This window comes from Colius striatus, chromosome W (assembly GCF_028858725.1).
Source record: "Colius striatus isolate bColStr4 chromosome W, bColStr4.1.hap1, whole genome shotgun sequence".
In the NCBI taxonomy this organism is placed as follows: Eukaryota; Metazoa; Chordata; class Aves; order Coliiformes; family Coliidae; genus Colius; species Colius striatus.
Window position 1 is genome coordinate 13,246,021 of NC_084789.1, and position 144,179 is coordinate 13,390,199.

Below are 144,179 nucleotides of genomic sequence, written 5' to 3' on the forward strand. Positions count from 1 at the left end.
TAAACCAGAGATTAACTAAACCAGAGATTAAAGTTTCATCCCCTCAGGTGCTCAGAGATCCCCAGCCAGCTGACTATGATCCGGCTAAGAAATGGAGAGGCCTCATATGTGACGCAGTAATTGAAGGAGAATTTATTCCACAAGCCTTTCCACCAATAGCAGCACAAAGAAAACGACAATGGGCACCTTTGGATTGGAAGTTGGTAAGGGAAGGCCAGAAAGCTGTGATGCAGTATGGCTTGACCAACCCATACATTCAAACTTTATTGGATCATATTTTCGCCAGTAGATTAATGACTCCATTTGACTGCCGGAAGCTAGCAGAAACCTTCCTGAAGCCCACTCAGGTATTACTATGGGAATTTGAATGGGAAAAAAAGAGTTGATGTGGCAGTAGTAGAAAATATGGACTTACAACAGGGAGATCTGCGGTGAGTTGTCATGGCAGATATGATGTTAGGAAAAGGACCATTCGCTGACCCTCAGGTACTAGCCCAACTCCATGAAGCTATTTTGCAGCAGACACAGATGCTGGCTTGCCGCAAAGTTTTCGGCTCTTGGCCTGAAAAAACCAGACTCGAAGTCTGCAAACCAGGCTCGAAGCCTGAAACCAGGCTCGAAATCTGAAAAATGAACCAGACTCGAAGTCTGCAAACCAGGCTTGAAGCCTGAAAAACCAGCTCCAAGCCTACTTCATGCAGCGATCAACCCAGGGTCCGATTCTCAGCTGGGTGGGAAGAAATCAGTCCTACTCAATGTGATAGCAGAAATCTTCTTTATTGAGAACAGGCTCTAACTTATATACACAGCAGCTTCAAAGCTAGCTCAGCAACAGCAGCTAATAGATTACATTCTCATGTTCATCCTACTTGCGGTTTCTGCGATAAGCAAGCTCCCTCACATTTTCCCATCTTGTTTTTCTCCGAAGTTGTTTTCCACTTTGAGCTGTTAGCTCGTTAGCTGAAAACAGCCCGACCTTGAAGGAACAGAAAGCGGCCTGCTGTCTGCTGTAGTCAACGTGACAGCAACTGCTTTAACCATGGCTCTGACTCTGGTCTTGATTGTGCATTAAATTCATATAACTAGAACTCAGATTGCCTTGCCCCAACAGGCCTAACATTATACCCCGGGATCCATGTCCATGCTCCCTCATTTTTTCTCCACACTGGCTCGTCAAGCGTTTAAGATTGTCCCTGACATGGGGGTGCCAGTTCCCTCGTACACAACCATTATACAGAAACCCAATGAGCCTTTTATGACCTTTTTAGACCATCTAAGAGCAGCTCTGGATCATATACCTAACATGTCAGCTGAAGTAAAAGCGGAAATAGGGTCACACTTAGCAGTTGCTAACGCCAACAATGATTACAAAAAGATCCTGCAGGCTCTCCTGCGGAAGGCAACTTTGGACGATATGATAGAAGCCTGGTCTTGGGTAGGATCATCAGCACATTTAGCTGAAGCAATGGCAACAGTATTGAAACCATTAGTTCAACATCATAAAGGAAATCAGAGGCCAAAATGCTTTAACTGTGGAAAAATGGGACATGTGAAAAATCAATGTTGATCCAGACCATTGGTATTGACAAACAGCTCCTCCAGACCATCGGGGTCCAACGGCAGATTTAATGGCAATTGTTACAGATGTGGCAAGTTTGGACATTGAGCCACTGAGTGCTGTTCTTGAGTGGTCAGACATACAATGCCTAAGGGAAATGGGTTAACGAGCGCAAAAAGGGTGAGCACAATGACACAAAAATGCCCTTCAACACCAATGGCTGCCTGGATGGCCTCAGATCAGCTACTGCAGGAAGCACAGGAGTGGATGTGGAAACAGCAGTAGATGTAACCATCCACAACACAGAGGTAACAGTTATCACAACCAGTGCTATTGGACCCCTTGGCTATGGTTTAAGTTTAGGACAGTCATTGGCCTCTCGACAGGGTATTTTTGTGCTCCCTGGTGCTATTGATGCAGATTATGAAGGAAACATTGGAATAATGGTTAAAGTTTGGCAGCCACCAGTTTATATACCTAAAGGAACTAAAATAGCTCAATTAGTTCCTTTCAGAGCTAAAGTTCCAGTTGCAGGAAGTCATAAGCATTGAGATGGTGGTTTTGGATCCACTGGAGTACCTGAGGTAAGACTGGCAATCCCACTTTCACAGGGAAAGCCCACTCAGAGAGTTGTATTCCAACATCCAAATGGGGAACATATAGTTGGGTACAATATGTTACTGGATACGGGAGCAGACGTTACCATTGTTCTATTATCCTATTGGCCAAAAAGCTGGCCTTTAGAGAATTTAGACACTCCTGTTGTCAGAGTAGGAGGAACACAGATGACAAAAAATAGCAGAGACCTGATTTTGGTATGGATACAAGATAGACAATAACTACAGTCACCGATATGATCCTGACTTGTCAATTAACATTGCTGTGATAAGTCAAAACCAGCATGTAATGGCAGTCTTGATGCAATGGGATTCAGTAGCGAAAGACCCATTGAGGATCTTGGAGTAGATATTTTTGCCATATAATTTGCAAAAAACAATTATCACAAGACTAGAAGCAATTGCAAAAATAATAGTTAAGGCCAGGAAACGTCTGCTAGAAATAGCAGGGATTGAGACAAACGTCATTTTCGTTCCTCTCACAGATGAATTCTTGAACTGGGCACTGCAGCAATCTGATGAATTACAGTGGGCCTTATTGTCATATCCAGGGACTATAAATAATCATTATCTGGCCCATAAATTGTTTTCTGTTAAATTTCAAATGGAAGACCGGCTATTGAGATCAGCAGTACCCGTTAAAGGCCTGACTGTTTTTACTGACGCAAGTAAGATCCAAGCCAAAGCAGGGGTGGTTTGGTGGGAGAATGGAAAATGGCAGAACTGTTCACTCCCCAGGCAGTTCAGTTCAACTGCTGGAGCTGATGGCTGTATTTAAAACTTTTGAGAAATGGCCAGACATCCCATTAAACATCATCTCTGATTCCCTCTATGTGGTTGATGCCGTCACTCAATTAGAAAGAGGGTTGTTGAAAGAAATCTCTAATCAGAATCTGTATAATTTATTTCTGTGTCTCTGGCATTAGATAAATGAATGTCAAGCTGCTTATTATACTGGACATATTTGAAGCCATTCGGGCTTAAAAGATGGCCTATCAGTTGGCAATGAAATTGTTGACAAGATAGTAGCAGCTTCTTTATTGATACCTATGGGGCCAATCATTGACAAATTTTCTTAAGCCTGAACGTCGCATGATTTTTTTCACCAAAGTGCGAAAATGCTGGCAAAGCAGTTTGACCTGACCATATCGGATGCTCAGGGTATTGTTTCCACATGCCCTGCATGCCAGAATCAAATCGGCCTAGGAGTAGGAGTCAATCCCAGTGGTCTGGCACCATTAGGAATATGGCAATCGGATATCACTGTCTATGCTCCCTTTGGACGATATAACAAATACATGTCACCATTGATACCTATTCGGCCATTGTTTGGGCCACAGCCTTAACAAGCGACAGTGCAGATCTATTAACGTGGGGAAGAGGCTATGCTTGTGTCATTACAGATCAAGGTCCCTGGTGGGTTCCGGCAAAATGGATAAAGCCACATCAACCAAAAGGACTTAATGACTGTTAGACCAATGGAAAAAACAGTCTTGAGGAAAGAACCAAGTGATCCATCCTCAATCAATCACCCTATTAAAAGATAAACCGTCAACTGTGGCACCACATATGCTGCTGTAAATTCCTCCAGCAATCGGTATCACATTAAAAGAATTGAAGAATTTAACAAGACAGCCAATGGAAACTTGAAAGCAAAAATGGTGTGTTTTCTACGGATGAAGAGATACTTCCAACTTACAGATAATGCTCACGATAAGCATGTTAAAGAAGTTGAAGAAAAGTCTGAAACTACATTCAGGAAACAGAAATATCAGTGGAGTTAGAGAGAACTCATCCCTTCTTGCCAGTATGCGTCCCTCCTAGCAACATATATCAGATTATGTTAATTTTGAATTTATGTATTTTTGTATTATATTGTTCAGCGATGTAGCTATTATTGACCTTTTGTTGTAAACTCATGGCCATGGGTAAAAATATTTATGTTTTCTTCATGTACCTTTATGCTGAAGACGACGGGAGACAAGCCCACCCTGTAGTGCAACAAGTCTCAACTTTATTTGCAAAGATACAACTCTGTTATAGATACAATAATCAGGCTCATACATATTGCAAAAGCTAAGCTCATCATTGGTTCCCAGTTAGATGCAAACCTCGCCCTTGTTTTAACATACACCAGATACTTGTGGCTCCTTAACCCAAACTAAGCTCCTGCTTTTTCATCCTGTTGTCATACAGCTCTCTTGCTCTCACGGCCTTGAGCAGGAGTCCAATAGCTTATCACTTAATGCTTACTGCCTAACCAGCTGTATTCTATCATGTCCTCTTTTCTCTAGCCAAGTCTCCACAAAACTCCCCACATTTCCCCCGTTTTCTTTTTGGAAAATGATATTAGCCTGCCACATCCTCTCAAATGTTCTTTCTATTGTCCGTTGAATACAATTTATAAAACAGGGAAACACTAACAATATAAATAAAACAATACCCATAAAGCCAACTCCATACATTATAACATTTCGCAACCAAGGGCCTATTCCCCATCCCTTAAGCCATCCTTCAAGTCCTAATCCCTCTTCTTGTTTCAACTGATGTAATCCCTGTTGAAGTTCTTTCAGTTTGGCATGTATCGAGGTGGAATGGTCTGACAGGTTCATACAACACATGCCCTCAAATTCTTCACATCCATGTCCATGGGCTAATAATAAAAATCTATGGCAGCTCTATTTTATAACACCACATGATTTACACTTTGAACGTCAGCTGTTAACATATCAATCATTTCTGAAGTTTTATTTAACTCATCTTTAGTCCAACATCCTGACTGTTTAGTCAAGTTCATGGCCTTATTGGCTGCTCCTCCTGGCAAAAAGGGTGACAACTATGACTTGCTTCTGTTCACTCCAAAATCGTGGGGGACCAATATCAGTACAATCAAACTCATAATAACTACATTTTTTGTGGGAGCTATTATTATGGTCAGCAAGCTGCATTAGCGTGGTTAAGTTAGGGTGGAATAAAGAGAGTTTCCCCAAATAACAGGGTCCACCCGGGGGATTTACTGGTATTCCGTTCCAGGCCCTTTCTCCACAGATTAAAAATATACCCATGGGCAATTTCTTTGGTGATGTAATACTAGAGTCATTACATCTGGAATACAATTGCTTAAATACTGTTTCTGACTTCAAAGAAGAGTCTAAGGTGGCACAATATTTTTGATTTCTATTAAAGTTATGGATATTCCGTGACATAAAACTTACCCAATTTCCCCCAGTTCCATTAGTACCAAAGCTTGCATTGGCACTTCCAAACAGGTCTATTTCCTCAGGAGGTGAGGCTAATGTGGTATTAAGGGACTTAATTATCTCACATTGACCTTTCCCATCGGAATGATCGTGATCATCGCTAATTGTGTTCAGCCCCGTCCTATTACACAAGGTGTTATTGTCTACTAGTCCACAAAATTCCTCCGGATTCCACATGGACAATCCTATCAAAGAATTAGTAACCCCTCCCAAACTAAGACAAAGAGATGATTGACCAGTTTGATTAGCAAAGGTTATCCAAATATTATCTCTAGGCTGATTAAAATGCGTCAAGCTGTTAGCAATGATAGTTACACTAAAAGCTATGGTTATAACAAAACACCACATTATTCATTAAATTCACTGTCTTTTTGTTATATAACCTTCAGTCTTTTGATTGTTAGCCAGTCCTCCAATGACCACAAGACGAGGGTGTATTTATTCTTCAATCTCTTCCCGTCCTTTTTCGTCAGATGGTTTGATCTCCGCAGCTTCAAGGACAGCTCTTGTCCACCTGGCTGGCACCCAAATGGATCCTGTGGGAGAATCAACACACAAATACCCACGTCCCCAGTATAATACTTTGGCCGGAGGCTGCCATATCCCTCTTTTAGGGTCACGATATTTAACCCATATTTCTTTCTTTCTCTCCTTTTGTGCCTTTGGATTATGATGTATTATTACAGGTGGTAGCTTCTGTTCCCCAAACACACACAGGTGGTTCATAACAAATAAGGCCTTTAACAATTTCATATGTGGGTCTTTAACATCCCCATATTTACCAAGATATCTTTTTAGAGTCCCATTAGCTCTTTCTATTATGGCCTGTCCTGTGGGGGAATGGGGAATCCCTGCTACATGTTTAACTCCTCATTGCCTCATAAACTGTTCTATGCTTCTACTTATATAGGCTGGCCCCTTTTTTGCCTTTATTTTCTGAGGAATTCCCATTGTTGCAAAACAACTATATAAATGACGCTCCACATGTATGGCCCTCTCCCCTGTCTGTGCTGTTGCCCAAACGAATTTGCTCCATGTGTCTATGGTTACATGCACATATTTTAGTCTTCCAAACTCTGCCACATGAGTGACATCCATCTGCCAAACTTCAACCCCTTGTTTACACCATGTGCTCACATCTGCCACCACCAGCACCTCCTCTCACTCCACCCCGTGCCCACCTCTACTGTACCTTTTACCTCTCATGTTATAACCCGAGATCTTCCAGACGCCTACCACATCTCCCGCTCCCCATGCTCGATGACTCCAGTGTCCTGTGGCATGGGCTGATACATAACGTGTCTGCCCAGCACATATGCTAGCTGAGTCAATTGCAGGAAGATATGATCAGGTGGTGGTCGTGTTCCACTTCACTATTCAATCCTGACTCCATCTTGATCTGCATCACGGTGAGCACTCCGAGAAACACATCAATCTGCAAGAGAGACTCAGTAGACCATTATACTCATATCTTCTACACCCCATGCTCTCCCCCTCCCTAAGACTAGTGTGAGGGATACCGTGGCTCAATGCATGTGGATAGCTGGTATGTCCATGACCCCTGCGGGCAGCCTATAACTCAAATTTTACTAACAAGCATCAGACCCTTACAATCAGCCGCAAAGCTAGCGTGTTTATAGTACTTCTAATTGGTCCTTTCTCTAAAAGCCAGCTGTAGTTTTCTGCGAGAAGCCTTGCAGTTTCACACGCTGCCTCAGCCTCCTCCTTGCTTCAAGGAGGGGTGGGGGGGGGGTGGGGGGGGAGGATGGGGAACATGGAGGATTTATCCTCTAATCATGCTCCTGCATTAGTTACAATTTTCAAGGTTTTTATACATTTCAAACAAAGAACTACATTTATCAACAAAAGCATGCATATAATGTCCATCTCTTAATTTGCCATTTACCTTGATTGTTTCCTGACTATTATAAAATTTCCAACATCATAGTGATTGGTTAAAAGCTGATGAGAAGATATTAATCTATTTGCTTGGCATATATGAGATAAGAGAGGACCTTGATTAATTCACCTGATAGGTATACGGGCCAGATCCTTATCTTGCCAGGCCCTTATCCTATTATGGCCAGATGTAAATGTCTCCCATGCATGGTATGTGCTTTCCCCTCCCTTTTGAGGCAAGCACAGATTTTTTTCAACTTTTACAGTTTGGGCCTTTTGCAATTTAAACAAGTACTTACTTAATTGTTAGGTGATTAAACTATTTGCAAGTGCTTAGCTAGTTATTGTGGTGTTAGGTTATTGACTAAAATAGTTTTGTATCTGCAACATCTTCATTCATAAACTTAATTTTCTTCCTGTATATTGAAGTTGGGACTCATTCCTGTGGTGTCTGAAAGCCTCTGTCACGGTTTGACATGACAACCATTTCTGGTAAGGGAGAAGGGGCTGTATAGATGGCTCCTGTAAGAAGTTGCTTGAAACTCTCCCCAGCTCTGAGCCAGACCCACTTCTGGGGCTGAGCCATTTAGATGCCTCCAAGGTCAGTGAGGGAGAGAGGAGGAGGTGTGCTGGAGCAGAGACTCCTCTGCATTCTAAGGAGAGGACTGGTGAAGCCGAGATTCATTTGCATTTCATTGAAGTCCCCGTATCAGGGGCAGAGTCCCATTTTGCTAAAGAACCCACGTCAGGGGCAGTGACTTATTTCATTAAAGACCCCATGCCAGGGGCAGTGATTCTCTTCATTAAAGACCCCATGGCGGGGTGGTAACTATGGCCAGAGGAGGCCATGTCCTGTGGGAGGGACATCATATTCACAAAAGCTGTAATTGTGGGGGAGAATGCACGGCAAAGAAGCTCATTAAAATTATGCCCAGCCTCTGTGATCCCCATTGGGCAGAGAATAACCTGATATAACTTTGTGCCTCCTGGCAAGGACAGGGCTTACTTCTAAGCTTCCTGGGTAAATCACCTGATGGGATCAGAGGTTGGCAGCACTGCAGGGACTTGGTGAAAGAGGGATTGAAAAACAAGTCAGCAGCATTATCCTGAAAACTCGAGATTTTTTTTTTTTTATCCTCTTGTCACCTGCAAGATGTAGTTTGACCTGAAAGGGAGTGGAAGTAGATGCAGCAAGGCATCATCCAAGCACCAGCAGGGCTTTATCTGCATTGGGGTTTCTGCAGCTCTCAGTGTTACCTTGTGCAATGCCTGATAGTCTTTGGAGAGTAAATATTTTCTCCTGGGGCAGAGCAGTCCTTGGAGGAGCTGGGAAGAAGCCAAAGCAAGGGCATTGCTGGGAGGATAAAGCCTGAAAGGGCTGGTGCTGGGGTTGTGCTCTGTGTTTCACCTTGCCTGCAGAGTTGGGACTGCAGTGGTCTCTCCTTCCTTTGGGTGCATGTGGGTCCCTATTTTCCTTATTATCCTCTTCTTTAAAAATAAAAAAACAAACAAGTAATATATGTGAACTTTCCTGAGTTTCCTATGACTTTCTAACATATATGTGAATTATAGTAACATTTTAAATTATGTCATCTGTCCTGAAGCACTGCTGCATCTTTTGGGTGTGTACCTGTCGTGGTTTGACATGACAGCCATTTCTGGTAAGGGGGAAGGAGCTGTAAAGATGGCTCCTGTAAGAAGTTACTCGAAACTCTCCCCAGCTCTGAGCCAGACCCACTTCTGGGGCTGAGCAAATTAGACGTCTCCACGATCAACTTTTTAAGAAGCCAGAAGAGGATTCTTCCTGTTTCCTCTTTCTTTTGTCCCTTCTTCTTTTCTGGCTGGTGGTAGTGCAAGGAGTGGGAAGAGAGAGAGAAACAACCATGCGGACTCCAAGGTCAGTGAGGAAAGAGAGAAGGACATGTGCTGGAGCAGACTCCCCTGCATTCTACGGAGAGGACTGGTGAAGCAGTGATTTGTTTGCATTTCATTAAAGACCCCCCATCAGGGACAGAGACTCATTTGCTAAAGACCCCACATCAGGGGCAGTGACTATGGCCAGAGGTGGCCGTGTCCTGGGGGAGCTGTCCTGGAAGCTATAACTGTGGGGAAGAATGCACGCCAAAGAAACTCATTAAAATTATGCCCAGAAGAGGCCATGCCCTGTGGGAGGGACCCTGTATCTGCAGAAGCTGCAACTGTGGGGAAGAACCCACGCCAGAGATATTCATTAAGGACACCGTCCCATGTGAGGGATCCTATATCAGGGGAAGCCAGAGCTGCTGGGAAGAACCCACACCAAAGAAATTTGTTAAGGACTGTGTCCCAGGGGAGGGACCCCGTATTGGAGCAGGGGAAAAATGCAAAGGAGTCGTTCTCATCTGAGAAGAGAGAAGCAGCAGAGCCCATCTGTGAAAGACCACATCCCCCGTTCCCTACCCGCCCCAACTCCTGAGCTGTTGAGGGGGGAGGAGGTAGAGATATTGGGACCAGTGAGCTGGGCCCAGGAAGAAAGGAGGGATGGGGGAGGGAGACCTTAAAGTGCTGGTTGTAATTTTCTCATAATCCTGCTCTCTTTTTGTTTTGTTCTTGTAGGTAGTAGAATAAACTTTCCTACTTTCCTCTCTAAGTCGAGTAGTGGAGTTTGTTTTGCCCGGAACTGTAATTGGCAGCAAGGCCTCCTCGCCCTTGTCTCAATGCACAACAACCTTGGTTATCTTTTTCCTCCCATTTTGTTGGGGGCTCTGTCATCCTAAGGAGGGTAGGAGTGATTGGGGGGCATCAAACAAGAGACTCTTGTGGTGCTTCTTTGCTAGCTGGGCCAAACCACGACAGTACCCCAAGTTATCCTAAGATATTCTGAATACTCAGTGTGGTAGTTTGAGCCTGGCTGGATGCCAGGTGCCCACCACACCACTTTATCCCCCACCTCCTCAGCAAGCCAGGGAAGGGGAGAAAATAAGATGGGAGTCTCGTGGGTTGAGATAAAAGCAGTTTAATAAATAAGCAGCAAAGCCGCGCGCGCGGGAAGCAAAGCAGAAGCAGATAAAGCTGTTACTCTCTACTTCCCATCAGCAGCGATGTCCGGCCACCCCCCGAGAAACAGGGCTTCAGTACGCGTAGCGGTTGCTTTGGGAACGCCAGAAATGAATCTCGCCTCCCCTTCCTGCTCCTCTCCCCCAGTTTATATTACTGAGCTGACGTCATATGGTATGGAATATCTCCTTGGTCAGCCTGGGTCAGCTGTCCTGGCCATAGTCCCTCCCAAGATCATGCCCACTCACAGCTATTGGTGAAGGTGGGGGAACGAATGCTGGAGGGACAGCCCTGATGTTGTGCAAGCGGTAGTCATAATATTGATATCAACAGTAAGCACAGCACTGCAGGAGCTGCTGTGGAAAATCACTACCATCCCAGATCCACTACAGTCTCCACCCCTTATTCCATACCATTTAAGTCATGCTCAGACAAACCATCTTAACAATCCATATACATTCTATATACTCTCATTAACCAGTACCCCCACTCTTCAACAGACAAACATCATTCTTGTATTCCCTCTTGCATCTTGCATCAAACAAACAAACAACATTCTTATATCTTTCATCCTCTGTAGATGTTCACTGGAGCAGGTCATAACTTCTGTCTCATCCATCAAGATGGATATCCAGGCCAGGGGAAACAGTATGTTCAGTGTTGGGCACCAGCACCGGCTTGGTTTGTCCACTTGTCCGGTTTTTCTTGCAAAGTTCATCTACAACAGATAACTCACATAACAGGTTATTTTTCCCCCAAGGTTAAGTCTCCTTGAGGTACACATCGAGTTTCCCCATCCTTTCTCATCACCCACCAAGTACACCCAGGCCCTTGAGCAAAGACAATCCCACGAATGGGTTTGCCTTTTCCCATGGGAGGTGCAACCCATACTGTTTTCCCCAGCCATTTCCCTGGGTGCACTACGGGGACCTTATCTCCTCCCACAGTGTGTAGTGGTTTTGTTTGGGCAGGACCAGGACGGTTAGTTGAACCTCTGCTATTGACCAACCAAGTGGCTTCTGCTAAATTTTTATCCCACTGCTTCCATGCCCCATTGCCCAGTGCTCTCAACATGGTCTTTAGTAACCCATTATATCTCTCAATCTTTCCAGAGGCTTGTGGGTGATAGGGGATGTGGTATATCCACTCAATGCCATGTTTCTTTGCCCAGGAGTTTATGAGATTATTTCGAAAATGAGTTCCATTATCTGATTCAATTCTTTCTGGAGTGCCGTGTCGCCACAAAACTTGCCTTTCAAGACCCAAGACAGTATTTCGGGCAGTGGCGTGGTTTACAGAGTATGTTTCCAACCAACCAGTAGTTGCTTCCACCATGGTGAGTATATACTGCTTGCCTTGATGTGTTCGTGGTAGTGGTCCAACATAGTCAATTTGCCAGGCCTCACCATACTGAAAACCCAGCCATCGGCCTCTGTTCCAGGGAGACTTGATTCGTGTGGCTCGCTTGATTGCGGCACACGTTTCACATTCATGGGTGACCTGTGTGATGGCTTCCATGGTCAAGTCCACCCCTCGATCACGAGCCCATCTATATGTTGCATCTCTTCCCAGATGTCCTGATGTTTCATGGGCCCATCGAGCTATAAATAGCTCACCTTTACGCTCCCAGTCTAGATCTACCTGAGCTAGTTCAATTTTAGCAGCTTTATCTACCTGTTGGTTATTCCATTGTTCTTCATTGGCATGGCTTTTTGGCACATGAGCATCTACATGACGTACTTTCAGAGTCATATTTTCCACCCGAGCAGCAATGTCTTGCCATAATGCAGCAGCCCAGATGGGTTTACCCTTGCGCTGCCAGTTGGTCTTCTTCCATTGCTGTAGCCATCCCCATAGAGCATTAGCCACCATCCAGGAGTCAGTGTAAAGATAGAGTACTGGCCACTTCTCTCGTTCTGCAATCTTTAGAGCTAGTTGGATAGCCTTCACTTCAGCAAACTGACTTGACTCACCTTCTCCTTCAGTGGCCTCAACAACTCGTCGTGTGGGACTCCACACAGCAGCTTTCCACTTACGATGATTTCCTACCACGCGGCAGGATCCATCAGTAAACAAAGCATAATGCCTTTCATCTTCTGATAGTTCATTATATGGTGGTGCCTCTTGGGCACGAGCTACTTCCTCAGGCAATGCTCCAAAATCTCTGCCTTCTGGCCAGTCCATGATTTCTTCCAGGATTCCTGGGCGATTAGATTTCCCCAGTCGAGATCGTTGTGTAATCAACGCCATCCACTTACTCCATGTAGCGCTGGTTGCATGATATATAGAAGGGGTTTTCCCTTTGAACATCCAGTGTAACACAGGCAGACGTGGTGCCAAGAGGAGATGAGCTTCTGTGCCAATGACTTCTGAAGCAGCTCGAAGTCCCTCATATGCTGCTAGTATTTCTTTTTCAGTTGGGGTGTAGTGGGCTTCCGATCCTCGATATCCTCGGCTCCAAAACCCTAATGGTCGACCTCGGGTTTCTCCAGATGTTTTCTGCCAGAGGCTCCAGGTGAGACCATGCTCTCCAGCAGCAGTGTAGAGGATATTCTGCACATCTGGTCCTGTACGGATGGGCCCAAGGGCGACTGCACGAGCTATTTCCTGTTTAATTTGTTGAAAAGCTTGTTGTTGCTCAAGGCCCCACTCAAAACAGTTCTTCTTTCTGGTTACTCTAAAGAGAGGGCTCACAAGCTGACTATAACCTGGGATATGCATCCTCCAGAATCCCACAAGGCCCAGGAAAGCTTGTGTTTCTTTCTTATTAGTCGGTTGAGACATAGTAGCTATTTTATTCACAACATCCATAGGCAAATGCCGACGCCCATCTTGCCATTTTATGCCCAAAAACTGTATCTCTTGTGCAGGTCCCTTTACTTTGTTTCTTTTTATAGCAAAACCAGCTTTCAGGAGAATCTGTATTATTCTTTTCCCTTTCTCAAACACTTCTTCTGCCTTGTTGCCCCATACAATTATGTCATCAATGTACTGTAAATGTTCAGGGGCATTACCCGTTTCCAGCACAGTTTGGATTAGACCATGGCAAATAGTAGGACTATGTTTCCACCCCTGGGGCAATCGATTCCAGGTATATTGGACACCTCTCCATGTGAAGGCAAATTGTGGCCTGCACTCTGCTGCCAATGGAATTGAGAAGAATGCATTAGCGATGTCAATCGTAGCATACCACTTGGCTGCTTTTGACTCCAGTTCATACTGGAGCTCTAACATGTCTGGTACAGCAGCACTCAGTGGCGGTGTCACTTCGTTCAGGCCACGATAGTCTACTGTTAACCTCCACCCTCCATCAGATTTTTTCACAGGCCATATGGGACTATTAAATGGGGAATGAGTTTTGCTAATTACTCCTTGAGCCTCCAGTTGATGAATCAACTCACGGATGGGAGTCAGGGAATCTCGGTTCGTGCGATATTGCCTCCGGTGCACTGTCCTGGTAGCAATTGGTACCTGTTGCTCTTGAACTTGCAGCAATCCCACAACAAAAGGGTCTTCTGAGAGGCCAGGTAAATTAGAGAGTTGTTTGATTTTCTCTGTATCTACAGTGGCTATACCAAAAGCCCATCGATACCCCTTGGGGTCTTTGAAGTACCCTCTCCTGAGGTAATCTATGCCAAGAATACAAGGGGCCTCTGGACCAGTCACAATGGGGTGTTTTTTCCATTTGTCCCCTGTTAAGCTCACTTCAGCCTCTAATACAGATAATTCTTCACATCCCCCTGTCACTCCACAGATCCAGACAGAATCTGTGCCTCTATACCTTGATGGCATCAATGTAAACTGTGCCCCTGTGTCTACTAAGGCTTTATACCTTTGTGGGTTTGAAGTGCCAGGCCATCTAACCCACACAGTCCAGTAGATTCGGTCATCCCTTTCCTCCTCCTGGTTGGAGGCAGGGACCCTCTATTTCTGTTCTTCATCAGAGTATTCGCTATCTGATCCTTGCAATTGCAGACCTGAAGTCTCCTCATTGGCATCGAAGGAAGTAGTTGCAGTTCTTCTGTGTCTTGGAGATTGTTGATTGTCCTCTTTTGTTTTGGCAGCCACTCTGCTGACAGCCCTCTTGGGTGGTCCTTTTCTAACAGCTGTCTTCCCCCTTAGTTCACGTACACGCGCTTCCAGCTTAAAAGTGGGTTCACCATCCCACTTCCTCATATCCTCTCCTTGGCCACGCAAAAAGAGCCAGAGTTCATTTCGCGGTGTACTCCTGCGTCTGGGACTTCCTTTTCCCCTGGTTGGGGCAGTGGATGACTGAATTCTTGAGGCAGATCTGACAGTCAGGCCATCATCCCACACTGATGAGGAGGTGCAGAGGCTCTCTTCATAGTTCTGTAACCAAGAAGATACCCTCTCCACTCTTGGTATGTCCATGTCTGGATGATACACCATTGCCAGGATATTAGAATATGTAGCTGGGGCACTCTGGATCACTTTTCTCAATATGGCCTGTGTACACTGGATATCGTCTGGATCTGTGGAGGCCTCGGCATTATCCAGATCACCATAGATGACTTCCAACACAGCTAATTCCCTTAGATATTGGATCCCTTCATCAGCTCTAGTCCACTTTCCTCGGGCATTTACAAGGTCTTCCTTGAATGGGTATCTTGACCGTACACTTGAGAGGAGTCATTTCCAAAGACTACAAATTGAGGTTTTCTTTCCAATGCCTCTGTCAATTCCCCGGTCCCTAGCAAGAGATCCTAGCTGTTGGGCTTCTCTGCCTTCCAGTTGTTGACTGTCAGCCCCGTTATCCCAGCATCGGAGCAGCCAGGCACCAATCCGCTCACCTGGCTGGCGACTGTAATCTTTTCGCATATCTCTAAGTTCTGTTGAGGTGAGGGACCGAGTAGTTTCCATTTCCTTTTCGATTTCTTTCACTTCTTCTCCTGATCTCCTTACTGAAGGACCAGTTTCTTCTTCTAGCCTTTCCTCTTCCTCCCCTTCTGCCCTTACTAATCGATGATATGGACTTGACCTCCTTATCCACTGCTTCTTTTTCACTACTGGGGCAGCCACTGTGGTTGTTGTTTGGTTCCCTGTCTCAACCATGGTAGTCTCGGGTATAGTTTGAATTTCCACCTCGGCCATAGTTCTCTGAGAGGGCTGGACTGCGACTGACTCAACTATGTTGGTCTCAGGTACCATTTGAGTTTCCATTTCAATCATAGTTCTCTGAGAGGACTGGAATGCAGCTCGGTAGGCAGAGGCTAGGCCCCAGTATAGTGCCTGAACCTGATGGGCCTCATTAGGGTAGGTAAGACACCCTTCTATCAGGTAGCGTGTCAGTAAAGCAGGGTTTTTTATCTGTTCAGATGTAAAATCCCAGGTTACAGGAGGTGATAACCGTCCTAGGAATTTGCCTAAATTCATCCACATACCCTGCCACCCAGGGACTGGCCGCTTCAGGGGGCATTTTAACATGTTTCCATCGCAAATTTGTACTCTCTGATACCCAGATGACTCCAGATTCCACAAGATATATACCAACCATGTTAATTAGTAATATTAAAACTCTCGTATAAGGGTGACTAAGGACCTGGGAAGTCTGTGTAACAAAATTGTCTAGATCAGTCCGAGCTGAGGGGAAAGAGGTGCTTTGCCCCATGGCCTCCACAAGATAGCTCCCACAGCACACTAAATTCATCAGTAACAGAATGAGACTTGCTATTATTATTTGGGCCATCATGTTCCCAGGCCCTTTCATCCTTTTCACAAAATTATATAACCAGTTTAGCAAAGCTATTAAGGTTAAAGCACAGCAGATAGTCAATGTTAGTAGCATCATGTTCCCAAACATTAGAAAGTGTAAGATAAGCTGCATAACAGCAAGGCTCCGTGACCAGCACGGGAACTTTGCACTCATTGGCTTACTGTAATTGCAATGGAGTTAATGTAAAACTGCTATTATCTCGCCCCACGTTGGGCGCCAAAAGGGCTGTGGTAGTTTGAGCCTGGCTGGATGCCAGGTGCCCACCACACCGCTTTATCCCCCACCTCCTCAGCAAGCCAGGGAAGGGGAGAAAATAAGATGGGAGTCTCGTGGGTTGAGATAAAAGCAGTTTAATAAATAAGCAGCAAAGCCGCGCGCGCGGGAAGCAAAGCAAAAGCAGATAAGCTGTTACTCTCTACTTCCCATCAGCAGCGATGTCCGGCCACCTCCCGAGAAGCAGGGCTTCAGTACGCGTAGCGGTTGCTTTGGGAATGCCAGAAATGAATCTCGCCTCCCCTTCCTGCTCCTCTCCCCCAGTTTATATTACTGAGCTGACGTCATATGGTATGGAATATCTCCTTGGTCAGCCTGGGTCAGCTGTCCTGGCCATAGTCCCTCCCAAGATCATGCCCACTCACAGCTATTGGTGAAGGTGGGGGAACGAATGCTGGAGGGACAGCCCTGATGTTGTGCAAGCGGTAGTCATAATATTGATATCAACAGTAAGCACAGCACTGCAGGAGCTGCTGTGGAAAATCACTACCGTCCCTGACCCACTACAGGGAGCCATTAATCCGTTGGTAAAAATATGATCCAATAATGTCTGTACATATGGGTTAGTCAGTCCATATTCCATTATTGCTTTTTGTCCTTTCCTGACTAATTTCCAGTTCAGAGGCACCCACTGTTATTACTGGGAAGACTTGTGGGATTGTTGCAGATACACAGTTATTTTAGTTAACAACTTATCACCACAATAAGTAGTCAGGCACTTGTTAAGCACCTAGTAATAGTTCATCCAATTAGCTAAGCACTTGCAAATAACTCAAACACCCATTGATTATGTAAGTATTCATTTGAATCACATAAGGATCAAACTGCAAGAGTTGCATACCACACCTGATAGGGACCTGTTACCTTAGCTAGAAGACCCTGGTGAATGTATTTGTTAGGTTACCTTAGCTGTTACCTTAGTTGTTACTAAAACAAAGGGACTGATATCTTTTTTTGACCAATCACTGTGATTTTGGAAATTTTGTGTTTGTTGGGAACCAATCAAGGTGAAGGGCTAAATTGATAGATGGACCTTTTATGCATGCTTGTGTTAGCAAATGTGATTCTTTTGTTTGAGCTGTATAAAAACCCTGAAAATGGTAACTAACAAGGAAGCTCGTATGGAGGAGCTATCCCCCCGTGTTTTCCCAGGGCTGCATAATAAAGAAGTGCCTGCTTATCTGCATTCCTGTGTAGATAAGTTTTTTGTGATTGCAGATCCCTCAACAGGATGAAGTCTCCTATTACTGCATCAGGTATGAAACCTCTCCATTTTTTAGCAGGATCTTGCTGCTAAAGTCTTGCTGGGAGTCTCTGACCACAGGTGGAGCTAAAACCTCTACCTCTACTTTGTTGATTAATTCATTCAACTGAGCCAACAGTTGATTAACTGTCACTTTAATTTTTTCTATCAGTTCGTCTATGTGGGCAAAAAACTGTTTTATTTCTTCCCCTTGTTTTGCCAATTTCTGCTGCAAAAAAATTCTACGTTGATCTTCCCCCTCCCCAGACACCGGGGGTGACGGCAGGAGAGGTGGATTACCAGGAGTTAGCGATCTCAGGGAAAGAGGCACATCAGTACAAGTAAGTAGTTCTTTTTCATTAGTAAAGCTCTTTTTCAGGTGCCTCCTCCGACATGGCGGCGGGACGGGATGGGAGGAGTGGGAGGGCATGGCACAGGCCCTTGACTCCCAAGTCAGCAACCCTGTTAACCACACCCACACTGTTTCTGATGTTTTTGGTGGCATTAAGGGTGACCTAGGGGGTTCTGGGGGTGAGCAAAGGGATGAATTTGTTGACAGATCTGCAATCACAAAAAACTTACCAACACAGGAATGCAGATAAGCAGGCAATTCTTTATTATGCAGCACTGGGAAACACAGGGGATAGCTCCTCCAATCCTGCTTCTCATTGTTACAATTTTCAAGGTTTTTATACACTTCAAACAAAGAACTACATTTGCCAACAAAAGCATGCATAAAATGTCCATCTCTTAATTTGCCCTTTACCTTGATTGGTTCCTAACTATTATAAAATTTCCCATATCATAGTGATTGATTAAAAAAGAATATCAGTCTGTTTTAGTAACAGCTAAGGCAACAGCTAAGGTAACCTAACAAATATATATACCAGAGTCTTGTCTGAACAGGTCCCAGGGTCTTGTCTTAACAGGTCCTTATCAGGTGTGGCATGTAACTCTTGCAGTTTGGTCCTTACGTAATTCAAATGGATACTTGCTTAATCAATAGGTGATTGAGCTATTTGCAAGTGCTTAGCTAATTGATTAAACTATTACCAAGTGATTAACAAGTGCTTAACTAGTAATTGTGATGTTAAGTTGTTAACTAAAATCTATCTGTAACATTCCCCCCTTTGAAAGTATTGATAATCACATTCTAATACTTTCACTCTTGTATTTCCCTTGTCTCCATAACAAAACCATCATTGTCATATGGTGGTGGATAGCCTTTGAACTGATAACTGTCTCTTCAAAATGCTGTCAAGACTATTGCTCCATCGTGTTCTTTATATTATTTCTCTTTTGATGCAACGACATACCAAATAGATTGCCAGAACCATTAAAATCAATAGCAGAAGTGTTTCAAACAGTGACTTTACCCAGGATTTTAGGTCCAGGCCCAGTCTCTCAAAAACTTTATCTATCCAGCTTGTGTTCATGTCTTCCCTTTTCTATGTGTGTTTCCTTTTCGATGTTATCTAGTTGATCTAAATTGTGTTCTACATCTGTGGTAACATTTGGAATGTGTATGCAACAATGCTCTACTCTGTCTTTTAGGAAGCCACACATCCCATGTTCTTTTAGCAACAGCATGTCCAGAGTCATTCTATTTTGTAACGCCATTCTAGAGGTAGCCTGTAATTGTAAATTCAGTTGTTTAAATCCCTTTCTTGTCACATTTGACAATTGTTCAACCTGTCCAGTCAATCAATACAGCCACTCTCTATTTCAGTAGGATGCTATAGGATTTAAGAGAGATTCCAGTGCCCAGCCAATTTTTACTCCAGTACCTGGATCATTCCAATCATCATCATCTAATTTTGATCATTTCGCTCGTGCCAAATGGAAACTCTCTAAACTACCCTTAAAGGGAGATTTTTTTCCAAATTGGGCATAATGTAGGCCATCCTAAGGTTATTTGTTTGACTTTTCCATCTACTGGCAGGTGAGATGTCCATGTGCCATTACTCATAGCCCAGACCAAATGTCCTGGGCTTGGAATCATATATCTTTGGCAGCTAACTCTCCAGAGGCTGGTCACATTTAAGTTGTTCTTCAGTCCTCTGCATAAACAACCACTCTTCAAAGCTATTGCCAATTGGGGCACACGCTGAACTGCTTGACTCACTGTGTTGCAATTGTATATTTGTATATTGTATATTTTTTCTCCTTTTCTCTTGTCAAAATACCTCTATCTAATACTAAACCTTCTTACTGAAAATTCAAGTCCAGTCCATTCAAAACACCAAGATGTCAGCCATGTATCTAAATTGTAAATTTACACTAACACCCCAAACTGAATTCCATTCCTCCTCCCTGTTTGCTCTCTTGTTAACCTGTTCACATTCTCATTTCATAGTCATTCAAGACACATTCCTTGTTCATCATACCTGCACCACTCAACATCTCCAAATCTTCCTATGGCGGTAAAATGAAAGTTTAACAATTTATAACAACCTACTCTATTACTGGGGGTTATCCGTTGCTTTCTAATGTAATCTAGCCTTGCCAGCCTATCGCTGATTTTTGTTTACAGTGTGCAGCCTCATTTTTCTTAATAGTATTCATGGTTAAGATTCCCCAAGGAATGGACTGTCCTACTGCCTGTGGTATAGGTAGACAAGCAGTAATTTGGGAGACATTTTGCAAATGTGCAAATTCCTTAATTAATCCTATTACCAGATTTTTCTCCTGAGTTTTTCCTGGTATTGAAATTACCTGTTCCAAGTCTATTTCTGTTTGGACTGGAGTCTGGGCCTGAACATTCAGTACGAATCGATTCAACCATCCAATTTTGATATGTTTCCACCATCATAGACTGAAAAACCAACAAAAACAAAAACTTAGTCACATTTCAGAGTTAACTTCAATATCTCAAGAACTCCTAAAACTCTTCCACTTCAATGGGCTTGATGGTGCTTTTTCATTCGAGTGTAGTGGATCCAGGCATCTGATTCGGTAATCTTGATTGCAGTGAAGGTGGTCAGCAACACCTTGTATGGTCCATTCCACCCTTCTTGCAGAGGTTCTTTGTTCCAAGTCTTTATGTAGACATAATCTCCAGGCAGGATGTTGTGTACTGGGTTTTCCAAAGTCAGTGACCGATTCCACACTACTGCACTTCGGAGTCTGTTTAGAGTTTTTCCAAGAGAAAGCAAATATTTATATACATCTTGTTTTCTCATTATATGCATGTTTGGATTGGGTTCAGGAACCTCATAGAGCTTTACATACATTATTTCATAAGGACTTACTGACATTCCACTTTGAGGTTTCACTCTTATTTGTACCAATGCAGGTAGAAGTGTCTGAGGCCATTTAACTTTGGTCTCCTGAGAAATTTTTAGGGTCGGATTAATTCTTTCCACTTTTCCACTTAATTGCGCCCACCAAGGAGCATGTAAATCCCAGAAAATTCCTAGGACTTTGCTTACCTCTTGTACCACATTGGCCACGGAATGTGGTCCTCTGTCTGAAGATATTCCAAAGAGAACTCCAAATCTTGGAATAATTTCTTGTAGGAGCTATGTAACTGTTTCCTTAGCTTCATTGGTGCGCAGGGAAAGACTTCTGGCCATCCTGAAAAGGTGTCAACCCAAACCAACACATATTTATATCCATTGCATTTAGGTAATTCTGTAAAATCAATTTGCCAATAATCTCCTGGTTCTACTCCAGTTTTTATTTTGCCCCTCTGTACCCTCTTTTGTCCTTATGGATTGTTCTTTAAACAAATTTCACATTTTGCCATTACTGATTTGGCCATTTCCAACATTCGTACTGATATTATATTTCTTTTCAGAAGCTGAGTCATAGCTTCTGCACCCCAGTGACACTCCCTATGCTTTGTTTGAAAAATCTCTCTCATGATTAAGGGAAGAAATACTATCTGACCTATACTTCCACCATCCTTCTGAATTTTTCTCTGCATTTAGTAACTTAGCCAATTTCTCATCCTCCCCTGAATATTTTGGTGGCTCCTTAGGAAGCGCTACTGTTCTGGTGGGAATGATTGCCATTTGTGAGACTGTGTATTGTGCTATTTTCCTAGCAGTCTGATCTGCTAATCTGTTTCCATCAATTATCTTTGAGTTCCCTGTCTGATGTGCTTTACAGTGCATGCATGATTCCCACTTGAACTGGTTCCTGCACTGCTGCTAGCAGTTGTAAGATTTCCTTTTGATGCTTAATGTTTGTTCCCTGGGAGGACAGTAGTCCTCTTTCTTTCCACAGGGAGCCATGGACATGGACTACTCCAAAAGCATATTTTGAATCAGTCCAAATACTAACTTGTTTTCCTTTACTTACTTCCAAAGCACATGTCACTGCAATCAGTTCTGTCTTCTGTGCAGAAGTTTTACTTGGCAACGCATTTGCTTCTATTATTGTGTTTTCGGTTGTTACCGCATATCCTGCATGGCGAGTTCCATTCACGATGAAGCTGCTGCCACCTGTGAACAGTTCCCATTCAGGATTCTTGAGAGGATCATTCTTCAGGTCCTCTCTGCTGGAATATGTATGTTCAATAGTTGCAACGCAGTCATGTTGTTGCTCTTCCTGTGAAGTACTCAGAAACCCTGCAGGATTTAGAAGGTTAGTTGTTTTCAACACTACATCATCCTGCTCAGTGAGAATTACCTGGTATTTCATCATTTGGCTCAGGGATAACCAATGTCCCCCCTTTTGCTCCAAGACTTTGGTTACCACATGTGGGACATAGACTGTAATAGTCCTTCCCAAGGTCAGCTTTCTTTCTTCTTGGATCAGTGTGACAGTTGTAGCTACTGCTCGTAGGCAATACGGTCATCCCCTGATCACAAAGTCCAGTTGTTTGGAAAAATATCCCACCGGTCTCTTCCAGCTTCCCAGTCTTTGTGTCAGAACTCCTAAAGCCAAATGCTGTCGTTCATGAACAAATAACTGAAAGTCTTTGGTTAAATCTGGCAAGTCTAAGGCTGGGGCTGTCATCAAAGCAAATTTAAGCTTCCTGTTGTTCTTTTCCCCATGTAAAAGGGGTAGATTTTTGGGGTTCATATAATGGTTTGGCTATAAGACCATAATCCATGATCCAGAGCCTACACCATCCCGTCATTCCCAAAAATGCACAGTGCGTGGTTCCGGAATAGCACAAATCACTTCCTTTTGATTTGTCCCCAGCCTCCGTTCTCCTTTTGAAATTTCGAGGCCCAAATATATCACTGTTTGGCATGCTATTTGAGCTTTTTCTTTTGATAACTTGTACCCATTTAGTCCCAAAACATTTAAAAGTTCAATGGTTACATATATGCAGGCTGACCTTTCCATTGTGGCGATTAAGATGTCATCCACATATTGGAGAAGCAGATGCTCTGGTCTTGGTGTCACTGTCTTGGTGTCATTAGTCCAAAGTTCCAGTTCTTTTGCTAGTTGTCTTCCAAAGATAGTTGGGCTGTTCTTGAATCCTTGGGGTAGCCGTGTCCACGTTAACTGTACCTTGCGTCCTGTTTGGGGGCTTTCCCACTCAAAAGCAAATAGTTTACAACTTGCCTTTTCCAGAGGGATACAGAAGAAAGCATCTTTTAAATAAAGCACTGTAAACCACTGATAATTTTCTCTCAGAGCTGTGAGTAAAGTATACAAATTTGCTACAACTAGATGTATATCTTTCACAATCTGATTTATCGGTCTTAAATCCTGAACCAACCTATATTCTCCATTTGGTTTCTGTACTGGTAAAATAGGTGTGTTATACTCTGACTCACATTCTTCTAGAATTTGATATTTCAGAAATTTGTCAGTTAGTATTTTTAATCCTCTTTTTTGCCTCAGGTTTTATTGGGTATTGTCTCACCCTGACTGATTTTGCTTTTTCTTTTATTTCAGTTTTTACTGGTTGTACCAATTTTGATTTTCCTGGAATCTCAGTTTCCCACACTATTGGGATTACTGCATCATTCACCTCTGGAGGTAATTATAATACCTGTTTTTTTTATTTTATCATCAATATTTGTCCTGTCTTTGATTCAGGCATTTTTAGTAACGTGTCTCCATTTTAAAAGACAATGTGTGCATTTAATTTAGACAGTAAGTCTCTCTCCATCAGGTGTATCGAACATTCTGGAACATTCAAAAATTCATTTGTTATAATTTTGTTTCCAAATTCTAAATTTAAGAGTTGCAGGAATGGCCGATTTTCCTCTTTCCCTGTGGCTCCCACAATATTTGCTGTTATGGTTCCTATTGCTCCTCTACATGTATTTAAAACTGAATACATTGCTCCTGTGTTTATATTGGGTTCGATTCTCTGGTTTTTTTGGTTTTTTGGGTTTTTTTTTTTTCCTTTCTCAGTTTATCTGGATCCTTTTTATAGGAGCCAGTTGATTGTTTTGTTTTGGTTTTTTTTCTCAGAGAATTAAATCTGAAAGTGAGTGTTGCCGCTACCGGCAACACCACCAGGTCTCCCACACGGATCACTCAGCCCCCCCGCTGAGGGGACAAAGATCACCACACACTCAGCATGGATGATACTTTATCCAAACCCTTGTTTACACCATGTGCCTTTATCTGCTAGCACCAGCACCTCCTCTCCCTCCACCCCGTGCCCACCTCTTCTGTACCCTCCACCTCTCGCATTACAACCCGAGATCTTCTGGACGCCTACTACATCTCCCCCTCCCTATGCTTGATGACTCCAGTGTCCTGTGGCACGGGCTGATATGTAATGTGTCTACCCAGGACACGTGCTAGCTGAGCTGATAAAAAAAATTGGTATTGTGTGAATACTTAGACTAATCATCAGTAGATATTCAACAAACATATTAAATATACATACAAATCGTTGTGGAATATTTAGTTGATTCCGACTCTCAGAAAGTTGCTAGGTACAATTAAGTACTATTAAATCACTTCTGAGTAGTGAAATAGGTCTAAAAATAGAAGCAGTGAGTGAAGACATCACATTCAATAGCTCTATAAAATTAACACTTCATATAGAATTTTATAATAGGGCAAGAAGTTGATGGACTGTGTCCAACAGAATTGCATTTCCACGAATGCCTCTGTGATGAGACCAATCTGCCTGAAAGGGTAGAATGGCCCTCGAAAGGATTTGCCTGGTAAGGGTTAATCTTTTCTAAGGAAGCCTGCCTGAAAGGGTTGGCTCCTTAAACAAAGCCCCTAACTTAAGCAAAAACATCCTGTATACACAACAATGATAACGACACCAGATGTCTTGTAGCCACGGAACATATATCACAAAAATGTAGTAAACAGTACCATAAATTTTGTAGATAACATTTGATTGATTTGTAGCATATAGAAAATATACGTACTCATATTGTTTGTTAACCTATACTGATGACCTTTGCGATATGTACTGACTATAAAAAGAGCATAAGAAGAAGCAATAAACTGTCACTTGCTCAAAGAGCAGTGGTCCGCCTGTCCTTCATCGTCCTGGAAAGAGCTGGTCTCTGACAAATGGTGCCGAAACCCGGGAAACTCGGTTGCCTTTGACCAGGGTGAGCTGCCTCCGAATCAACAGAACCGCGGTAAGGAAAAGGGGAAATAAAGGGGGGCAGAACTACTAGGAAGGTGTAAAATATAAGAAAGTAAAAATTTATCTCAGTAAAATAAAAACAAAAATCCCTTTTTTGTCTTAGATTTTCCGTTGACCAAGTCTGAGACTAAGTCTGGATCCAGCCGCACCTAAGCCCTTTCTATAAGGTGTCTTAGAAAGCAAGGGGGTCCAAACTGAACCTCGTGACTCAACGGTAGGGCTCCCTCATATTCAGCATTTACAATTTAAAATATGGGACATGTACATAGTACGGAAAGACAGCTGTTTGTAGCTATGGTCAAGACATTGTTAAAAAGTCGAAATATATCTGTAACCACCAAGCAAGTGGGTGGATTTTTAGAATTTATAGACACTGTGTGTCCTTGGTTTCCGAATAAAGGCACTATTAACTTGGAAACCTGGAATAAGGTTGGTGAAAACATTAAAGGCTATTATGCTGCTAACGGCCCTGATAAGATCCCTATAGATGCTTTTCCTTTATGGATTTTAATTAAAGAATGTTTACAAGGTGATACTGAATATGATAAATGGCAACGACAAACACGTCCTCGATCTCGTTCAGCGGATTCAGGTTTAAAACCTTCTGCTCTTACTAATCCCGATTCACAACCCTCTGCTCCACCTGAATATCCATCAATAATCAATAATGAACAAAAAGATATTCAGGAATCTAAATTTAAAAATCCCTTTCTTATGTACTCAAATACGGGAGGTAAAAAATGCCGACCGTTAAAACAAAGCAAGAGCGCCTTGAGACCTATAGAATTATCTGAAGAATTATCCTCCGATGAGGAAGCTGAATTAGAAAAAGAAGCTGCTCAGTATCATAATGAAGATGATCAAGTGTTTGTTAATACGCCTTTTAAATTGAAGAAACAGCAAACACTTTTAAAAAAGGAACCTGTTGTTTTACCAGCAATAGAAGCTGATAGACGTCCGCCCCCTCCTGACATATACCATCAAATATCACCTCACTCACCCTTACAGTTATCATTGCTACAAGCTAAACAACAAGGTGAAGATGTGAGTGGGTTTTCAAAAATATTGCATGCTTATCCTATAACATATGCTCCTCACCCTACTCAAGCCAATGTTAGAATTGCTACATATACATCCATTACATTTAAGAATCTTAAAGAATTGAAAACAGCTGCTGCTCAATATGGTGCAACTGCACCATATACTATTGCTATTTTAGAGACCATTGCAGCTGAAGTTCTTCCCCCATGGGACTGGAAAGGCTTAGCTAAAGCTACCTTAACGGGAGGAGAATATTTGTTATGGCTTACAGATTTTATGGATTCCTGTTATGATTATTCTCAAAAACCACACTTTCGCCAACAAGGAATTACTCATGAAATGTTAGCTGGCACAGGACCGCATGTTGATCTGGCACAACAATTAACTTACCCTGCTGCGACATATGATGCCATTCGAGAAATTGGTTTGAAAGCCTGGAAAGGGCTACCTAGACATGGAACGTCTAGGGAAGAATTAACTAAAGTCCGACAGGGACCAGATGAACCTTATCATGATTTTGTATCTCGTTTGTTACAAACTTCATCTAGGCTCATACAAGACACCGATTCAGCTATGATTTTAGTTAAGGAATTAGCTTTTGAAAATGCTAATAATATCTGTCAATCCATATTAAGACCTTGGAAAAATAAATCAACATTAAATGACTATATCAGATTATGTTCTGATGTTAGCTCTGGATATATTCAAGGCATAGTCACTGCCGCAGCACAACAGGGCAAACCTGTTGAGCAAGTTTTAGCTGCAATGCAATTTAAGAAAAACAGAAGGGTTGCAGGCCCTCCTGGTAGCTGTTTTCATTGCGGACAAATGGGGCATCAAGTACGTCAATGTCCTAATAAAAAGATTCCAAGTAATAATGGAAAAAATCCAGGTTTATGCCCAAAATGCAAAAAGGGTAATCATTGGGCTAATGAATGCCGATCTAAATATGATAAGAACGGCAATTCCTTACAGTCAGGAAACTTCTCAATGGGCTTGCCCCGGGCCCACCCAAACAAACAGGGGATGTATCCTGTGCAGGTGCAAACCTCAGAGCACCAGCTAAACAATCCATTTCACAACTCCACCGAGCCACCAGTCATAGTGCCGGACTGGACCTGTGTTCCTCCTCCCACTTCGTATTAACACCTGAAATGGGGGCACAAGCTATCCCAACAGGGATATATGGCCCATTACCTGCGGGAACATGCGGTTTGGTATTGGGACGAAGTAGTCTGAGCATGAAAGGATTGCGAGTTATACCAGGACTAATTGATTGTGATTATGAAGGAGAGTTAAAAGTTATGTTACAATCTGAAACTTCTGTCTTTAATCTACCTGCAGGAACAAAGATTGCACAGTTGCTTTTAATTCCTTATGTTTCATCTATAGGAAAAGCTGATTCCCCCATTCGGGGAACAGGCGGTTTTGGATCTACTGACGTTTATCTTTTACAGCCCATCAATCATCAGAGACCTGAACTTCAGTTAACAATTGATGGTAAAAATTTTACAGGACTCTTGGACACCGGAGCAGATGTATCGGTAATGACTTTAAAACAATGGCCAAAAGAATGGCCTTTACAGCATGCTTCAGCTGATCTAAAAGGAATTGGAGTTGCAAATTTGCCTCTTCAAAGCTGTAAGTTGTTAAGTTGGACAGACAAAGAGGGACACTCTGGTTCCATTCAACCATATGTACTAGAAAGCTTGCCTCTTAACCTCTGGGGCCGAGATATCTTGACACAAATGGGTGCATACCTTTATACGCCTAGCAGTTAATCTGATAAATTTATCAGTAACTATGTATGCAGATAAAATCTGTTGGAAATCAGATCAACCTGTTTGGGTTGATCAATGGCCTCTAACTAAAGAAAAATTGCAAGCTGCTCGTCAATTAGTAGTGGAACAATTACAATTAGGTCATATAGAACCTTCCACATCACCATGGAACTCACCTATTTTTGTTATAAAAAAGAAATCGGGGAAATGGCGACTTCTCCAAGACTTGAGAGAAGTCAATAAAACAATGTGTACCATGGGAGCGTTACAACCTGGTCTACCCAGTCCTATTGCCATTCCTCAAAATTTTGAAAAAATAATTATTGACTTAAAAGATTGTTTTTACGCTATCCCCTTACATCCAGATGACAAATGTCGATTTGCTTTTAGCATTCCATCCATAAATTTTAGTGAACCTATGGAACGCTACCAATGGAAAGTATTGCCTCAAGGAATGGCTAATAGTCCTACTCTTTGTCAAAAATTTGTTCATGAAAGTATAAAAGCGACTAGACAACAATTTCCTGATGTTCTTTGTATCCATTATATGGACGATATCCTTTTAGCAGCCTCATCTATCGATAAGTTGCAACATGCTTATGCTCATATTGAACAGATGTTAACTAAACGTGGTTTGAAAATAGCACAAGAAAAGGTACAAAAATCATATCCTTTTCAATATTTGGGGTTTCAACTATATCCTAAATCTTTTATACCACAAAAAACTGCCACACGAACAAATTCTTTAACAACCTTGAATGATTTTCAAAAACTTTTGGGAGACATTAATTGGCTCAGATCTTTTCTTAAGTTAACAACAGCCGATTTGCATCCTCTTTTTAAAATACTTGAGGGAAACCCTGATCCTACCTCTCCTCGCAAGTTAACAGAAGAGGGAAAACAAGCTCTTCGATTGGTTGAAAAGGCCATAGAAAATGCTCAATTACAATATGCAGACATAACAAAGTCTTTCTTTTTATATATCTTGCCTACAGTAATGACTCCTACAGGAGTCTTGTATCAAGACGGTGTTCTGTGTTGGATACATGGATCTCACTCTGCAAAAGGAGTTCTTGTTTCATATCCTCAAAAGATAGCAGAACGAATTAAACAAGGACGAAAGTTATGTATTACTCATCTTGGGAGAGAACCGGCAGTAATTGGAATTCCATACACACCTGCTCAAATTACTTGGCTGATGGCCACTGTAGACGATTTTGCTGTAGCCTTAGCTGCTTTTCCTGGAGAAATAACACAAAAGTTCCCTTCTGATAAAATTCTTAGTTTTGCTACCTATCATTCTTTAGCTTTTCCTAGGGTCGTTAAAGGAGCTCCTATAACAGGAGCATTGACTGTTTTTACAGATGGATCATCTAATGGACAAGCAGTTTTGTATACTCCTACAGACCAATATGTTTGGAAATTAGAGAATGTTTCTGCACAAATGACTGAATTATATGCAATTTATCAAGCACTGTTGAAATTTTCTGAGCCTTTGAATATCTATTCTGACAGTCGTTACATTGTCACTTCATTACAATTTTTAGAAACAGTTCCTGTCATAGCTTCTAAAGTTTCTTTTATACAACGATATTTTGGTCTGATTCAATCTCTCTTAATAATAAGAGATGCACCTCTTTTTGTAGGACACATTCGTAGTCACTCTAAATTACCTGGACCTTTGAGTCACGGCAACAATCAGGCTGATTTGTTAACTCGTTTTACTGTTGCTACTGTTGCAGAAGCCCAGCGTTTGCACTCTCTGCATCACTTACCTGCAGCTACTCTACAACGTATGTGCCATATCTCTCGAGAACAAGCTAGAGAAATTGTTCGAACATGTTCTTCGTGTGTTTCTTTTTTACCAATTCCTCATTATGGAGTTAATCCTCGAGGTCTTTTACCTAATGATCTCTGGCAGATGGATGTTACTCATTATCCTTCTTTTGGCCGCCTCTCTTATATCCATGTAACCCTTGATACCACTCCTTTGTCTGGAGAATCAACCGCACAAGTAATTTCACATTTGTTACACTGTTTTTCAGTCTTAGGTATACCAAAGACTATCAAGACAGATAATGGCCCCGCATATACTAGTGCTAAATTTGCAAAATTTTGTGCTCATTTTTCTATAACACATAAAACAGGGATTCCTTATAATCCACAGGGTCAAGGCATGATTGAACGCTTTAACCTTACTCTGAAGACACAATTAAAGAAATTAAAAACGGGGACATGGGGGATTAAGGACACTCCTTTGTCTTTGTTAAATCATGCTCTTTTTGTTTTAAACTTTTTTACTCTCGATGCAGCTGGCCTTTCGGCTGCTGATCGTCATTGGCAATCCCCAGCTCAGCAGAAACTTGCAGTATTATGGAAAGATCCTATTGATGGATCCACGAGAGGCCCTGACCCGGTTCTATTATGGGGTAGAGGGTATGTTTGTATTTTCCCAACAGATGAGCCTGTACCTCGGTGGATTCCAGAACGCTGTGTTCGACATGCCAAAAACGAAAATAGGCAAGCTCCGAAAGAGGTTTCAACGCCTGATGCTGATACCACAACAACCTCGACCACAACAACATGATTTTAACTATTGGTCATCATTACAGATCTTTGCTTATTGGCTTAGCATAATATGGAATAATGCCAACTCTTCAATTAACTTAAAACAATTGCATGGAGAAATTCTCTCTCTACAAAATACAGAAAAATTGCAGTTGCCTCTCGCCCAACGTGCTCATGATTTTGTTAGTGTTTTAAAAGCTTCTTTTCCATCCTTATCTTCATTTTATAAAGGAATCTATTGCCTTATAGGAGCAACTTTATGCATAATTGTCCTAGTTGTAGTATTACCTTGCATATTTCGTTTAATGTATGATATGATAAAACAAACGAGTATAAAAACAAAAAAATTACAATTAATGGCTACACAACACGTTCCCGCTACAATACATACTGAATAAAAAGAAAAAAGGGTGAAATGATGAGACCAATCTGCCTGAAAGGGTAGAATGGCCCTCGAAAGGATTTGCCTGGTAAGGGTTAATCTTTTCTAAGGAAGCCTGCCTGAAAGGGTTGGCTCCTTAAACAAAGCCCCTAACTTAAGCAAAAACATCCTGTATACACAACAATGATAACGACACCAGATGTCTTGTAGCCACGGAACATATATCACAAAAATGTAGTAAACAGTACCATAAATTTTGTAGATAACATTTGATTGATTTGTAGCATATAGAAAATATACGTACTCATATTGTTTGTTAACCTATACTGATGACCTTTGCGATATGTACTGACTATAAAAAGAGCATAAGAAGAAGCAATAAACTGTCACTTGCTCAAAGAGCAGTGGTCCGCCTGTCCTTCATCGTCCTGGAAAGAGCTGGTCTCTGACACCTCTGTAAGAGGAACCCACGTGAAACCACATTGCTCGCAGACAGGGCATACTTAAAAACTAGGCAAATAAGTCAAAGCTTGAAAAAGCTTCAAAACAGAAAAGCTCTCATTTTACCAAATAGTTCCTCTAAAGTGAACACTGAAGGGAAAATTCTTTCTGTGTACATTTATCTTTTAGGTATTATGACTACAGTGTCTGGCATTTTGAAATTTAACATAGTGTTACTGATTAAAGAAGGCAAACACTACTTATTAGTAAACAGCTAGCATTATCAAAACATAAGATATTAAAATGATTATCTGTTTGTAAATTGATTACTTAGTTTTATCTTTCTAAGCACACAATATTTAAAAATCAAAGCTAGCTCTGTACTTTTTAAAACCTTGTTTTTCCATTCCTCTTAGCTTAAGAGTCAGAAGTTATGTAGTCAAAGCAGCCCATTAAAGTAGGCGGGAAAAACAAACTGCAAATTCACTCTAAATCACAGTGCAAAAATCATGGTCAGACCTTTATATTTAATGTGAAATTACTTCAAGTAGACAAAAGTTCAAAAGATCTATAAACTGGTTAAGAGCCAGTAGAGCAAAAATATAACTTTGGCTTTTTAAATCTTAAATTTTAGGGTCACATGCCTGAATAGACAAGTTTGCTTTATAAAGAAAGAAACTTTGGTATGGAGTTGAACTAGTCACACGAATAGCATCTGTAGCTTCCAAAATATATAGTAATGGCTAACTGGACACCATGGTAGCAAGATATCTTATGAAAAAAAAAAAAGAGACTAAGAACAAGTACAATAGAAACTAGTGTAATTTTTTTAATAGTAATGGCACCTTCTTTGATGACTGCAATCTGATAGGGCAGAATGGAATACATCTGTCTCACAAGGGCACTGGCATCTTTGGGCTGGCCAATCTCATTAAGAAGGTTTGCAACTGAAATACTTGGGGGGCAGGGGGCAGAACTGATACCATGGAGAAGCCAGTCAGGACTCAATAGCCAATGTAACTATTAAGCAGGTATTCTTTATTCCAGCACTGGGGAACACGGGGGATTTCTCCACCAAAAGTGCCCATCTCAGTCTTTGGACTTTCAGCTTATATTTACAACATGAATATTCATCACATTTCAAAGAAAGGGTCCATCCATAGTCCCATCTTGGTCCGCCCAAGTTACGCCTCCATCACTCCTCTTTTGGTGTCTTCTCGCTTTCTTTGGTGGTCGCCGGGGCTCGCTGCTGAATTAAGATTCGAGTCTTCCTTGCAATGTATCTTTACCCCTGGGTCCTTGGACAGGATGAAAACTAGCCTAAAAGCTCTGTCATCCCAGATAACGGTTCTGTTTAGGGCTAGGCAGGCCTTGTAATTATCAGTGGTATACAATGTCCAAATGTCCAAATGTAGAACTAATGTAATAGCATTGCCATCCTTAGATAATAATTTCATTTAGGAACATACCAGCGTTGAAACTATCAGTGATAAGCAATAGATGTGTTACAAGAAATAGCTGTGTCATTCTAATAGCTCTGTTTGTGGGCTTGCAAGGCTAGCAATTTCATAAAACTATATGTGTGATTTTCTAACTAATATTTTAAGTTTTAATAAGCAAGCTTCCATAATCTAAACTTATTTATCTACCTATGAATCAAAATGGCAAAGTATGTGCCATCCCATCTAACAGGGAAACACGTCAGAGCAGGAAATGCAATGATGAGTGCTCCTCAGCCCCACACCAAGATGAGAAGCAGAAGATCGACCACCCTGAGGGAGTATCAAATCAGGGAGGATCATCTTGCATCTATTCAGGGAAATCTATCTGCTCAAGTAAGCCCCTGCATTGCCTGTACACCAATGCACACAGCCTGGGCAATAAGCAGGAGGAGCTGGAGATGTGGGTGAGGATGCAGGGTTATGATCTCATTGCTGTTACTGAGACATGGTGGGACAGCTCCTATGACTAGAGCACAGTCATGAATGACTGTGTTATTTAGGAAAGACAGGCCAACAAGACGAGAAGGTGGAGTTGCTCTCTATGTGAGAAAGCAATTAGAGTGCATTGAGCTCTGCCTGAGTGGGGATGAGGGACGGGTTGAATGTTTATGGGTGAGATCTGAGGGGAAGGGTAGCATGGGTGATACTACTATGGGAGTTTACTACAGGCCACCTGATCAGGAAGAGGAAGTGGATGAGGCCTTCTACAGACAGCTGAGAGCTGCCTCACAATCACAGTCCCTGGTCTTCATGGGAGACTTCAACCACCCTGATATTTGTTGGCAAAGCCACTCAGCCAAGCATGCACAGTCCAGGAGGTTCCTACAGAACATGGATGACAGCTTCCTGTCACAAGTGCTCAAGGAGTCAACAAGGGGAGGCATGCTGCTGGACCTTGTGCTGACAAATAAAGGACTGGTTGGGGATGTGAAGGTTGGAGGGAATCTTGTCTGCAGTGACCATGAGATGGTGGAGTTCAAGATCCTCCGTGGAAGAAGTAGGACACCAAGGTGGACTTCAGGTGAGCTAATTTTGGCCTCTTCAAAACCTGCTGGGAAGAATCTCCTGGGATAGGATTCTAGATGGTAGGAGTGCCCATGAGAGCTGGTCAATCTTCAAGCGCCACTTCCTCCAAGCCCAAGATTGGTGTGTCCCCAAAAGTAGAAAATCAGGAAAAGGAAGCAAGAGGCCTGCATGGATGAAAAAAGAACTACTGGATGTACTCAAGTAGAACAGAGAAATATACGTAAAGTGAAAAAAGGGCCTGATTGCTTGGGAAGAGTATAGGAACATCACCAGAGTAGGCAGGAGTAAAAACAGGAAGGCCAAAGCCCTTTTGGAATTAAACATGGCAAAGGAAGTAAAGGAAAACAAGAAGGGCTTTTTCAAATACATCAGCAGCAAAAGCAAGATTAGGGAGAATGTGAACCCACTGATGAACAAGGAGGGTGCCCTGGTGACAGAGGATGCAGAGAAGGCAGACCTACTGAATGCCTTCTTTGCTTCAGTCTTTACAGGCAAGGCTGGCCCTCAGGAAGCACAGTCCAGCAAGGACAGTAGGATGGCCTAGACTTGCCCTGGGTGGAAGAGGAAGAGGTTAAAGATTTATTGGCCAAGCTTAACGCTCATAAGTCAATGGGTCCTGATGGAATGCATCTTAGAGTGCTGAGGGAGCTAGCTGATGTTCTTGCTAAGACACTCTCCATCATTTTTGAACGATCATGGAGGACTGATGAGGTGCCTGAGGACTGGAGAAAGGCCAATATCACTCCAGTGTTCAAAAAAGGCAAGAAGTACGACCCAGGAAACTACAGGCTGATCAGCCTCACTTCCATCCCTGGAAAGGTGATGGAAGAACTCATCCTGGCTACCATCTCAAAACACAGAAAGGAAAAGATGGTTATCAGGGGAAGTCAACATGGATTCACCAAAGGGGACATCCTGCTTGACCAATCTCATAGCCTTCTATGAGTGCGTAACTGGCTGGGTAGATGAGGGGAGAGCAGTGGATGTCATCTACCTTACCCTTAGCAAACCTCTTGACACTGTCTCCCATTATATCTTCATCAGAAAGCTCAGGCAGTATGGCTTGGATGAGTGGACCATAAGGTGGATCGAGAGCTGGCTGAATGACAGAGCCCAGAGGGTGGTGATCAATGGCACAGAATCGAGTTGGAGGCCTGTGGCCAGTGGAGTTCCACAGGGATTGATTCTGGGCCAGTCTTGTTCAACATCTTCATCAACGACCTGGATGAGGGGACAGAGTGTACCCTCAGCAAGTTCACTGATGACACCAAACTGGGAGGACTGGCTGATTCCCCAGAAGGCCGTGCTGCCATTCAGCAGGATCTCAACCAGCTTGAGAGTTGGGCAGAGAGGAACCTCATGAGGTTCAACAAGGACAAGTGCAGAGTCCTGCATCTGGGAAGGAACAACCCCCATGCACCAGTACAGGCTGGAGATTGACCTGCTGGAGAGCAGCTCTGCAGAGAGAGACTTGGGAGTCCTACGTGATAATAAACTAACCATGAGCCAGCAATGTTCCCTCGTGGCCAAGAAGGCCAATGGCATTCTGGTATGCATCAAGAAGAGTGTGTCCAGGAAGTCAAGGGAGGTTCTGCTCCCCCTTTACTGTGCCCTGGTGAGGTCTCATCTGGAGTACTGTGTCCCGTTTTGGGCTCGTCAGCTCACGAGGGACAGGGAAGTGCTGGAGAGAGTCCAATGCAGGGGCACTAAGATGATCAGGAGACTCAAACATCTGTTTTATGATGAAAGGCTGCGGGTTCTGAGACTGTTCAGCCTGGAGGAGACTAAGGGGGGACCTCATTAATACTTACAAATATTTGAAAGGTGCATGTCAAGGGGATGAGGTAGTCCTTTTTTCTGTACTGTCCAGTGAGAGGAAGAGGGGTAATGGACAAAAGCTGGAACACTAAAAGTTCCACTTAAAACTTAAGGAAAAACTTCTTTACTGTGAGGGTGACGGAGCACTGGAACAGGTTGCCAAGGGAAGTTGTGGAGTCTCCTTCTCTGGAGGTTTTCAAACTCTGCCTAGACACGTTCCTGAGTTACCTGATCTAGGCGGACCTGCTTGAGTATGGGGGTTGGACTATATGATCTTTAGAGGTCCCTTCTAACCCCTACACCATTCTGTGATAACTAAATAAAAGAGAGGAACAAATAGTATGAAAATCTCAAGTGACTCACAGTGCAATTGTTCACCACCCGCTGACGGATGCCTCAGCAATGATCTACTCCTTGCTCACCAACTCCCCCAGTTTATATGCTGGGTGTGACATTCTATGGTATGGAATAGCTCCTTGGGCTGGTTTGAGTCAGCTCTCCTGGCCATGCTCCCTTCCAGCTCTTGTGCACCTCCTTACTGGCACAGCATGGGAAACTGAAAAATCCTTCACTTAGGATAAGCCCTACTTAGCAACAAGTAAAACAAGTACATCCAAAACATAGTACTGTACCAGCTACTCCTTGTCAAGTTGCACTCTGATGCTTGTAGAATACTATATTAAATTAAGACTTCCTCTACTTTTCTGAAATATTGTATTTTTATTCCACAGGCCCATGCTGTTAGCAGTAGGTGTTGCAAACAAAAACATTCCCCTAACTCCAAGAGTTATTTATTAAAAAAAGTGAAAGATAAATTCAACCTCAAAATGAAACAATGAAATAATGAAAAATGAAATAAATTGTACCAGAAATAACAAGTGATCTTTGTAATGTGCAAGACTCTCCTATAGCCATTGATGGAAGTAGTTACCAGAATGTTAGCCTATGTTAATCTCTGCATTTTATGGGTTTGTAACAAAGCATAATACACATTGAACAGAATGAGTGAAACTTCAGTTTCCAGTGTATAATGAATTTTAGTAATTTAATATATTTTTATTTGCGTATTCCACTCTAGTGCTGTGACAACAAATCACAACTATGTACCAGAGTATATATCAACAACATGATGTAACTTTACATCACTGTTATTTAGCTTTATGCAAGACATAAGTATACACCATGGCCACATCAAATAATTAATTTTCTGGGTTTTTTTCTTTGATAATTTTCACTTTTTCAGTAATACTTCCTTTTAAAAAATTTGAGTTATTGAAAAAATAACAGAATGTTTATACAGGAATAGTTATAAGGAATAACTTTACATGCACTGATATGACAATCATTTATGTTTAAGGGCTGAGAGGCATTAATATCAAATCAACACAGTTGACTGAGAAGAATGACTAGCGTGCTGCTTCTTGTATGTTGAGAAAAGAAATTCAGGAAGTTATTTTTTGGCCTTGCTATGACACAAAGTCAATCATATAAAGACCTATGCATTTAACCTAAAATGATAGTTTTAGTCCTTCTATTAAAAACAAAAATATCATGCAAAACTTTGATCAATTATGTATCTGTTTTAAAACTGTTGCAAGATCATACTGTAAATATTAGCTTTTATACTGCTAATGCACAACTAACAGCAAACTTGATTAGATTAACATACATTTGCCTTATTTACACTGTTATATCACACTAAGGAGACAAATGCTACAAGATTGGCAAAATCATTTGATTCTGAGCACTCAAATGGCAGGATAATTATGAGTTGTAACCCCTTCATATTTAGGAAAAAAACCCAAAACCAACATAATCCTGCAGTGTCACTTTACAAAATAAAAGGTGTGTAAAATATTATATAGGAGAACAGTTTATACTAACACAAAGTAACTTATCCAACTAGTGTAAAAGGCAAACAAAAAAACCTTCTAAATAAAAAAGTCAAAATACATACAGCAACAGAAGCAGAAATGCTGCATTAAATACAGTCAAGATAAGACAACACACTTGTTGATAAAAAAAGGAAAAAAAAGAAGAAAAGTTACTGAATTTAGCAACACATTTAAAGAAAATGCAATGAGGAAAAACCCCTCAAGCTATTTTTTTCCAACAACATAGTTTCCATTTGTAGTCTTTCCATCCATACTTTGATACAATACACTCATTAAAATATTCAGAATCTCACACAAGAGCTAGGTTGTTCTCTTCCAAATATAATTACCAAGTTGGTTTTGGATGTTTTAAACAGATATGTCATGTCCATTTAAAATCAAGTCAACAAATACCCTTTATCACCTTCTGTCTTAGCACTGATAACATACATTTTTAAAAGCTATCAAAATCTTTTTTGTCCTTTTTTCCCTCTGCTTCAAATCCATCAACCCCATCACCGTCCCTTCTCCTTTTACGATTATTATGGATGTTGAAGCATTGGTTCATCTGTGGTAATGGATCCATTCCTAAAACTTTGTGTATTTGACGAAATGCAAGAAGTCTCAGTGCAAACTAGAAAAAGGATAGAAAGAAGATATCTCTGTTAGAAACAAATGACAATTTGGAATACTTTGTCAAACAATTAATGAAGAACATTACTGGTGTATGATATTATCTGTAGCTGTAGCTCTTATGCTGGACTTACAGTGAAGCTTCCAAGGCTTGTCACATGTCCCCTTACACATTAGTAATCTTTAGCAAAACGTTAAGATGAAGAGGTAGGAGCAGTAATCTCTTAAGTTGCAAGTGTGGATGGTTAATAAGTAAGTGGATACAATAAATATTAAAAATTACACAGATTTATTTCTGATATTAAATGCCAATGGAATTTTAAATCTAATAATACACTGCTGTAGAATGGACTTTTTTACAGATATATATAAATTGGAGTGTTTCAAACTTTTCAGGAAAATACATTAATTTTAGTGCAAAAATGAACACTATTATACATCCTCTATTGTGACATTTTCATTGCCTTGCTTAAGATTTATCATCTGAAAGACTGAACTGTATTATAAGAAAAAAAAATAATGTCCACCATATAGCTCCATTAAAAACAAAAGAAAACAAATTCAAACAAAAAAAAACCCAAATCACCCCAGAAATAGACATCAAATTTAGTTACTTCATACATGTTTTCCTTTACCTGTGCACTTGAAGTAATATCCTCTCGTTGCTGATCTGTCATTAAAACAAGTGTATCGAAAGGATCTTTCTCACAAGGGTCCAGAAGTCCAGGACCATCTACAACAGAGAGTAATTAATAGCACACCTCTACCTTATTTCAACCAGGACTACAGATTTAACATCAGTTAAGCATAAGTATACAAATACTGATTAAATGCCACTTGCCTTTAAGGATGATTCCTGAAGATATACACTCAAAAACTCTTCTCAGTGCATCCCCAGGACTCTGTGGTCCAGTAGCACCGCTAATTGCTTTTTCCACAAGTAACTCCATCGCCTAGACCAACAATAAGAAAATCCAAACAATTTAGAAGACTTAAAAAAGCTACTACTGTTATGTAATATAGAACTTTTGATTCTGGAATTTTGAAGAACATTACTGTGCTGGTTTTGGCCAGGACAGAGTTAATTTTCTTCATAGCAGCTAGTATGGGCCCATGCTTTGGATTTGTTCTGAAAACAGTGTTGACAATACAGGGTTGTTTTCATTATTGTTGAGCAGTGCTTACAGAGAGTCAGGGCCTTTTCTGCCTCTCACCCCCCGACCCCCTGCTGCAAGTAGGCTGAGGGTGCACAAGAAGTTGGGAGAGGACACAGCTGGGACAGTTGACCCCAGTTGACTCCAGACCACAGAATGTCACGCTCAGCTTATAAAGCCGGGGGAAGGAGGGGAACGTTCAGTGTTTGTCTTACCAAGTAACCATTATGCATGATGGAGCCGTTTCCTGGAGATGGCTTAAAATCTGCCTAGTGATGGGAAGTGAGGAATTCCTTGTTTTGCTTTGCTTGCCTGTGTGGCTTTTGCTTTATCTATTAACTGGTCTTTATCTCAACCCAGGAGTTTTCTCACTTTTACTGTTATGATTCTCTTCCACCTCCCAATGGAGGGGAATGAGCGAGCGGCTGTGTGGAGATTAGCCACTTACTGGGGTTAAACCATGAAAACTGCACATCACAGAATGTGCAAAAAAATAGATATCTTATAATGATGAAAATAAACCTGCTGCAAGATTAATATTGAGTACTGATACTGACATGCTTTTTCTCTGAAAATATATACAATAGTAGTCTACATATGCAGGAAGACAACTGTCATGGCTTGGCCCAGCTAGCACAGCAGCACCATGACAGTCTCTCGCTCTGTGCCCCCATTCACCCCTACCCTCGTTAGGATGGCAGAAGCCCCAGTGAAATGGAAGTAAAAAGATAAGCAAGGTTGTTGTGGGCAGGGAGGGCTCGCTGCCAATTACAGTTCCGGGCAAAACAGACTCCACTACTCAACTTAGAGAGGAAAGTAGGAAAGTTTATTCTACTACCTACAAGAAACAGGACAGAACAAAAAGTAAAAAGGGATTAGGATGATTGAGAAAATTACAACCAGCATTTTAAGATCTCCCTCCCCCATCCCTCCTTTCTTCCCGGGCCCAGCTCATTGCTTCCCATATCTCTACCTCCTCCCCCCTCAATGGCTCAGGGGGGCAGGGAATGGGGAATGTGCTCAGTCTCTCACAGATGGGCTCTGCTGCTTCTCTCTGCTCAGATGAGGATGACTCCTGGCATTCTTTCCCTGCTCCAATACGGGGTCCCTCCCCCAGGACATAGTCCTTAACAAACTTCTCTGGTGTGGGTTATTCCCAACAGTTGCGGCTTCTGCTGATACAGGGTCCCTCACATGGGATGCAGTCCTTAGTGAATATCTCTGGCATGAAATCTTTGCCATGGTTGCAGTTTCTGCAGTTATAGGGTCCCTCCCTCAGGACATGGCCTCTTCTAGGCATAAGTTTAATGAGCTACTTTGTGAGTTCCTCCCCATAGTTACAACTTATGTGAATATTGTGTCCCTTCCATGGGACACAGACTGCTCTGGTCATAGTGATAAAGAGTCCCTCCCTCAGGACACGGCCTCTTCTGGCCATAGTTTTAAAGTTTTCTGGCTCGGGGTCGGTAGTGAAGTGATTGAGTCCCTCCCACGGGACATCGCCTCCTCCAGCCATAGTCACTGTCCCTGGCACGGGGCCTTTAATTAAGTGAATCTCTGCCCCTGGCTCCGGGTTCTTAGCAGAATGAGTCTCTGTCCCTGGTCCGGGGTCAACTTTAGCAACATGAGTCTCTGCCACTGATATGGGGTCTTTAAAGAAATGCAAACAAATTACTGCTTCACCAGTTCTCTCCATAGAATGCAGGGGAGTCTCTGCTCCAGCACACCTCCTCCTCTCTTTCATCACTAACCTTGGAGTTTGCATGGTTGTTTTTCTCACTCTTCCTACTCCTTGCACCACCATCAGCCAAAGAAAAAGAAGAGACAGAAGAAGGAAGAAACAGGAAGGAGGAAAAAGCCTCCCCTTCTGGTTTCTTCTTAAAAAGTGATCATGGAGGCGTCTAATTGGCTCAGCCCCAGAAGTGAGTCTGGCTCAGAGCTGGGGAGAGTTTCAAGCAACTACTTACAGGAGCCATCTTTACAGCCCCTTCCCCCTTACCAGAAACGGCTATCATGTCAAACCATGACATTCCACCCCTCACCTTTGCGAATCACTTTTTAAGGAGTTGTTAAAAATCCACCCCTCGTCCCTTCACCAGAGGTAGAACCACCGAAGACCTCATTAGTCAGCAGCACATTTCATGTTTTGCCCGTTACCGCTCCCAATTAATATCCTTATCTCAAATTTAATCTCCAATGCTTCAAGCCTCACAAGACTGTGTCACGTCGGGCACCAAAAATGTCGTGGTTTGGCCCAGCTAGCACAGCAGCACCATGACGGTCTCTTGCTCAGTGCCCCCATTCACCCCCACAACTTGTCCAGACATTTTTTTTTTTGAGAGCACGAAACATGGTGGATCACCAGAATCTGTCAGCCACATGAATAAGTAGCACACAGTATGAAACAATGAATTTGATTCATCTAATGAAATTAATAGGATGCTACAGAGAAATTATTTTTTTCTACAAGAATACAGAAATACAGTACCTCATCTATGTGTCTTTTAAGTGTCTCTAGGGATGGTGACTCCACCATCTCCCTGGGCAGCCCATTCCAATGCTTAATAATTCCCTCAGTGAAAAAGTTCTTCCTCATGTCCAGTCTAAACTTCCCCTGGAGCAACTTGAGCCCATTTCCTCTTTTCCTATCATTCATTATTGGAGAGAAGAGATCAACTCCCACTTCACTCCAACTCCCTTTCAGGTAGCTGTAGAGAGTGACCATATCTCCTCTCCTCTCTAGGCTAAACATCCCCAGATCCCTCAGCTGCTCCTCATAAGACTTGTTCTCCAGTCCCTTCACCAGCTTTGTTACCCATCTCTGGACACACTCCAGCACCTCCATGTCCTTCTTGTAGTGAGGGGTCCAGAACTGGAGACAGGATTCAAGGTGTGGCCTTGCCAGCACCAAGTACAAGGGGACAATCACCTCCTTGGTCCTGCTAGCCACACTATTTCAAGCCAGGATGCCATTGGCCTTCTTGGCCACCTATGCACACTGCTGGCTCATGTTCAACCGGCTGTCAAATAATGCCAAGTGCAGGACCCAGCACTTGGCCTTGTTGAACCTCATAGAATTGGCCTCAGCACACTGATCCAGCCTGTCCAGGTCCCTCTGAAGAGACTTCCTGCCCTCAAACACTTCTATGTACCTGCCCAGCTTTCTATCATCAGCAAATTTACTTAGGGTACATTTGATTCTCTCATTTAGATCATTGATAAAGATGTTAAATAAAACAGGCCCCAACACTGAGCCCTGGGGAACACCACTGGTGACCAGCTGCCAACTGGATTTAGCTCCATTCACCACCACTTCCTGGGCCCAGCCATCCAGTCAGTTTTCCATCCATGTCAGAGTATATCCATCCAAGCCATGGGCAGTCAGTTTCTCCAGGAGGATGCTATGGGAGACTGTGTCAAAGGCCTTACTAAAGTCCAGGAAGATCACATCCACAGCTTTTCCCTCATCCACTAAGCAGGTCATCTTGTCATAGAAGGAGATCAGATTGGTCAAACAGGACCTGCCCTTCATGAAGCCATGTTGACTGGTCCTGAACCCTTGGTTGTCCTCTGTGTGCCTCACAATGGCACTCAGGACGATCTGTTCCATAATCTTCCTTGGCATTGAAATCAGGCTGAAAGGCCTATAGTTCCCAGGATCCTCCTTCTGGCCTTTCTTGTAGATGGGTGTTACATTTGCCATCCTCCAGTTCAGTGGGACCTTCTCAGTGAGCCAGGACTGCTGGTAGATGATGGAGAGCAGCAAATCTGAAGTTCACAGCAAATTTTTTACTAGATATAGGCTAACACTAAAGCAGATGTTAAGTGTAACAAAACTTTGTTGATAAACAGGTTTTCTAAGATTTACACATTTTAAATGGTTTAAATGATTAGTTCTATTTTAAATAGGTTTTTTTTTTTCTGTGAAGACTTCATTTCCTTTAATTAGACTCTTATTTTTTCTAGAAAAACCTATAAAAGATATTTGCAAAACTAAAGAATGCTTTTTTGGCATTAAAATGATATTTCAATACCACCTCTTTGACAAGTTCAATTTTCAAACATTGTGTGCCTCTTGGTTTTTTTGAGTGTTGTGGTTCAGGCCCAGCCAGCAACAAAGCACCACACAGCCTCTTGCTCACTTCCCTCCCCTCCCCATACATCCCCACCTTCCTTACGATGGCAGAAGACCAAGGACAAAAGATAACATTGTGGCTTGAGAAAAGGGGCAGGGAGGGCTCACTGCCAATTACAGTTCCAGGCAAAATTGACTCAACTACTTGACTTAGAGAGGAAAGTAATAAAACTTTATTCTACTACCTACAAGAAACAGAACAGAAAGCAAAAACAGAACAGGATGATGAGAGAAATACAGCTGGCACTTTAAGATCTCCTTCACTCACCCCTCCCCTCTTTCTGGACTGTCATGGTTTAGCAAGGAGCTGGTTTTGCTTGATAACAGGGGGAGCGGGTTGCAGTGAAGACCCGGTAAAGAGTTTTTGGACTCTCCCCTGGCTCCTGGGTTCAGACCCACCTCCAGCCCAGCTGGGCCAATCTGGCGCCTCTGCGATCACTATTTAGGGGACGGGAATTTGAAGTGCTTGCAGGAGGTGTAAGAGTGATACAAGATGGAGGCGACCACGTGGACCCCGCAGTCAGAGAAGGAGGAAGGAAGGTGGAGCACCAGACCAGAGACCCCTCTGGAACCCATGGTGATAGCGTAGGCTGTACCCCTGCAACCCATGCAGGGCCGTGGCAAGACTGAGAGCCATCAGCAGCACTGTGTGAGTGCACCCAGACAGGCGAGAGACTGTGTGAGGAGGCGGCCATGACGCAGGCCGTGCTGGAGAGCCTGCGGGCCGCAGAGCAGACCCACACAAGAGGCAGAAAGGAGCTGCAGCCTTTGGGATAAATGCATGTCGGAACAGCCCGTGCAGGGCTGCCATGTGTGTGAGGTACCCCATGGAGGTGCAGGGAGAACTGGTGCAGATCCCACCTGCCCTGAGGAGAGACAAAGGGCAGAAGCTATCAGGAATAGACTGACTGAAACCCACATTCCCTGCCTCCCTGAGCCATTCAGGGGGGAGGAGGTAAAGACACCGGGATCAGGACTTTGAGCCTGGGAAAAGGGTGGGGAGAAGGTGGTCTTAAAGGGCTGGTTGGACTCTTCATCATTGTACCGCTCTGTGTTGTTTTATATTGGTTATGTTTTGGGGTTTTATGGTTATGCTTTAGTTGGTGTTGCATTAAATTATTTTCTGTTTTCTTCCCCAAGCGAGTAGCCTGGTCTGTTGTGTCCTGAACCTTAAGCGACAATTTAGCTCTCCCTGCCCTTTGGCAATCCTCAGGTCTTTGGTACTTGAGGCTAATCGTGGTCTTTTGTTCCCTGATGGGCCTAAACCAGGACATGGACTCAGCTCATTGCTCCTGATATCTCTACCTTCTGTCCCCTCAATGGTGCAGGGAGGCAGAGAATGGGGAATGTGGTCAGTCCCTCACAGATGGTCTCTGCTACTTCTTTCTTCTCAGAGGAGGACGACTTTTCCCATTCTTCCCCTGCTCCAAAGCAGAGTCCCTCCCATGGAATACAGTCCTTAACAAACCTCTTGAGTGTGAGTCCTTCCCAAGGGCTACAGCTCCTCACAAACTCCTCCAGTGTGGGACTCCTTTGCAGCCAGCAGCATTCCAGGCAACTTCTGCTGCAATGCCACTCTCCCACAAATTCATGGTCTCCTCCAGGCATAGTCACCACCTGTGGCATGGGGTCCTCCATGAACTGCCATCAGATCTCAGCTTCACCATTCCTCTCCACTGGTTGCAGGAAGATAGCCTGCTATCTCACCATAGGATGCAGGGAGGTCTCTGCTCCAGCACACCTCCTCTCTTCCTTCACTGACCTTGGAGTCCACATGGTTGCTTCTCTCTTCTCCGACTCTTTCCACCACCAGTCATAAAAGAAGGAAGAACAGGAAGAACCACCCTCCTCTTCCATCTGCTTCTTCTTAAAAAGTGATCACAGAGGTGCCCAATTGGCTCAGCCCCAGAAGTGGGTCTGACAGAATCAGGGAAAGTTTTGAGCCACTTCTTATAGGAGCCATCTTTATAGCCCCTTCCCCATTACAGGAATGGCTCCACACAAACCCATGACAGGGAGTTAGTTTTTTGGTTCCTCTCCCAAGTCTACAGTTTTTCAAATGCTATATTTATTTTTATTTTCCAAAAGTAAATGTCTTTTCTAATGCATCTAAGTAACTATAAGCAGTGTTGATTACAAACCTTCAGTAAGGGTGCCCATTATTTTAGCTCAGTTTAACTGACAAATTTTCATTCTTGAGCATGGTATTTTATACTCTCACTGTATTACTCAGGATCAAGCTTTTGAGTTTTATCAACAGTAATTTAGTTCCTTTGAAGCATTGTGGTGGTTTAGCCCTGGCTGAACAATAATCAAACCACCCAGTTACTCACTCCTCCCCACCTTAGCAGGATGGGGAATAGAATCAAGAGAGTTCTAAAACTTTGTGGGTTGAGATAAGGACAATTTAATAGAACACCACAAAGAGTAGGCAGTTACAAAAGCACATATAAAAAAACGAGCAATGCCTGGTGTAACTGCTCACCACCCGACGCTCAGTCTACAAACAGAACCACAATTCCCACATTTAGCACAGCACCAGCCTGGCCTGGCCTGGCCTACTGCCCTTATATCCTAAGCATGAGGTCACATGGGATTGAATAGCTCGGCCCCGCCCCCTGGCGGCAGCTAGGGAGAGTTAACCCTATCCCAGCCAAACCCAGGACAAGTATGAAGGAAAATACAGCAGGAAAGAAAAAAAGCAGATCCTGTTCCTGCATTTATTTAAGTCTACTTCTTTTGGATTCTTATACAATATACTGAAGTCCACAACTTAATGCTAGGAAAATGTGAATTATGATGCCCTGGTGTTTATGTGTGTAAAAGGCTGGAATTTAGGTTAATAAACAAATCAGCCTTGAACATTAGTTCCTTCTAACTTGTAGGAACATGACTAAAGTCTAATTTGGTTTTTATTTTTAGGTAGAGGCTGATACTAATGTCTGTGTTTAAACTTCCTAATATTTTCTTTTATTAGAGCTACTTCGGCTCTTTCTGAAAAGCTCTAGCATCTCTTTGGCTTGTAACAGGCTTCTAGCATATAGGTCAGGAGAAGTTTTGTATCCATAAACAAATATTTCTCTGATCTACAAAATTTCATGTGTGACGGTGAGAAATTACATATATTTAGAATCATAGAATGGTAGAGTTGGAAGGGACCTTTAGAGATCATCTAGTCCAACCCCCCTGCAGAAGCAGGGTCACCTAGATCAGGTCACATAGGAACATGTCCAGGTGGGTCTTGAAGACCTCCAAGGAAGGACACTCCACAACCTCCCTGGGCAGCCTGTTTCACTGCTCTGTCACCCTCACAATGAAATAGTTTTTTCTTATGTTTAAGTGGAACTTTTTGTGTTCCACCTTCATCCCATTACCCCTTGTCCTGTTGCTAGCTACTATAGAAAAAAGGGTTGTCCCAACCTCCTAACACTCACCCTTTAGATATTTATAAAGGTTAATAAGATCTCCCATCAATATCCTCTTCTCCAGACTAAACAGCCCCAGTCCCCGCAGCCTTTCCTCATATGAAAGATGTTCCATTCCCCTGATCATCTTGGTGGCCCTGCGCTGGACTCTCTCCAGCACTTCCCTGTCCCTCTTGAGATGAGGAGCCCAGAACTGGACACAGTACTCCAGATGATGTCTCACCAGGACAGAGTAGAGAGGGAGAAGAACCTCCCTTGACCTGCTGGCCACACTCTTCTTAATGCACCCCAGAATGCCATTCACCTTCTTGGCCATGAGGGCACATTGCTGGCTCATATTTATCTTATTATCAATCAGAACTCCCAGGTCTCTCTCTGCAGAGCTGCTCTTTAGCAGTTCGACCCCCAGCCTGTACTGGTACGTGGGGTTGTTTCTTCCCAGATGCAGGACTCTGCACTTGTCCTTGTTGAACCTCATGAGGTTCCTCTCTGCCCAACTCTCAAGCCAGTCGAGATCCCGCTGAATGGCAGCACAGCCTTCTGGGGAATCAGCCAGTCCTCCCAGTTTGGTGTCATCAGTGAACTTTCTGAGGGTACACTCTGTCCCCTCATTCAGGTCGTAGATGAAGATGTTGAACAAGACTGGCCCCAGAACCGATCCCTGTGAAACTCCACTGGACACAGGCCTCCATCTCGGTTCTGTGCCAGTGATCACCACCCTCTGGGTTCTGTCATTCAGCCAGCTCTCCATCCACCTCACTGTCCACTCATCCAAGCCATACTGCCTGAGCTTTCTGATGAGGATGTTATGGGAGACAGTGTCAAAAGCCTTGCTGAAGTCAAGGTAGATGACATCCGCTGCTCTCCCCTCATCCAGCAAGCCGGTTATGCACTCATAGAAGGCTATCGGGTTAGTCATACAGGATTTCCCCTTGGCGAATCCATGTTGACTCCCCTTGATAACCATCTTATCCTTCATATGTTCAGTGATAACATTCAGGATGAGTTGTTCCATCACTTCTCCAGGGATGGAGGTGAGGCTGACCAGCCTGTAGTTTCCTGGGTCATCCTTCCTGCCCTTTTTGAAGACTGGAGTGACCCTGGCCTTTCTCCAGTCCTCAGGCACCTCGCCTGTCCTCTATGATTGTTCAAAAATGATGGAGAGAGGCTTAGCAATCACATCAGTCAGCTCTCTCAGCACTCTAGGATGCATCCCATCAGGACCCATTGACTTATGAGCCTTAAGTTTGCCCAACAAGTCTTTAACCTCTTCCTCTTCCACCCAGGGCAAGTCCTCTGCTGTCCTAGCCATCCTGTTATCCTTGCCGGACTGGGCTTCCCGAGGGTCAGCCTTGGCCGTAAAGACTGAAGCAAAGAAGGCATTCAGTACTTCGGCCTTCTCTGCATCCTCAGACACTAGGGCACCCTCAGCATTTAGCAGAGGGCCCACATTCCCCCTCACCATCCTTCTGCTGCTGATGTACTTGAAAAATGCCTTATTACTGTCCTTAACATCCCTGGCTAAATTTAATTCTAGGAGGGCTCTAGCCTTCCTAGTTGCACCCCTGCATGCCCTGGCAATGTTCCTATAATCTTCACAAGAAGCCAGCCCCTGTTTCCACCTCTCATAGATGGCTGCTGTCTGCCTGAGTTGTCCCAGCAGATCCTTGCTCATCCATGGAGTCCTCCTACCTCCTTTTCCTCCTTTCTTGCACATTGGGACACACTGATCCTGGGCTTGGAGGAAGTGGTGCTTGAATATTGATCATTTCTCATTAGCACTTCTGTCTTCTAGAATCATATCCCATGAGATCCGTCCAAGTAGATCTTTGAAGAGGCCAAAGTTGGCTCACCTGAAATCCAGGGTCACAGCCCTGCTTTGCGTTCTGCCTCTTCCACACAGGATCTTGAACTCTACCATCTCATGGTCACTGCAGCCGAGGTTGCCTCCAACCTTCACATCCCCAACCAGGCCCTCCTTATTTGTCAGTACCACGTCCAGCAGCACACCCCTCCTTGTTGGTTCCTCGATCATCTGCAATAGGAAGTTGTCATCAACAATCTGTAGGAACCTCCTGGAGTATGCATGCTTGGCTGTGTGGCTATCCCAGCAAATATCAGGGTGGTTGATGTCCTCCATGAGGACCAGGGACTGTGATTGTGGGGCAGCTCTCAGCTGTTCGTAGAAGGCCTCATCCACATCCTCCTCCTGATCAGGTGGCCTGTAGCAGACTCCTACAACAATATCACCTGCCTTGCCCTGCTCATTAATTTTTACCCATAAGCACTCTACTCTCTCCTCATCCCCACCTAGTCACAGTTTGGTACACATTAATTGCTCCCTCACATAGAGAGCAACTCCACCTCCACACCTTGTCAGCCTGTCTTTCCTGAACAATACATAACCCTCCATGTCTGTGCTCCATTCATGGTAGCTCTCCCACCACATCTCTGTAACTGCAATGTGGTCGTAGCCCCGCATCTGCACCCACATCTCCAGTTCCTCCTGCTTATTCACCAGGTTGTGTGCATTGGTGTAGAGGCAGCGCAAGGACTTACTCAAACACACAGGTTTCCCTGGACAGGTGCAGGAGGTTCCTCCCCGGTTTGGCTCTTTCTCAGGGTGGTCAGCCTTCCGTATCTCAGCCCAGTGTGCAGATGAAGGGCACTTATCATTGCATTCCCTGTCCTGCCCTGTTTCCCAGATAGAGGGGACAGCTTGTTCTGTTTTGCTTCTCCCCACACCCCCCAAGTCCCTTAGTTTAAAGACCTCTTTATTAAATTTGCTAGTCTACTCCCAAATATTGCAGTGCCTTTACGGGAGAGATGAATCCCATCCCATCCTATCAAGCTGTAGTCCCCAAGGAAGGATCCATTGTCAAAGTACCCAAAGCCTTCCCGCCGGCACCAGTCTCTCAGCCAGGAGTTCACTTGGCTGATTTTTCCTTTACAAACTCCTCCTTTATCTCTAGTGAACAGGACAGAGGAGAAAATAATCTGAGTCCCTCTACCTTTTACCTGCTCCCCCAAGGATTTAAAATCCATCTGGATCCTGGAGATCTCATGCCTCATGACATCATTCATACCTACATGGAACACAAGTAAGGGGTAGTAGCCTGCATCCCTGATGAGTTGTGGCACTCTCTTGGCCACATCCCTGATCTTGGCCCCAGGCAGGCAGCACACCTCTCTTGACTCCCTACCTGCTAAACAGACGGGTCTCTCAGTGCCCCTTAGCAGTGAGTCACCCACAACAAGCACCTGTCGCCTCTTCCTGTGATGTCCATTACCTACTGCAGGTGGAGCAGCTGATGGGTTGTTGAGTGGGTTTTCCCCTTTTGGAGCTTGCTTGTTGAAGTCCCTTGTTGCCAGTGACTCATACTTATTTGTAGTGGGCACTCTGGAAGGAGGGCTTTGAAGACAAGCCTTTGTCTTTCTTTTTTTTTGTAACCAGGGTCCATGACTTATTGGATTCACTGGAGGCTTGCACCTGATTGCGGAAGCCTCCATCTTTCTCCACTTCTTCCCCTCTAATACTACAGAGCCTACTCACACTTTCCTGCAGCTCTTTCACCAGGCGCTGCAGTTCCTGAACTTGAGGGCACCTATGACACATTTTTTGCCTCAGAGGCATAGGTCCCTAAGCAGTCTAAACACTCCCTGCACTCCACCTGCACCGAAGCTTCTCTACTAACCAGCTCTGTCTGGGTGGATGCACTGACCTTCACCTGGGTTTTGTCCACCTGAGCCTTGGCTTTAGTCCTTAGGCGAGTGCTCACCATTTTGCTAGGTTGAAGCTGAAGCTGGGACACTTCTCTGACTTCTGCTTCTCTAAACGGGCCATGGGGTTGTCCCCTGCCTGTCCTCCCTGCTCGCCCTGCCTGCATGAACTGCAGCACCACTCCTGGGTGGCACGTCACTCCCTGTTTGCTGGCCCTGTTAGCCGTTCTCCTGTTCGCTGCGCTCCCAGTTGCTCGAGCTCCCTGGGGGATGATTAAATCCCCTGCGGTTGCTGCGGCTCTGCCTCCCAGCAAGACTGTCCCCCTCGCGAGAGCTGCCTGGTCCTGGCAGCTCTCCTCACTTATCCTCCACTCCCCGTGCTCCAGGAACCCCAGGATTACCTCAATCGGCCACACAGTTGCAAATAAACAAGCCTTGCCTCCGCTTTGTTTACTGTCGTTAAATATTTAAAATAATAATTTTCATTCTGTCATTGTTTTTTCTGTAAGACTTTGCCAACAGGCCAAAAGAATAACTGACTGCACATAATTCAATATTGATTCAGGTCACTGGCAACACATCAGGTAAGAGGAACAAGCCAGGAAGCACTTTTGGAGAGAATTGAGACACAACTAGACCTGACACTGCTTCATACCTCTTTTCCCTTCTGGCTGTGCCTTAGAACAGATATTCTGAGAAATAAGAAACAACATTCCTTGTTCTTTATCTATATGCCTGCTGCATGTTGTAATTGTTCTAAGGATTCTTTTCTAAAAATATGCCAGGGTTTATTCTCCAGCAACTCAGTGTCATAACAATATTGAAGGCATTTACATACTTTCTTAGTTTCTTTTAAACTATATTTGTACAGTGTATCTTTCATGAACTGTAGCACAGAAACTGTAATTTTTTAAAAAAATATTCTTAAGTACTTAAAAATCATAAGTAACTGCTCCACATATTTTCCAGAAGCAATAAATATTATCAGAATTTAATAAAATTGTCTGCAAGCTTAGTACAGTTGTAAAACATTTCTCATTGAAATAATGCCAACTGCTGTAACTGTCTTGACAATGTCAGTGCTCTGAAAACTTTGCATTAGGAAGCAACACAGTACAACATGATTTGGTCTATGAAACAAAACAGTCAGAGCTGGGTTTACCTCCACATATATATATATATGTTTCTGAGATTTTGTTTCAGACTATCTTTATCCAGTCCACAGATTGAACAGCTTTTAATATTTTAAGCACAAGTTTCACTCTTGAAGAGCATCAATGTAAAATGAATGCTCCAAAAACACTCAGCTGCAAGAAGTGAGAGATAACTGGGTACAACCTAGAGATCTAAGTGACACTGATTAAAATGCTAAGGGTGACACATCCACAAACTAGTACTGTGGTATTTCATCTTACAGAAAGGATATATTAAGGATTGCAGGAATTACTGTGATTTATTCTTTCGAGTAGCCTTCCTGTTATCACAGAGCTATCTGGGCACAGTTGACATTATTTTCAATCAGTTTCAGTAAAGTCCAAACAATTCAGAGTAGGTGGTTAGAAAACAAGAGATTCTTTTATACAGAGTAAATGAAAAAAGCTAAAATCTAGAATAAGAATGCTACCCACAAAGAATTCAAAAGAACAAGAAAATCCCTTTAAAAAAAAAATCTCCAAATTACAAAACCTCAGAAAATTAAATTTTAGAGAGAATCTGGATAATTTGTTGGGGAACACACACATCTCACCCCTCAAAAAACCCCTACATTACTCCTTGAAAAAGTCTATATTTTAAAACTGTAGTAACACTTTCCTATGCTTTACTTGCAGTACCACATGCATTAAAAAGACTCATTCAAAATAACATTACTCACCCAGCTTGGAAAATTAGACCAAGTTGGAACCCGCTGACAGAGGTCACGAAGAATACGTATGATAACCACACAGGACTGCAGACCATTAGCTCTAGCCTTGAGAACAATATAAAATCAAATTAATTAATCCCAGAATCTACAGCAAATACGATTTGTTGAAAGACTAATACACCATTGTTCAATGGAAGCTCGGATACAAGACTGAAACAATTCATTCTACAACTTTATTCCATGAGCTGCCATTTACAACAGTGTTTTATACAGGGATAGTAATTTAAGTTTTAGAAGTCAAAGTGCACAGATTATACAAGAATAATATTTCTTGATCCTCTGTACATTTTGACCTATGTTCAGTTGTAACAATAAATACAGTATCTTTCTATATTAGAATTTAAAAGAATAAAGTAAAGGTCTAAGAAATATGTATAGAGACTGAAAGGTCAAGGGAATCTCTTTAGTTTCTTTATTGTGCCTTTGCCAGAATGCAAAGTCACTAAACCAAACAGTTACTTCTTGCCTTTCATTCCCTACACTTAAAAAAGTAGGAAAAAAATGTCTTAAATCTAAACACAAAGCTTTAAACACATATTCCATTATTTAAAGTTACTCTGCAGCCTTATGGAATATATAACAAATATAAAACATATGATCACCCCAAGTAAGTCAAGCTTTCAACATTGCTTTCTCAATGATCATAAAAAAAAAAATTGTCAAATGAGAAATAACTGCATAAAGCAGTTCCTCCATACTCAACCTATGACATTTTAATTTAGAGACCAGAAAAATATTAAGTATTATTATCATGAATAATGCTGAGTGTTTTCACACAGTTAAACTTTTATATCACAACTGAACTATTTACTCATAAGGCTACAAGAAGAAAGTAAAATGATGTTCCAAACCTGGAACCACTTAGCGTGGCGTAGAGCAGCCAGAGCGTCAAGGCATTTTTGCCTGTCCAAGATGTCCAGTGGGTCTTTCACCATACCCAGGGTTACATCTAAAATGGATTGAATTGGCAAAATGCAGTGAGGAATGGGTGTTTGACCAGGAGAGCAAGACACTTTAATGTAGCTTCAATGTCACACATGCTATTTAAAGTTTAAACACTTGAACAACAAACGTAGATTTTAAATAAAAGCCATTCAATTAGGATAAGGGTATCAACTCAGTATGAAGATCAGGAGCACATTATACTTTAGCTCTCTGGTTATTTTCAAATGCATTGCAGATTATGCAATGCATAGTACTTCTTTATTTAAGCTAACACTGAAAAAAACTGCACATCCCCTAAAATTAAATACTGAAGGAAGGATGGTTGGACACAGTGTACCAGTACAGAGAAAATAAGACAGAAGGAATACAAAAATCCACTAGAAACATTAAAATTTAGTTTCTTGTAAATTTTAATGGTCACATATTTGAGACTTACTCTTTAAAAGAAAAAACAGGTATTAAAAAACTAAATCTTAAAACCACTAGATGCTTAGCAATTGTTATTATTATTGTACTTTAAACTTGAAATGGAAACGATTTTGCTTTAAAAACACCTGACTAAAGGAACATTAAATGGTCTTCAATATTGGAGTTCAATTCATTTTACAGTACTCTCTCTTACTCATAAATTCCTCAGCCCATGATATATGTGTTTCAATATCATTTAGGATGCAAGGAAGGATCTGAAAAGGGACTGCTTTACTTAAGATTCATCAGGGGGAAAAAAAAAAGGAACCTTTTAAAGAAACTAAGTAAAATGTCAGGAAGACAAAGAAACTACAGTAAATATTGTACATTTAAATGTTTAGAAAAGGATTAATTACATTACCAAGCTGATTGCTTTGTTACCAAAAAGTAAAAGACCACGAGGCCCTTTTGGAAGTGGTTTAATCAATGACACTAGAACCACCGAACAATATGAAATGGTATCCTTGTGTTACTTAAAAATGTAGATTTATAATGCAGTGATCAGCTTTAAAAGTTCTTTGTTTTACTAATTGCGAAAATGGCTATTTCACGGGATCTGGCTGTGTCGAAAAATATAGTTGCCATGGTTTGACATGACAGCCTTTTCTGGTAAGGGGGAAGGGGCTGTAAAGATGGCTCCTGTAAGAAGTTGCTCACAGCTCTCCCCAGCTCTGAGCCAGACCCACTTCTGGGGCTGAGCCAATTAGACGCCTCCACGATCACTTTTTAAGAAGAAGCCGGAAGGGGAGGTTTCTTCCTCCATCTTCTTTCCTTCTTCTGCCCTTTCTTTTTCTTCTGGCTGGTGGTGGTGTAAGGAGTAGGAACAGTGAGAGAAACAGTCATGCGGACTCCAAGGTCAGTGATGAAAGAGAGGAGGAGGTGTGCTGGAGCAGAGACTCCCCTGCATTCTATGGAGAGAACTGGTGAAGCTAAGATTTATTTTCATTTCTTTAAAGAGTCCGCATCAGCGGTAGAGACTCATTTTGATAATGAGCCCGCATCAGGGGCAGAGACTCATTTTGCTAAAGCTGGCCCCAGACCAGGGACAGTGACTATGGCCGGAGAAGGCCGTGTCCTGAAGGAGGGACCCAATATCCACAGCTGTAAATGTGGGGAGGAACCCACGACAAAGCAGCTCATTAAACTTATGTCCAGAAGAGGCCTTGTCCCGAGAGAGGGACCCTGTAACTGCAGAAACTGCAACCGTGGCAATCCATGCCTGAGATATTCACCAAGGACTGCGTCCCGTGTGAGGGAACCTGCATCGGCAGAAGCCGCAGCTATTGCGAACAACCCACACCAGAGAAGTTCGTTAAGGATTGTGTCCCGGGGGAGGAACCCCGTGTTGGAACAGGGGAAGAATGCAAGGAGTCGTCCTTATCTGAGAAGACAGAAGCGACAGAGTCCATCTGTGAGAGACTGACCACATCCCCCATTCCCTGCCCCCTTGAGCCATTGAGGGTGGAGGAGGTAGAGATATGGGAAGCAATGAGCTGGGCCCGGGAAGAAAGGAGGGATGGGGGAGGGAGATCTTAAAGTGCTGGTTGTAATTTTCTCATCATCCTACTCCCTTTTTGCTTTTATTGTGTTCTGTTTCTTGTAGAATAAACTTTCCTACTTTCCTCTCTAAGTCGAGTACTGGAGTCTGTTTTGCCCAGAACCGTAAATTGGCAGCAAGCCCTCCCTGCCCTTGTCTCAATCCACGGCAACCTTGCTTATCTTTTAGTCCCATTTCGCTGGGTCCTCAACCATCCTAATGAGGGTGGGGGTGAATGGGGGCACCGAGCGAGAGACTGTCGTGGTGCTGCTATGCTAGCTGGGACAAACTATGACAATAGTCTACTCTAGCAAGACCTAAATTTAGGTAAGTCTAAGAAAAAATTTTTATATATATTTTGAGTTTCATGAAACATGCCAGCATAGAATCATAGAATCATAGAATGGTAGGGTTGGATGGGACTTTTAGAGATCATCTGGTCCAACTCCCCTGCAGAAGCAGGTCAACCTAGATCAGGTTGCATAGGAACATGTCCAGGCGGGTCTTGAAGACCTCCAAGGAAGGAGAGAAGATTCTATGGATACTGCAGGGAGACAGCTCTGAAGCCACCTATTTATATACAGATGTAAAATAAATAGCAGGATATTTTACTATACAGAGAACTAAAAAGCCATGAATGAACATGGTGCTACAACTTTGCAATGCAATAATGAAATTTAATCACATCTATATATTCTCACACAGATATTCAAACTTATGGACTATATGTTAAAGCAGAAAGAAGAAAAATGGCACTAACAAGGCATTTACAGAGCAAATAAAGATATTCAAAGTGGTATTTCATTTAAAACAAAACAAAACAAAATCCAAATCTATAAAAGAGAGGTGCCAGATAAGATAACTGATGAAACAAGCACAACTTGCATATAAAGGACTCCAAGCCCAGGATCAGTGTGTCCCAATGCGCAAGAAAGGAGGAAAAGGAGGTAGGAGGCCTCCATGGATGAGCAAGGATCTGCTGGGACAACTCAGGCAGACAGCAGCCATCTATAAGAGGTGGAAACAGGGGTTGATTTCTTGGGAAGAGTATAGGAAAATTGCCAGAGTATGCAGATGTGCAACTAGGAAGATTAGAGTCCTGGAATTAAATTTAGTCAGGGACAGTAATAAGGCATTTTTCAAGTACATCAGCACCAGAAGGAAAACAAGGGGCTACTAAACACAGACAGGGTCCTGGTGTCTGTGGATGCAGAGAAGGCCGAAGTACTGAATGCCTTCTTTGCTTCAGTCTTTATGGCCAAGGCCGGCCCTCGGGAAGCCCAGTCCAGAAAGGATAAAAGGATGTCCTGGAAAGCAGAGGACTTGCCCTGGGTGGAAGAGGAAGAGGTTAAAGACTTGTTGGGCAAACTTAAGGCTCATAAGTCAATGGGTCCTGATGGGATGCATCCTAGATTGCTGAGAGAGCTGGCTGATGTGATTGCTAAGCCTCTCTCCATCATTTTTGAACAATCATAGAGGACAGGTAAGGTGCCTGAGGACTGGAGAAAGGCCAGGGTCACTCCAGTCTTCAAAAAGGGCAGGAAGGATGACCCAGGAAACTACAAGCTGGTCAGCCTCACCTCCATCCCTGGAAAAGTGATGGAACAACACATCCTGAATGTTATCACTGAACATATGAAGGATAAGATGGTTATCAAGGGGAGTCAACATGGATTTGCCAAGGGGAAATCCTGTATGACTAACCCGATAGCCTTCTATGAGGGCATAACCGTCTGGCTAGATGAGGGGAGAGCAGCGGATGTCATCTACCTTGACTTCAGCAAGGCTTTTGACACTGTCTCCCATAACATCCTCATCAGAAAGCTCAGGCAGTATGGCTTGGATGAGTGGACAGTGAGGTGGATGAAGAGCTGGCTGAATGACAGAACCCAGAGGGTGGTGATCACTGGCACAGGATCAAGTTGGAGGCCTGTGTCCAGTGGAGTTCCACAGGGATCGGTTCTGGGGCCAGTCTTGTTCAACATCTTCATCTACGACCTGAATGAGGGGACAGAGTGTACCCTCAGAAAGTTCACTGATGACACCAAACTGGGAGGACTGGCTGATTCCCCAGAAGGCTGTGCTGCCATTCAGCAGGATCTCGACTGGCTTGAGAGTTGGGCAGAGAGGAACCTCATGAGGTTCAACAAGGACAAGTGCAGAGTCCTGCATCTGGGAAGAAACAACCCCACGTACCAGTACAGGCTGGGGGTCGAACTGCTGAAGAGCAGCTCTGCAGAGAGAGACCTGGGAGTCCTGGTTGATAATAAACAGAACATGAGCCAGCAATGTGCCCTCGTGGCCAAGAAGGCCAATGACATCTTGGAATGCATCAAGAAGAGTGTGGCCAGAGGGTCAAGGGAGGTTCTTCTCCCTCCCTAGTCTGCCCTGGTGAGGCCTCATCTGGAGTACTGTGTCCAGTTCTGAGCTCCTCATCTCAAGAGGGACAGATAATTTCTAGAGAGAGTCCCGTGCAGGGCCACCAAGGTCATCAGGGGACTGGAATATCTTTCATACGAGGAAAGGTTGTGGGATCTGGGGCTATTTAGTCTAGAAAAGAGAACACTGAGGGGGAATCTCATTAATATTTACAAATATGTAAATGTCTCAGGAGGTTGGGGTATCCCTTTTTTCTATTGTATCGAGCAACAGGACAAGGGGTAATGGGATGAAGTTGGAACACAAAAAGTTCCATTGAAATATAAGAAGAAACTATTTTACTGTGAGGGTGATGGAACAGTGGAACAGGCTGCCCAGGGAGGTTGTGGAGTGTCCTTCCTTGGTGGTCTTCAAGACCCGCCTGGACATGTTCCTATGTGACCTGATCTAGGTTGACCTGCTTCTGCAGGAGGGTTGAACTAGATGATCTCTAAAGGTCCCTTCCAACTTTACTATTCTATGATGCTATTATTCTATGACTCGGGATACATTTAGAGAAAAAACACAGCAGGTAAAAACAGGTAAAGTAAGGCTGAGAAATTTAAAATAAAAATTTGAGGCTATTTTGTCTAGTAGCCTAATCAGTCAATTTTTTACTTTCTTTCAAAACTAATATGCAAATAGGTGACACTGTGCAAACTTTTATCACAATAATTCACTACATAATTTGAAACTCCAGTTACTTCTATCTCTGAAAAACTTCAATTTGGGAAATCATTTTAATAAAAAGAATTACAGTTTTTGTGCACGAAGAGAATCTTAGTGCTGGAAGTGTCAGTCTAAAATATGCTTCTAATAGGTATCATATGAATACCCTTAAAACTTAGTCTTTTTAAGTCAGATGTTGCAAGGCACCTATTGCACTGAGAATACATTGACTGAAAAATAGATCAAGACAACTCTTATAATACTTAATCTGTGGATTTTTGTCTCTGTTTCACATTTCAGGATTAACCCCTTAAAGACTATTTAATGAAATTTAGATGCCTAACCTACCACTCTATTTGGCTAAGATCAAAAAATGAATTAATTTACAGAACACAAGCATGAATTCTTACTCTATATAATTTAATTTATTACTATCTTAAATATAAAGGGTTAATCTCCAGTTAGACATGCTGTGTCCACACTACCTCTTCATTAAAAGTTAACAGGTATATCATTTTTTTATAAGCTTTATTATGTTATTAAGTTTTATTTTACCCAGTCAACTATTTCAAGACTAGTGTAAACACTGCTTAATTCTAGGAGAGGGACAAAGACAAAAAGAATTAAAACACATAAAGTAACAGTACATGCTAGTACTATGCATCCAAACCCCCTCCTTTGTAAAGCATGGCAGGTGTGACACTGAGCTTTAGAAAACCTTGGTCAAAAATCCTTCCGGTTTCTTGGCAGCAAGCCCTGACAGGAATCAAGTCCCTCTGCTTTGGATGGGGGCTGTTAGCTAAGGATTAAAAAGACACACACACGCATAGATGTGTTTATAAATATGTACATTTTGTTTGCTAAAGGAAAGATTCCACAGCAGGGGTTAGAGCACTTTGAATATATCAGATTTGGTAAAGTGTCAAACGCACAATACTGTGAGGAAGAGTAGCTATGCAGTTAATTTTATTTCACACTGTATATTTTTTTAGCCTTTTATCATATAATATTACATATCAAACATGATACTGCTTCACATGCAAGTCTCAGTCTCATCTTTACTCAAACTGGTTCTTCTGGTAAAGCCTTCCTTATCACCTGAACTAGCTCCCCAAGTAGGATAAAAAAAACCCCAAACAAATAAAACCACAACACAAACCAGGAAAACCTTTAAACCACTGTAAGACACAAAGCATGAGAAGTTGCCATAAGAAAAAACACAAATGCAGCAGTCTTCATAAGGCTACCTTTACTGCAATAATTTGCAAATCAGTCTTCTATTTATTCTAGTTTCAAAAGTGAACTTTTCTGCACATCCATCTTATACTGCTCAGTGTCTTGAAAAGAAATCTAACTTGATTTTTCTTGCTTAGAGGCAGTACTGCATTCAGCAGTGAATAAACTCACAATTATTATTTTAACTCAAGTGTGGGTCAGACAAATACAGATTTATTTCCTTTAGGTGGCATAAATTAAGGAATTGATCATAGTAATTTGAAAATTGATTTTATTTTTAGTATACATCATAGAATTTTAGGACAGAAAATTGAAATTTAGTATTGTGGCAGGAATCACTTTTGCACAGTACATTAAGAAATAAACACGGTGTTTAACTTCATTTAATGGTTATATGTAATTTAATAATCAAGCCTTTTAAAGTTAAAGTATTCTTTATAAACTTAATTAATACGTGAAGTCTGATTCAGTAGAGACAAACCAAGAATCACGTTTCACTTAGATTGTCAAAAATAAATAGAATTGTTTGAGTGTGACAGTACATGTACAAAGTCTTTGTAGCTAGGAATAATATGCACAACTTAAAAATCATGTGTAAAGCACTCAAACAATTTTCAGAAGTCATCCAAACTAGAGAACGTATCTTGAAATTTTTCTTTCTGATTACATAGGATGACTTTGTTAACATAGCTTGCTTACAGTGCACTAGTTATGGCTACAGAACATTTACTAATGCAATATATAAACCTCAAGTATTTTAGAGGACATGTAGTGATGAGATGAAATAAAAAAAAGCCTTTGTGGCTTATTGTAGTGGGTCTGGGACGGTAGTGATTTTCCACAGCAGCTCCTGCAGTGCTGTGCTTACTGGTGATATCAATATTATGACTACCGCTCGCACAACATCAGGGCTGTCCCTCCAGCATTCCTTCCCCCACCTTCACCAATAGCTGTGGGTGGGCATGATCTTGGGAGGGACTATGGCCAGGATAGCTGACCCAGGCTGACCAAGGAGATATTCCATACCATACGACGTCAGCTCAGTAATATAAACTGGGGGAGAGGAGCAGGAAGGGGAGGCAAGATTCATTTCTGGCCTTCCCAAAGCAACCGCTACGCGTACTGAAGCCCTGCTTCTCGGGAGGTGGCCGGACATCGCTGCTGATGGGAAGTAGAGAGCAACAGCTTATCTGCTTTTGCTTTGCTTCCCGCGCGCGCGGCTTTGCTGCTTATTTATTAAACTGCTTTTATCTCAACCCACGAGACTCCCATCTTATTTTCTCCCCTTCCCTGGCTTGCTGAGGAGGTGGGGGATAAAGCGGTGTGGTGGGCACCTGGCATCCAGCCAGGCTCAAACTACCACACTTATATAAATACGTATATACACAAGCACATATATACATATACACATACAATTTTTTCAACCTGCTTATGAGAAACGTTAAGATAGCCTCAGATTTTCCATCTGTAGGTTCACTGTCAAACACCAGAACATGATCTCTTTCAACTATAAAAATACAGGATTAAAAGAAACAAAGAGTTAATTTTATCTGACCCTTAAACAAAAAGAGCCAATGTACTGCAGACATTAATCATGCTTGTTGGCTTAAAAGCTTTTGGAGCTTTGAAAGTGTTACAAAACAGACTCTAAAGTGACACTGCTGGTGCCAGAGAAACTGTGAACTTTAGAAATGTAATTTGATTTACAAGCTCCACCTTCTGCTTCAGCTTAATGACAAAGCCATTATTGTACTAGTCTGGGTTTGACAGTTAGATAGAAGATTGACTATAATACAAAAAGCACTCCAGACCAAAAAGCAACCTCAGAGACCTGGAAAAAACCCCACATTGTCTTTTAAAGTTAAAAGTACTCTTCATAGAATCATAGAATGGTAGGGGTTGGAAGGGACCTTGAGAGATCATCTAGTCCAACCCCCCTGCAGAAGCAGGGTCAGCTAGATCAGGTCACATAGGAACATGTCCAGACAGGTCTTGAAGACCTCCAAGGAAGGAGCCTCCACAACCCCTCTGGGCAGCCTGTTCCACTGCTCCATCACCCTCGCAGTGAAATAGTTTTTTCTTATGTTTAAGTGTAACTTTTTGTGTTCCAGCTTCATCCCATTACCCCTTGTCCTGTTACTATCTACTATAGAAAAAACTCTTACCATCAAAAGTATTGTAAAAGTGTGTTTTAAGTGGTGCTGTTATTTGGAATGTGTAAGTGATGATAATACAGATCCAATTTAAAAAATCTTTCTCTTAGGGCAAGACTGCTTGCTATAAACTGCCAGTTTATAGCCACTTGCTATAAAATACTCAAGTTTTCCACATAATTTTAGAAGAGGGGAAAAAAAAGCTGAGGTTGGACATAAAGTTAGTATGTTTAGAAATTAAATAAACACATAATATGAATGTTTATTTTAACCAATTGTTCTCTACCGGGACTGGTCGTCAAAAAACAAGGTTTCAAACAAATACATTAGTTGTGCCAGCATGTTGCCTTCTAGGACCTTAATGTCATCTTAAGGTGAATAGATAAACATAAAAACAGGTGAGAAATAACATCTTTAACAACTTCCCAACCTCCATCCCTCATGTTTTCCTCCCGAATGACTGGAGATGTCAGTGTAATAGTAACTTGCATTTTGGGTTCCACACACGAATTTAAAATTATTGCTGCTTCTGGGACTGCACACTTGATATTGTATTTCTCAGGACTTATTACCTAAATATCAAGAAACAGAAATTTCTATTAGCCTGCAGCCAAGAAAACTATTGGGAAGAAAATAGATTTCAACATAGTCTATTAAAAAGACAGAAACACAATATAATTACATGAAGCAGATACCTCTCTATTCAAAGAAACCACAGAACACACTATTAAGATGGATATAGATATATACATGGACTTGCATGTTGTTTCCAAAACATTAATGAAAATACACAGCAGTCACCAAGCATGCAAAGAAACACTTTTACCCATAAAGGAAATTCACATACTAATTACACAACAAGAATCTTGACAGTGTTTGAGATACAGAAAAGCCTCAGTATCAAATAACAGTTGGATGTTTCTCATTGTAACATAGGAGCCTTTATAAAGCACAAAGATGCAGACTTAAAAGTCTGCAGTTACAAATGGGTACTGCTAGGCACGTTCTATACTTGTCTGTCACAACATTCTCTGATGAGAACGAAGTCCAAGATAAATACCAAGGGGGAAAGAAAATAATCTAAGAGTAACAAGGTAGTTATACAGAACTGCTTCTTGCAATCAAATTCAATAATTCTCAGTACCCTCAAAAGGAAGCTGTAGACACCTTTATCATCTTCTTCCATAAACTACAGGGGCAAATGACTTCTGTACAAAGCCACGCCAAGTTGTGTAGTGTCATGGTTTAAACTCAGTTGACAACAATCAAACCACACAGCCGCTCACTCACTCCTCCAAACTTTGGCAGGATGGAGAGAAGAATCTGGAGAAAAAGGTAAAGCTTTGTGGGTTGAGATAAGGACAATTTAATAGAACAGCACAAGAACAAACAGCCATAACAAAAGTAAAGGAATACACAAAGCAAGTGATGTCTGAGTAACTGCTCAGCACCCAAAACTTAACTAGATGCTCAGTCCCCCAAAATTCCCAAGCTCCCTGCCACACCCCTGGCCAGCTCCCCTTATATACTGAGCATGACATCAGCATGGGATGAAAGCCTGGCCATACTCCCTCAAGGTATCTAGTGAAAATTAACCCTATCCCAGCCAACCCTAGGACAAGCAGTTTTAACATTTTCATCTGTTCTGTTATTTCTAACAAGAGTAAACCCAAGATTATTTTCTAACTAATCTGATCCTGCTAATGCTTCTACCATGCCACTGATTCTGACAAGCATTTTATTAAACTGCATTGAAACACTAATGCTGTGACAAGCATCTCATAATGATGGCAGACAGACTTTGTTCAGTAGAGAGCATTGGAGCTAAAGACTTTATTCTGTGTGGATAAGAACGTGACTTGGATCAGACAAAAATTTTTTTAATAACGGTGATACAGCTGGCAAATCACTTCCAATTATCAGAAACAGGTGCTGCAGGTTAATCAATTGAGCCCTGGGTAATCACGTGGGAGGAGACAGCATACATAAGGAAGTGGAGGGCAAGCAAGGTGTGGCTTTGAGTCAGCCTTAGTGGTTATACTATGTTGTTGGGATCTGAGAGCCAAACGTATATTATTTCTCGTCCTGTCTGAGGGAGCACCCAACAGTGAATGGAAGGTACGCTTTACTAATGAGACTATGGGTGTACCTTTGCCCCTGAGATCATCAATTCCTGATTATTCTCCTCTTCCATCATCACCCCTGACATCTGGGAAAGGGGAAGATCAACAAAGACAGCTTTTACAGGAGGAATTGATAAGACAGGGGGAAGAAATGAAATGGACATTGGCCCACCTGGAGGAACTGATAGAAAAACCAAAAGTAACAGCTAATCAACTGTTGACTCAGCTCAATGAATTAATCAAACTAGAGGTTAAAGTTTTGACTTCACTGGTGGTTAGAGACCCCCAACCAGATGACTATGATCCGGCTAAGAAATGGAGAGGTCTTATATGAGATGCGGTAGTAGAAGAAGAATTCATTCTGTAAGCCTGGTAACAGTAGGTAATAATCCTACACAATGACACTGGGTGCCTTTGGAGTGGAAGTTGGTAAGGGAAGGGCAAAAAGAAGTAATGCAATATGGTTTGACTAATCCATATGTGCAAACATTATTAGACCATATCTTCTCCAGCAGATTAATGACCCCATTTGACTGTCGAAAACTAGCAGAAACCTTTCTGAAGCCTACTCAAGTACTACTATGGGAAACTGAATGGGAGAAAAGGGTGGATGTATCAGTAGTAGGAAAATATGGATTTACAGCAGGGGGATCCACAACAGGTTGTCATAGCCAACGTGATGTTGGGAAAAGGACAATTTGCTAACGCCCAAGTGCAAGCTCGACTGCATGAAGCTATTTTACAACCAACATATACAGTGGCTTGGCAGGCATTTAAGACTGTCCCTGACATGGAGGTGCTAGTTTCCCCATATATAACCTTAATACAAAAGTCTGATGAAGCTTTTATGATTTTCTTAAGACTGTTTAGGAGCAGCACTGGATCGGGTACCAGGCATGTTGGCCAAAGTAAAAGCTGAAATGGGACTGCACTTGGCAGTTGCTAATGCTAACCCGGATTGTAAGAAGATCCTGCAAGCTCTCCCGCGGACTGCAACCTTAGTAGACATGATAGAAGCCTGCTCTTGAGTAGGATCTTCAGACGAAAGGACAGCACATCTGGCTGCAGCTATGGCAACGGCATTAAAACCATTAGTTCAACAGGGCAGAGGAAATCGGGGGTCAAAGTGTTTCAATTGCGGAAAATTGGGACATGAAAAAACAATGTCAATCCAGACCATTGGTATGGACAAATAGCTCAACTAGAATATTGGGGTGCAACGGCAGATTTAACGGTAGTTGTTACAGATGTGGCAAATTTGGACAGAGAGCCACTGAGTGCTGCTCTCGTTTGGCCAGACACAGCATGCCTAAGGGAAATGGATTAACGAGCACAAAAAGGTTGAGCGTAACAAGCACAAAAACATCCTTCGACACCAGAGGCTGCCTGGATGGCCTCAGATCAGCCACTGCAGAAAGCACAGGAGTGGATATGGAAACAGCAATAGATGTAACTATTGACAATACAGACGTTACGATAATCCCATCCAATGCTAATGGACCCCTGGGTCATGGTTTAAGTGCTCTGCTTTTAGGACAGTCATCAGCTGCTCAACAAGGTATTTTCATGCTCCCTGGTGTAATCGACACCGATTATCAAGGAAACATTGGAATAATGGTTAAAGTGTGGCAGCCACCAATTTTTATAGCTAAAAGGACTAGAATAACTCAAATAATTCCTTTCAGGGCTAAAGTTCCACTTAGAGGTGTTCGAGAGCGTCGAGATGGTGATTTTGGATCCACCAGTGTACCTGAGGTAAGACTTGAAATGCCACTTTCACAGGCAAAGCCCACTCAGACAGTTGTATTCCAACATTCAAATGGTGAAAAAATGGTTGGTTACAATGTGTTACTTGATACAGGAGCAGACGTAACCATTGTTCTGTTATCCTATTGCCTAGAAAACTGGCCTTTAGAGAGTTTAGAGACCCCTGTAGTTAGGGTAGGGGGCACGCAGATGACAAGAATTAGCAGAGACCTAATTTCGGTGTGTATTCAAGGTGAAGAAAATAGGCGTGTACAAATTTGACCTTATGTAATGAATACTTCAGTTTGGCTTTTAGGAATAGATGCTTTAAGCCAAATGGGATATCATTTGTTGAATGAAAATTTTTAGTGATGACCAATCCTGAAGTTAACCTGGCTCACAGATAAACCAGTATGGATTGATCAATGGCCGCTAAGTAAAGCTTGCCTAGATTCATGAATTAGTAGATGAACAACTAGAAAAAGGACATATTAAGCTGTCGACTAGTCCCTGGAACACACCAATTTTTATTATCATTAAAAAAATCATGGAAATGGTGATTATTACATGATTTGAGAGCTATTAATGCAGTAATGCAGGATAAGGGTGCTTTGCAATCAGGATTGCCCTCTCCTGCTATGATTCCAAAAGATTGGACTTTATTAATAATCAGTCTGAAAGATTGTTTCTTTACGATCCCTTTACATAAGAAATACAGTGACAAATTTTCTTTTATAGTACCATCTATTAACAAACAAGGGCTGGCAAAACGGTATCAATGGGTAGTTTTTACATCAGGGAATGAAAAATTCTCCAACTATCTGTCAAACATATGTTTCCTGGGTGCTGGCACCACTACACAAAAAATATCTTTCTGTCTTATTTTATCGTTATATGGACAATATCCTAATTGCAGGAAAAGATTTGGATCAGCATCAGATACTACAAGAAGTGAAGTGACAGTTGGGCATCTCCGGGTTAGTGATCGCACCAGAAAAGGTACAAATGCACGCCTCTTGGAAATATTTAGGTAATATTATCACCAGTGCCTGCATTTATTGTCAGAAAGTGGCAATTAAAACAGAAATTGCTAATTTAAGAGACATCCAAAAGCTAATAGGGTATGAACTATACTATATTGAATGGGTATGAACTATATGTGGTATAACAAATGAGGATCTTGTGCCAGTAATGCCATTGTTAAAAGGAGAAGTTGTTTCACAGTTCCTTGGCGTTCCACAGGAGATAAAAACCGATAATCATTTGGGAACACGAAAGTTTCTGAATTTATGGGGTGTCAAACATACTATTGGGACCCAGGCAATTCTACTGGTGAAGCCATCATTGAACGTACTCATCAAACTTGAAAAGGGCTGCTAGAAAAACAAAAAAACAGGGGAAGAGGGGGTGAGCCCTTAAGATAGACTAATGAAGGCCATTTATACTATGAATCATCTAAGAATCGTGGCAAACCGGAATGAACCACCGGCATTAACACATTTTGCTCAGATGAGTCAGGATCTGGATTTTACTAATAAACCTAAAGATGGGCATAAGAACTCCACTACTGGAGAGTGGCAAGGACCTGCAGATCTGTTAACGTGGGGAAGAGGTTACGCTTGTGTCATTACAGATCAAGGTCCCCAGTGGATTCCGGCAAAGTGGATCAAGCCATATCAACCAAAAGGACTGCATGACTGTAAGAACAATGGAAAAAACAACCCTGAAGAAAAAAACAATTGATCCACCCTCAATCTGTCACCCCATCAAAGGTAAAATCTGCCAACTGTGGCACCACACATGTTGTTGCAAATTCCTCCAGCAATCCGTATCTTATTAAGGATAATTGAAGGACTGCCAATGGAAACATGGAAGCAAAAGTGGTGTGTTTTTACAGATGAAGAAGATATTTCTGATATCCTAATAATGCTTGCAGGTAAGCATGCTTAAAATAAGTTAAAGAAGAATCTGAAACCACAATTAAGAAGTGAAAAACATCAGTTGAAGCACAGAAAACTCATCCTTTCTCGCCAGTACGAGTTCCTTCCGGTAACATGTGTTTATTTTGAATTTATAAAATGGACTTTTGTGCTATGTTGTTCGGTGATGTAGCTGTTATTGATCTTTCATTGTAAATTCATGGCCGTGGGTGTAAATACTTATGTTTTCTTTCCTTATGAAATGTGTTGCTGAAGGCTGGCTGGTCCAAAAAGAAAAAGGGGGGAATAGTGGGTATGAATATGACTTGGACCAGCCAGAAATTTCTTTAATAAAGGTGATACAGCTGGCAAACTGCTTCCAATTATCAGAAACATGTGCTGCAGGTTAATCAATTGAGCCCTGGGTAATCAAGTGGGAGGAGACAGCATACATAAAGAAGTGGAGGGCAAGCAAGGGGTGGCTTTGAGTCAACCTTGCTTGTTGTATTATGTTGCCTGTTAGCATCTCTGTATGTCCATTCCTTGTTTCTTTATATCCTTGCATAAGCATCAGTTGCGCCATCACATCAATTCTGTATTTTAATTTCTTGTAGAAATACAGCAAATGGTTTATATCAATTCTGCTGAATAGTCAAAGACTGCATATACTTTTGGGGTTTTTTTTCTTGGTTTTTTATTACGTGCCAAATTAAAAACAAAACAAAAAAACCAAAACGCAAGACTTTGTTACCTAGTTGTGGGACTATAAAGCACTGACATATACAAATTAGAAAGAAGACATAAGTACAAACAGACTGGCACTAATGGAGAACTCTGACCTTCAGGCAGAGCAAGCTTCCTGTAACACTGCACAAATTATCCCTATTGCTGCTGGTAATTGGATAATAGTCTTTCTTCTGTTCATTTCTATTTCCCAATTAAATTAAATCTATTAAATGATGAGCAATACTACATCACTAGCATCAACACATGCATGGACACAATATACAAAATGCAAAACATGCAGCATAGTCCCTGAATTCAGACAGAAGCACTCAAGAAAATGAAAAGAAACTGAACCTGAGCTATGAAATGCAACATAGTCAGACCTGCACACATTTGACTTGAGGACAGATTTTTACAGTATCTGTTGTCCTGGTTTCATCTGGGATAGAGTTAGTTTTCATCCTAGTAGCTGCTACAGGGCTGTGTTTTGGGTTTATACTGAAAAGAATGCTGATAACACAGGAATGCTTTAGTTATTACCAAGCTGTGTTAAGACCTTTTCTGCTTTTCACTCTGCCCTTCCTGTGAGTAGGCTAGGGGTGCACAAGAAGCTGGAAGGGACCATGGCCAGGACAACTGACCCAAACTAGCCAAAGGGCTAAATTCCATACCTTAGAACATCATGCTCAGAACAGAAACTGGGGGGAGTTGGTGGTGAGGGGAAGATCACTGTTCAGGCATCGGTCAGTGAGTGGTGAGCAATTGCACTGTGCATCGCTTGTCTTTTCTTGGGTTTTTGTTTCTCTCTCTCTTTTTGTTATATTCCTTTTAATTACAATAATTATTTTTATTATTGCTATTATAATTTAGTTATTACACTGTTCTTATCTGAACCCACGAGTTTTTTCTTTTACGATACTCTTCCCCATCCCACAAGAGATGGGAAGGAGTAAGTAAGAGGCTGCTTGGTGCTTAGTTGCACACCACTTCACAAAAATTCAAATCCAAAAATCTAAATGCTACTTACTGCAAGTTGTTTGGGAAGACTTTCAGCAATATGACCGAGTAACATTTTTGAAGGCTTCTCAGCACATAACAAAACAAGATTGACGTTTCGGTCTCCACGGAGTAACAAACCTTTAGCCAAAACACCTACTCGCAAAACTCCTTTCAAAGCTCTGTGAATTATAGTTAAAAGTTGTATTAAAAATTATATAAAAACCATAAAACTCATCATGAAGATAGAAAAGTGAAATAAAATAGCAGTATTGCATATGCTCGAGGCCATAGTGACATATGCCATATCAAAACCCAAAGAGAACAGAATCCCTGGAAGCACTGATAAGAGTGCAAGGAAAAACACAGAATGATTTCAGAAACAAGTGATGAAATTCTTAAAAAAAATAAGAAAAAACATACCTGTTACTGCCATCTTTTTCGTCATCTCCCTCTTTTCTTTTGTTTTTTTCATGGTCAGTCATATTGTCAGAAACAAGTTTCAAAGCACGTTCAGTAATAGAAACAATTTTTTGGACTGCTTGAAGTTCCTCCTCTGTTGGATATATAGCTGCATGTTTGGTCATCACATAGCAGTCATCAGAGGAGTCAGGGCGGCGTGGAGGCTAAACAGATGAAAAAGCACATTTCAGAAATTTGGGTACACTTCCACGTTCACAGATGATATGTGACCAAAACCCAAACATGTGGCTAAACAATAGAATATTCAAACCTCAAATCATTGAAATGTAACAAAACATGAACCAAAGCATCCCGGTCACAATCATGTCTGAAAAAACAGGAGATGTATAAAAAGTAAATAAATGATGAAAATCCAGGATTAAAATTACCTCCCATTAATATCTATTGTCTTTTTGTTAACTGGGAAATGCATACTGCTGCAAAATAAAGTATCCATGATTACTTTCATAGAATCATAGAATTCATATAGGAAGGGACCTCAGGAGGTCCTCTAGTCCCATCTCCTGGGCAAACCACAGTCAGCTATAAGACCATATCATGTTGCTCAGGGCTTTTTATCCAGTCAGTTCTTGAAAACTGCCAAAGATGAAAGCTGCACATTCTCTGTGCAGAAAAAAAAAAAAAAAAAATTGTCTATTCAGTCTGCACCTTGTCTCAGCTTAAGCTGGTTGTATCTCATCCCCTCACAACTGCAAAGAGTGTGGCTCCATTGTCTTTATAATATACAGATATTAGAAGGCTATTACATCCCACTGAAGCTTTCTCTTCTCCAGGCTGAACAAGCCCAGATCCCTTGAGTCTCTCCTCACAGGGCACACACTCCAGACCCCTTACCACCCCAGTAGCCCCACACTAAACCTGCTATGGGTTATCAGTACCTTTCTTGTACTGGAAAGCCCAAAAATAAATGTAGTATTGCAGTTTGGGTCTAACAAAAGCTGATCACTTCCCTTTATTTTTAAGCTCCTGTTAATATTACCCAGGATGCTGTTGGCCTTCCGTGCTGCCAGGGCACAGGGTTGTTTCGTGTCCAGCTTGCTATCTGCCATGAACCCCAGGTTCCTTTTAGCAGGACTGCTACCCAGCCTGTCATTCCCCAGCCCCTCAGTGCAAAGGGGTTACACCTTCCCAAGGGCAGCATTAGGCATTTGTCCTTGCAGACTTCTATTAAGTTCCTGTTGGTCCATTTCTCCAGTCTGCCTAGGTCCCTCTGGATGGCAGACCTGCCCTCAAAAGTATCAACTCTTCTTCCCACACCAAACTGATTCAGTTGTGTCAGCTGCAAATCTGATGAGCGTGCCATCACCTTTCAGATCATTGATAAGGTGCATTGATAAGGTGCTAATGAGACAAATCCCAGGATAAACCCATGTGGTATTGCACTTGTTACTGACCTCCAGGTAGAATATGACCCACCATTAAACATTATCTTTCGAGACTGACAATCCAACTACTTTTTATCCATATATTTGTCCACAACTAGATAAATAAAGTATAATGCAATTAAATAAAGAAACAGTAGCACACAAATCCAGAGTAACTTGTATTTCAAAAGAAACAATATTTGTCTTCAAGGCATCCTTTTGTCATATAAGTGGATTTATTTTGGAAGACGGGTGCATCTACACAGTTTCATTAGTATATACTATTTCTTCAGTTTTCCAAATCCTTTATTAAAGGAGCACTGGATACAACTGTGGTAGCACTGAATAAGTTATAGTTCTTAACTGTGCCTCCTAGTAAGTATGATTCCTCCCCTCCAAGTAAAGACACTCACAGCTGGTCCTTGGGGCTGAGGAGGCATTCCTGGTCTAACTCCCAGCAGACCTAGAGGTCTCAGAAGACCATGAGGATATCCTCCATCTGGTATTCTGCGACGGTCATCCCAGTGATGCTGCTCTTCCTCCATTCTCCTCCAGTACATGTCTTCTTCATATCGCCTGAAGTACATCAAAGTGTTGTCTTTAGCAGTTAATACTTCCAACTATTCTAAATAAATTCTTGGATGTCCAAACTAATTCAGTTCTAGTAGTCATGAGCAAATACCAATAAGCTCTCTAGGGATGGTGTCTTTACCACCTCCCTGGGCAGCCCATTCCAATGCTTAATAACGCTCTCAGTGAAAAAGTTCTTCCAAAAGTCCAATCTAAACATCCCCTGGAGCAACTTAAATCCATTTCCTTGTGTTCTATTATTTGTTACTGGAGAGAAGAGATTGACCCACACCTCGCTACAACTCCCCTTTCGGTAGTTGTAGAGAGTGATCATATCTCCTCTCAGCCTTCTCTTCTCTAGGCTAAACATCCTCATCTCCCTCAGCTGCTCCTCATAAGACCTACTCTCTAGGCCCTTCACCAGCTTTGTTGCTCATCTCTGGACGCGCTCCAGCACCTCAATGATCTCCTTGTAGTGAGGGGCCCAGAACTGGACACAGTATTTGAGGTGCAGTCTCACCAGGGCTGAATGGTTATTAAAATGAATTATTATTTTGAAAGTGGGTCTGAATCTATAGGCAATAATTCCAGTAAGTCTATATTCCTCAGACAGACTGAACATTAATTAAAGAAAAAAATAAAAAACCCAGTGGGATAATGACAATTTAAACCAAGACAATACAGAGTTCCCAAAACAAGTATTCAAAATAAGTAACTATAGAAACAGGTAGCTTTAGATAATCTGACTGCAGTTTTGTCTCACTCATTGGTAAAACAGAATACATTACCTCATTTCCATCCTCCAGCGTTCTTCCTCTTCTCGTCTTCTCCAGCATTCTTCTTTCTGCATCTGTTTCCTCATCTTCTCTTCTTGAATTTTTCTTGCTCGAATACTAGGCTTTACTTCTACTTGTAAGTCTGGGTTTACTTTTTTCTAGTTCAGAAAAATAACAAATGAAACATTGGTTTTCCTCTTGTCATATCAAGGTTACAGAGTTCTTCTGTCATGTTTAACACACACTACTGGTCTACAATAAAATCAAGGGGAGTAAAATGCAGTTTTAGAACTGCACTGAATAGTTGAAGAAAAATCTGTGTCCAATATTAAGAAATAGCAACATATTACAAATAACATGAATTCCCTCTTCAACTATATAACAACAAAGCATTTTAAGATCAAAATTTTACATTAAATACTATGTAATTGTCTGTTTATTCTGTAGCAGGATGACTAGACTATAGCCAAAAAAAAAAAAAAATCATCTTAACTACAGTGTGCTTCCTGATGCCCTGTTCCTGAAGGGTCCCTCATACAGGGGCATAATCATGAGTTACTGAATATATTTTTATGGCATTTTTTTAATCTTCTTTCATCTCTTTCATAATTATTGCGGGCCCACTGTATCTCCTGTTATCACAGTAGCTTCTTCCTACATAATCTTATATGACACCATATGTCAGTATAGGTTTCTCTCCATTCATGACTAAGAAGTCTGCATCACTTGTTTCTCAAATGTCTCCACAAAGGGTTTATGTGGTTTATCCTGACAAAAACATTGAGCACTACTATTTTACACTATTTGAAATTCATGGTAAACAACATAAAACACCTACTGTTGTTTGCATGCTCTGTATATTTTTTTAATGTTGCAAAGGTTGCCTGAAAGCAATGTTCAAAATGTTTAAAAAAAAACCCAAAATGCAATTTCACAGTCTGCATTACTACTTTCAAGACCATACTCCCCAAGAAACATAATTTCTCTAGCTTTTTTATATATGTTGTTTACTCAGAGTACCTACTTTTGACTAGTCTTTACATGCAAAAATGTGTAATCAGTCAGTTGACATCTGGTGGATTTTCAGATAGAAGCATTACTATTTCTACTAACCTTATACTGAAGTCTGTGCCGTCTCCCTTTTAAGTGCATCTCCTTGGCATTAGGATCATTAAAACTACATTCACAAAGTTTGCAGTGAAAGCGGATCACCTTACCTTCATCATTTCGTACCTGGAAAATAGGTAACACATTTGCTTTTTTAAAAAAACATTAATTTTTAAAACAAAGCTGATATAAAAATTAATCTAATTCAGTGACATCAGATAATGTCGACTTATCTCAAAACATGCTAAAAAGTTCATAGTAACCAAAAGCAAAACAGAACTTTCAATTCTGACAGAGACACCATTGTGTTTGGTTACCAACAAAGAAAAAAGTTCTTCCATTTCAAAGAGTACACAGCTTTAAACTCAAGCCTGAACATACTGAATTGAATAATTACAAATCTGAAAAAAATGAAACATTTAGAGAGTTAATCAACATATGTCATGCCACCCACATGAAGAATGTCTCAGCTCAAAAGAAACACGCAAGATACAAAATTGCAAACATATGCACAAGCCATTGCAGCTTAAATGCCTTGTCACTCTTATCTTCAAGGAGGACCCAGAGAATTACAGGTCAGTCAGCCTCACCTCAGTCCCTGGGATGGTAATGGAGCAACTACTCCTGCAAACCATTTCCAGGCACATTAAGGACAAGAAAAATCATCATCAGTAGTCAGCATGGCTTCACCAAGGGGAAGTCATGCTTGATCAACTTGATAAACTTCTGCAATGAAATTACTAGCATCATAGATGAAGGGAGAGCAGTTGATACAGTCTACGGACTTCAGTAAGGCTTTGACACAGTCTCACCATAATATCCTCGTAGACAAGCTGTTAATGTTTGGGCTGGATAAGCATAGAGTGAGGTGAACTGAAACCTGGATGAAGGGAAAAGCCTAGAGTGCAGTGATCAGTAGTAGAATGAAACCTATTTGGAGGCTGATAACTAGCAGTGTACCCCCAGGGGTCAATACTCGCCCAGTCCTGTTTGACATTGTTTTGCCCAGCAGCAACAGCAGCACCAAGACAGTCTCTTGCTCACTGTCCCCCATCCACTCCCACCCTCATTAGGATGGCAGAGGCCCTAGTGAAATGAGAGGAAAAAAGATAACCAAGGATGTTGTGAATCAAGACAAGGGCAGGGAGGGCTCACTGCCAAACAGAAGTTCCGGGCAAAACAGACTCCAGTACTCAACTTAGAGAGGAAAGTAAGGAAAGTTTATTCTACTACCTACAAGAAACAGAACAAAACAAAACGCAAAAACAGAACAGGATGATGAGAAAAATACAAACAGCACTTTAAGATCTCCCTCCCCCCTCCTTTCTTAGTGGGCTCAGCTCACTGCTCTCTACCTCCTCCACCCTCAAAGGCATGGAGGGGGTTGGGAACAGACTCTCACAGATGGTCTCTGCCGCTTCTCTCTTCTCAGAGGAAGATGACTCCTCGCGTTCTGGGTCCCTCCCATGGGACACAGTCCTTAATGAATTTATCTGGCATGGGTTCTTCCCAACAGCTATAGCTTCTGTGAACACAGGGTCTCTCCCACAGAACAAGGCCTCCTCTAGGCATAGTCACTGCCCTTGGCAAGGGGTCTTTTACAAAGTGCAAACAAATCTCTGCTTTGTGACTCCTCTCTACAGGATGCAGGAATTGAGCTGTACAATGGGCCTCAAGTCTGTCCAAGTCCTTCTGAAGGGCCTTCCTGTCCTCAAGCAGGTCTACGCATCAGCCCAGTTTGGTGTCGTCAGCAAATTTATGGAGGGTGCACTTGATCCCCTCATCCAGATCACTGATAAAGATGTTAAATAAAACAGACCCCAGCACAGAGCCCTGGGGGACACCACTGGCCGCCAACTGGATTTAACTCCGTTCACTACAACTCTCTGGGCCCTCCAAGCCACGGGCAGCCAGTTTCTCCAGGAGGATGCTATGGGAGACTGTGTCAAAGGCCTTACTAAAGTCCAGGAAGATCACATCCACAGCTTTTCCCTCATCCACTAAGCAGGTCATCTTGTCATAGAAGGAGATCAGATTGGTCAAACAGGACCTGCTTTTCATAAAGCCATGTTGTCTGGGCCTGAACCCTTGGTTATCCTGTATGTGCCTCAGGATGAGCTGTTTTATAACCTTCCCTGGCACCGAGGTCAGGCTGACAGGCCTGTAGTTCCTGGGATCCTCCTTCTGGCCTTTCTTGTAGATGGATGTCACAATTATAGCAGTTAGGGACCAGAGCTAATCACAGTGCCTGTGAGTTCAGGTTAAAATACAGTTTTCTAGGCAGCCATATGGAAGTACACTCTTGCAATTATAGCTGGTGCAGAACAGCAAAGGAAGGTGAAATGCTGTGAATAGATAAGTTGGCTATTGAGGGTGGAGTTTTTTTTCACGTTTGCTAGTATTTTTGATTAACTTTACTTTCGTCTTCAGTGTCTGCTCCAGTTTACCTTCTCTTTAACTAGATACTGGTTTCATTAAGTATTCAGATATTAGGGCTGTAATCCACACAGACTTCCTAGCCCAAGCTTAAAGTATCACTAAACATAATTCAAACTTGTACTGGTGGACAACAGGAAAATAGGGACAGTACTGAGTAGGACTTAAGACTTATTCTGAAGTGAAAATGTGCTACTAGACTTCAACTTAAGAAAAACATTCATCTTACAATATTGTCTTATATGCACTCCACTCTAAAATGCATGTGGAATGAAAGTAATCATAGTTTTATCATAGGATGGATGTATACATATCCTAGTGTAAAAACTCCAAATGCTTTCTTTCTTTTTATGCCCATGATATCTTGAGTTGCATCACATCTTGAAGGATATGTATTTGTAGCAAAAGGCGTTTCACCAAATAGAATTGAGCTGTATAGTGCTGATTCTCCTTTGTTCAATCTATGTTAGTCTTAAGTGCTATCTTAAACATGCTCTTCTAGCTTATTTAGTGTACACAAGAAGCCTCCAGTAAGTTACTGCTGTTTATAAAAGGTTTTGATAGAATTATTTTCAAAACTGAGTTCACACTCTCAAAGGAGATAAGCCAGCATTAGACAGGCAATATAAGGTGGTGGGTTTGTTAACATGGGCTCTATGCTAATATTGCAGTTGACTAATGATGGGGAGGAAAGGTGCATAAATAATCAGAGAAGCATTTGTCATTTTTAGGGGGGAAGTCTGACAACTAGTTTAAATTTGCAACAGGCTCATGTCTTCAGGAATTGAACACTTGGGGAAGCTTTTCTGATAAAGTTATGTGCTCTGTATTTGTAACCCCAAAATGAATTGATGGTTGTAGACTTAACTCTGGAGTGTTAAATTATGTGTAAAATTTTGTCTACTACTTAAATGCAGCAATGGTATGTTAAATGTAGTCACATTATTGGTACCTAGAAAACCAAAGTAGTAGCTTAAGGCTGGAAATGTAGAATGTTTTAAGAATTTAATACAGTTTTCCACGCTAGTGAAGTTTCTTTCCTCTTATAGAGAACCTGCCAATTTTTGCATTTTATCCGTTTGACATCTTCATTGATGATCTGGATGATGTGAGGGTGACGGAGCACTGGAACAGGCTGCCCAGGGAGGTTGTGGAGTCTCCTTCCTTGGAGGTCTTCAAGATGCACCTGGACACATTCCTATGTGACCTGATCTAGGTTGACCTGCTTCTGCAGGGGGGTTGGAGTAGATGATCTCTAAAGGTCCCTTCCAACCCCTACCATTCTATGATTCTATGATGGGGTAGAGTGTACTCTCAGCAAGTTTGCTGATGACAGAAAACTGGCACATCAGCCACTGCTCCCAGAGGGTTGCACTGCCATCCAGAGAGATCTCAATGGGCTGGAGAAATGGGCTGACAGGAACCTTGTGAAGTTCAACAGAGGGATGTGCAAAACCCTGCACCTGGGGAGGAACCACCTCATACATCAATATATGTTGAGGGCCACCCAGCTGAACACTAAGTTGAACTTGAGCCAACAATGGACCCTTGCAGCAAAGGCGGCAAAGGGCATCCCGAGCTGCATTAGACAAAGTATTGCCAGCAGGTTGAGGGAGGTGATCCTTCCTCTCTAACCCAGTACTGGTGAGCCCACACCTGGAGTCCTGTGTCCAGTTCTAGGCTCCCCAGTGCAAGAGAGACATGGACACACCGGAGAGAGTCCAATGAAAAGCCACAAAGATGATGAAGGGTCTGACTGAAGCCTCTCTCCTATGAGGAAAGGCTGAGAGAGCTGGGAACGTTTAGCCTAGAGATGAGAAGGCTCGGGGGGATCTTACTGATGTACCTGAAGGGAGGGTGCAAAGAGGACAGAGCCAGGCTCTTTTCAGTGGTGCCCAGTGATAAGGACCAGAGGCAATGGACACAAACCAAAATGCAGAAGATTCTCTCTGAACAAGAGGAAACACTTATTTATACTGTGAGGGTGACTGAGCACTGGCACAGGTTGCCCAGGGAACTTGTGGAATCTCCCTCCTCGGAGATATTCAATAGCTGTCTGAACACGGTCCTGGGCAACTGGCTCTAGGTAGCTTGAGTGGGATTGGACCCCCAGATGAGCTCCAGAGGTCCCTTCCAATCTCAACCATTCTGTGATTGTTTCATGTTGAATAATTTTTCACTAATATAGTTTAAAAATAATCCACGTTTTCATATCAATACCTCTTCCACGTAGTCATGACCCACTGGCTGGACGTCACTTTGCAAGGCAGCAAGAGTCATAGGAGTCACTGGTTCAGCTGCTGTATCTGGTTTTACTTCCTGTGTTTGTACTGTAGCAGCAGTTGTTGTTTTAACACTTTCAGCTGATTTCATTTCTTCCAGTTTACTTCCTGTTGTCTGAAGCTTATTACCACCTGCAAATCAAAAAAAGTTAAATTGCTAACTTTCGTAAAATGAGAACATAAATACATGTGACATGAAAACTGAAGACTTTATTTGCAAGGATCAATGTTCTGGCCAAAACACTATCAGTCTTTTAAAATTAGTTAAAACATAAACATATATTAAATATAATTAAATATTTTTTTAAATGTTCCTCAAAAAGTTTAGATGCTAAGTTTATTTTTTTTTAGCAAGAAAAACTTTTGCTTTATATAGTTGCAGTGTTCATCATTCTTTTCCATGCTTTTTCGAAAGAGCTATGACTGAATAGGAACAGCTCAACAAACATGTTTTATTTTTTTTTTCTATCAGATTGGCTTTTTTTTTTTAAACAATGTAAAAAAAAATCTTACTAAAAAAAAAAATCTTACTAACAGAGGTAGTATACTCTATGTTACAACTGCATAAGTCTTTCCTTCTTTCCTTCAAGAGCAAGATAGCTTATTGTTGAACAATTGCTTCCTATCTCTAAATGCCTGTCATGTTTATTTCAAAAGTTTCCACTGTTAGATTGAACTCCACTAGCCACAGGCCTCCAGCCAGACTCAGCACCACTGATCACCCTGTGGGTTCTGTCATTCAGCCAGTTCTCAATCCACTTCACTGTCCACTCATCCAACCCACACTGCCTGAGTTTACCTATGAGGATGTTTTGGGAGACAGTGTCATAAACCAAGGTAGAAGACATCCACTGCTCTCCCCTCATCTAGTCAGCCAGTCATGCCATCATAGAAGGCTATCAGGTTGGTCAAGCAGGATTTCCCTTTGGTGAATCCATGTTGACTCCCCTTCATAACCACCGTTTCCTTCATGTGTTTAGTAATGACATTCAGGACGACTTGTTCCATCAACTTTCCAGGAGTGGAGGTTAGGCTGACTGGCATGTAGTTTCCAGGGTCTTCCTCCTTGCCCTTTCTGAAGACTGGAGTGACATTGGTCTTTCTCTAGTCCTCAGGCACCTCACTGGCGCTCCACGATTAAAAAATGACGGAGAGTGGCTTAGCAGTAACAGCCAGCTATCTCAGCACTTGTGGGTGCATTCCATCAGGACCTATGGATGTGTGAGTGTCCAGCTTGCCTAGTAGATCTCTAACTCAATTGTCCTCAAACAAGGGAAGATCCTCTCTCCAGCTCTCCTCTCTATCCTCTAGTGGCTGGGCTTCCTGAGGGCCAGCCTTAGCAATAAAGACTGAAGCAAAGAAGGCATGCATCCTCCTCAGTCAGCAGCAGGCTCGCTTTCACCCTCGTCTTCCTTTTGCTGCATATGTACTTGAAGAAGCCTTTTTTTTTTTTTTTTTCTCCTCTTTACATCCTTTGCCAGATTCAATTCCAGGAGGGCTTTGGCCTTCCTTGTTTTATCCCTGCATACTCTGATGAATTGTATCTAGGGACAGGACAAGTTCCATTTAAACATAAGGAAAAACTATTTTACTGTGAGGGTGACAGAGCACTGGCACGGGTTGCCCAGGGAGGGTGTGGAGTCTCCTTCCTTGGAGATCTTCAAAACCCACTTGGACACATTCCTGTGCAACCTGATCTAGGTGGACCTGCTTCGGCAGCAGGGTTGGAGTAGATGATCTCTAAAGGTCCCTTCCAAACCCCTTTGCAAACCCCTATGATTCTATAACATTCTTATACTCTTCCCAAGTAACCAATCCCTTTTTCCACATTCTATATACTTCTTTCTTCTATTTGAGTTGTTTCAGAAGCCCCCTGTTCATCCATGCACACCTCTTACCTACTCTACCTCTTTTTTTTACTCATGGAGATACACCAATCCTGGGCTTTGAGGAAGTGGCCCTTGAAGTTTCTTTGCAGGGAGGAACACTCATGTGATTCATTAACATAGCTTAGCTGACGTACTGTATTTCATTATTGCTCTGAAGTCTTATTTACTGAGACTAAGGTGAAATACTAAGTTGACGTGGTACAGTATGGAAAATTATTGTTTAAGGTAGAGATTAGTAAAAGAATTTTAGAGAAGGAGCTGGTAGAGGTTTCTAGTAGAATTACAAGAGTGATTATCAAATAGGAATAATTGCAGTGGAGTTCCCTAAGGACGGATCTTTAGTCTTACTTAGTATTTATATTGGTATGATGTGTTGTGGCATGTGATGCAAGGGAAATATTGTCAACACACAGGTTAAGTTTACAAGAAGCTGTTCTTAGGAAGCTAGAGTATTTGGAAAGAAAGCAGCCTGGAGCAGAGTGGGTAGCACTGCTGTAAACATCTGAAATGATGCATATAGTTCTTGTCATGGGTAGCAAAGCAAGAAGAGTACTAGGATAGGTGCAAAGAACAACTGCAAGAAAGATCAGTGGAATAGGGAGTCTGCCAAAATAGCCTGGGAGGAGGTAAGCTCATCTCAGCAGATGTGATGAGGCACTAATCACCAAACAAGGGATAAAGAATCTTGTAAGTTAAATGAAGTTGGCACAAAAATCATTTGAAGTAAATTAATTACATGAAAATGTCATCTTAATGTTAAAAGGGTTCAGTAAGACCATGGGGAGAAAAAGAAACATCATAAATTTAGAAAAGATGTCACTGTGTATTTCTGTAACATAACTTTTTTTTTAAAGGAAGAAACAGTCAATTCTCTAATATTCTTCTTGTAGTCTTGCAAACTTGATCACTAGCTCTTCATGATGTTGCAGAAATCAAGGGAACAGATTTTGCTAAAGTAAGCATGGTCATAGAACTATATCAGCCCTAGAAATCAAATGATTGGGGCTGTTGATTCTATACCATGATAAGGAAGTTTGATACAAAAATAGCACAGAAGAAATTAAACTGTCTATAGCAGAATCTTGTTACTAGTCTTGCTCATAATGATCATGATCTCTTCACAATATTAAATACTGAGAACTGTCAGGTAGTTTTAATCTTATATATTCTGAGAAGAAAAGCATTTTCTTTCATAAACTGATACTGTTACCTCACAGTGTGTTATGAACATTATATTGTGTTTTGTAGTAGCAACTTAAGTATGATTTCATGAAATTTGAAGAGCCAAATTAATGTTTCCTAGACAGGTCCCTGTTCTTTCTCTCCCTCACATTTTTTTTTTCCCCTGCTTCCATACATATAGGTTATGTGGGTTCTGGCACTGAGCAGACTTCTGTTAGCTCCAATGTTTCTAACATTTTCTGCTAGATTAATGAGTTAAATCAGTGTTCTGAATAGCTTGACAAGTAGCAGAAGTAGCACTAGGGGTGGAATAGGATGGCATAGTCAGATTTGGGTTATTTATCAGATTGGCTTTTTTTTTTGTAAATAGTAAAACATAAGGTTTTTTTATACTAACCAAGGTAGTATACTCTGTGTTATAACTGCATAGGTCTTTCCTACAAGAGCAAGATAGCTTATTGTTGAACAACTGCTTCCTATCTCTAAATGCCTGTCATGTTTATTTCAAAAGTTTCCACTGTTAAATTTCCAGAGTTACAAGGATGTTTCATTGCCCAGTTATCAACTGACAATCTACTGCAGTTTGCCTTAATAGCCCAGGCTGTAAACTGAAATTAGGACCAACTGGACTATAAACTGCAATACTCCAACAGCTACTACATAAGAAACCAAAGGTGGGAGCTTCTTATGAAGGTGGAATAAGACTCCGAGAGAGGTGAGGTGGAAACAACAGGACCAAAACCACCATAAATTGTGAAGCAAGACTTTTATATACTTTCTTATTTTCACCTATCAGTAATTCTCTTAAATAGAGTTACTCATGCATAAAGTTAACTAAATACATTTGTATTTGTTGCACTAAGATCCTTAAAAAATATAGAATAGGTTAGGTTTCAAAATAAAGACTGACTTCTGTACTTGCCAACAAAGTTTATTTTCGGCGTAGATATTTTCTTCACAGCTACGTTAGCAGTTGCTGAAGATGTTTTGTTGTTGGACACTGTGTTAAGTGGTATGTTTGCTGTGGGAGTAAGAATTTTCACTGCAGAGGAAGCAACAGAGGAGGTCACAGTACTGCTGCTAGTTGCTATATCTGAAGCAGAGGCAGGTGGTTTAGAAGCAGATGTGGATGTTGAGGAAGTAGCTTGGGTAATCACACTTGGTTCCGTTGAAGGAATGGGTTTGCCAAGTTTTGTGTGCAACTTCACTACCTATAGGAATAAAGAGAAATTAATAATATGATCTCCCTGGGTTAACTATAAAAAAATTAACTTGATATAGGTTATGGAAGTTTTAACAGAAATATCATTATCACAATAAAAAAATTAAAAAAAAAAAAAAATCAATGTAACTAAAGAATTATTGCTTATTTACAAAAAGTGATCGGGGGAGAAGGACATGTAAAGTTTTTTTCATCTATAACAAGGAAATAGTTAATAGTTATCTTAGAGGGGTTATTTCCATTAGAAATTAATTTTCCATTAGATATTTACTCAAAAAACTGTGTAGATGAGAATAGAAAGCCAAAAAAGACAATAGACTCACAAGCCAGTAAAACTCAAGGAAACATTTTACTCAAATTGTTTCCATGTGACTGTTTCATTACCTAGTTGCTTTTTATTCTCTCTCTAAAAACTGTAGTACATTGAACTATTTTGGTTCCAAATAATATTTGTAAATAAGAGCTATTTAATTCAGATTCAGGAACACTGTCGCTCTTGATCACTACATTTTAAGAGTATTTATATTGAAAGAGTTTCCAGGTTACCTAGAAAAACTGAAGATATTCTTAAGACAAAAGGCTTTTTACTTGATGTTTTATTGGGGTTTTTGTTTTTTTTAAAGCACATCTGCAGAGACAGTTAAGGAGGATGCAAGAGGCATATTTCAGAGTTCTTTAGTATCTCAAAGAAAGTGAAGAGGTATATGCTTATTTCTTAGAAGTAATAAGTACAGGCCGCCTTTTTGCAACATGCTTGACATAGAATAATACTCCGTTTTGGTGACAGCTGACCATCACCTGAAAAAGCAATGCATGTAGTCCATAAAAATAAAACATATAAAATAACTAAAAACTGAGTTTGAAAGTAAAAAAATACAAATCTGCTAGACATGCCTTTAATGCAAACACATGCACACATTCGTGATATACACACATGCATATATACACTCCCAGTTTTGTTCTTATTTTTTAAGCATATTCCCCATCAGAATACGGACAAATTTATAGTATTATGGGACATTAATGTAAGTTCAAGCAACTCTTCATAATATATTTTTCCAGTAGAATCCACACAATTCTTTAGTGTACCAAAGAAACAGTCCTTTGATATTTCATTTTTACACTGATGTCAACCTAAATTAGCATTAGTTGGTGGCTATCTATGAGGAAGAAAAAGTGACATCCAAATATATAAAGATAATATATACCATACTCCATATACCTATGGAGTTACTTGGCACAACCTAAAAATTTAATGGCTCGACTTCATTAATGAAAGAAAGAACACTAGGTAAGTCTACCTAAATTATAATTTTTGTTCTTACACAAAAAAAAAAAAAAAAAAAGGGAAAACTGTTTTAAATTTGCTGTGAGATTTATTTAATAGGAATATGGAATTGAAGGAGAATTTATTCCACAAGCCTTTCCAGTAATAGTAGCACAAAGAAAACGACAATGGGCACCTTTGGATTGGAAGTTGGTAAGGGAAGGCCAGAAAACTGTAATGCAATATGGCTTGTCCAACCCATACGTTCAAAAGTTACTGGATCATATTTTCGCCAGTGGATTAATGACTCCATTTGACTGCCAGAAGCTAGCAGAAACTTTCCTGAAGCCCACTCAGGTATTACTATGGGAGTCTGAATGGGAAAAAAGAGTTGATCTGGCAGTAGTAGAAAATATGGACTTAAAACAGGGAGATCTGCGGCGAGTCATCACAGCAGATATGATGTTGGGTAAAGGACCGTTTGCTGACCCTCAGGTACAAGCCTGACTGCATGAAGCTATCTTGCAGCAAACGCAGACAGTGGCTCGTCAAGCATTTAAGATTGTTCCTGACATGGGGGTGCCAGTTCCCTCATATACAACTATTATACAGAAACCTAATGAGCCTTTTATGACCTTTTTAGACCATCTAAGAGCAGCTCTGGATTGTATACCAAACATGTCAACTGAAGTAAAGGCGGAAATAGGGTTACACTTTGCAGTTGCTAATGCTAACCATGACTGCAAAAAGATCCTGCAGGCTCTCCCGCGGACAGCAACTTTGGTCGACATGATAGAAGCCTGCTCTAGGGTAGGATCGTCAGCACACTTAGCTGAAGCTATGGCAACAGCATTGAAACCTTTAGTTCAACCTCACAAAAGAAATCAGAGGCCAAAATGCTTTAACTGTGGAAAAATAGGACACATGAAAAATCAATGTCGGTCCAGACCATTGGTATGGACAAACAGCTCCGCCAGGCCATCTGGGTCCAACGACAGATTTCATGGCAATTGTTACAGATGCGGCAAGTTTGGACACAAAGCCACTGAGTGCCGCTCTCAAGTGGCCAGACATACAATGCATAAGGGAAACGGGTTAACGAGCGCAAAAAGGGCGAGCGCGATGACACAAAAACGCCCTTCAACACCAAGAGCTGCCTGGATGGCCTCAGATCAGCCACTGCAGGAAGCGCAGGAGTGGATGTGGAAACAGCAGTAGATGTAACCATCCACAACACGGAGGTAACAGTTATCTAACACTAACGGACCCCTTGGCTATGGTTTAAGTGCTTTGCTTTTAGGACGGTCATCGGCCTCTCGACAGGGTATTTTTGTGCTCCCCAGTGTAATTGATGCAGATTATGAAGGAAATATTGGAATAATGGCTAAAGTTTGGCAGCCACCAGTTTATATAACTAAAGGAACTAAAATAGCTCAATTAGTTCCTTTCGGAGCTAAAGTTCCTTTCGCAGGAAGTCGTAAGCATCGAGATGGTGGTTTTGGATCCACTGGAGTACCTGAGGTAAGACTGGCAATGCCACTTTCACAGGGAAAGCCCACTCAGACAGTTGTATTCCAATATCCAAATGGTGAACACGTGGTTGGGTACAACACATTACTGGATACAGGAGCAGATGTTACTATTGTTCCATTATCCTATTGGCCAAAAAGCTGGCCTTTAGAGAATTTAGACACCCCTGTTGTTGGAGGAATACACATGACAAAAATTAGCACAGACCTGATTTCAGTATGCATACAGGGTGAAGAGAATAGATGTGTGCAAATTAGACCCTATGTAATGAATACTTCAGTTTGGCTTTTAGGTAGAGACGCCTTAAGCCAAATGGGCTTTCGTTTGTCAAATGAAAATTTTTAATGGCAGCCATTGATGGGCGACCAATCCTGAAGTTAACCTGGCTCACAGATAAACCAGTTTGGATTGATCAATGGCCGCTAAGAAAAGAAAAGCTCGCCCACATTCATGAATTAGTAAATGAACAATTAGAGAAAGGTCATATTAAGCCATCCACCAGTCCATGGAATACACCAATTTTTACTATCCCTAAAAAATCAGGGAAGTGGAGGCTGTTATACAATCTAAGAGCTGTTAATACAGTGATGCAGGACATGGGTGCTTTACAGCCAGGATTACTCTCTCCTGCAATGCTTCCAAAAGAGTGGCCCCTGTTGGTGATTGACCTAAAGGACTGTTTTTTCACAATTCCCCTACATGAGGATGACAGTGAGAAGTTTGCTTTTACAGTACCATCAATTAACAAACAAGAGCCAGCAAAACGATATCAATGGACTGTTTTACCTCAGGGAATGAAGAACTCGACAACTATTTGTCAAACTTATGTTGCCTGGGCGCTGGCACCTCTGTGCAAAAAATACCCTCATGTCTTATTTTACCATTATATGGATGATATCTTGATTGCAGGAAAAGACCTGGACCAGCATCGCATTCTACAAGAAGTGAACTGGCAGTAAAGCATCTCCGGATTGGTGATTGCGCCAGAGAAGGTACAAATGCATGCCTCTTGGAAATATTTAGGTAATATCATCACCGAGGCGTGCATTTATCCTCAGAAGGTGGCAATTGAAACAGAAATTGCTAATTTAACAGACGCTCAAAAGCTAATAGGTGACATCCAATGGGTACGAACCATATGTGGTATCATGAATGAAGATCTTGCGCCACTAATGCCTTTGCTAAAGGGCTCAGTAGAGGCTGATAGTGTGCGAAAACTGTCTCGGCAGCAAATCCAAGCAATAGAAAAAATAGGAAACAAGATAGTCAATAACTACAGTCACCGATATGATCCTGACTTGTCAATTAACATTGCTGTGATAAGTCAAAACTAGCATGTAATGGCAGTCTTGATGCAATGGCATTCAGTAGCGAAAGACCCATTGAGGATCTTTGAGTGGATATTTTTGCCATATAATTTGCAAAAAACAATCACCACGAGGCTAGAGGCAATTGTGAAAATAATAGTTAAGGCCAGGAAATGTCTGCTGGAAATAGCAGGGATTGAGGCAGATGTCATTTTCGTTCCTCTCACAGATGAGTTCTTGAACTGGGCACTGCAACAATCTGATGAATTACAGTGGGTCTTACTGTCATATCCAGGAACTATAAATAATCATTATCCGGCCCATAAATTGTTTTCTGTTAAATTTCAAATGGAAGACCGGCCGTTGAGATCAGCAGTACCTGTTAAAGGCCTGTTTTTACCGATGCAAGTAAGATCCAAGCCAAAGCAGGAGTGGTTTGGTGGGAGAATGGAAAATGGCAAAGTCTAACTGTTCACTCCCCAGGCAGTTCAGTTCAACTGCTGGAGCTGAGGGCTGTAGTTACAACTTTTGAGAAATGGCCAGACGTCCCATTAAACATCATCTCTGATTCCCTCTATGTGGTCGATGCCGTCACTCGATTAGAGAGAGCGTTGTTGAAAGAAATCTCTTATCAGAATCTGTATAACTTATTTCTATGGCTCTGGCATCAGATAAATGAACGTCAAACTGCTTATTATATTGGACATATTCAAAGCCATTCGGGCTTAAAAGATGGCCTATCAGTTCGCAATGAAATTGTTGACAAGATAGTGGCAGCCCCTTTATTGATACCTACGGGGCCAATAATTGACAAATTTTCTCAAGCCCGAAGATCGCACGATTTTTTTCATCAAGGTGCGAAAATGCTGGCAAAGCAGTTTGACCTGACCATATCAGACGCTCAGGGTATTGTTTCCACGTGCCTTGCATGCCAGAATCAAATTGGCCTAGGAGTAGGAGTCAATCCCAGGGGTCTGGCACCATTAGGAATATGGCAATCAGATATCACTGTCTATGCTCCTTTTGGGCGATTTAAATGTATACATGTCACTATTGATACCTATTCAGCCATGGTTTGGGCCACAGCCTTAACCAGTGACAGTTCTCGAGACGTCATAAGACATTGGAGGAGTTGCTTTGCAGTCCTTGGTGTTCCAAGAGAGATAAAAACCGATAATGGCTCGGGATACATAGCCAGTAAAACACGCAAGTTTCTGAACTTATGGGATGTTAAACATACTACTGGAATCCCAGGAAATTCCACCGGTCAAGCCATTATTGAACGGACACATCAAACCTTAAAAGGCCTTCTAGAAAAACAAAAAACGGGGGAAGAGGGGGTAAGCCCTCAAGATAGACTAATGAAAGCCCTTTATACAATGAATCATCTCAGAATTGTGGCAAACCGGAATGAACCACCGGCATTAACACACTTTGCCCAAATGAGTCGGTATTTGGATTTTACTAATAAACCTAAAGATGGGCATAAGAACTCCACTACTGGAGAGTGGCAAGGACCTGCAGATCCGTTAACGTGGGGAAGAGGCTATGCTTGTGTCATTACAGATCAAGGTCCCCAGGGGATTCCGGCAAAATGGATCAAGCCACATCAACCAAAAAGACTTCATGACTGTCAGACCAATGGAAAAAACAATCTTGAGGGAAGAACCAAGTGATCCACCCTCAATCCATCACCCTATTAAAATGTAAACCCTGTCAACTGTGGCGTCATATATGCTGCTGTAAATTCCTCCAGAAATCTGTATTGCATTAAAAGTATTGAAGAACGTAACAAGTCGGCCACTGGAAACTTGAAAGCAAAAATGGTGTGTTTTCTACGGATGAAGAGATACTTCCATCTTACAGATAATGCTCACAGATCAGCATGCTAAAGAAGTTGAAGAAAAGTCCGAAACTACATCCAGGAAAAAGAAATATCAGTGGAGCTACCGAGAACTCATCCCTTCCTGCCAGTGTGCATCCCTCCTAGCAACACGTATCAGATTATGTTTATTTTGAGTTTATGGATTTCTGTATTGTATTGTTCAGTGATGTAGCTGTTATTGACCTTTTGTTGTAAACTCATGGCCATGGGTAAAAATATTTGTTTTCTTCATGTACCTTTAATTTTGAAATGTGTTGCTAAAGGCTGTCTGGTTCAAAAAAGAGAAAGGGGGGAATTGTAGGCACAGAGGTAGCTTGGACCAGCCAGCTTGGTAGGGATAAGTTAATGCAGCTGGCATGCTACTTCAGAAACAGGTGCTGCAAGTTAATCAATTGGGCCCTGGGTGATCTCATGGGCAGAAGCAGCATATAAGGAGGTAGCTAGCAAAGGAAGGGTGGCTTTGAGTCAACTCTGGTGGTTGTACTATGTTGCCTGTATACGTCTCTGCATGTGCATTACTTAGACTCTCTACGTCTTCGAGTGAATATTGCCTGCACTACTAGAACAGGAATATTACTGATGCCACTTTGTACAGTGTTCCAAGATACAAAGAGCCATAGAAGCCAAATATTAATACTGTATCTGTTACTAACATTAATCTTTTGAGAGTTGTGAGGAAAATCTGTAATATCTAAACACACATTCTACACTGACATTCCTTTTATTATCGTATGGTCAAATTTAAAACACAGGTCACAGGTTCACAGCGTAGCTTTTATTCCACAATGCCCACAATGCACCCAGCCAGTAGGCAAAGCATGCTTACTAAAACTCCTCCAAACATACTCATAAAGTCTATTACAGGGCACTGTTCCTTGCTCCCACATGTAAATTTCCTTTGCCAGGAATACCAAAAAGTAATGCATAACAGTCCCATCATTTGACACTGACTCAGCTTAGTGTTTCAAAGCACAGAGAGCTTCACAGCACCAGACAAATAAGAATGTCAAGGAAAGTCTTCAAAAGAGTTAGGGAGCTCAAGCATGCTACTTCATGTCCTCATTGACACTTTTCCCCATCTTACTCTACACCTTCTTTCTATGATTTACATACTTTCCCCAATACATCCTCTTCTCATTGACACCATGGCAATATTTTTTCTCCCAATAAGGCCCTTCTAATCGAGAATTTAAAAGGTAGGTCCAAAACAAAAAGCAGAACTAAACATCTTTAAATGAAATGATTCAAATTATATTGTTTCTGCGTATTCTCTCCTCTCTGAGAAAAAATGATGGGAAGAAATATACAACTGACTTGTATAATAAGGACAAGGGGAAGTTCTTACTTTCTGGTGCTTGGCTCCACGGATATGGGCAGCATAAGCATCTGCTCCTGTACAAGACACATCACAAAGATCACAGCGCAACTGATTCTGAGTTCCACGAGCAGGAGTGCTGCTGTTATTGGTGTTCTGTGAAGCTTTTAATGCTGCTTCTTTTTTTTTGTGTTTCTGGCCTTCTAAGTGTTCTTTATAAGTCTGTTTAAATAAACACCACACCATAAGCTGTCTTTGCATTGATCATTCATGTAATAAAACACATGCTTTATATGAGAAATACTTCCTACATAGAACATTTCTTCCATATGACATGCATAAGCAGACCATTTCTAAGACTAAGAAATTTTCTTCACCAAGATTCCATTTTTAGGTAATACAATATGGTTTTTTCTCCTCTACCTTTTCACTTCCTCAATCAAGTACAGGTCAAAAGATATTACCATTGAAAGTTTGATTAGATCAGGAAACTGCATCTCAGTTGCAGTTTTCTGCATTGCAATTAATTATTCTTGATTTTGAATTTTCCTCAAACTGCAAGACCACAGTTATTAAATGTATCCAGAGAAATTTTTTAAAAAAAAAAAAAAAGAGAAGATAGTGCATCAATAAAGCTGTGCTAAAAATGAAACACAGAACTTGCTTACTTGTTCCTATACCAATGCTGACAATCTATCAAGCAGACAGTAGGAAATAATGACAAATTTACCTAAAGAGTAAGAATTATTTTGCCAAACATACGCACAAATACTGCATGAACTGATATCTAATTTTTATGCACGATACCCACTGTGAGACTAAACTGAGATGCTGGAATACAAAAAATAAATTTTCAGGCTTACCATTCACAAAGTTTTGAAAAAAATATTTTCTAAGAAGTTTACTATGCTAAAAAAGCAAATAAAATTCAATGTTTAGAAAGCACAGTTGAAGCTTCTCTGTACAAGCTAAAAGGATGCATCTTTTTGTCTTCTCATAGGATTTCTTTTTGTAATAACACACATTTTCATTTAATTCACTTCAATAAAATATAGAATCAGGTCTTTAAAAATTAACAAGTATTCTTAAAGGCGTATTTTTTTTTTAGCTGAAAAGATTACGACTAAAGCGTGCAGCAAAATATTACATAATATGTTTACCTGCGGTCCAGCACAGCTGATCTTACAAACATCACAGTAGTGGATCTGGGGTGGTTTAGGAGGTTGCTTTGGTTTCAGTTGCTTATTTTGGAACAGTGCCTTTTTAGTAAAGGTGGTCCCTGTCCAAGCAGCTGTTGCAGCAGCAGCTGCTGCCACTGCCTGTTTCTGTTGCTGCTGCTGGTAATAGGATGATGCAGCTGAATATACTGGGGCTTCATAGCCAGAATAAGAGGTACCTCAAAGATCAAAATAAAATGTTATATCACTGTACATTATGTATCAATTACATAATACATTAGTTCCAAGCACATTGCATAATAGAGTCGGGAGGACAGGGCAGAATCTAAACACTTTATTGAGACCTTGTTAGGCAGTCTGTATTATTCTTGATGGTTCACAGTATGCAAATACATAGCATGCCACTTGTATCAGGAATATATTTGATTTTCAACAAATCTTTGCAGACACACAGTTACATTAGATATATCAAAGCATGACTGAAGAATATGCAAAATTTCCTGGTACATCTGGTAAGACTGAGTACGATGTAACAAGAATTTTAGTAAAAGATTTATCCAAGGTCACTTGAAGTAAGCAGTCTTTCAGAACCAGATTTATTATTCAAGGTCCAAAATTAAGAGTAGGACAGATGTTATGTAGAGAAAGAGAAAAAAAAAAAAAAAAGAGGACAGAAATTAGTAGCACTAGCCACCTTCTATTCCATCATTTTGAATTGTTTTAGTGTAGAGAATGTGTTGCCTGCTAAAATCTCTGCAGCATGCCCTGCCTACATACTCCCCAATTTCTAGTATTGAAGTTGAATAAAATCAATGAAACTGGGCTTTCATATCTTTGATACAGTTATCCCATACACTTTCTATATCTACTGGTTCAACTACTTTAATCCTCTCAACAGTGTCTGTTTCAAGAAAGTCTTAAAATTCCTTTTTAAACAGAAAACAAAACAAACCAAAAAGTTCAAGGTAGCTATAATATGCCAGTTGATTACCACCTGACCATAAAGTTAACATCTTTTCATCTTTAACTATTCTTTGGATTTCTAATGTTTCACTTATTTTTAGCATCTATTCTCCTCCCATTTTGGGTCAAGACAATCCAAACTTACAAGATTTACATTGGATTAGTCCTCCCTGTCTCTGTAACTACTGTTTGATGGCAAAATGCTCTCAATTTCTTTGGGTTATATTTGTGTGAATGTTTCCTTCTTTTTCTATCCCCCATCTTTTCTTTCCAAACCTTACAGTAAGTCACAAAACACTGTGCACATAGCAATGCCAATGCTTTGTATATTCTCACATGTAACAAAATAGGCACATACAAACATCAAACATCTTTTAAAGACACATCAAAATATTTTGACATTATTATGATTTAACTAGATGATGCTTCTTAGTAGACTATAATGTAATTGAACACCAAATACTAAAATTCTCATTATTTAAATTCTCTCTTGTAACAAGTGCAAAGATCCCAGCAACATAACATGCAAAATTCTTACCAGAGTAAGCAACTGCTGTTGTACTGTACGTTGCACTTTGTGTATAGGATGGAACAACAGTAGCTGCAGCTGCTACTGGCTGAACAGTAGAGGATACTGAATATATAGAAAATGTAGTTGTTGCTGGATTTGGGGTTGCAGGTTTTATAGCTGTCACTTGTCGTGTTTGCTGGGCTTGGGTATACTGAGTTGCCCCTTGGCTATATCCTGCTTTTGGAGCTAATTAAGATAGAAAATATATAAGTGTACAAACATTGACATGCTTCAGTTGAATGAAATGCAAACCATAGAGTGATGATATGCTGGGGAATAAACACATAACAAATGGTTTTTGGTTTAGTTTAGTTGGTTTTTGCCTGTTTTTTTTTTGGTTGGCTGTTTTTTGGTGGTTGGGTTTTATTCCTAATTATAGTAAAAAAATGTAAACAGGATTTATGTTTTGTAGCATTCAAGATATCAATACTTAAAGAACTACATACATTAACTGATTTTTTTTTTTTAAGTCTTTCTAGACAATTTGGCATCTGAACCCAACATTGACTTTTTTACTTTATTTCAGAAAAAAAAGTTTGCCTAGAAGTACATTTTGAGTGTATTAAGTAGTAATTGAAGCTGCAAAGATAACTACTTATGGGCAATGTCACAATAATTTTCAAGTTCTAGGTGCAGCAAATTTTTCTATACATTGTCAGGGATTACATGTAAAAACCAAAAAAAAAATGGATCATGTGAAATATTCAAAGACATATTTTTAAGGTATTAAAGTAGTACACAGACTGTGTATAACGACAGGAGTTTGAATCATGCCACCCACCTGGCTGGTAGTATGATTCAGCTACTGAAGGTTGAGGCTGGGCAGCAGCAGCCACAGCCGCAGCAGTCGCTGTTGGTTGTTGATAGTACTGTTTGTTGTCATAAGCTACAGCTGGGGTGGTAGATCGAACATAAGAATAGGAATCCTAAAAATTCAAAAAAGGAGAAATTAGCTGACTTTAAATATGTATCTGGAATAATAAAAATCATTAGCAGAGTCAATGATTTTTCTTCTACTGAAGTAATTTAAAACACATATGTACAGAGTATATACTAATATATGCATTAAAGAAATTAAATTTATGTTTATAGATATTTCAGGCCTGAAGGCAACCTTGATGATCTTTTTCAGACTTAATATAGGATTTAATCTCATGCTATGAAATGACTTTCCCTTCCAATTTTTTTTTATTACTGAAAAGCAACTAGTTTTCAGTAAAACACTAGTTTTTCATAATGACTCTATCAGATTGCATTCCTGTAAAATATGAAGTACATCACCACCACAGATCTCCACAAACCCCAAGAAATTCACAAGTTGACAAATATGACTTTATTGGCAAAATTTATTTGTATGACAAAATTATTTGCTTTAAAAATCCCATTATCAAACAGTAATTTTCTTGGTTATATTTTTTAGAGTATGAAAGTTATACTTTTAAAGCATTCTTTACTTTTTGGTGTATGAACTATTCCATTGGAGAACCATGTCTAGTTTATAAGGGCAAGGCAAGTAGCCCGTTCAAAGTCTCCAAAACTCAGGAGTTGGTTAGTAAGCTTAGAAGAGGAGGGCTTGGAAGACACTATATGCATTTACATACCTTCTCCCATCCTCACCATATTTAAGGTAAAACGTAGAGAGTTGATTAACTAAGGAATAGCAAGTCATGAACTATTTTAGCTGAAATACACTAATATATACAATTTTTTTCATTAAAAAAAACCCTATTAAATAGCTTTTCCATCCAACCTGTGTACAGTAGAACTATTTTTCTTTAGTTTAGGGGACTCTTTATTGTCTGGATGCATCCAATAACCAACTAGTCTAATGACTTTGTAATTATGAAAAGACTACTACATTTTGATTCATTACCATGTGTAACAACTTACAAAAATCATACAAAGGAATTTAACATACGGCAACACTACAGTCCTCCTAAATAAAATACTAATTAGAATCTAGATAACACATTTATAAGTTTAAGACTAAAAAGTTAAAGATTTGTTACAAGGGGCATACTATTCAATGTCCCCTATCTCATAGTAAATGCACATTTTAACTATGAGCCATACCATAAGAGTTTGATAACTCTTGTGCATAAACACATCAGCCTAGAAATATCCACTGAAGACTGATTAACAAATGCTAATGTAGAAAAAAAGTTGATAAAAACACAAATAAAGCTCATATCTCCAATGGGAAACTAGCTGGCTATTTAAAACCTCTCATCTTTCTGCATCTAAGCTGTCTGAATGAAACCAACAGGTGAATCTAGACAGACAGGAAAAACTAACCTCTCGCTCAAAAACAGGAGTAAACACTTATAAGTCCCAAGAAAATCTCAACAGACTGAAATCTTCCAACTATAAAACTGATGCAACACTTGGATTTGCACTGCTAAGTTTCTTTATTCCTGAAGAGGAATACAAGTCATTGACAAGATGTTGTTTCATATGAAATTTAAGTTGACATAAGAATGAGAAGTTGTCTGAGGTACCAACACAACTCTCCTCACAACCCTACATGATCCCACCTCCATGTCTTGCATTGGCATCACAACTGTGCAGAACTATGGAAATTCTACAGAAGCTTGTCAATCCTGTGGAAAGCTGCTACTCCTTTTTTGGTTGGTTAGTTTTCAATGGTATCCTTATCCTGAACTGACCCACTCAAATGCTGAAAACTGGGAGATTCAATGAAAGGAAGCATCAGCAAAGATCAGGGCAAGATGAAAACAGACAACAGTTCCCTACAAAAGGAAGCCTGTAGCCACACAAAGTTAGCCAATGGCCTCACAAAGGGTATCCAAAACCTAACCAAAGGGCAGTTCCTCTCCTAGGGTCATCTTCCATCCTCTTATGTTTGGTACTAGAGCTCTTGTGGCACCCAGGAATCTGACAAGGAAACTAATTCTAGATCCCACTGAAAACTTTTATTTGGAGCATTTTTTTTCATCTAAATCAGTTCCGTGACCCTGTTTATCACATGCCACTTGAACATTTAAGCTGAACATGTATTGCATCAGTAGTTCACAAAGTCATTTGGAGATAAATGGCAGTTCATTGTTTATTGTGTAAATGTCTAAATCTTAGCTCCTGCAGTACTTTTGATAATTCCCTATGTGTCACGTGAGACTGCAGTCACTTCACATTCTATCAGTTTTAGCTAAGTAATTTGAGTTGTATTCAAACTGTGATTCATGGAAGAAAAAAAAAAATCATCAAATTCTCTTATCCAAACAGGTCTCCTCCTTATAACATATTTAAAAAAAAAAAAAAAAAAAAAAAAATCACACAATTTTATTTAATTTTAAACTCACCTGGTAATTCTGTGTAGTGACAGGAGGTGGTGGTGGTGGAGCTTCTTGTTGCCTCTGCGTATAACCATAATCTGTAGCTGTGTGTGCTGTAGGATAACCTCCATAAGCAGCAGCTGCAACAGCTGCTGGAGCAGGCCTGGCTACTGCAACTGTAGCTGCTGCTGGAGCATAGGCTGCAGTAACGGTGTGGGCAGCAACTGGTGCCTGGTGGACAGTGTAGCTAGCAACTGTAGTTGGATGAGAATAGGCTACACCTGAAGCTGGCTGCTGGCTATATTGGAAAAAGACAGTAAGTAAATAATGAGATTAATTCAACATACTAAGCTAATGCCTAAACATTTCAAAATCCCAGATTTTATTAATAGATGTCTGTTTTAGAAACAGACCTGGAGCAGCTATCATATACTTTAATGGCTTTTATTACCTCTCTTCTACTCTCATTAAAAAGGCTGAATCATTTTGAAGTTTTTATGAACGTGGATGTGTCATGCAGGTGATGACTTTCCTCTTAGCAAGGGGGGATAGGGTTGGGGGTGGTGTCCTAAGTCTTTCATTCAAAATAATACAAAAGTGTTACACTGTTGATCTTTTCATGATCAATAGGTGTTTTAGTAGTTCTCCAATAAAACTGACATACCTATCAAGTTAAGAAAAAAAAAAAATTCTGTGAGAACTCATTACTAACTTGCACTTGCATTATGTTTTTCAGTAAACCATATTAAAATAATAAGATGTTAAAGACTTTCGTGAAAATTAGCTCAGAATTCTTAAATTTAAGACAGAGACACTTAAAATACATACCTCTGACAAGGAACTTCTCCCATAAAAATTTTGAATTCAAAAGCTGACCCCATTCATACAGAAGTCAACTGCCTCACAACAAGAATCATCAAAACAACATTTTTCAGATCAAGCAAGCAGATCAAGTCACATAAAGTCAGAGCTCTGGCAATCTTCCAGGTACATGCTGAGACTAATACGCTTCTCTTAAATTTGCGGGTAGGACATTAATATGTGTTTATTTACTAAGAATGAGTAAATATTAATAGCAGAAATAAAAAATAATGGCTTCAAAGGCTTAATTATTTGAACTGAAACTAATATATTGTCCCACAGGATCATAGAATGGTGGGGTTGGAAGGGACCTTTAGAGATCATTTAGTCTAACTCCCCCTGCTAAAGCAGGTCCACCTAGATCAGGTCACACAGGAACGTGTCCAGGTGGGTTATGAAAACCTCCAGAGAAGGAGACTCCACAACCTCCCTGGGCAGCTTGTGCCAGTGCTCCATCACTCTCACAGTGAAAGAGTTTTTCCTTATGTTTAAATGGAACTTTTTGTGTTCCAGCTTCTTCCCATTACCCCTTGTACTGTCACTAGATACAACAGGAAAAAAAATGATGCCCCAACCTCCTGACAACCACCATTTAGATATTTGTAAATATTAATGATAAGCCCCCAGTCTCCCCTTCTCTAGACTAAACAGCATCACCCAGTTCCTGCAGCCTTTCCTCATAAGAAAGACGTTCCAGTCCCCTGATCATCTTGGTGGCCCTGCACTGGACTCTCTCCAGAAGTTCCCTGTCCCTCGAGATGGGCAGCCCAGAACTGGACACAGTACTCCAGATGAGGCCTCATCAGGGCACAGTATATGGGGAGAAGAACCTCCCTTGACCTGCTGGCCACACTCTTCTTGATGCATCCCAGGATGCCATTGGCCTTCTCAGCCACAAGGGCACATTGCTGGCTCATGTTTAGTTTATTAGCAACCAGGACTCCCAGGTCTCTAATTGATCTATAACTGCTCATTATGATTAAAAGCCTACAATAGTTATTTTTAAACAAAGCAAACTGGACAAAATAACACTATCTGGAACAAGGACATGAAATGGAGATTGAGTGATTATTCTGAAATTTTTAGTACATTTCCTGAATTGCTTTTCAATAACATTTAAGAATCCGTATAGGGTTTCATATCTCCATAGTACTATTAAAAGATACTTCAAAACCAATTCCATGCCTATCAAGGAGGTAGTATCCCCTATTTTTTAAAAGAAAAATTAAAAAAATGAAAACTCACTTGAAGTAAGCATACTCAATGTCAAAGTGGAAATACAGCATGCTTATGCTCAAACCCAAAAGGAAGAAGTTTCAATATTTTTGTCTAAATACTGCAATATTCTGACATAACTATCAGAAACAAAGCATCTTAACTATAGATACTATTACGTTTGCAAAAGACATTTCCATAACTCCCTTGTATTTAGTAATATTTTTAAAGAAAAGGTGTTTTTGGCAGAACCCGTGTATTTAAAAAAAAAACCCTCAAAATCCCAAAAATTCTTACAGCAGAAACACACAGAAAAAATATTCTTATTAGACTTGCATGCCTGGACTCCACCTTCTTCCCATCTTAGGCTCCTGATTGCTTAAAAGATCACTTACATTTCATCCACATTTAATTCAGTTGTGAATTGTACTCAGAAAATCCAAAAAGATGTGACTAATGTCTTTAATATGTTTCTGTTACTTGCAATAAGAAAACTAGCACTAGGAGTTCTAAATGGCATATATTTAAAAAAAAAAAAGGTTTTCAGTTTCAAATGTCTGCTTTGCCCTCCTAAAACAACTTGCTATTTCGAGCCACTTAAAAAAAAAAAAAAAAAATCAATAGATTAGCCCTGTTGCCAGAAACTGTAGGGTTTTATGGTTTTGGGTGGGGTTTTTTTTGGGTTTTTTTTTCAGATTTACAAGACTCATTTATGTATTAGCTACACAGATAAACATCCATTTTTATTCTCTATTATCCTAGTTCTTAATGATGCAGAAATTCTGTTATTCTGTAAACTGTTACTTTGAATAATAGTAACAATATTAGAGGACTTTTTGCCATATTTTATTATCTTCTCCTGACATCTCCATCTCTCAAATATACTGGAGTGCAATACACATTGTGTAGCACTTGGTAAACAAGCTATTAAGGACCTGCCAAATCTGCTTCATAAAGGTAAGCTCCCTTTTAGACATTTTAAGTGACTCCCGTGTTTTCTGCTCAAAATATTAAATGTATTCTTATGAAAGGGCTGCTTTAACACTGTTGTGTCTCTTCACTTTCAGATGTATCAAAAATACAAACCACTTATAGGATGCAGTCTTTTACTGATATACAGAGAAGTATACCATGCTTGTGATAGTAAAGGAAAAACCTTATTTCAATGAGTTTTTCCATTTTCTCAAGAACACATTTAGGATTAACTATGAAAAGTTTTGAAACTGAACTTCATTCCAATTATATGTTTTTATACTGCAGTTCAGAAGGAAATTTCAAATGAGTTGTTCAGGTTCTGAAGTCTATAAAATCACCTCAGCTCCACAATAAAAGAAATAATATCTTTAAAAATCATCTCCACTTCAAAACTGCAGATACACAGATCTCAGTTTATTATTCACTTGTAGATTATTTACTCATCAAAAAAAATCCTCTCTGCCAATTCGAAACTCATTACCTCATGACAACTCAGTTTCAAATTTCACTATAACCATGAAGTACAACATAAACATAATGTGAGCACTCAATCTTAAAAGAACAAGAGATGAGCTAAACTTCTCTCCTTTAGTTCTTATTTACTCCAATGTATAATAGTTAATGTTCTTCATGTCTATTGCCAGGAAAGAACAAATAAGACGAGATTGGGAGCCATTCCAAGACCCCCAAATAAAACAGTATATTCCTGAAACTAGGTCAGGTATGTAATTTTGTTACTGTTAACTAGCTCATCAAACATCTGCATTAATTTGTTATTAACCCCTCATATTCACTTTATTCTTCTGTTTTTTCCTTTAACCAAGAATTAGGAGTCAATGGTCTTCATTACATATTTAGGAAACAAATAACGTAGATTCAAATACAGACTTCAAGGTGCTACTCCCAATACAAGCCAAAAATGCAAAGAAGTTCCTGATTGTATCTGGGTTTTGATAAATTATGTAATTTGATTTCAGATAAAGTGCTATTTATTACTTCTTAACACTCTGATATACAGTTTGAATGCATAAAGATACAAAGATTTAAGGCAGTATATCTATACAAGATGTAGTTTCAGGTCCCTGAGCTGTTGTGATATAAGACCTGCTCCTAGTCTTAGATATCTAATTAAGATATCTTTCTAAAAGGTATCTGGCCCCAAAAGTACCTACTCTAGTTTCCGAGACATTAACTATAACATTGCTTGAGTGGAATGAGACAGTCCCCTGTGTTTTCTAATGCTTCAGCTCATCCAGTCTCCTATAGGTTGAGTTGGTGTAATTTTAACCTATGTTAAAAAAATGATTCTGTCCTCCCACGCTGATATAGAGGGAGGTAAAGACTTGGGGAGCAAGCCCCATCTTCCCTCAAGCTAAAGGAAAAAAAGACCCGAAGGTAGCAGAGTATAACTAGCTGGTGTTGTTGACCACAAGTAGCCATTTTAATTTGAGGGCCTTAGGACCCGATGCTGCCGCTAATTATCCTCCTCTGTGTTGCCCAGCTCCACTTCCCCACCCTCACATCACTGGGAATACAGGAAGGCCCTTGCCAGGAAGGTAAGGAAACACATCCGCAGGCGAGGCAAACAAGCAGAAGGGTCTTAAACACAACCATCTCTGAGGAGCTCGGTGGAGAAGCCCTCATGTGGGGCAGGGGATGGGAGCAGTCCCGAGCACTGACCCCCGAGTGGACAAGGAGACCGCGAACACGGGACCGGAGGCAAAGAGGGAAAAGATGGCTCTACGTCTGGACAAAAGGAGCGGTGAGGCAGGACAAGGAGGGGTCGCAGCAGTTACCTATATTGGGCAGGAGCACCGCTATGGGTGAAACCAAAGTAGTTGCCGGTGGCCATTTTGGCATCTTCTCCCAGCCGGCTAGGGACTGTGGCGACGATAACCATGAGGCGGCGGCAACAGTGGTCGGGGCCATAACAAGAGGCCCGGCGAGGGGAGAGGGAGGACAAACAAGAAACAGAAAGAGGGCAAGAGCGCAAGATCAGACACGGTGCCTCAGGACACCCCCCCACTCCCCCTCTCTGCCCGGCAACAGGACGCATCCCCTCACCACCGACTCCCGCGCGCACGGACACACATAAACATTGAGCGCCATTACTCACCATAGGTGAACGAAACTACCGGGCATATAGGAATCATGAGTCCAAGCTAGCAGCGACAACAACGGCTGAACCCTCAACTCTCACACCCTCCTTACCGCAACACTCACTCGCTCCTTCCTTTCCCCCCACACACCTACGGCGACTACAGCAGTGTGCAGCCGAAGAGGAAACCATACACACACGCAAGATTAGATGAGAAGACTGCTACGAGCTGTAGTCCAGCCCATAACTACGCCTCCTTCACCCCACCCCCAGAAAAATGCTCTTGATGCTGTCACGCGAGGCGCGAATCATGTGCGCGTGCGCTGGATGCGCAAAGGCTCTTGGTAGATGTAGTTTTCTTCCCTGAGGCCCGGTCGCAAGGGAGAGCTATTCTCAGAGGAGCGCTGCAATTACCGCCTGTCTGCTCTCTTCTGACTTGCGTAGGTTCCTGTAGGTAGTGATCCCGATTCTATCACCTCTTGACTGGTCGTGACTGCATACCCTGCATATCTTCTCCCTTGTAGGATATAGCTGCTCCCATCTGTAAGCCAGTTTTCCACATTGTCCAGAGGACTCTCCTTCAGGTCCAGGCGACTTGAATTATACTGCTTTGATGGTCTCCAAGCAATCATGATGCACTGGTTCCCCTGAGTTTCCGCTAAGGAATGAAGTTGGATTGACAATGTTAGTGACCATAATTTCCACATCATCCTGTTCCACTTTTATGGCTTGATATTTTAAGAACCTTTGGGGAGAGAGCCGATGTTTCCCTTTTGCTTCTTAAAACTGTGGATACTGTGTGAGACACCATTATCTTCTGACCCAGGGTAAATTTCTGGGCTTCTTGAATGTTTATCACAACAGCTGCAACTGCCTGTAAACATCCAGGCCAACCTTTTGCGGTGGCATCCAGCTTTTTGGAAAAATAAGTGACCACCTGACAATATGGGCCCAAATCCTGGGCCAATATTCCCAAGGCAATCCCCTGCTTTCCATGAGAGAACAGAAAAAATGGTTTACTCACATCTGGAAGTCCTAGGGCTGAGGCAGACATCAGAGCCTTCTTTAGCTGATCAAAGGCCTGTGCAGCTTCTTTATTCCATTGCAGATGTTTTTGCTCTGTGCTTATCATCGCATATAAAGACTTAACCAACAGTCCATAATTATAGATCCACAATCGACACTACCCAGTCATTCCCAAAAAGGTTCACAGTTTCTTTACCGTTTGTGGTCTGGGTGTTTGACAGATAGCTTCTTTCCTAGCTTGTCCCAATATTCTTTTTCTCACACTAATTTCATGACCCAAATAGGTCACTTTCTGTTGGATTGTCTGAGCCTTTTTCTTGGATACTCCATTGTAGCAATGTATCTGAAGGAAAATGGACATGTGGCCCACCCAGACTTTGGTTATATGAGACCGTAAGCTGCATTAGGCTCAGACACAGGCCTCAGATGCAGGCCTCAGACTTTGGCTATATCATTCAGTGAACAATGGGCCTAAAGAATAGTCAAGGATGAGTTGCTTATTAGAATGTAGATATGAAGACAGCTGTGTGTGGGAAAGAAACTGTGTAAGCTTAGAATAGAAATTAGATAAAGAAGGAATTAGGTAAAGGAATGTAGAAATTGCTACTATCAAGATATGGTCATAGTTAAGCTTAACAAATCACATTTTGCTATTAGGCGTGTGAACAGAGCACGATAGACTGAGCTATCAAATCATAATAGATTACATCATGTATTTAGAAATGAATAACATATACAATGTGATTGAATGCTAAAATAAACAGCTTCTGCATTGATCATATTGATCTGATGTATAGCCCATGAATCCCGTTCCGTGAGGTGGTCCCTGCACTTGATACCCCTGGAGCCCCGAAAAATTTAAAAGACTCACCGTCCAGATTAGACAGGCATCCTTCATTTTGGTAGAAATTAATATGTGATCTACATATTGCAGCAGTTCTCCATCTTCAGGTGGAGCTTCCCATGATTCGAGATCTTTGGCTAACTAGTTACCAAATATGGTGGGGCTATTTTTGAATCCTTGAGACAGCACCATCCAAGTAAGCTGAGTTTTACATCCAATTTCAGGACTTTCCTATTCAAATGCAAATACTTTTTGGCTGGCTTCATGGAGAGGGAGGCAAAAGAAGGCATCCTTCAAATCTAGAACAGTAAACCAAGTTAAGTCTGGTATTAGCACAGTTAACAAGGTATAAGGATTTGCTACCATGGGGTAGAGGTCCTCAGTTATTCTATTGACAGCCCACAAATCTTGGACTATCCAATAAGACCCATCTGGTTTGTGGACTGGTAATATGGGAGTGATAAAGTTAGACTCACTTGCAAGAATTTTTCTATTATCTGTTGAATCCCCTCCCTGTCCTCCCTCCTTAAGGGATACTGTTTAATTCTTACCAGCTCTTGTCCTTCTTCAAGTTTTACCTCCACTGATGGGGCATTTTTCACCCTTCTGGGTACATCCATAGCCCATACTCCCGGATATACTTGGTTCATGATGTCGTCGGTAATGTTACCTTCTGTATTAATATTAGTTAATAACATGCTCATTATTTGTATATAATTTTGATCATTCACCTACAAGCTAATGTGACCTTTTTAAAATTTAATTGTAGCTTCCAACTGTTCCAGCAAATCTCTTCCCAAAAGGGCTTTTGGGGCGTTAGGCATATACAAGTGATTCATAGGTAGATAGGTAAGTTTAAGTTATGGAAGCTTGCTTATTAAAACTTAAAATATTAGTTAGAAAATCATACATATAGTTTTATGAAATTGCTAGCCTTGCAAGCCCACAAACAGAGCTATTAGAATGACACAGCTATTTCTTGTAACATAACTATTGCTTAAGCGCTGATAGTTTCAAGGCTGGTGTGTTCCTAAACAAAATTAATATCTAAGGATGACAAAGCTATTATGTTAGTTCTACACTTGGACATTTGGACATTGTATACCACTGACAATTACAAGACCTGCCTAGCCCTAAAAGGAACTATTATCTGGGATGACAGAGCTTTTAGGCCAGTTTTCATCCTGTCCAAGGGGTAAAGATACATCGCAAGGAAAGTTTGGATCTTAATCCAACAGCGATCCTTAATGACCACTGAAGGAAGCAAGAGGACACCAAAAGAAGCGTGATGGAGGCGTAACTTGTGTGGACCAAGAGAGGACTATGGGTGGGCCCTTTCCTGGAAATGTAATGAATATTTATGTTTGCTGTAAATATAAACTGAAAATCCAAAGGCTGAGGTGGGCATGTTTGGTGGAGAAATCCCCCGTGTTCCCCAGCACTGCAATAAAGAATACTTGCTTAATAGTCACATTGGCTATTGAGTCCTGACTGGCTTCTTAACGGCATCAATTTGGCACCCCAGATGGGACCCTCTCTACTCGACTGCAGGACCTGCTAAGGAACAGGACTCTCTAGGTGCATCCTAGGATTTCCTGGAGGGCCTCCTCGCCCTGCCAGATCACTGCGAGAGCAGACAAGGACCATCATGAGAAATAAAGGTATTCTTTATTTTGTGTGGGTTAGAGTCCCACTTGGGACCAGGACTGGTCATCGGAAGGGGGATCCATAATTCGTTGGGAGATGTCCTGTGTGGGACCTGTAAGTTGTGGGAGACGTCCACACACAAAAAGACCCCCTTTAACTGGGAATTAACAAAATGAGCTGATTGCACTGTCCAGTTACTGCTACACAGTAACTGCTCGGTCTAGTTAACTCACCGAAATCTGGCTAATATAGACCTGGAATTTGTAATAAGGATTTCTGAGTTTTGCCTATCCCTTTACATATTTTTGGTTGCCAATATATTTGTGAAGTAAATAAATTTTGTTGATGGTGTGTGTATGTGTGTGACTGAGACGTGCAAATAAGCACGAAGCAAGTGCAGAGTCCTGATCTGCAGTTCCAGTATTCCGTGAGGGATACGACCAGAGAAGGACAAAAGCGAATGATAATACTAAAATTGTTTCTTATCACCACTGATATTAGTTCCTTGTTATCTGTGTAATGATGAGCATGAAATATTGTTGTCCCAAAGAATTTTAAGCAAAAACAGCGTTTGAGTCTAAATTCTACTCCTAAATACAATAATTTGTTTAATTGGACATCACTCAGGAGTTAAGCCCAGCCGCTCACAACCACCCAGAATTGTCTGAGGTTGATTGGAAAGCAAGGGAGTTTAACTGATGCAAAAATAATTACAATCTAACCAGAGAATGCGATTGTTATATTTACAAATGCTGTCCGGAGAGCTGCCTGCTGCTGCCCTGTGTTGTTTAAACTGGATAAGCTTTGTGTGGGTGGAAACCCAGGATCAAAGGTGATTTTTAAGGAGTTTAGAGTAGTGAATTTGGTCTGAGCGAGACGGAAGTTAGTTGTTTGTGGAAATTAAGTGCAAGGGCTCTAAAGGGCAGAAGGAGCTGAGTTAATTGTGAATTACTGCTTGTAACATAGAGGAGCACTGTATGGAGAATATGATGAGAGTGGTAATGGCTGTACTGGTTCGAAAAAAAGCAGAGAAAAAGAGGGAGCTGAAAGTGGTATAGGAGGGTTTGTGGAAGTGACAAAGAAGAGTTTTGGGACAGGTTAGGATGGAATAACAGAGGAGAAGTGGAAACAAAGAAGCTGACAGGAGCAGTAGTGTCTGCATTGGATTGGAAAGAAATCGGAGAAGAAGGATGAAGGGGAGTTGGAAATGGTGAAAATAGTACGAGAAGGTATAGTGGAAATAATGGAGGGAGGTTTCATGAAAAGAGAGTAAAAGAGAGTTTTGTGGCAGGATAGGACCGAATCAGTGTTTGTGCTGTAAACAGGAGGAGCATTGGAAGAGGGAATGTCCAAAGCTTTTACAGGACCCTAGAAGGATAGTCTCTACTGAAGTTAATTGGCAGGGACTCAGGAATCTACCTTGGTGGATCCACTGGAGGAAAAAGTGGGGTTAGATTTTAATTGATACTGGTGCTCTTTTCTGTTTTGAATTATTGCCCATAAGCAAAGACTTTGTGGACATAGTGGGGGCAACTGGCCAACAGAAAAGGGCATTCTTTTGTGAACCTCTGAAATACAAATTGAGGAAACAAATTGGAATACACAAATTTTTATATGTTGCAGACACTCCTAAATCCCTGCTGGGACAAGATTTATTAGAACAATTGGAAGCCAAAATAGAATTTAAACAAGGGGAGATATTATTTAAAGTAAAAGAAAATCAACTAATTGATATCCTGAGCTTAGATAAAATAACTCCTGCTAAAACTACTGAAGTAACAACAGTCTTCAAAGAAATTGTCAATCAGGTATATCCAGGAGTATGTGCTTCAGGAATTCCAGGAAGGAGTAAAAATGCTACCCTGATAGTGATCAAACTTAAGGAAGGTGCCACCCCTGTCAGAAAGAAACAGTATCCATTGATATTGGAAGATCAAAAAAGAATTGAAAATCCAATTAACTATTTTATAAAACATGGACTCTTGGTAGAATGCCAATCAGAATTTAATACTCCTATTTTACCGGTTAAGAAACCTGACGGATCTTACCGAGTCGTGCAAGATCTCAGAGCAATAAACAATATTGCTAAAGACATACATCCGGTGGTACATAACCCTTACACCCTGCTTACAAAACTTAGGGAGAATCAGATCTGGTTTACAGTGTTAGATTTGAAAGATGCTTTCTTCTGCCTGCTTTTAGCCAAAGAAAGTCAAAAGTTGCTTGCATTTGAGTGGGAAAGTCCTACTTCTGGACAGAAAACCCAGCTTACCTGGAGGGTGTTACCTCAAGGATTTAAAAAAAAAAAATAGCCCAACAATCTTTAGAAATCAGTTGGCACGAGAATTAGAAAGTTGGGAAGCTCCCTCTAAGGAAGGAACTCTCCTGCAATATGTAGATGACTTGCTGATAGCAACTGAAACAAAATCAGACTGTATCCAGTGGATTGTAAGCCTGTCCTGGTTTAGGCCCATCAGGGAACAAAGACCACGATTAGCCTCGAGTACCGAAGAGGCTGAGAATTGCTCAAGGGCAGGGAGAGCTTAATTGCCGCTTAAGGTTCAGGACAAAACAGACCAGGCCACTCGGTTTGGGGAAGAAAACAGAAAAAAAACCCAATTTAATGCAACATCAACTAAAACATACCCCCAAAAACCCAAAACATAACCAAAATGAAACAACACAGAGTAATACATCAATGAAGAGTCCAACCAGCCTTTTTAAGAACACCTTCTTGCCACACCTCCCCTCTTCCCGGGCTCAGAGCCCTGATCCCGGTGTTTTTACCTTGCCCCCCCCCCAAACGGTTCGGGGGGGCAGGCAGTGGGGGTTTCAGTTAGTCTGTTCCCGATAGCTTCTGCCTTTTGTCCCTCCTCAGGACAGGTGGACTCTGCACCCATCCTCCCTGCAAGTCCGTGGGGTAACTCACACGCATGGCAGACCTGCACGGGCTGCTCAGACGCCCACTTATTCCAAAGGCTGCAGCTCCTCTCTGCCTCTCGTGTGGGGCTGCTCTGCGACGTGCAGTCTCTCCAACACGGCCTGGGCCACGGCCGTCTCCCCACACAGTCCCTCGCCCGTCTGGGCTCACTCACACGGAGCTGCTGGTAACTCTCAGTCCTGCCATGGATCTCCATAGGTTGCAGGGGCACAGCTTGCATTCTCGCCACGGCTTGCAGAGGGGTCTCTGGTCTACTGCTTCTCCTTCTTTCCTCCTCTGGCTGAAGGGCCCGCGTGGTCGCCTCCATCTTGTATCACTCTTACACCTCCTGACTCACATTCCGAATTCCCGTCCCCTAAATAGTGATTGCCGAGGCGCCAGATTGGCCCAGCCGGGCCAGAGGTGGGTCTGAACCCAGGAGCCGGGGGAGAGTCCGCAAACTCTTTACCGGGTCTTCACTGCAACCCGCTCCCCCTGTTACTAAGCCAAAAGCTGCTCCTTGTTAAACCAGAACAAAGCCTATTAAATTTTCTTGGACTAAATGGCTACTGAGTTTCTCAACAGAAGGCCCAGATGGTTCAGTGGCGAGTGACCTACCTGGGATATGAAGTCTCTGGAGGACAACGAGAATTGGGACCTGAGTGAAAGGAGGCTATTTGTAAGACTCCACTACCTGGAACGGTGAAGGGAACTCAAAACCTTCCTGAGAATGACATGTTGGTGCCAGCTGTGGATCTATAACTATGGGATAATAGTAAAGCCTCTCTATGAACTTTTGAAAAATAGTCCTGCCAAATTGGTATGGACAAAAGAGGCTCAAAATGCTTTTGATGTTCTGAAAAAGGAACTCATGAGAGCCCCAGCCTTGGGATTGACAGATATTACAAAACCCTTCTGGCTCTTTTCTCATGAAAAACAAGGCATTGCCTTGGGAGTTTTGGCCCAACGTCTAGGGCCTCATAAAAGAGCTGTGGCTTACTTATCCAAACAGCTAGATGAAGTAAGCAAAGGCTGGCCAGGATGTTTACGAGCTGTGGCTATAGTAATACTGAACATTGAGGAAGCTTGAAACTTTACTCTAGGCCAAAAGATGACAGTGATGGTCTCTCACACCGTATCGGCTATTCTGGAGCAAAAAGGAAATCACTGGCTTTCCCATCCAGATTTTAGAAATATCAAGCTATCCTGGTGGAATCTGATGATGTTTCACTAGAAGTCACTAACACTGTGATGAGACCACTCTGCCTGAAAGGGTAGAATGGCCCTCGAAAGGATTTGCCTGGTAAGGGTTAATCTTTTCTAAGAACCTGCCTGAAAGGGTTGGTTTCATGGGAACAAAGCTCTTGGTCTAATCAGGTACATCCTGTGTTTAGAGTACGCGACAAATAACAATACCAGATGTTTTGCAGTCACGGAACTTGCACTAAAAGTATGTAGTAAACAACATCATAAATTTTGTAGATAATACTTGATTGTTCTGTAGCATATAGAAACTGCACATATTCATATTGTTTGTCGATGTGAACTGATGATCTTTGCGATATGTACTGACTATAAAAAGAGCCTAGGAAGAAGTAATAAATTATCACTTGCCTCAAGAGCAGTGGTCCGCCTGTCCTTCATCGTCCTGGAAAGAGCTGGTCTCTGTCAAATGGTGCCGAAACCCGGGAAGCTCGGTTGCCTTTGACCAGGGTGAGCTGCCTCTGAATCAACAGAACCGCGGTAAGGAAAAGGGGAAATAAAGGGGGGCAGAACTACTAGGAAGGTGTAAATCATTAAGGTGTAAAATGGGACATGTACATAGTACGGAAAGACAGCTGTTTGTAGCTATGGTTAAGACATTGCTAAAAAGCCAAAATATATCTGTAACCACTAAACAAGTGGGTGGATTTTTAGAATTTATTGATACTGTATGCCCTTGGTTTCCAAATAAAGGCACTATTAACTTGGAAACCTGGAATAGGGTTGGTGAAAATATTAAAGGTTATTATGCTGCTAATGGTCCTGACAAGATTCCTATAGATGATTTCCCTTTATGGACTTTAATTAAAGAATGTTTGCAAGGCGATACCGAATATGATAAATGGCAACGGCAAACACATCCTCGATCTCGCTCAGCAGACTCAGGTTTAAAACCTTCTGCTTCTACTGCTTCTACTTCCCTTCCTTCTGCTCCTCCTGAATATCCATCAATTAGTGAAGGTTTGGAAAATTCTCAAAAATCTGATTTTAAGAATCCTTTTCTCATGTATTCTAAAGTGAGAGGTAAAAAATGCCGACCATTAGTACAAAATAATGAAATACCTAAATCAGAAGAATTATCTTCTGATGAAGAGGCTGAATTAGAAAGAGAAGCTGCTCAATATCATCACGATAGTGATGAAGTATTTGTCCAAGTACCTTTTAAATCAAAACGACAGCAAAAGACTTTAAAGCAACCTATTGTTTTACCCGCAATAGAGGCTGGTAAGCGTCCTCCTCCACCTGACATTTATCATCAAATACCATCTCATTCACCTTTGCAGTTATCATTATTGCAAGCTAAACAACAAGGTGAAGATGTAAGTGGTTTTTCAAAAATATTACATGCTTATCCTATAACATATGCTCCTCACCCGACTCAGGCTAATGTTCGTTTAGCCACTTATACATCAATTCCGTTTAAAAATCTCAAAGAATTAAAAACTGCCACTGCTCAGTATGGAGCAACAGCCCCATATACTACTGCAATTTTAGAAACATTAGCAGCTGAAGTCCTTCCTCCATGGGATTGGAAAGGTTTAACTAAAGCTACTCTATCTGGGGGAGAATATCTCTTATGGCTTACAGACTTTACGGATTCTTGTCAAGATTATTCTCAAAAACCGCTTTTTCGCCAACAGGGAATTACTTATGAAATGTTAACTGGAACAGGGCAACATGTTGATTTAGCTCAACAATTAACTTACCCTGCTGCGGCGTATGATGCTATTCGAGAAATTGGCTTGAAAGCCTGGAAAGGATTACCTAGACATGGGACATCTAGGGAAGAGTTAACAAAAGTCCGACAGGGACCAGATGAACCTTATCACGATTTTGTATCTCGCTTATTACAAACATCAGCTAGGCTCATACAAGACACTGATTCAGCTATGATTTTAGTTAAAGAGCTAGCATATGAAAATGCTAATAATATCTGTCAATCCATATTACGGCCTTGGAAAAATAAATCCACGTTAAATGATTATATCAGACTGTAGTGGGTCTGGGACGGTAGTGATTTTCCACAGCAGCTCCTGCAGTGCTGTGCTTACTGTTGATATCAATATTATGACTACCGCTTGCACAACATCGGGGCTGTCCCTCCAGCATTCCTTCCCCCACCTTCACCAATAGCTGTGAGTGGGCATGATCTTGGGAGGGACTATGGCCAGGACAGCTGACCCAGGCTGACCAAGGAGATATTCCATACCATATGACGTCAGCTCAGTAATATAAACTGGGGGAAAGGAGCAGGAAGGGGAGGCGAGATTCATTTCTGGCCTTCCCAAAGCAACCGCTACGCGTACTGAAGCCCTGCTTCTCGGGAGGTGGCCGGACATCGCTGCTGATGGGAAGTAGAGAGTAACAGCTTATCTGCTTCTGCTTTGCTTCCCGCGCGCGCGGCTTTGCTGCTTATTTATTAAACTGCTTTTATCTCAACCCACGAGATTCCCATCTTATTTTCTCCCCTTCCCTGGCTTGCTGAGGAGGTGGGGGATAGAGCGGTGTGGTGGGCACCTGGCATCCAGCCAGGCTCAAACTACCACACAGACTATGCTCTGATGTTAGTTCTGGATATATTCAAGGTGTAGTTACTGCTGCGGCACAACAGGGTAAACCTGTTGAACAAGTTCTGGCTGCAATGCAACTTAAGAAAAACAGACGAGTTGCAGGCCCCCCTGGTAGTTGTTTTCATTGCGGTCAAATGGGGCATCAAGTACGTCAATGTCCTAATAAAAAGATTCCAAGTAATAATGGAAAAAATCTAGGTTTATGCCCAAAATGCAAAAAGGGTAATCATTGGGCTAATGAATGCCGATCTAAATATGATAAGAATGGAAATTCTTTGACACAGCCGGGAAACTTTTCAATGGGCTTGCCCCGGGCCCGCCCAAACAAACAGGGGATGTATCCTGTGCAGGTGCAAACCTCAGAGCACCAGCTAAACAATCCATTTCACAACTCCACCGAGCCACCAGTCACAGTGTCGGACTGGACCTGTGTTCCTCCTCCCACTTCGTATTAACACCTGAAATGGGGGCACAAGCTATCCCAACAGGGATATATGGCCCATTACCTGCGGGAACATGCGGTTTGGTATTGGGACGAAGTAGTCTGAGTATGAAAGGATTGCGAGTTATACTAGGACTAATTGATTGTGATTATGAAGGAGAGTTAAAAGTTATGTTACAATCTGAAACTTCTGTCTTTAATCTACCTGCAGGAACAAAGATTGCACAGTTGCTTTTAATTCCTTATGTTTCATCTATAGGAAAATCTGATTCCCGCATTCGGGGAACAGGCGGTTTTGGATCTACTGACGTTTATCTTTTACAGCCCATCAATCATCAGAGACCTGAATTTCAGTTAACAATTGATGGTAGAAATTTTACGGGACTTTTGGACACCGGAGCAGATGTATCGGTAATGACTTTAAAACAATGGCCAAAAGAATGGCCTTTACAGCATGCTTCAGCTGATCTAAAAGGAATTGGAGTTGCAAATTTGCCTCTTCAAAGCTGTAAGTTGTTAAGTTGGACAGACAAAGAGGGACACTCTGGTACCATTCAACCATATGTACTAGAAAGCTTACCTCTTAACTTGTGGGGCCGAGATATCTTGACGCAAATGGGCGCATACCTCTATACGCCTAGCAGTTAGTTTGATAAATTTATCAGTAACTATGTATGCAGATAAAATCTGTTGGAAATCAGATCATCCTGTTTGGGTTGATCAATGGCCTCTAACTAAAGAAAAATTGCAAGCTGCTCGTCAATTAGTAGCAGAACAATTACAATTAGGTCACATAGAAACTTCCACATCGCCATGGAACTCACCTATTTTTGTTATAAAAAAGACATCGGGGAAATGGCGACTTCTCCAAGATTTGAGAGAAGTCAATAAAACAATGTGTACCATGGGAGCGTTACAACCTGGTTTACCCAGCCCTATTGCCATTCCTCAGAATTTTGAAAAAATAAATATTGACTTAAAAGATTGTTTTTACACTATCCTCTTACATCCAGATGACAAATGCCGATTTGCTTTTAGCGTACCATCCATAAATTTTAGTGAACCTATGGAACGCTACCAATGGAAAGTATTGCCTCAAGGAATGGCTAATAGTCCTACTCTTTGTCAAAAATTTGTTCATGAAAGTATAAAAGCGACTAGATAACAGTTTCCTGATGTTCTTTGTATCCATTATATGGATGATATCCTTTTAGCAGCTTCATCTATCGATGAAGCAACATGCTTATGCTCATATTGAACAGATGTTAACTAAACGTGGTTTGAAAATAGCACAAGAAAAGGTACAAAAATCATATCCTTTTCAATATTTGGGGTTTCAACTATATCCTAAATCTTTTATGCCACAAAAAATTGCCATACGAACAAATTCTTTGACAACTCTGAATGATTTTCAGAAACTTTTGGGAGACATTAATTGGCTCAGATCTTTTCTTAAGTTAACGACAGCCGATTTGCATCCTCTTTTTAAAATACTTGAGGGAAACCCTGATCCTACTTCTCCTCGCAAGTTAACAGAAGAGGGAAAACAAGCTCTTCGATTGGTTGAAAAAGCCATAGAAAATGCTCAATTACAATATGCAGACATAACAAAGTCTTTCTCTTTATATATCTTGCCTACAGTAATGACTCCTACAGGAGTCCTGTATCAGGATGGTGTTTTATGTTGGGTACACGGATCTCACTCTGCAAAAGGTGTTCTTGTTTCATATCCTCAAAAGGTAGCAGAACGAATTAAACAGGGACGCAAGTTGTGTATTACTCATCTTGGTAAAGAGCCAACAGTAATTGGAATTCCATATACGCCTGCTCAAATTACTTGGCTGATGGCCACTGTAGACGATTTTGCTGTAGCCTTAGCTGCTTTTCCTGGAGAAATAACACAAAAGTTCCCTTCTGATAAAATTCTTAGTTTTGCTACCTATCATTCTTTAGCTTTTCCTAGGGTCGTTAAAGGAGCTCCTATAACAGGAGCATTGACTGTTTTTACAGATGGATCATCTAATGGACAAGCAGTTTTGTATACCCCTACAGATCAATATGTTTGGAAATTAGAGAATGTTTCTGCACAAATGACTGAGTTGTATGCTATTTATCAAGCACTGTTGAAATTTTCTGAGCCTTTGAATATCTATTCTGACAGTCGTTACATTGTCACTTCATTACAATTTTTAGAAACAGTTCCTGTCATAGCTTCTAAAGTTTCTTTTATACAACGATATTTTGGTCTGATTCAATCTCTCTTAATAATAAGAGATGCACCTCTTTTTGTAGGACACATTCGTAGTCACTCTAAATTACCTGGACCTTTGAGTCACGGCAACAATCAGGCTGATTTGTTAACTCGTTTTACTGTTGCTATTGTTGCAGAAGCCCAGCGTTTGCACTCTCTGCATCACTTACCTGCAGCTACTCTACAACGTATGTGCCATATCTCTCGAGAACAAGCTAGAGAAATTGTTCGAACATGTTCTTCGTGTGTTTCTTTTTTACCAATTCCTCATTATGGAGTTAATCCTCGAGGTCTTTTACCTAATGATCTCTGGCAGATGGATGTTACTCATTATCCTTCTTTTGGCCACCTCTCTTATATCCATGTAACCCTTGATACCTTTTCTCATTTTGCAGTAGCTACTCCTTTATCGGGAGAATCAGCCGCACAAGTGATCTCACACTTATTGCACTGCTTTTCAATATTAGGTATACCAAAGACTATCAAGACAGATAATGGCCCCGCATATACTAGTGCTAAATTTGCAAAATTTTGTGCTCATTTTTCTATAATACATAAAACAGGGATTCCTTATAATCCACAGGGTCAGGGCATGATTGAACGCTTTAATCTTACTCTGAAAACACAATTAAAGAAATTAAAAACGGGGACATGGGGAATTAAGGATACTCCTTTATCTTTGTTAAATCATGCTCTTTTTGTTTTAAACTTTTTTACTCTCGATGCAGCTGGCCTTTCAGCTGCTGATCGTCATTGGCAATCCCCAGCTCAGCAGAAACCTGCAGTATTGTGGAAAGATCCTATCGATGGATCTATGAGAGGCCCTGACCCAGTTTTATTATGGGGTAGAGGATATGTTTGCATTTTCCCAACAGATGAGCCTGTGCCCCGGTGGATTCCAGAACGTTGCGTTCGACATGCCAAAAACGAAGATGGGCAAGCTACGAAAGAGGTTTCAATGCCTGATGTTGACACCACGACAACCTCGACGACAACATGATCTTGATTACTGGTCATCATTACAGATCTTTGCTTATTGGCTTAGCATAATATGGAATAATGCCAACTCTTCAATTAACTTAAAACAATTGCATGGAGAAATTCTCTCTTTACAAAATATAGAAGAATTGCAGTTACCTCTTGCCCAACGTGCTCATGATTTTGTTAGTGTTTTAAAAGCCTCTTTTCCATCCTTATCTTCATTTTATAAAGGAATCTATGGCCTTATAGGAGCAGCTTTATGTATAGTGGTGTTGATTGTAGCGTTGCCTTGCATGTTCTGTACAATATATGATATGTTAAAACAAACAAGTATAAAAATTAAAAAATTACAACTAATGACTACACAACATGTTCCTGCTACAATTCACACGCAATAAAAGAAAAAGGGTGAAATGATGAGACCACTCTGCCTGAAAGGGTAGAATGGCCCTCGAAAGGATTTGCCTGGTAAGGGTTAATCTTTTCTAAGAACCTGCCTGAAAGGGTTGGTTTCATGGGAACAAAGCTCTTGGTCTAATCAGGTACATCCTGTGTTTAGAGTACGCGACAAATAACAATACCAGATGTTTTGCAGTCACGGAACTTGCACTAAAAGTATGTAGTAAACAACATCATAAATTTTGTAGATAATACTTGATTGTTCTGTAGCATATAGAAACTGCACATATTCATATTGTTTGTCGATGTGAACTGATGATCTTTGCGATATGTACTGACTATAAAAAGAGCCTAGGAAGAAGTAATAAACTATCACTTGCCTCAAGAGCAGTGGTCCGCCTGTCCTTCATCGTCCTGGAAAGAGCTGGTCTCTGTCAACACTGTAAATCTAGCCTCTTTCCTCAGTGAAACAACTACTGCGTCATTGACCCACAGTTGCCTAGAAATGATCAAGGTTGTATATTCCAGCAGACCAGACCTAAAGGAGGAGCCTTTGGATGATGCTCATGATTCCTAGTTCACAGATGGTAGCAGTTTTGTCCAACAAGGTACTTGTAAAGCTGGATATGCAATAGCCACCACTTACAAGGTAATCATATCTGCACCTTTACCTGTTGGAACATCTGCTCAGAAGGCAGAAATCATTGCCCTAACCAGAGCATTAGAACTGGCAAAAGGGAAAAAGATAAATATACGGAAAGATTCTAAGTATGCTTTTGGAGTTGTACATGTCCATGGAGCAATCTGTAAGGAATGTGGACTTCTCACCAGTCAAGGAAAACAAATTAAACACGCAGACAAAATACTTAATCTTCTGGAAGCTGTGTGATTACCAGCCAAAGTTGCTATTATGAATTGCCATAGACATATGAGAGGTAACACTGATCCAGAAAAAGATAACAGATTGGTTGATATTGAGGCTAAGTGGGCAGCAGAAAGAGAATGTGAAGTCCAAATTTCAACTTTAATCTCAACTAACAAAAACAGCAAACCGGATGATCAAGAAGATGTTAAATATTCCAAATTAGATCAGGAATTAATGACAGACCTAGGGATAAAAGTCCCTCCTAAAGGATGGGCACAACTAGAAGATGGAAGGAAATGCTGTTAATGCAGTGATGCAGGATATGGATGCTTTACAGCCAGGATTACCCTCTCCTGCAATGCTTCCAAAAGAATGGCCCCTATTGGTGATTGACCTAAAGGACTGTTTTTTCACAATTCTTCTACATGAGGATGACAGTGAGAAGTTTTCTTTTACAGTACCATCTATTAACAAACAAGAGCCAGCAAAACGATATCAATGGACTGTTTTACCTCAGGGAATGAAGAACTCGACAACTATTTGTCAAACTTATGTTGCCTGGGCGCTGGCACCTCTGTGCAAAAAATACCCTCATGTTTTATGTTACCATTATATGAATGATATGCTGATTGTAGGAAAAGACCTGGACCAGCATCAGGTTCTACAAGAAGTGAAGCGAGGGTTGAGCATCTCTGGGTTAGTGATCGCGCCAGAGGAGGTACAAATGCATGCTTCTTGGAAATATTTAGGTAATATTATCACTAGTGTGCGCATTTATCCTCAGAAGGTGGCAATTAAAACAGAAATTGCTAATTTAACAGACGTTCAAAAGCTAATAGGTGATATCCAATGGGTACCAACCATATGTGGTATCACAAATGAGGATCTTGCACCACTAATGCCTTTGTTAAAAGGCTCAGTAGAGGCTGAAAGTGCGCAAAAACTGTCCTGGCAGCAAATATAAGCAATAGAAAAGATAGGAAACAAGATAGTCAATAACTACAGTCATTGATATTGTCCTGACTTGTCAATTAATATTGCTGTGATAAGTCAAAACCAGCATGTAATGGCAGTCTTGATGCAATGGGATTCAGTAGCGAAAGACCCATTGAGGATCCTGGAGTGGATATTTTTGCCATATAATTTGCAAAAAACAATTACCATGAGACTAGAAGCAATTGTGAAAATAATAGTTAAAGCCAGAAGACGTCTGCTGGAAATAGCAGGGATTGAGGCAGACGTCATTTTCGTTCCTCTCACAGATGAATTCTTGAACTGGGCACTGCAACAGTCTGATGAATTACAGTGGGCCTTATTGTCATATTCAGGGACTATAAATAATCATTATCCGGCCCATAAATTGTTTTCTGTTAAATTTCAAATGGAAGACCGGCAGTACCTGTTAAAGGCCTAACTGTTTTTACCGATGCAAGTAAGATCCAAGCCAAAGCAGGAGTGGTTTGGTGGGAGAATGGAAAATGGCAAAGTCTAACTGTTCACTCCCCAGGCAGTTCAGTTCAACTGCTGGAGCTGAGGGCTGTAGTTACAACTTTTGAGAAATGGCCAGACGTCCCATTAAACATCATCTCTGATTCCCTCTATGTGGTCGATGCCGTCACTCGATTAGAGAGAGCGTTGTTGAAAGAAATCTCTTATCAGAATCTGTATAACTTATTTCTATGGCTCTGGCATCAGATAAATGAACGTCAAACTGCTTATTATATTGGACATATTCAAAGCCATTTGGGCTTAAAAGATGGCCTATCAGTTGGCAATGAAATTGTTGACAAGATAGTAGCAGCTCCTTTATTGATACCTACGGGTCCAATAATTGACAAATTTTCTCAAGCCCGAAGGATGCACGATGTTTTTCACCAAGGTGCGAAAATGCTGGCAAAGCAGTTTTACCTGACCATATCGGATGCTCAGGGTATTGTTTCCACGTGCCCTGCATGCCAGAATCAAATCGGCCTAGGAGTAGGAGTCAATCCCAGGGGTCTGGCACCATTAGGAATATGGCAATCAGATATCACTGTCTATGCTCCTTTTGGACGATTTAAACGAGTACATGTCACTATTGATACCTATTCAGCCATGGTTTGAGCCACAGCCTTAACGAGCGACAGTGCTTGAGACGTCATAAGACATTGGAGGAGTTGTTTTGCAGTCCTTGGTGTTCCAAGAGAGATAAAAACTGATAATGGCTCAGGATACATAGCCAGTAAAACACGCAAGTTTCTGAACTTATGGGGTGTTAAACATACTACTGGAATCACAGGAAATTCTACCAGTCAAGCCATTATCGAACGTACTCATCAAACTTTAAAACGGCTGCTAGAAAAAAACAAAAAATGGGGGAAGAGCCCTCAAGATAGACTAATGAAAGCCCTTTATACAATGAATCATCTCAGAATTGTGGCAAACCGGAATGAACCACCGGCATTAACATATTTTGCCCAAATGAGTGGGGATTTGGATTTTACTGACAAACCTAAAGTTTGGTATAAGAATCCCACTACTGGAGAGTGGCAAGGACCTGCAGATCTGTTAACGTGGGGAAGAGGCTATGCTTGTGTCATTACAGATCAAGGTCCCCAGGGGATTCCGGCAAAATGGATCAAGCCACATCAACCAAAAAGACTTCATGACTGTCAGACCAATGGAAAAAACAATCTTGAGGGAAGAACCAAGTGATCCACCCTCAATCCATCACCCTATTAAAATGTAAACCCTGTCAACTGTGGCGTCATATATGCTGCTGTAAATTCCTCCAGAAATCTGTATTGCATTAAAAGTATTGAAGAACGTAACAAGTCGGCCACTGGAAACTTGAAAGCAAAAATGGTGTGTTTTCTACGGATGAAGAGATACTTCCATCTTACAGATAATGCTCACAGATCAGCATGCTAAAGAAGTTGAAGAAAAGTCCGAAACTACATCCAGGAAACAGAAATATCAGTGGAGTTACAGAGAACTCATCCCTTCTTGCCAGTATGCGTCCCTCCTAGCAACATATGTCAGATTATGTTTATTTTGAGTTTATGGATTTTTGTATTATATTGTTCAGCAACGTAGCTATTATTGACCTTTTGTTGTAAACTCCTGGCCATGGGTAAAAATATTTATGTTTTCTTCATTTACCTTTAATTTTGAAATGTGTTGCTGAAGGCTGGCTGGTCCAAAAAGAAAAAGTGGGAATTGTAGGCACAAATGTGGCTTAGATCAGCCAGCTTGAATAAAGATGGTAGGGACAAGTTAATGCAGCTGGCAAGCTACTTCCAATTATCAAGAACAGGTGCTGCAAGTTAATAAATTAGGCCCTGGGTGATCACATGGCCAGAAGCAGCATATAAGGAAGTAGCTAGCAAAGGAAGGATGGCTTCATGTCAACTCTGTTGGTTGAACAATGTTACTTGTGTATGTCTCTGCATGTGCATTACCTAGATTCTCTACATCTTTGAATGAATATAGCTTGCACCGCTACAACACCCTCCTTTCCTGAAAACATCTTTTGAGGGCTGGACAGCTTGGCTGCAGAAACAAGGGCCCTTTAGGGGTCAAACACAGAGAGATCTAACTGGCATATTGGGGACAGGATTGAGGGTCCTAAATGAAATTGATTCAGAAATAGTAATGAATAGATTGGCAACTAGCGATCTGATAAGATTACAACAACCTTTGCAATATTCTCTGTCAGCGTTAGGAACTACCAAGCGATTTTTATCAAAAGTGTTACCAAGGTGGGAAAGGTGGAAGAGAAAGACCATGAATTGATAGTGAATGCACTTGTTACAGTCCAAGACAATGTTTCTTTGGCCCTCACTTGTATACAGGCACAATTATGGATGCAGTTGGCGGCTGCATTAATTATATAAGAGGGTGGTGAAATCCCCACTGAAATCTGGAAAGTGATTTGGAACAGTGCCACAGACTTAGAGAGGGAGCTTCAATCCTGGTGGACTCTGGTAAATTTTACCTATGACCCCGTCACTGCCATAACAGCCACGGCCTTTGTGTTGACTATGCATAATGCTCCAATATACGTGATCCACCCCATTATTACATTAGGACTAAACCGTTGCCGCTACCGGTAACACCACCAGGCCTCCCGCATGGATCACTCAGCCCACCCCCACTGAGGGGACAAGGATCACCACACACTCAGCATGGATGATACTTTATTCCAACCCCTTGTGCCTTTATCTGCTAACACCAGCACCTCCTCCCACTCAACCCCGTGCCCACCTCTTCTGTACCCTCCACCTCTCGCATTACAACCCCAGATCTTCCAGACACCTACTACACTAAACCATGATAAAACTGTGCTCTGTCCTTCTGAACACAGAACATGGACATGAATGGTGCACGGGAAGTGGCAAACTGTAAATTTGGAGCCTTGCGTTACTTGAGAGCAACAAGGACTCATTTGTGAAAGTAATACACTCGATGCCCAAGACATCTGCCTTAACACCGGGCAAAGCATTTGTCCCTTTGAGATCCATCCAGATGCTAACCAGAAGACCGTACTTATATATATATTGGCCAAGGTTGTGTGTGTCCAAGGACTGGTCATACCTCTATAGTAATAGATAATTATGGAAAGCAAGAATCATTCTAATTTCTGTATTGTAACTTCATTAAGATTGTTGGGTGTGACTTTTCTTATTTGGCACTAGTCATATCTAACCAACCGATAAAATCCAATTATCACCTGTACCTATTGGAATGAATCTTACATTGATGTAGCAATTGATGAAACATCAGGATTTGATCAAAATTTATGGATGAGGTCCAAGAAAACGGGAAAAGACCCTGATAACAGTCCACCATGACACAGAGGGAATAAACAGGGTCTTGAAACGAGTAAGAGAAGACACAAACCACTGTAGGTGGGATGTGCTGTTTGAATGGTCCCCTACCACGACTGGCGTTCTAAATAAGTTGTGTCACCCCATTATTATCCTTTGGATGCTAGTTTTAGTTAGCTTTATTTTCTCTTCTATGCTGTTTATTTGGAATTGGAGAATGCAACAACAACTAACAATTTTGGCTTCCATGTCTAGTGCGCATAAAAATGCGTTAAAAGGTAATTTTCAAGTGAATTGTTTTCCAATCCTTCTTGGAGCGATAGATATGCATTTGGCAAATGAATTTGCCCATATTAAAAGACAGGGGGGAATTGATGAGCAAAAGCAGACATACAGAGGGTAAAAACCTAAGAAATTAGGACTCAGTTCACTGTAAACTAACACCATAACTCAGCTCACTGGAATTCGAACCGTTCGTCAGTGAAGGCCTTGAAGATCCTGAATGCTGATAACGAAGAAGCCGGTGTGCAGACAGTTGCAGATAATGAGTTGGAATGTGGAAAACAGAATTGTTTGCATCCTGCTCTGTGGCATGGAAATTTACCAGGAGACACTGTACAAGCGCAAGTTCGATGCGACCTTATTACAATACGGAGCGGAGATAGGTCATGATTATGTAGTAGGCGCTTATGCACACCCCTATCTGTACACTATGAGTAGCCCCTTGTTAGACAATAAGGTGTGCGACTTGGGCAGAATTATCTCCCTCGCACCTGCCGGCACAATACATACCTGCTTTATAACCCTTAACAGTGTTATAGAGTTTGTTCCGCACATCAGCAGGGGGGTTACAGGGGTGGCTTCTTTAAACAAAGAGCTGCCAGAAGCTTCCCCTGTAGCTCATACGGTTAGGGTCAGTCCATTCTAAGATGGACCCTGCAACTGGCTGTCATGGTTTGACATGACAGCCTTTTCTGGTAAGGGGGAAGGGGCTGTAAAGATGGCTCCTGTAAGAAGTTGCTCACAACTCTCCCCAGCTCTGAGCCAGACCCACTTCTGGGGCTGAGACAATTAGACGCCTCCACAATCACTTTTTAAGAAGAAGCCGGAAGAGGAGGTTTTTTCCTCCATCTTCTTCCATCCTTCTTCCAGAGGAGGTAGAGATATCCGGAGCAGTAAGCTGGGCCTGGGAAGAAAGGAGGGATGGGGGAGGGAGATCTTAAAGTGCTGGTTGTAATTTTCTCATCATCCTACTCCCTTTTTGCTTTTATTCTGTTCTGTTTCTTGTAGAATAAACTTTTCTACTTTCTTCTCTAAGTCGAGTACTGGAGTCTGTTTTGCCCAGAACCGAAACTGTCAGTGAGCCCTCCCTGCCCTTGTCTCAATCCACAACAACCTTGCTTATCTTTTTACTCCCATTTTGCTGGGGCCTCTGCCATCCTAATGAGGGTGGGGGTGAATGGGGGCACCGAGCAAGAGACTGTTGTGGTGCTCCTGTGCTAGCTGGGCCAAAAGACACTGACCCAGGCCTGGCCAATTAGTGATGGAGGTAACACCTCTGTAAGTAACCTATTTGAGAAGGAGAAGAAGTTGTTGCACGTTGCTAAACTGTAGTATCAATAGGGAGTGAGAATGTGAAAACATCTCTGCAGACACCAAGGTCATTGGAGAAGGAGGGGGAGGAGGGTACTTAGGCCCTGAAAGAAAGGCTTCCCTGTGACCTGTGGTGAACACCATGGTGAAGCAGGCTGTCCCCTTGCAGTCCATGGAGGACGACCAGGTAGTAGACATCCACTCGCAGCCCATGGAGAACCCCAAGCTGGAGTGGGTGGATGCCTGAAGGAGGCTGTTGACTCTGTGGGAAGCTCACTCCAGAGCAAGTTCCTGGCAGGACCTGGGAGCCTGTGGGGAGAGGGGAGCCCACGCCAGAAAACAGGTTTGCTGTCAGGACTTGTGATCCTGTAAGGGACTTATGCTGGAGCAGTCGGTACCTGAAGGACCATTCTCCCAGTGGAGAGATCAATTATAAGTTCGTAATTCAAGCATTTATTAAGCACACCCTCTAACACTGTATTAAGCACACACTCTAACACTGACGAGCCTACCACTATGTCCCTAAGCACCTCATCTACACATCCTTTAAATATCTCCAGGGATGGTGACTCCACCACTTCCCTGGGCAGCCTGTTCCAGTGTTTAACAACCCTCTCACTGAAAAAGTTCTTCCTAATATTCAATCTAAACTTCTGCTGGTGCAACTTGAGTCCATTTCCTCTTGGCCTATCATTCATTACTTGGGAGAAGAGACTGTGAGCCAACACAGTCAGGATGTAGTAACAACCACAGAACCACAGATAAAATGTCAAGAGCAAATTTATTCTTGTTACCTCACAATCTGGGGGATCTCTGAAAGAGTAACCGGGCAGAGGCACGCAAGAAGGGATGTAGCACTGGAACTCGGTCCTGCCAGCAGCAGAGCAAAAAGACAAAGACTTCAGACCTGCTGCTTTCACCTGTAAATCAGGAATTGGTTTTCAGGCATAATTTTCCACTGTGCTTTGATCTTTCCCACAACAGGAAGGGAATTTCGAGAATGTCCGATAGGTGCCTCTGAGTCCATCACAGGCCTATGTTATCTAAACAAGGATGTCCTACTTGCAAAGCACACAGGGCTAAGCAACAATTAGCATCATTGATATATGTTTTTTGACACTCCAGCTGCAGATCACTTGAGCATGTCTTATGTTCCCCCCCTCCCTCAAGAGACCACTTTTACTAGCCTTGGCAAAGCTGGAGGTGTTCATTTGGGTTTGTGGGGTGTGGGACACGGCAATTCCAAGAGGCATGCGATAAACACACATAGAAAAAAGGAATAAACATATCTCTACAACGATGCTTTGAATCAGGTGTCCCATACATCCTGTGGGGGAGTTAAACTGGTCAGCCAGGCAGGCAACATCAGTAGATTGTTTCTTGTGAGACTTTAAGTGCCGGAGAAGTTGAACGTCGTCCTCTATGCTGACTGATTCATCAGTTATATTGAAGCAACTCATGTGTTCATAATTGAAGCGGTGTTCATGGTGTCAAAGGACGAAATATTCCACAGTCAATCAATTTTGTAATGTTCATAGGTGTACAAACATCATCTACTGAGGAGACAAGAAAAACATCCAAAATGATGAGAAATAGTAATATCAAAATCACTTAACATATTATATTTCTTTTATACATCTACTGGGATTGTCACACCAATGAAACACCTTGTTACATGATTGGTAATATTTCCTTCAGTGTAAAAAGCAGATGAGTTAGTTACAATGGAGGATAATTGAGTTAAATATTGCCATACTGATCTTGCAGAAATAAGTGCAGTGTATGCACTTGTAGCACAGACTACAAAGCATAACAAGCCAACCTGTAATAAAGGAGGGAAACAGGAGTATTATCTTTTAGTAATACAGATACTGTTGCTCCAGCTACTTCAGATAATGTTAGTCTGGGGTTGGTAACCTGATGTGGGATAATTGCCTACACACATTGGAGAGCTGTGGCTTCACTTTTTCAGGTTGGACTTCAATTGAGTTCACGATACCACTAATACTGTTCCAATACTGTCTCCTCTAGATCAGACATAGGTGTTTGTCAGAGGTACCTGAAATACAAGAACTCAAGAATCTGATATCAACAAAGGATATAAAATAAGAGGAGAAGTTGGGATACAAAATCAAACAGCATTCTCAAGGATTACTATATGAATCTTCACATCTAGACTAATAGGTCCCAGTCCCACCATGCAACCTGTAGGTGTAAATGATTCCATTTTCTCTGTAGTTTCTGTGTATGTTGTGCTTTCATCAGTAAATCGGGCATCTTTTTTGTGCTCTTCTATTAACTTGTCATAAGGGGATGCCTTCTCCACAGGAGATGTAGGGATATCTCCAAGGGGGAGAGTTTCCCCTAGTATGGGCATAAAAGTTCTACAATGCCCTAAAAGTCCCCAAAAGGTCTGTAACTGTTTCACTACAGTTTGTATAGGAAATCTCTGGACTGTTTGCTGTACCTTATTTGGTATTTCTCTAATCTGTCCATGCCAAAATATTCCACAAAATTTTACAGTAGCACCAGGGCCCTGTATTGTCTTTGGATTAGTTGTCCAGCCTTATATTCCTTAATTGGGGCAATTAACACCACAGTGGGAAATGACATAGAACTTCCAATTGTTAAGGCAACCTCAGCTTGGAGGGCTGGGGGTCGAACTTCCCTCCAATCCACATATCTGTGCTGGGGCTTTTTTTAAAGGTCCCTTCCAACTCCTACCATTCTATGATTCTATGATTCTATGATTCTATGATTCTATGATATCGCTATGCAATACAGTAACTTCAACTGCAGTATCCAGGAGGGCTAATGCATGTAAAATTCTTCCAGCCTGCCACTCCATATTTAATGGAACATAGGGATGTCGGTCCCCCTTACGGCAAGGGGCTACCATGGGGATAATTTTGGGGGACCTGGCAAATATTCATTACTGTTGCTTTGGCATTTGCAATGTAGTGTCATGCATTGAGGTGGTAGGTGGAGTGGAGGGTGCACATAGAATTGGTGATGGGGATAGGGGTGGTCATTATTTAGTGTAAAAACTAACTTTTGCCATTGATAAAACATTTCTGATGTTGTGATCCCATCTATTTCTGATTGAGGGATACCAGCTTGTACAATATCATTCCCCATTTGTTTCCTCATCACCCACAATGTAAATTCATTTGCTTTTGCCAGCTTTCTTTCATTTACCACCTGAATAGATTGCCCTGAAATTACGGCCCAAATTTCCCACAAAGTATCTTCTAGGGTGCCTGTATTACCCATAGCATTTGTCACAGGGTTTTAGTGAAGCAGGCACTCCTCTCAAAAACTTCATTTTCATGTTTTTCCTTACTGCTACACTGTCCGGATTGGATCCTGTAACCAACACATGAGCCATCCCCATTTGCTGTACCAGATTTTGTATATGCTGTTAAAACTGTTGCACACACAACCACTGATATAACTTAGGTACAAGAATATAAAATCTGTCATTATCTCAAATCCTTTAAGCCCCAAATTTTCCCCAAAATGGACTGTCATGGTTTAACCCCAGTGGGCACCATACAGCCACTCACTCACTCCCCATCCTGGTGGCATATGGGAGAGAATCATAAAGGTAAAAGTATGAAAACTTGTAGGTTCATATGAGAAAGATTAATAAGAAAAGAGACAAATAAACAAAGAAAAGCAAAAGCGAGGAAAACAAGTGATGAAAAAAAAATTGCTCACCACCAGACAACAGATGTATAGCAGGTCACTGAGCAATGGCCGCTCCAGTAAACTCCTCCCCTGGATTTTATTGCTGAGCATGATCTCATATGGTATAGAATATCCCTCTGGTCAGTTGAGGTCAGCTGTCCCAGCTGTGAAACCTCCCAACTTCTTGCACACCTCCAGCCTACTTGCTAGTAGGTCAGGGTGAGAAGCCAAAAACGCCCTGACACTGTGCAAGCACTGCTCAGCAATAACTAAAACATCCCTGTATTTTAAAAACTCTTTTCAGCACAAATCCAAAACATAGCACCATACAAGCTACTATGAAGAAAATTAACTCTATCCTAGCCAAAATCAGTACAATCTTATACTGGGGGAGCTCAGAATTAGATGGAGTACTCCCAAGTATTCAACACCTCAGTAGTGTTGAATAAAGGAGAGGGATCACCTCCCTTGACCCACTAGCAACACACCTCCTCACGCAATCCAGAATACCACTAGCCTTCTTTGTTGCAAGGGGACATTGCTGGCTCATTTTCAACTTTATGTCCACTAGGACCCCCCAGGGTCTCCTCTGCAGAGCTACATTCCAACTGATCAGCACTCATTCTGTACTGGTTCCTGGGGTTGTTCCTCCCCAGGTGCAGAGCATGACGCTTCTTGTTGAGCTGCATGAGAGTACTGTCAGCCTGTTTCTCCAGCCTATTGAGGTCCCTCTGGATAGCAGCATGATTACATATCAGCCTTTCCCCTCAGTTTTGTGTCAGCAGCAAACTTACTGAGAGTATGTTTTGCTCCATCATCAAGATTATTAATGAAAATGTTGAACAGGATTGGACCCAGTATTGACCCCAGGGTATATCACTAGTTACTGGCCTTCAACTAGACTTCATGCCACTGATCATCATCCTCTAAGCCTGACCATTCAGAGTTTTCATTCCATCTCATTATGTGTTCATCTGGATTATACTTCAATAGTTTCCCCTTGATAATCTCATGGGAGATGGTGTCAAAAGCCCTACTGAAGTCTACATAGACAATGTCTACTGCTCTCCCTTTCCCTACCAAACCAGTCGTTTCATTGTAGAAGTTTATCAAGTCAGTCAAGCATGATTTCCCCTTGGTGAATCTATGCTGACTATTCCTGATGATTTTCTTGTCCTTCATGGGCCTGGAAGTGGTTTCCTAGATTAGCTGCTCCATCATCTTCCCAGGGATAGAGGTGAGGCTGACCAGCTTGTAGTTCCCTGGGTCCTCCTTCTTGCCTTTTTTGAAGATAGGAGTGACATTTTGTAGTGGGTCTGGGATGGTAGTGATTTTCCACAGCAGCTCCTGCAGTGCTGTGCTTACTGTTGATATCAATATTATGACTACTGCTCGCACAGCATCAGGGCTGTCCCTCCAGCATTCCTTCCCCCACCTTCACCAATACCTGTGGGTGGGCATGATCTTGGGAGGGACCGTGGCCAGGACAGCTGACCCAGGCTGACCAAGGAGATATTCCATACCATATGACGTCAGCTCAGTAATATAAACTGGGGGAGAGGAGCAGGAAGGGGAGGCGAGATTCATTTCTGGCCTTCCAAAAGCAACCGCTACACGTACTGAAGCCCTGCTTCTCGGGAGGTGGCCGGACATCGCTGCTGATGGGAAGTAGAGAGTAACAGCTTTATCTGCTTTTACTTTGCTTCCCACATGCGCGGCTTTGCTGTTTCTTTATTAAACTGCTTTTATCTCAACTCACGAGACTCCCATCTTATTTTTCTCCCCTTCCCTGGCTTGCTGAGGAGGTGGGGGAGAGAGCGGTGTGGTGGGCACCTGGCATCCAGCCAGGGTCAAACTACCACAGCCCTTTTGGTGCCCAACATAGGGCACGATAATAGCAGTTTTACATTAACTGCATTGCAATTACAGTAAGCCAATGAGTGCAAAGTTCCTGTGCTGGTCACGGAGCCTTGCTGTAATGCAGCTTATATTTCACTTTGTAATGTTTGGGAACATGATGCTAATAACACTGACTCTGTGCTGCACTCTAACCTTGATAGCTTTGTTAAGTTGGCTGTATGATTTTGTGAAAAGGGTGAAAGGGCCTGGGAACATGATGGCCCAAATAATAATAGCAAGTCTCATTCTGTTACTGATGGATTTACTGTGCTGTGGGAGCTATCTTGTGGAGGTCGTGGGGCAAAGCACCTCTTTCCCCTCAGCTCTGACTGATCTAGACAATTTTGTTATACAGACTTCCCAGGTCCTTAGTCACCCTTATATGAGAGTTTTAATATTACTAATTAATATGGCTGGTATATTAGATATTTTGTGGAATCTGGACTCATCTGGGTATCAGAGAGGACAAATTTGCAATGGAAACATATTAAAATGCCCCCTGAAGCGGCCAGTCCCTGGGTGGCAGGGTGTGTTTGAATGAATTTGGGCAAATTCCTAGGACGGTTATCACCTCCTGTAACCTGGGATTTTACACCTGAACAGATAAAAAACCCTGCTTTACTGGCACGCCACCTGATAGAAGGGTGTCTTGCCTACCCCAATGAGGCCCATCAGGTTCAGGCACTATACTGGGGCCTAGCCTCTGCCTACCGAGCCACACTCCAGTCCTCTCAGAGAACTATGGTTGAAGTGGAAACTCAAATGGTACCTGAGACCACCATGGTTGAGTCCAGCCCTCTCAGAGAACTATGGCCGAGGTGGAAATTCAAACTATGCCTGAGACCACCATGGTTGAGTCAGGGAATCAAACAACAACCACAGTGGTTGCCCCAGTAGTGAAAAAGAAACAGTGGATAAGGAGGTCAATAGGTCCATATCATCGATTAGTAAGGGCAGAAGAGGAGGAAGAAGAAAGGTTAGAAGAAGAAACTGGTCCTTCAGTAAGGAGATCAGGAGAAGAAGTGAAAGAAATCGAAAAGGAAATGGAAACTACTCGGTCCCTCACCTCAACAGAACTTAGAGATATGCGAAAAGATTACAGTCGCCAGCCAGGTGAGAGGATTGGTGCCTGGCTGCTCCGGTATTGGGATAACGGGGCTGACAGTCAGCAATTGGAAGGTAGAGAAGCCCAACAGCTGGGATCTCTTGCTAGGGACCGGGGAATTGATAGAGGCATTGGAAAAAAGACCTCAATTTGTAGTCTCTGGAAACGGCTCCTCTCAAGTGTAAGGGCAAGATACCCATTCAAGGAAGATCTTGTAAATGACCGAGGAAAGTGGACTAGAGCTGATGAAGGCATCCAATATCTAAGGGAATTAGCTGTTTTGGAAGTCATCTATGGTGATCTAGATAATGCTGAGGCCTCCGCAGATCCAGACGATGTCCAGTGTACACAGGCCATGTTGAGAAAAGTGATTCAGAGTGCCCCAGCTACATATTCTAATATCTTGGCAATGGTGTATCATCCAGACATGGATATACCAACAGTGGAGAGGGTATCTTCTTGGTTACAGAACTATGAAGAGAGCCTCTGCACCTCCTCATCAATGTGGGATGATGGCCTGACTGTCAGAACTGCCTCAAGAATTCGGTCATCCACTGTCCCGACCAGGGGAAAAGGAAGTCCCAGATGTAGGAGTAAACCACGAAATGAACTCTGGCTTGCTGAGGAGGTGGGGGATGGAGCGGTGTGGTGGGCACCTGGCATCCAGCCAGGCTCAAACTATCACACATTTACTTTTCTCCTGCCCTCAAGCACCTCTCCTAATCACCATGATCAAAGATTATTGAGTGGCCTTGCAAAGACATCAACCAGCTCTCAGCACTCATGGGTGTATCTCATCAGGGCCCATGGACTTATGTATGTTCAGTTTGCTTAAGTACTCCTTGATCTGATCCTCTTCTACCAAGGGTATGTTTTCCTTGCTTCAGCCTTTCTCCCATTCTCTGGGACCTGGGATTCCTGAAGACTGGTCTTGGTAATAAAGACTGAGGTGTAGAAAGCATTCAGTTCCTCAGACTTCTCAGTGTCCTGTGTCACCAAGGCCCCTGCCCCATTCAGCAGCTAGCCCACATTTTCCCTAGCCTTCCTTTTGTCACCTATGTACTTACAGAAGCCCTTATTGTTATCTTTGAAATCCTGGACCAGATTCAATTCCATTTGTGCTTTAGCTTTCCTAACAACATGTCTCAATAAAAATGGGAAACATCCTGATCTCCCTGGGCCAAAGGGTAGTTATCTGCTCTACCATGGACCTCCAGGGACTGTAGGGAGACAGCCTGCCTCACCATGGTCTTCACCATGGGCTGCAGGAGAATCTCTGTTTTAGTGCCTGGAGCATCTCCTCCCCCTCCTTCTTCACTGACCTTGGTGTCTGCATAGTTCTCTCTCTCACATATTCTCACTCCTTTCTTCTGGCTGCTGTTGCAAAGCAGGTTTTTTGCCCTTTCTTAACTATGTTTTTACAGAGGTACTAGCACTGTCGCCGAGTGGCTCAGCTTTGGCCATTAGCAAGGTCCATCTCAGAAGCAGCTGAAACTGTCTCCTTCCGACATGGGAGCAGCTTCTGGCATCTCACAGAAGCCACCACTGTAGCCTCCTGCTACCAAAACCTTGCCACATAAACCCAATACAAGAATATATGTCTGTATGGAAATTATATTTGTACTTCATGGCTGCACACACATGAAAGTAATCACTCTACTTTAAAAGTTCCTATGCAGAAGGCAGATATTTGAATGAAGTTTTTTTATAGTGTAACAGTGTAAAATGGCTCTTTGTATACTGAAGATGAAGCTACCAATTCAGACTAGAGTAAATGTTCAAATTTTTCAATATGAGGAACAATTTATCTAAGACTATGATGGCTTCTTCACAAGTAGAAATTTTAAAATAGGATTGGATGGTTTACTAAAGAGGTATATTATTTTAAATAGGAATTAACAGAAACCACATTGCACTGTTCAGCCCACAGTAGAGCATCCTGTGACATGTTTAGTGTGATATTAGCTATTATACTATGTTAACTCAATAAGAGATTCCGGTTTGAGGATTCTTTTGTTTGGTTTTATGCTTATTCACAGGATTGACAGCATAAGTATAAAATCAATATGATAGTGGGAAATTAAGGTTTTTCATCATCTGTCTCTTATGGGAAATTAAGGTTTTTGGTCATCTGTCTCTTAGTCATTATCTTTTTTTATATATAACTGTTCTCATTGTGATCTAAGTCAAACTCCATCCATTTTTAGCATTATAGTTTATTCTGCTTTACTTTATAGAATCATGGATTTTCCAGGACACTTCGAGCAAGTCTTTCAGCAGTTAAACTACCAGAGGCTTCATGGCCAACTTTGTGACTGTGTCATTGTGGTGGGAAACAGACATTTCAAAGCCCGTCGCTCACAGAACAGTGTGTAGCACACACTTCTGAGCTCTCTTTTACTGTAACAGATGGTGATCAAACTATGAACATGATTCAGCTGGACAGTGAAGTGGTGACAGCAGAAGATTTTGTTGCCCTGATTGATATGATGTACACTTCTACACTAATGCTTGGGGAGAGCTTGGAGGATGTCTTGCTTTTTGCTTCTCACCTACATTTGAACTCTGTTGTTAAAGCATGTAAACACTACCTTACTACCAGGACACTACCAATGTCTTCACCTAGGGACAGAGTTCAGGAGCAAAATGCACACATCCAAAGATCTTTATGCTTCAGCAGCTTGGGCTGAGCATTGTGAGCTCTGTGTTAAATTCCACTCAGAGAACAGAGGAACAACTAAATACCATGAGCTCATCGATGAGAAGTAACATAGAACAACGTACTACCTTTCCTATCCTGTGTCTCCACAAGCGTAAACAGTCTTCTGATGATCGAGACAGACAGAGAATCAGACCTACCATAGATGAATCAATTTCAGATGTTACTCCAGAGAGCAGGAAGTCAGTATTTCATTCACAAGAAGATTTTTTTTTTTTTCAGCAGATTCACTGGAGAATGTGGACAATTCTGAGGCTGATGCCGTTACTGATAAGTGGTATTATGTTTGGTGCTCAAGAAGACACTCAGGTGCCCACTCAGCCAGACAACAGTGGGGGAAACATTTCACAGATATCCATCTCATTTCAGGTAATACAAGTGGAAACCAGTTTTGATCATGAAGCTACTTCTGAAAAAAACAACTTCCTAATCCAGAGGTCAGTCTAAATGAAAAAGAGCACATGAAGGTGGTAGTCAAATCTGAGCCTTTGAGCTCCCCAGAACCTCAAAATGAAGTAAGTGATGGCACTTCTCAAGCAGAAGGCAGGGAGTCTGTTGAAGCGTAAGGAGGAGTGGTGAGCACAGAGAAGATAGAACTGAGCCTTGAAAGCAGTGATTGTAGCTTTTCTGACTAACAGTATAGTACTGATAGGATAAGAGACAGACATATTATGGAAGTGTCAAATAACCTTGAACACAAGTCCACTTTCAGTATCTCAAATTTTCTGAATAAAAGCAGAGGTGGTAACTTTTTTGCAAGTCAAAATAGCAATGATAACATTCTAAATACAACAAGGGACTGCAGAATGGACAGTGATGCCTCTTACCTATTAAGTCCAGAGTCTGGGACTGCTAGTAGTCATTCCTCTATTACAGTTTGCCATGTAGAGAATCCATTTGGTGAGTCTGCAGACTCTCATTTTGTTAGACCAATGCAGGATGCAATGACTCTTCCATGTATACAGACTTCTGGGTACAGGGCTTCTGAACAATTTGGTATGGATTTTCCAAGGTCAGGTTTGGGCCTGCACTCTTCATCAAGAACAGTGATGGGATCTCTAAGAAGTGGAGCTAGTAGCTTTCCTGGTTATCATTGCATAGCTCCCAAAATACCTATTGTGACCTCTGTCAGGAGCTCCCAGCTACAAGATAACACTTCCAGTTCCCAGCTGTTAATCAATGGGACCACTTCTTTTGAAAATGGACATCCTTCACAACCTGGTCCACCACAGTTGACAAGGGCATCTGCAGATGTTCTTTCAAAATGTAAGAAGGCCTTATCTGAACATAATGCCTTGGTTGTTGAAGGTGCTCGTAAATATACCTGTAAGATCTGCTGCAAGACTTTTTTGACCCTAACAGATTGTAAGAAGCACATTTGTGTGCATACAGGAGAAAAGCCTTATGCCTGTTTAAAGTGTGGCAAATGGTTCAAGCAGTCCAGTCATCTATATAAACATTCCAAAACAACCTGTCTGAGGTGGCAGAGCAGCAATCTACCTAGCACTTTGCTCTAATCTCCCCCACTCCCTAATCCCATGGGAATGCTGATACAAACTTTTAAGACCGGAGTATTTCAGGAACAAGGCTGAAGGTTAAGAAGCTGCCCTTGTAAATTAGTGAATGCTTGCATGTGATTGTGCTGCTGTAGTGGGTCTGGAGTGGTGCAAGTAGCTCTTGCAGTGCTGTGCTTACTGTTGGTATTAATAGCATATCAATGTTGTGACTACTGCTCACATAGCATCAGGGCTGTCCCTCCAGCATTCCTTCCCCCACCTTCACCTATAGCTGTGGATGGGCATGGTCTTGGGAGGGCCCATGGCCAGGACAACTGACCCAGACTGACCAAGGAGATATTCCATACCATATGATGTCAGCTCAGCAATATAAACTGGGGGAGAAGAGCAGGAAGGGGGGGCCAAGTTTAATTTTTGGCTTTCCAAACCAACCGATATGCATAACGAAGCTCTGCTTCTCGGGAAGTGGACGGACATCGCTGCTGATGGGAAGTAGATAGTAACAGCTTATTTTGCTTCTCACACACGTGGCTTGGATTTCTGCTTATTAAACTGCTTTTATCTCAACTCACGAGACTCCCATCTTATTTTCTCCCCTCCCCAGTTTGCTGAGGAGGGGAGTGATAGAGTGGCGTGATGGGCACCTGGCATCCAGCCAGGATCAAACCACCACAGCTGCATTCATAAAAGTCTTGTTTCTGTAAATTGCTGATAATGCCATATTTACCTCACAGGTCTGTTGTGAGACTTAAATAACTGTTTATTAACTGCTTTGAAATCTTCAGGATGCAGTGTAGACAGTTTAAGCATTATTGTTAAATATTTGCAGGTCTTGGGCTCACAGGGATGTAATCCCTTAAACCAAGTAGCCCCAGTTCCCACAGCCTTTCCTTGTATGAAAGATATACCAGTCCCCTGATCATCTTGGTGGCCCTGCGCTGGACTCTCTCCAGCAGTTCCCTGTCCCTCTTGAGCTGGGGAGCCCAGAACTGGACACAGTACTCCAGATGAGGTCTCACTAGGGCAGAGTAGAGGGGGAGAAGAACCTCCCTCGACCTGCTGGCCACACTCTTCTTGATGCATCCCAGGATGCCATTGGCCTTCTTGGCCATGAGGACACATTGCTGGCTCATGAACCTCCTTCAATGTAAAAGGCAGATGAATTAGTGGAGGCTGAGTTAAATATTGCCATACTGATCTTGCAGAAATATATACAGTGTATGTGTTTGCAGCACAGACTACAAAGCCCAACTAGACAGCCTGTGATAAAAGAGGAAAACGGGAGTATCATCTTTCAGTAATACATACGCTGTTTCTCCAGCTACTTCAGCTAATATTAGTTTGGATTTGGTAACCTGATGTGGGGTAATTGTCCACACATTGAAGAGCTGTGGCTTCACTTTTTCAGGTTGGACTTCAGTTCGTTGTTGGGTTCATGATATCAGCAATACTTTTCCAATACTGTCTCTTCTAGATCAGACACAGCTGTTTGTCAAAGATATCTGAAATACAAGAACTCAAGAATCTAATATTATCAAAGGATGTAAAATAAGAGAAGTTGAGGTACAGAACCATATGGCATTCTCAGGGTTTACTATATGAATCTTCACATATAGACTAATAGGTTTCAGCCCCATCGTGCAATCTGTAGATATAAATTATTCCATTTCCCCTGTAGCTTCTGTGTATTCTGTGCTTTCATCATTAAACCAGACATCTTTGTGCTCTTCTGTTAACTTGTCATAAGAGAATACCTTATACAGGGATATCTCCAAGGGCATGAGTTTCCCCTAATATGAGCATAAAAGTTCTACAATATACTAAACATCCCAAAAAGGTTTGTAACTGTTCCACTGCAGTTTGCACAGGAAATCTCTGGACGGTTTGCTGTACCTTATTTGATATTTCTCTAATTTGTCCATGCCAAAATAATCCCCAAAACTGTACAGCAGTATTAGGGCCCTGTATTTTCTTTGGATTAATTGTCCAGTCTTGATCTTGTAAAGTGCCTGTCACTGATTCAGCAGCCGTTTTAATTTCTGATATTGAATCTGACATAATCAAGAGATCATCAATATGTAAACAGTGATAGTACCAGACCATAGTGCTACATCAGCTGCTATCATTTGGTGGCAAATGGAGGAACTGTGTAGCCCCAAGGCAGTACTTGGAAAGTATATTGCTTTTGTTGCCAGGTAAAGCAAACTGGTCTTGGCTTTTCTGAAGCAATTATAGAAAAGACAATATTAGCAAGATCTATCACCACATTCGAAGGCTTTAAATTTTTGCTCATTTTTTTCTTTTCTCTAAGAGTTACTGTGTCCAGTACCATAACTGCAAGGGGGGCGGGGGGAAGTAACTTTATTCAGTTCTGTATAACCTACAGTCATTCTCCAAGTGCCATCTGGTTTTTGGACAGACCAAATGGGATTGTTAAAAGCAGTCACAGTTTCCCTAAAAATTCCTGATTCTTGAGGTACCTGAATGGTTTGGGAAATTTCCTCCTCTGCCCCCGGAATACGATATTGATTTACAGTTACCACCTTGGTAGGCACGGGCAGCACAACCAGATCCCACTTTGGGAATCCACACAGGATAGTTCTAGATCAAATAGCAAATGCTGCCTGGGAAGTCCCGAAGAAAAAAGAAAAAAAAAGGTGACTATTTAAAGTTTCAACCATGTGTCCTGCCAGCACATCAGTACTCAAAACACACTCCTTAATTGGAGCAATTAACACCATAGCAGTAAATAGCTTAGCATTTCCTATTGTTAAGGCAACCTTAGCTTGGAGGACTGGTCGAACTTCCCTCCAATCCACATATCTGTGAAATAGGTTTTTATTATCGATATCACTGTGCAATACAGTAACTTCAGCTCCACTGTCCAGGAGAGGGAATATTTGTAAAATACTGGCATGTCATAACCTATTGGTGTGCCATCAGTCAAATTTTCCATGGCTTGCTGAGTACAAAGATCTACATACTTGGTCCTCCAAATACAATACTGTGCTGTCATTAACACTGTTTGTATAAGTGCTTGCCAGTCCCATGGGACCAATTGATATCCACTAGAGATTCCCTCCAATATACCTGCTGTAAGTCAGGCGAGTCAAGCTGCAGCCACTCAGCTTTACTGTGTGTGTGCGGGGAGGGAGGTGAATAATCTGAGGGCTTGGATTCTAATTAATCATCTTTACCCTTTGCATCCCAGTTTGTTTCTCTCAGAGGGGGCACTAGGTTTTACTTCTTTCTTTTGTCAAGATGGGATCTCAAAGGGTTCTGTTACCTCTCCCACCAGAGGTTGTAAAGCAATATAAATCAATTACCATGTAAACACAACAGAGGTAGGAACTGCAAGCCCCAGCTCCTTTTTAGTTTTAAACTCTTGCCCCACCTTGTACCATAATGCTAAATCTACACTCCCTTCTGCCGGGAACCATGTACAATAACTCCGAATACAGCACAACAGCTCATGCAATTGATCATCTGTTACTGAACATTGAGCAGCCTGCAGCAGCTGCTTTAAAGCTTGCACATACAACTTTTGTTCCTTAGAAAGGCCGAATCCCATGATTTAAGAGAGAGGGAGAGAGAGAGAGTGGTGGAAGGACTAGGGTCGGCGGTGGTGGGAGGTGGTGGTGAGGAGGCGGCACTGACAAGCTGTGTGCCACAAAGCCGGGAGCTGCTGGTTGGCAGACGCTGAGGGCCTGAAGCGCTGGCTTCCCCAAAGGTCGGATGAGAGAAAGAGATAAAAGAAAACTCCCTTCTGAACTCATGTATGCCGATAGCTTCTCATGGACAGGCGCTGCTGTCTGTTACTTGCCAGGTGCAGAGGAAAAAATATTTTTGGTCTGGACATCATTCCTCCTCGGCATACCAGCACGCCACTGACTACTTCGCCTCACATCAGGGCACCCCTTGCCAGTCTCAGGCCAGCTGGGATCGGGGTGACGCACTGAAACATACCAAACCCACTCTGATTTGCTGAAGGGGAAGCATTGCTAAGAGCAAATGCTGCTCTGCTGTATGCAAGCCCCCAATTTATTGTCAAAGTTACATAATATTTGTTTTTACTTTTACATCCTACTGACCTTCAGATTTCATCTGTTTTCCACTGTCATGCTACTGCTTCTCACACTCGCAACTGGGCATTCTGTAACATTACCTCATTCACCAGTAATCAGTCTCACACTCCGAAGGTCAGTTTATATTTTTTGCCAATTACCAGTTCTTTATTCCCACACTTTCATTTCTTGGTGTGCATATATTAGGAGGAACTAGCCCCCATGCACCCATCACTGATTAAAGTAACACCTGCTTTCTGATACTAAATTGAGTGTTAAGAGAGTTTCTTCTGAACTAGTTTTCAGTAACAAGAAGACCAATGTCAGTCTCTGAGCAATGCTATCTACCAACATCCCTCTTCCCTCAGTTTTTTTACTGCTTAGCATGATGTTATATGGCATGGAATATCCCTTTAGTCAGTTCAGGCCAGTTGTCCTGGTCGTGTCCCCTTGCAACTTCTTGAAAATCTCCAACATACTTGCTGGGGGAGTAGACTGAGAAACAGAAAAAGCCTTGACACTATGAAAACACTGTTCAACAATAGTAAAAAGAATTTTAGCCACAAATTCAAAACACAGCACCATGTGAGCTGCTATGAATAAAGCTAATTCCATCGCAATCAGATCCAGTACAATCTCCACCCTTTATTCCATACCATTTACATCATGCTCAGGTCCTACACTTATACAATACATCCTAAGTAACCACTAGCACCCCCCTCCCTCCTCCCCCCTTTGTTATATACAGATATCATTCCCTAGTGTTCGAGTGTTGTGGTTTTGCCCAGCCAGGAAAAGGAAAAAAAAAAAAAAAAAAAACCACGACTCCTCCCCCTCCTGGCAGAACGGGGAGGGGATCAGAGAAAGGGAAAAGAGCCTGCTTGGGTTTAAATAAGAACAGTTTAACAGAACAAAACAAGTTAAGAAGGAATAGTTATAACAATAAATATTGTACTAAATTACTGTGCACCAAAGCCAACTCAGGTTTGGTCACTGCTGCACTTGCCCAGCTTCTTGCAAGGCTCTGTCGGTTCAGGTGATTCCTGCTGTAGTACTTCTTACAATGTGCAACTGAAATCAGGGATTGTTTTCCCACAGGGTTAAATCTATTTGAGACACACATTGGACTTTTCCATCCTTACTCCTAGGTCCTTGAATGAAAGCAGTCCCTCCAATGGGTTTGCCTTTTCCCAAGGGAGGAATAATCCATCTTTCCCAGCCAGTTTCGTACATGCACATGGGGACTTTGTCTCCTTCCACAGTACCTAGGGACTCTTTTGGGGCAGGGCCAGTTGGCTATCTGATCCTTAGGTGTTAATCATCCACGTGTCTTCTGCTAAAATTATATCCTTCTGTGCTTCTGTACCCTGATGCACAATGCTCTCAGCACAGTCTTTAACAGTTTGTAGTATTGATGGTACTCATACTCACAAATAAGGAAAGGCACATTGGGGGTGTGAAGGTCAAAGGCAACCTTGGATGCAGCCACCATGAAGCAGGAGAAAAAGCAAGATCAGCAATCTGAAATTCATGAGAGCAGACTTTGGCCCCTTCAGAGATCTGCTTGAGAGTCCCATGGAATGAGACTCTAGAGGAAAGAGAGGCCCAAGAAATCTGGTTAATATTCAAGGATCACCTCCTCCAAGCTCAGAAGTGATTAATCTCAACAAAGAGGAAGTCAGGCAAAATTGCCAGGAGGATACATGTGTGGATGAACAAGGAGCTCCTGGCCAAACTCAAACAAAAGGAAGCATATAGAGAGTAGAAGCAGGGACAGGTAACTCGGGAGGAATAGAGACATCATCCAAGCATGCAGGAATAAAATTAGAAGCCAAAGCTCACTTGTGATGTCAAAATGTCAAGAGAATGAGGACAACTTTGTTAGGAACACTGTAAGAACAACGATTAAGCTTGAAACAATTCACTATTGTATATGCATGTCAAAAGCAGAAACATAGGCAGGATAACAGAAAGTAGAGTCAAGACACTGTGAAGAACAGTCTATCCTGTCAGGGATAATACAGGATTTTCTTTCAGTGTCTTGTCCTTCCAGGTTAAAATGTAGATGGGATCTCCTGGTTGAAATGAGTGGACAGGGATGTCCAATGGCAGCAGCAGCCTCTGGTTTAAATAATAAGATAAAGAAAGAAGATAAAAATCTGCGAAAGAGAGATTAAATATTCTTTAGCTGTTTCCTAACCTCTAATATGCATCTGATCTTCCTTTATTGTGATTACATTATGTCATGGTTTTGGTCGAGCTGGCAACAAAGCACCACACAGTCTCTTGATCACTTCCCCCCATCCACCCTCATCCTCCTTAGGATGGCAGAGGCCCCAGCGAGATGGGAAGAAAAAAGATAACCAAGGACCCTGTGGAGACAAGGACAGGGAGGGCTCGCTGCCAATTACAGTTCCAGGCAAATAAGACTCAACTACTTGACTTAGGAAAGTAAGGAAAGTTTATTCTCCTACCCACAAGAAACAGAACGCAAAAAAAAAGCAGGATGATGAGAAAAATACAACCAGCATGCTGAAGACAACGGGAGACAAGCCCACCCTGTAGTGCAACAAGTCTCAACTTTATTTGCAAAGATACAGCTCTTTTATAGATACAATAATCAGGCTCATACATATTGCAAAAGCTAAGCTCATCATTGGTTCCCAGTTAGGTGCAAACCCCCCCCCCCCCCCGTTTCAACATACTTCGGTCCATTGTCTGTCTTTATTTTCTGAGGAATTCCCATGATTGCAAAACAACTATATAAATGACGTTCCACATGTATGGCCCTCTCCCCTGTCTGTGCTGTTGCCCAAATGAATTTGCTCCATGTGTCTATGGTTACATGCACATATTTTAGTCTTCCAAACTCTGCCACATGAGTGACATCCATCTGCCAAACTTCATTTGCAGATAATCCTCTAGGGTTCACCCCCAAGCCCAAGCTAACACCTCCATTGTGATGGCTACAAATGGGGCAAGCTCTAACAATAGCCTTTGCATCCTTTAGTGATAATTGAAACTCTCGGTGTAAGCCCCATGCATTCTGATGAAACAGGGAGTGCGCTTCTCTGGCTAGTATCTGTTTGGACAGAGGCATGTTACGTGTCACTGTGACCAGCTTATCTGCCCTAGCATTACCTTCTCCCAGTCCAATGTCCCACTTATGACTCCTGATATGTATAATGGCATAAACATGCTCCCTAAGCTTTATTGCCTTCTACAGCTGTATCAATAATTCAAATAGTCTGGGATTCTGCACTTCCTTAATGGAGGCGTCCTCGATTCTCTCTACGATACCTGCAACATATAATGAGTCTGTAACCACATTCAGGGGCCCTTTCAGGTTCATCATAGCCCATACTACTGCTAACAGTTCCAAGGTTTGTAATGTGTCTTTCTCTTCTGCTTTTATTAGTTGGTGCTTCCACTCCTCTTCCTCTTGCCAGGTTATTGCCGCTGTTCTAGACTTTCTTCCTGCATCTGTGTATGCTGTCAACGCATCCGCAATGGGGGCTGGCTCCCGTTTGGGTCGTACTAGCCAATTCCATTTTCCTAGCCATTGTAATGGTGCTTTTATTATTTTGTCTGTTGCTACTATACTGCCACCACCTAAGAGCGCCTCCTGAAGGTCTTCTGTATTGTCTAAATACCATTGTAAAGAGTCCTTTTTCATTGGTATCCTTATCGTATGTGGCTCAGCACCAGCTACTTGTAATGCTCTTTCACGACCCTTTTTTATTAGTCCCGCCAACATTTCAATCTTTTGAAAAAGGGTTTTTGTTTGTTGCAAGGCTGGGGAAATCCATTCTAGAACCCATATCTCCCCCGTTTTCTTTTGAGATTGTGTCAAGGCCCCAAGCAAATACTTTGTGCTATACCAGATGGTTAAGTCAATAGGTAAGTCAACATCACGACGTTGGACCTGCCCTTGTATAACACAGTCCATAATTTGTTGAAGCGCATCCTGAAGCTCTGGTGTTACTTGTATTTGACGCGTGGGGTTGGTTCCTTTCAAAAGTGGTCGTAGTTTCTCTAACAACTCGTTGGGTATTCCCACTATTGGTTTTAACCATTGTAGATCCCCTAAGAGCTTCTGAGCATCATTCAGCGTCTTTATTTGCAGTTGGAGCTGTAGCTTCTGTGGTACTACGAGTTGTTCTGATAAAGACCATCCAAGATATTTCCATGGAGCTGTACGCTGAACCTTTTCTGGAGTTATCACAAGGTGGCAATGAGCCAGTGCCTGTCGAATCTCCTCCACCTGTTGTTCCGTAAATGGTGCAGGCTGAGAAAAGAGGATGTCGTCCATGTAATGGTAGATGATAACGTTAGGCCATCGTTGTCGAAGGGGTTGTAAAGCTGTGTCAACATACAGCTGACAGATAGCTGGGCTGTTACGCATGCCTTGAGGCAAAACTGTCCATTCAAAACGATGGTCGGGACCTTCTCTATTTATTGCAGGCAAGGTAAAAGCAAACCGTTGTGTATCCTGCTGATGTAAGGCAATGGTAAAAAAGCAGTCCCTTAGATCTATGACTAACAGTGGCCAACTCTGTGGAATCATAGCTGGACTGGGTAGTCCTGGCTGCAATGCTCCCATAGGTTCCATCTGTTCATTTACTGCACGTAGGTCATGTAACAAACGATACTTGCCAGATTTCTTTTTAATAACAAATATAGGAGTGTTCCATGGACTTGTAGATAACTTTAAATGTCCTTGGGCAAGTTGCTCTTGCACTAGCTCATGAGCATGCTGGAGACTTTCCCTTTTTAAAGGCCATTGCTTAACCCATACTGGCTCGTCTGTTTTCCAGGTAATAGGAAGTGGGAAAGTCCATGCAACGGCCATTATGCCAAAGGGTGCTCATTTGTCAGGACCATTCCCATCTGGGCTAGTATGTCTCGACCAATAAGATATTGCACAGTTGGAGGCAGCTGCACAACAGAAAAACTAGCAGTTATGGTTTTCTCATCCAGATGAACTGAGATGAGTGGAGAGCGACTAGCCAGAGTAAGTCCTCCTACCCCAGTCACAGTAGTTGCTGTCGGCTGCAGGGACCAGTGTTGTGGCCAACATCTTGGGCTGATAATACTGGAGTCTGCCCCTGTGTCTAATAATCCCATCAAGGACCTTTTTTGTCCTTGAAATTCAAGGTCTATCTTGCGTCTGGGCCTTTCACTGAGATCCATAGTCAATAATGTAAGTCCTCCTGTGGAGCCAAATCCCCCTTCTCCTCTTAAGTCCTCTTTTATTGGCTTTATTCCTTTTGACATTTGTTCCAATGGTATTAATTGTGCAATTCTCTGATTTTTCAGAATTCATATTGGTGGAAAGGGGGTGTGGGCCATGATCATAATTTCTCCCAAATAATCAGCATCAATAACTCCAGGGAGAACAAAGAGTCCAAGCATGGTAGTTGACGAGCGTCCTAATAACAATGCGCCCACTGCTCGTCCCCCTATAGTGACTGGCCCTTTCACTCCGGTGGGTATCTTCTGTGGGCTTGTTGTCATAATGGTAACATCTACTGCTGCTGCCAAGTCCATTCCGAGGCTCCCACTTGTGGCTGGCTGGAGGCAGCTACTGGCATCTGTTGGGCTGCAGCGGCGACTTGTGTCGGAGCGCGGCCACTGCGGTTCGACGCGCTCGAAGTGGAGTTTCCCGACCTGCGACGACACGCCCCGGTGTTGTGATTGTCTATTTGGTATTTTTGGCACCAGATTCCTGTAGCATTGCATTCACGACGGAAATGTCCCATTCCGCCACACCGGTAACACCTTATTCGTCCACTTGAAGAGCCCCTTTGAGTGGTCATAACGGATGCTTGAAGGGGTGCAAGGGCGGCTAACACCTGATTCTGAGTTGCTTTCACCTGCTCCTTTAATCCTAGTCCCAATTCCTTAATAGCTTCCACGAGAAAAGCTTGCTGACCTGTCGGGACCTGGGTCATACACTCTAAAGCGTCTTCAGTTGACCAATTAGCCCCTAATGTACTCAACACTGTCCTAGTAGCTGAATTACAATTCTGCAGGGTGCACTGTTTTAACAAGGCACCATGCATATAATCCGGAACTCCAGCCCTCTCTATGGCAGAGGCAACTTTATCAATAAAGGTCCCGAACATCTCGTCCCGACCCTATTTGATTCCCATATATATTGGCACTCCACCTGGGTCCTTTACCTTTTCCATAGCCTCCCATACTAATCACATTGCCTCCCTGCACTTATCAGGCCCTATCAAAGCCTGAGCCTCTGTACGGAGGAAGGGTCCCAAACCCATTAGCTCTTC

At 41.7% G+C, this 144,179-nt stretch overlaps 3 protein-coding genes, 1 non-coding gene and 1 pseudogene across 9 annotated transcripts; 4 read left to right on the top strand and 1 right to left on the bottom strand.

Annotated features, from left to right (window-relative positions):
* The first annotated feature begins 24,662 nt into the window (after positions 1–24,662).
* On the top strand, positions 24,663–27,357 carry LOC133628467 (endogenous retrovirus group K member 5 Gag polyprotein-like). The gene is made up of 2 exons (XM_062016640.1): positions 24,663–25,146; positions 25,258–27,357. Exon 2 carries the CDS (start codon positions 25,407–25,409, stop codon positions 27,339–27,341), a length of 1,935 nt encoding a protein of 644 aa, XP_061872624.1. The 5' UTR covers positions 24,663–25,146; positions 25,258–25,406; the 3' UTR covers positions 27,342–27,357.
* Positions 27,358–35,243: 7,886 nt separating this feature from the next.
* Positions 35,244–101,542, bottom strand: LOC133628477 (zinc finger RNA-binding protein-like). Of its 6 annotated transcripts, none has more exons than XM_062016674.1 (20): positions 101,302–101,542; positions 100,982–101,066; positions 96,162–96,432; positions 93,623–93,767; positions 92,809–93,027; positions 91,290–91,525; positions 90,160–90,351; positions 82,526–82,814; positions 78,471–78,664; positions 73,821–73,940; positions 72,720–72,865; positions 71,775–71,937; positions 69,938–70,140; positions 69,546–69,696; positions 62,435–62,576; positions 53,430–53,527; positions 52,528–52,623; positions 39,062–39,173; positions 38,856–38,953; positions 35,244–38,221 (listed from the first exon to the last, which is right to left on the bottom strand). In XM_062016674.1, the coding sequence occupies exons 1-20, from the start codon at positions 101,336–101,338 to the stop codon at positions 38,042–38,044; spliced, it is 3,177 nt and encodes a 1,058-aa protein (XP_061872658.1). In that variant the 5' UTR covers positions 101,339–101,542; the 3' UTR covers positions 35,244–38,041. The 6 variants fall into 6 exon arrangements, with proteins under 6 accessions (XP_061872658.1, XP_061872657.1, XP_061872659.1 ...); XM_062016673.1 differs by having other exon boundaries at positions 82,514–82,814; XM_062016676.1 differs by lacking the exon at positions 35,244–38,221 and adding an exon at positions 48,788–48,969 and having other exon boundaries at positions 38,866–38,953; positions 82,514–82,814.
* LOC133628684 (small nucleolar RNA SNORA66) lies at positions 81,314–81,451 on the top strand. The gene has a single exon (XR_009820793.1). It is a non-coding gene; the product is annotated as a small nucleolar RNA SNORA66 (small nucleolar RNA).
* A 7,930-nt stretch (positions 101,543–109,472) lies between the features above and the next one.
* On the top strand, positions 109,473–111,914 carry LOC133628475 (endogenous retrovirus group K member 10 Gag polyprotein-like). Its single transcript, XM_062016668.1, has one exon. It carries the CDS (start codon positions 109,529–109,531, stop codon positions 110,978–110,980), a length of 1,452 nt encoding a protein of 483 aa, XP_061872652.1. The 5' UTR covers positions 109,473–109,528; the 3' UTR covers positions 110,981–111,914.
* Positions 111,915–131,827: 19,913 nt separating this feature from the next.
* Positions 131,828–133,822, top strand: LOC133628616 (zinc finger and BTB domain-containing protein 5-like; annotated as a pseudogene).
* Positions 133,823–144,179: the final 10,357 nt, after the last annotated feature.

Bases quoted from the DNA above. Each gene is read 5' to 3' on its own strand.
- LOC133628467 (XM_062016640.1), top strand. From the start codon at position 25,407: ATGGGACATGTACATAGTACGGAAAGACAGCTGTTTGTAGCTATGGTC.
- LOC133628477 (XM_062016673.1), bottom strand. From the start codon at position 101,338: ATGATTCCTATATGCCCGGTAGTTTCGTTCACCTATG. The intron at 91,526-92,808 runs GTAAGAATTTTG...TTGATCTTTGAG, and splicing joins AACAGCAGTTGCTTACTCTG to GTACCTCTTATTCTGGCTAT. The intron at 38,222-38,855 runs GTAAAGGAAAAC...TCCTTTTTCTAG, and splicing joins ATATTACTTCAAGTGCACAG to TTTGCACTGAGACTTCTTGC.
- LOC133628475 (XM_062016668.1), top strand. From the start codon at position 109,529: ATGGGACATGTACATAGTACGGAAAGACAGCTGTTTGTAGCTATGGTT.